This window comes from Xenopus tropicalis, chromosome 1 (genome assembly GCF_000004195.4).
Source record: "Xenopus tropicalis strain Nigerian chromosome 1, UCB_Xtro_10.0, whole genome shotgun sequence".
NCBI classification, from domain to species: Eukaryota; Metazoa; Chordata; class Amphibia; order Anura; family Pipidae; genus Xenopus; species Xenopus tropicalis.
Window position 1 is genome coordinate 166,703,406 of NC_030677.2, and position 144,179 is coordinate 166,847,584.

Here is a 144,179-nt window from a genome sequence, read left to right on the forward strand (position 1 = left end):
GCACATTGTGCCTCTGATGCTGCTATTCCAACTATGTTCCATCTTGTCAATTTTCTCTTTTTCAGATGTTTGGAGATATATATCAAATTCATAAGTTCCAAAATGAAACCAACTTCCTCCCTTCACATGTCTATTAAAAGGGTTGTCCACCTTTCATTTAGCTTTTAGTATGATGTCGAGAGTAATATTTTGTTCAGCGTGTCTCCAGTTTGGAGGTTTGCCAGCTTTCTGGTTGCTAGGAACTAAATTACCTTAGCAACCAGGGAGAGGCTTGAATGAGATATATGAACAAAAAGTTAAAGGCCATGAGCTATGTTGAAAAATAAGATATAAAATGTAAAATTGTAGCCTTGCAGAGCAATAGTTTATGGGCTGCTGGGGTCAGGGACCCCCATTTGAAAGCTAGAGTCAGAAGAAGGCGGCAAATAATGAAAAAGCTATAAATAATAAAGACTAAAGGTGAAACACTCCTATAAATGATTTTTACTCACTATAAAACTTTTTAGCACAGCGGTAGGGCATTGGGGGTATGAATGCACTCTTTCTGTGTGATAGATTTTGACACGCTGAAATAAAATACATCAGAAAGATGGATATTTGCTTCTGTAATTAATTATGTTTAAAGAGATGTCAAGTCTGCATTTTACTCGAGTCTATGAAATATATATTTTGAACTAAGGGCAGAGCAGGCAGGAGTGTGTTGGGGTATAACTGGTAATAAAGTTTCTGGGGCATGAAAGGCTGTGGCCAAAACTCTCCCAACAATTACCTTTAGAAAGTTTGCATCATGTTTATTCTTTTGTTTGACACATAGGGGCTGATTTACTAATCCAGGAATCCGAATGGGGAAAAATCGGATTGGAAACGAACATTTTGCGACTTTTTCGTATTTTTTGCCATTTTTCCGTCACCGCTGCGACTTTTTTCTAGCCGTTACGACTTGCGCGAATTGTCGCGACTTTTTCATAGCCATTACAACTTTCGTGAATTGTCGCGACTTTTGCATAGCCATTACAAATTTTGTGAATTGTCGCAACTTTTTCTTAGCCATTATGCCTTTCGTGAATTGTCGCGACTTTTTCATAGCCATTATGACTTTCGTGAATTGTTGCGACTTTTGCATAGCCATTACGACTTTCGCGAATTGTCACGACTTTTTCGTATTGAGCGCTCGAGAAATTCGCGATAATTCGCGAAAAAGTCTCAAAATACCGATCATTATGAAAAAAACGCATTCGGACACTTTTCGGACGTTCGTGGATTAGTAAATGTGCCCCATAGAGTAGTAGATGAAAAGATGTAATAAATTTAGTTGGTTGCAGACTCTCAATAGCACATGGAGTGCAAAGCAGAGCCATATTATGCACAAGGTTCCATAGGGCCCTGGCTTTGGCCTCAACAGTTTCAGAAGACCCTGTCAGAGCATAAAAACAGGGCCATTTTAGATGTAGTATGTCCCTGTGTAAAACCAGTTATAACTGTTGCTGTACTACACAACTCTCACAAAACTCCAACTTTATGGGAGTTGTTCTTCAACAAAAAGCAAAGTGCCAGAATCTGCATAATACTAATAGGCAGTATCACCAGTACCATCTTTTCCTGCTGTTACTATCAGTTGCATTTGCTATGCCCCATTCTTTCAATCTTCAGCTGCTGTTCTGCTGGGCACCGTGTGTGAGATCAAGGGCACAGATCCCCACAGAAGTAGATATTTATAGGCAGTACAGTTGTGCTGCTGTAATCCTATATGTGCACAAAATCCAGCATATTTATGCGACCACTCAACAGGCCTTTAAGTAACAAGCTGCACTTCCACTTCACCCTTCTGCCTTCTTCTTCAAACATGCTTCTCCATTGCATACCATACTCACCACTGCAGGAGACCTCATTTTCACTGCTCCCCTTGACCCAGAGAAAGATGTGACACTTTCCCCCCCAGCCAGATATCAATCTTCTCACAACTCCCACATCTGTCACTACTACACCTAATAGAAAGTGGAAGGTGGGTTTCTCATTGCCCCCCTGCAGGTGAATTCTTTTTATCACTCGCGCGTCTGCCATCCCACCGGTGACTTACATGTTCGCCGGTGGGATGGCAGGGGAAGGCAACTCGGGAAGATTAGTCGCCCGCGAACAGGGAGTTTTGCCGCGGGCGACTAATCTCCCCGTGTGCCAGAGCCCTAAGACTACAAAATGTACTTCCCTCATAAGAGAACAGTTTGTAGAGGCACGTGCCATTTAAAAGCAGACTCACTATCATTTTGCAAACAATGCACAAACATTTAATTCTTTTTGTAAGCTTCCATGAGGTCAGGGAGTTGTTGTTAAAGAACCTGCATAAACAGGTTGATTTTTGTCCCGTTGTTTTTATCAGTGAAGATGTCAGCATTTCTTAGAAATTTCCATTGCACAATGTTTCAAACTCGTCATAAATCTTTCTAAGCTGTTGCGGGGCAGTAATTTACCTGCTCTCATCCAAATCCTTTATGTAATCAGATTAATGTTCAACTGGATGAGCTAGAAACAAAAGTATGTACTTTGGACATTTGAAATACTAAGGCAAACTTCACCAAATGGTAATTGAGCAATCTGTCCACCTAATCATAATATCACCACCAGCTGTATACTGGTATTCAGGATATGCCAGTAGAAAATCCTAACATGGGGGTGTGTAATACATGTCAATATGCATATAATTCAGAGGTTGTCAGATTTTTTGAGCCAAGCCATGTCCAGGGTAGGCAAGGACACCAAAGGAGCAGATCTATCCCTGATGTGGATCACATTGACAGGATACAGGCCATGGGGACGAGCACTGCATCAATATGCTGACGTGCTCCTCATCCCAACGGGATTTTAAAACCTGCCCAATCGACATCTGGCTAATTTTCGACCAGATATCGGTTCCAAAGGCCCAATTGAGGGCCCCATACACAGCCTGATAAACTGCCGACTCAGACTGACAGGGTTTATCAGCCCGTATATAACCTCATTGGTCATGGCTTAGCCCTGCACGTAATGTTTTTTTAGAGCACTTTTCGCTGAAAGTTTAATTTCTTGCCCAAATGATGGTGTATATTGTAAAAAAATGTATATTGCATTATACTATCCATTATTACGCATAGTGTATTGTAAAATGAACAAATTTGTACAATTGTATTACAAATACAATAAAAGAATGATGGCCTTTTCCCTATACTATAGGGATATGGCATTTTATTTGCTGTTTTGCCCACATACCATTAGGTAACCTTGTTTGACCATATGGACAAAGGCAACCCAAAGCAACATACAGGTACACTATCAGTGCAGAACACCTTGCAGCAAAGATCTGTTTGGACACTGACATTTTTGTCATTTATCTTACTGAAAGAAACAGCTGCCTGGCAAAATGTTTATGCAAAAAACTGCTGAGTTATTTTATTTTCAAGAAAATAGGAATGCAATATCAGTTCATGTATATGAGCTATACTGGACTTGCATGGAAGTTGCTTGGAAGGACAGTATCTAGTTAATGGTGATTTTTGGGAACAACAATTTTGATGTAGTGTGTTTTGTCTTGCAAAGTAAAACCCATCAAACAAATACTATATTCCAAATTAATCATAAAATACTGACCACAAAATCTGCTTTGGAAGGGTGATTCATAACTTAAAACCCAGTTTTGATTAAATATTTCTGGTTGGGATGAGCAGATTCACAGTTTGGCAGTGGTGATTTGTTTTTCAGATCCAGGCTACAATTTCACCACGAGGTCTGTTCCAGCAGGAGAAAAATACATACATCATTATTATCAACCTCTTGCCTTCTACATCAATGAAAGAAAATTAATAATTATAATACAGTCAGTTGCCATACCCGTCAGTGCATACTTAACTGCGTGTATAAGAAAGCATACTGGCATATTCTCTGTTGGTGTGTGACATAGGCATTACTACTCTCATAACATCCCAAGTTTACAGCTTTTACCAATAACTGTCCAGATTTTATTGTTGGGCACAAAGTACTGTGTACCATTATCTGCTGTTGACTACAGACAACAAATTTCCACTTGTCACACTGAACTTTCTTGTTTGTGCAGACGCATATTTCACACGTGCATGGATTTTTGTGGCCAAAGAGGACACAGATGTATGTTTGTACTATGCCAGCATTGTTTTCCCCTGTACAACGCACAATTCTACAGCAACATTTATAGTGATAGAGACCCTTTAACCAAAGAAAACAGTATATACTGCTCTGTTTTCTGCTATTTTCTCATTGACTCATCGGTTATACACATCTGTAAGCTTTTTCCCTTTCAGCTGCATAAGGCAACACATATTGCACATAGTGCAGATTATTCCTTAGTGCTGGAAATGACCGCTAATGAAGGTCACCGGGGCTTCTCAAAACAGGAATTCTTATCCAGGCTAGACAATACAAGTCTACAGCTAGTGATAACCATAGATGATTAGCAAACTGCACAAAGACAAAAATAAAACTTGAATTTGAGTTGAGAATCAACTCTAAACCATCATTCGCGTTAAAAAGTTAAGTAAATAAAGTGGCTGTGTAGGATGATAGATTCCATGCAGAGGTATAAACCACATATATCTAAAGCAATGCTTTGAATTATCTTAATCCTGTCTAAAAATAAGTATATATAGAATTTCAAATATTTGTATTTTCTATTGCACATTGACTGCTTATAATGTTATGTTTTGCAAATGCATATTTTTAGTATTTAGTATGTATATAGTATAGTATTATAAATCTTGGAGAACATTATTGATACAACTGCTATGCAGGTTACAAATCAGATAAGCTTTTGCTTAGGTTCCAAAATTAACCTTCTAATGTATTGAATGTATTGTCAAGCTGATTTCAGATCCATAACATATGTAATATATGTATTAAGCATCACTGCTTCAAGAATTCAGTTTTGCTTCTGGGGTGGCTGCTTTACTGTAACATAGCTACAGAGAATATTGGAAAGTTTACTGGAACATCCTAACTGAACATAAAAGGGAAAATGGTTAAAAAATATATTTTTGAGACACCTCTGCTAAAATATTTGTAAATTGTTCAAAAATGTTATTAGTTTTTTTGAGTGTATAACTAAACCACATTAGTCAACCCAGGAACAGTTGATTGCATTGAAGAATCATGATTGGTTGCCCCAAAAAAATCATTGATTGAACAAAGGTTTCGAACCTCATTTGACTCTTACCACTGCCTTATGGAAATATTGACCAGCACTGGGATCATTTGAAGCAACTCATGTATAGTCATCATGTATAGTCTGATTGTGCATTTTGCATCTGATTAGCTTATTTGCTTTTCCTCTCTAATACTGTTAGTACTTTGTAAGGGCTCTGGCACACGGGGGAGATTAGTCGCCCGCGACAAAACTCCCTGTTCGCGGGCGACTAATCTCCCCGAGTTGCCATGACCCGCCATCCCGCCGGCGAACATGTAAGTCGCCGGCGGGATGGCAGACGCGGCGGCACGATTTTACGCAAATCGCCGAAAAAGACTCGCAAGTCTTTTTCGGCGATTTCCTGAAATCGCCCCGCGGGTCATGGCACCTCGGGGAGATTAGTCGCCCGCGAACAGGGAGTTTTGTCGCGGGCGACTAATCTCCCCCGTGTGCCAGAGCCCTAACTGATTGTAACTTAAAGGAATACTGTCATGATTTTTATTCTGCACTTTTTATTTCTAAATTATACTGTTCTTGAACCAACAAATGTATTTTTTTTTAGCAGTAATATTGGTGTGTAGACGCCACCTCAGTGCCTTGTGCCTGAATCTGAGCTTTCAGAAGGAGCCAGCGCTACACATTAGAACTGCTTTCAATAACCTACTGCCGGACTTGGATTTCTTACTATTGAGTGCTATTCTGATATCTACTGGGAGCTGCTATCTTGCTCCTTTCCCATTGTTCCGCTGACTGGCTGCTGGGAGTGGGGGGATTTCATTCCAATTTGCAGCTCAGCAGTAAAGTGTGACTGAAGTTTATCAGAGCACAGGTCACATGACTGTGGCACCCTGGGAAATGAAGAATCTGTTTACGTTTTTGAAAAATGGATTTCAATGCAGGATTCTGCTGGAGAAGCTCTATTAACTGATGTGTTTTGAAAAAAAACATGTTTTTCGATGACAGTATTCCTTTACCCAGCGTAAGTCTGTACTGATGCAAGTATACTTTAGAATTTAGGTGCCATATTTAAGAACCCTTTGGTCACAGTTATTCCAGGTAACAAAATTACACCCTATCACCAGTATTATATTGTGTAACGCAACTTAAATCATATTCCTTTTTTATATTTATTTCACAGGGTTATACCAAAAGCATACATGTTACACTTTCCTTAATTAGAGGGCATAATTATAAAGTTGTGTAAAAAATATTGTATGTCACAAAAACTATGTAAAAGTCAGAGTAAAACAAATTACATATTTATAAAGCCCCAATGTTGTCCTGCATCACTGTGCATCACACTGTGCATCACTGTCATTGAAATAATTATTTAGAAATAGGTAATGGGTGAATTAATTAATGTTTTTTCTAAAATAATCGCTTATTATGCCATTGATTCTCACAACTCATTCCTGCCATAAAAAGTAGTATAAAATACTGTGTTAAAGGGTTTTATACCCAGCATTTTTGTCAAACTAACAACTCTAGTTACACAAGAATTCTACTCTTGGCTACATTTTATACTGTTGTCTGCTAACACATTATAACTATAAGGCTCCTTTCACACAGGAGAGATTCTCGGCCCATAAGCACAGGCTGAAAATTTGCCTCTATGCTTCTAAAAGCTTATTGTTGTGCCTGCACCTGGAGCCATTGCCTGGGTGCAGACACTTTGAGCAGAGTATCCAGTTAAATAGTTACATAGGGTTGAAAAAAGACCAGAGTCCATCAAGTTCAACCCATCCAAGTGAATCCAGCACACACAAGGGTTACACAGTTACATGTTGAAATCTGCTTAGTGTGCCTGCACTTGGGCCCACACAATAGCTCCTAGTGCAGGCACATCAATAAGCTTTTTAAAGCGCAGGGGCGGATTCTCGGCCAGGCTGAGACTTCACCTCGTGTTGCAGGAGCCCAAGGCTAATGTCCCATGGAGCGAGTTAGTTGGCCACAATAGATTTCTGCGAAGTTTCCTCCTGCAGGCAACTTTAGGTGACTTTGGAAAGCCGAATAGATCCGTATGCCTTTCCACTTGCAACTCATATTGTTGCCGGTGGAAAGGCATTTTAGGGCTCTGGCACACGGGGAGATTAGTTTCCCGCGACAAATCTCCCTTGTCTCCGGCGACTAATCTCCCCGAAATGCCATCCCACCGGCGAAAATGTAAATCGCCGGTGGGATGGCATATGTGGCGGTGCGATTTCCGTGAAATCGCGGAAGTTTCCTCTCAAGGCAAGAGTGGTTAGTCGCCTGCGATAGCATTGATCTATCACAGGTAAATAACACATTCTGTAGGGCATTAGCCTAATAATGAGAACACACTTTGAAATAAATTGGAAATACTCTATTGTTTAGAGGTGTAGAATATGTAAATACATATCCTTGCAACAGTGTTCCTTAAATAATGGCTGAATGATAGAAGACATACTAAAGATGTCAACAAAGGAAGGTCTGCAAAAAAGAACATACAATGGGTGAAAGGCTGTATAACCTTATCTGCTGGAAACTATGGGATGTACACGTTCTTACAGAGAACTTTGCAAACAACGCTTTCCATTGTCAGAAACTATATGTAAACTATAATTATTGTCCTTTATTTACATCAGTCTCATTTTCTATCATATCCAAACACACTATTGTCTGTTTTATCAGGGGCCAGTTAACCTGCCTATATACTATTAAAGTGTAGGAAGAAAGCAGAATACTCAGAGAAACTAAGGTCACAATTGGCAGTTTTCTTTGCATTTTTACACTGCATTGCGTGAATTTCTATGGGCCCCTTCAGTCTCTTTCAGAGTACAGAGACCTTTGGATGCCCCCTTGCTCCCTGCACCATGCACTAGATTTTTGTCACTAAAATAGCTATTGGAAAGTCACTATTTATGTTGTACAATTTTAAAAAAAAGTTTTATGATGGTGATCTGTTACTTTAAGTTAAAAATGTTTCCCTAAGCATAATAAAATATAATTCAAAAGCCAGTAGACTGATAGTTACAGGTTGTCTCCTTTCATTCAAATTCTCTCTCTGCAGGGATACAATTGGCAACAAAGATGGCTCATTTTTTATTCTTCATGTGGAGAGAGATTGACTTTTTGCACCGACTACTTCCGTGTCCAGTCGTGAACTTTCTTTTAAGTCTTTGGGGCTGATTTACTAACCCACGAATCCGACCCGAATTGGAAAAGTTCCGACTTGAAAACGAACATTTTGCGACTTTTTCGTATGTTTTGCGATTTTTTCGGATTCTGTATGAATTTTTCGTTACCAATACGATTTTTGCGTAAAAACGCGAGTTTTTCGTATCCATTACGAAAGTTGCGTAAAAAGTTGCGCATTTTTCGTAGCGTTAAAACTTACACGAAAAGTTGCGCATTTTTCGTAGCGTTAAAACTTAACGCTACGAAAAATGTGCAACTTTTCGCGTAAGTTTTAACGCTACGAAAAATGCGCAACTTTTTACGCAACTTTCGTAATGGATAGGAAAACTCGCGTTTTTACGCAAAAATCGTATTGGTAACGAAAAATTCGTAAAGAATCCGAAAAAATCGCAAAACATACGAAAAAATCGCAAAATACCGATCATTACGAAAAAAACGCAATCGGACTCCATTCGACCCGTTCGTGGGTAAGTAAATCAGCCCCTTTGTGTCTTTTCAAAGAAAGCTGAGCTTTTTATTTTTAAAAGCAGTGATTTAATGGATTGGTTGCTGCTGATTATATTTCTTTGGTTTACTAGAGTTTATGAATAGAAATATTTAAATAAAAAAATTAAAAACAAATGTTTGAAAGGGTTATTGTTGAAATGAAAGTTATTTTGAAAGCAGGAGAAGAATATCATTGCAAAATGTGAATTTAGTATTTCAGCTGTAGAGAGGGACATTGCTGCTGGGTAGGGTCCTCAGGTGGGAGGGATTAGGGTAGCACTACCAGGTGTCTAGGATCAGCCCAGTGGGAAGAGTGGAGTTTATTTAACCCATGCTAAACAGTTAACCCTTGTATTTAAAAAAGGCTGTCTTTGGTCTCTGATGTTTTGGTGAAATAGTCTCCAGACCTAGAAAGGGAAAACCAAGAGTCAGGTAAGTATAGCAAACTGAGGTTGCATCAAATGAATAATTTAGCACAACTATTTATTTCAAACAGGCTTTTAGTTCAGTTAAGGGAGAAGGGAAATACGCTAAGATCAGCATAGGTCAACCTAGTCCCTATTTACTCAAAACCTGTGTGAAAAATAAACTAAAGTGCTCTGTTGCTGGACTCTGCAAACTATTTAAACATTGTTTGCCACTTTTAGGCAATAACCAGTTTTTCGTCTATATGACGAAAAGAGATCTTCTATGATTGTCATTTATCCGACACAGGTGCAGATGGGGATGGTTGTTTTGACTGCTAAGGTTCTCCCCAAGAGCTCTGCAGAGGTCAGTGTCCCAGTGTACCATAGGCCTAACTGAGTTGATGCTGTATAACTCACAAGCAGTGACTTGTAACTGGAATTATTATTCTTGATTTTGTTCATACAATGGGTGCTCTTGAAAAAAAATGTACACTGCTTTACCTTACTAAGCCATTTTATATTACAGCATAATCATCATCATTGCAGACTGGAGTAGTCAAAACAAAAGCTTTTATTGTAACCTATAGGAAAGTATTTGTACATCTTATCTAATTTCAATATTGATGCTCAAACCCATTGATGTATGAAACCCATTGATGTATGAAACCCATTAACATCTTACAAGTTATTTAAAAGTCATTCATGCAGTTTAGGCTATAAGGTTATATTTTAATTTCTACAGTGTTACCTAGAACTTTTCCTAGTTCAAGTGGATGATAGCAAAGTGAATATAGTAAAAGTAATGTAGTATAGATAAAGCCCACTGAGAGCAGACAGTAACAAATGCTTCATTGTATGTTTGTTGATGTCGACCTTAGAGGGCTCAGAGCACAGTATGGAGGCAAGTCAGTCTAAAGGCTGATTAGGGGAAGCTTTTGGCAAGATTTCTGTTTTCTGTCCTAGGTTCTCCTGTAAGGCGCTGTCTGCAGGTCAATTGGGGGAGACAACTATTACAACCATTTATTTGCTTTCTTACATATTATGTAAAGTATTGATAGAGCATGTTTGCAACATTTTCCAGTAATTGCAAACTAATTAAGTGGCAAGTGACACTAGTAAGTGGGTACTGTTTAAATGGTGAGCTTTAAACTATGTAAATGCAAATAGGCCCACATTGGCTTGGAAAGGGCCACCCTTTGATGTTGAATGCCATGCTAGGGACCCTGGCTTGATTCCTTGGGACCCTGGAAAAATTACTTCTGGTGTCTCTGCACACTAAGAATGCCTATAATGCCTGCATTGGTTGCTATGAAGTGCTATATAAATAAGTCCCTTTAACTTCCTATATGTTTTCCTTTGTTCCTGGTTGCATTCTAAGAAGGACCAGCTGATTCTTGCTCATTTACAAAGCAATACATTATCTCCACAAATCCAATATAAAGCAGAAAGAGCATTTTGTGTCTATAAACCCTTAATCCCATTCCTTGGGTTCTTAAGATTATTATATAAATGTTTGGTTGTTAATTTTCATGGCATTAAAATCCTATAAATCTGGGGCCTGGATATAATATACAATGAACAAAAGCAACAGTACATGATCATTTAGGTCAAATGATAATAATCCTGTATTAGTGCATATTTTAAAATTAAGACTAGATGAAAGGGTTATTGGTTGGAAAAGTTTATACATGTATTTTTTCAGTTTTTTTATGTTTAGCCTTTACATGTACACTTTTTTATATCTAAATTGAGGACACAGCCACTTTCAGCCACAAATATATCTAGCATAATAAGTCACTTTTGAATTATCTTGTTAGTGACTACTTGTAAGGGCTGTGGCACACGGGGAGATACCTCCCGTGTCGCGGGCAACTAATCTCCCCAAAATGCCATTCCACCGGTGAGAATGTAAATCGCTGGTGGGATGGCATACGCAGCGCATCGCGGAAGTCTCCTCTCAAGGCAACTTACGCGATTTTGGGGAAATCGCAGCCCTGTGTATGCCACCCCACCAATGATTTACATTTTCGCTGGTGGGATGGCATTTCGGGGGGAGATTAGTCGCCCGCGACACGGGAGATTTGTCGCGGGCAACTAATTTCCCTGTGTGCCACAGCCCTAAAGGCTGCTAGGAGCAGATTATTGGGTCTACTGGGGAAGCCCCCCCCGCCCCCCCCCCCGCTCCCCAGCGCTTACCTTCTGAGCGCAGGAGCGGGTCCGGGGGCGGTGAGATCGCACTTTGAAAACCGGAAATTCGGCTCTTACAGTTACCAGGAGCGGCTTTTTGCCGCCCCTGGTAACTGGGGCGCTTCTGCCGCCTGAGGCGAGTTTCTCAACTCGCCTAATGGCAGAAGCGCCCCTGTTTAGGAGGTTAATGAAACCACAAATATATACATTTCCACTAAAACCATAAAAACAAAATATGGAATGAAAACAACATTTTTTTGTGGTTTTTATGAATCTTTGTGATTTCAAAGGAAAAAAAAACTTCTAAAACCAGGAATTAAATAAACATAGTTACAATTTGCCTAGGACATCTTCCATTGACATATTTGAATGCCAAAAAACACGAATTGTGAAAAAAAACCCACAAATGATCTGACTGGTTGCTGTGGGCAGCATCACTTGTGGTGTTGGCTTACACACTATAATAAATATGCCCCTTTGTGTCAAACAGGATTAATAAGTAAATAAGAATAGGGCATATGCTGTGCCCTTGCTGTAAGAGCATCATGATTAATCTTGAAAGATGGCATTCTATGGTGGTGGCATTTGTTAGTGGTGGCTGAACTTTGGAGGTATGGTATATATATTTGAGATAAATTATGTTAAACAATATAAGTATAATACTATGCTCTGTACAGTGCATTCAATTCAAACTAGCACTACTAAGCAACATGGCTGATTGTTGGGCCATTGGCACACTGTTTGTTTACCACTCTCTTTATATGAAAGATTGTTGTGATTCCCTTAATATGCTTGCAGGCACTTGTCGTTATGATTTATGGGAATTACCCGCTGCCTTCAGAAACCACATATGCAGGGATATGCTGATATATATGCAGCCTTGCATTAAGCAATTTTACTCTTTTATTGATTTGGATTAACCTTACTGAAATAAACAGTACACTTTCTAATGCAATTATTTTTTGAACTGGCCTCAGGTTGGATTGGTTGGGCCAGAGGTGAAAGTTTTAAAAGGTGTCAGCAGGAAAACAGAAACTATGTCTTTCATCAAGAATATTATTGCTCTCACAGCCCTGCCTTCAGCCAGGAGCTGCTAGATGAAGCCGGACTACATTCCTTAGAATTTCCTTTCCTGAAGCACTTACTTCCTCTGGCTGCAGACTGAAATCAGGCAGAAAACAGTCAGTTTAGCTGAAGCCAGAAGCTAAAAACAAAAATAGCATTATTGTTTTGGTCTCCCCAACAAAAATATCATTCTATACATTCAAACAGGCCTATGTGAAGCCAGATCTTAAAAAAAGGCTATATACCAGCATGTGACTACCATTATCCAGAAAGTTCTGAAAGGCCATTACTCATAGGGGCTGATTTACTAAGGGGCTGATTTACTAAGACACGAATTCGAATCCGAATTGGAAAAATTCCGATTGGAAAACGAACATTTTGCGACTTTTTCGTATTTTTTGCGATTTTTTCGGCGCCTTTACGACTTTTCGGAAATTGACGCGACTTTTTCGTTACGATTTGCGCGAAAAAACGCGAGTTTTTCGTAGCCATTACGATTCGCTCGTATCTTGTCGCGACACCCTGCAGCTCCAACCTGGCCCAAGAAAAGTCATCATACTGAAGCTTGAATGAATCCGAACGCTACGAGAAAATCGCAACATTTTGTGCAACTTTCGGAATGGCTACGAAAAAGGCGCGACTTTTCGCGCAAGTTTTAACGCTATGAAAAAATCGCCAGATTTTGTGCAACATTCGGAATGGCAACGAAAAAGTTGCGATAATTTTCCGAAAAATCGCCAAATACCGATCATTATGAAAAAAACGCAATTGGACGCATTCGGCCCGTTCGTGGGTAAGTAAATGTGCCCCATAGACTCCATTTTAATCAAATAATTCACATTTTTAAAAATGATTTCCTTTTTCTCTGTAATAATAAAACAGTACCTTGTACTTGATCCCAACTAAGATATAAGTAATTTTTTTAGCAAACTTAAGGTACGAGATCCAAATTACAGAAAGACTCCTTATCTGGAAAACCCCAGGCCCAAAGCATTCTGGATAATGGGTCCCATACCTGTATTACTAACTTTCTTACCCCCCATAATCTGCTATACCCTATGCAATCTAATTTTCTACTTGCACATTCTGCCATACAGCTTTATGTTAAGTTGCAAATGATCTCCAGATCATTTGGACAGAGGCCAAAGGACACCTCTTTTTTCTTCCTCCTAGACGTGTCCCCTGTGTATGAGACATTTCATTGTAATGCAAAGCCACCAGTAAAACTGGATCTTGGTTCTATCCTTACCTTTTTAAAGTTCTTTGTTTAGCTTAGCATAGGGGTTCCTCAAGGGTCTAATCCTGTTCCTTTGGAAGACCTCTTCTCTTCTTTTGTCTGTAGGTATTATTGTGATTCATGATGATGTCAAGATATATTTAGACACCCTTCCACTAAACCATGACCCAGATCCCCAACTGCCACCCAGCTAGGTCCGCATGAATGAATAAATGCCATCTCAAATTAAGCCTAACAAAAACCAAACTGATCTTCTTTCCACCCAAAGATTAATTCTGCTCTCCAATATTAAAAACTTTTACAAAAATCTTTATTATAACATGATTTAAAACATAGAAACTCCACGGTCCTTTGTAATAGGCAGTAATCCCTTCCTTATTTACTTACTCACACTAAGCCAACATATTCCAGTGCTGCGGAATATGTTGGCGCTTTATAAATAAATGTTAATAATAATAAAATAATAAAATATTTGTGAACTGATTTTTTTAATGATCAATCATTCGCTTCCTAAAACCATACGTGAGTTCCTAAACTCATGCATAGTTTCTGCATCCGAATATCTCACCATGCTACTGGTGATTGGGGCTTGATTATTTGTTCCTAAAACCACAGGTGAGTTCCTAAAGTCACAAGTGGTTTCTGCATCTGAATACCTTGGATGCAGAAACCCATCAGTAGCAAGGCCATGTACTTGAATGCAGTTTAGGAACTCACACATGGTTTTAGGAATTGAATACTTGAACCCTGAGGCTCAAACATTAATAAATCAGCCCCCAAAAATCACAAACCCTCCTAACAAAAATTTAACCAGTCAATACTTGTTACATAATTGATAACACACAATTAATTGTTTTGAATGCATAAGGGAAAAGTTTAACTGCTCATACGTATTGCAGGGTTACAAAAAAAATCCAAAATACTTTTCTGAACAATAAGCTAAAAAAATTCCCTCCTTTTATGCCTAATTTTAGGGTAGGGGATCTTCCTAGCTTATTGTTCAGGAAGAAATATTCTGGATTTCTTATGTTTGTATACATGGATACCAATTGGTACAAATAATTTTGCTATACTAAATAAAAACATACTTCTATGACTTTTTTTTTTTAAAAAAAAAGACAAGTTGTGCTTACCACTACATTTTAAACCATTAGGCAGGGGTGCAATAAGGCTGTGACCACAAAATCAATATAGACAACAACAAGAGCCCCTCTGCTATGAGCAACATCACTGGTAATATTTTACTCCACTTTTTACACAGCATGATAAATATACCCTTTAATGACAGTTTTATTAATAGGAAACAAAGATATTAGAGATTGGAAAGCTGGCATTTATTTTTCCAGAAATAGATCCTTACTTATTCTTTACTTATTTAATTTGCAAAATCTGTGTTTGGGTGCAGTTTAGGATCATGATTAAATAACCAGCTTTACAAACCTATTACACGTATAGGTGATTTTGAAACTGGTGATTTCAACTTTGAGGGTGTGGAGCATTATAATCATCCCTTGGTATGTCCAGATCCCACTAAATAGATCCATAATGAAAATGGATCAACTAATAGATGCAGATTTAGCAAAAAAGGAAAAAAAATCCATCCATCCATCCATCTATGGAGAAACTGAGGTGTCAAAAAATGTTCTGTGTTTAGAAATTGCCCCAGTGTTAAAAAGAAATAAATAAAAAGTTGTGAAAAAGTTTAATTTCCCATAGTCTTTAATGATACATTTCCCACAGTGTGAAAAACCTTCCTGAATCTGGAAAGTTGTTTAATGGCTTTATGCCAGTTTCATGCCAAGTTTCCCATTGCTAAAGAAATCTTTCATAAAGCAGGAGAAAACATTCACGCTAAATGAATATTTCCTGACAAATTGATTTTTTTCACTGGTATTAGCATGCAAAGAGGAATGATTTTTGCCCCATACCTTGATAAATCTGCCCCTTTGTGTGAATAAATGCCACATTCCTTCAAATTTGCTCAACTATACTAAGAACTCTCAGAACTGTACTCCAGAGAATACAGAAAAGCTGCAATGTAACCAACAGAAGGCAGACCCTCTCACTGCAGCTGTTCAATGAGACTATTTAAAGCACTCTAAAATCCCCTGCTTCATAATTTACACACACTGAAGAGCTTGGTGGTGTAAGGGTGTTTGCTTAAATGGATTAAAATGTAAGTAGTCATTGTACCCAGCCCAAAATACGACTTTCAAACTCTCGCATTTTATGCATATTTCCGCTACATGTGCCTGCACCTGAGAGTATTCTATTCATTCGGGTGCAGGCACAAGTAGGAGGCGTAGGGCAGAATTTTCCGTTTTTCCGCTTGCCGAAAATATCCGCCCTACGCCTCGTCTGGTATTAGCCTAAGGTGGCCATCATCAAGGTTTAGTCATCATATTTCAGTGGCTTTATATCAGACACTTTATTAATTTAGGCTAAAAGTATCTGATTGGCTGCTATGAGCGCTTTTCCGCTTGCCAAAAATATCCGCCCTACGCCTCGTCTGGCATTAGCCTTATGTCACAAAATTTTGTAGCTGGCCGAGAGTTTACTAAAACAACAGACAACATAAAAAAGAAATCTTTATCAGGTTATAAATCTATTACATGCAGAAAGGTTGTAGTTGTTAGATGGAGCACACAGGGCTGCTTATTCAGTAAAAATATCCTTTATTTGATCAATCCATTAAAAACATGTAGAAAAACAACCCCCCAGCTTAACGCGTTTCATGGCTCATGCCACTTCATCAGAAGCTACTGATGAAGCTTCTGATGAAGTGGCATGAGCCATGAAACGCGTTAAGCTGGGGGGTTGTTTTTCTACATGTTTTTAATGGATTGATCAAATAAAGGATATTTTTACTGAATAAGCAGCCCTGTGTGCTCCATCTAACAACTACAACCTTTCTGCAATTAATCACGCCTGGATCGGAGGCGTCTTTTGATGTGTATGCACGGGTTACTGCTAATATGGAACTAAGCCGGTGAGTGCTCCCTTAACTTGTACATCAATGGTATAAATCTATTACATACCTTGCTTCAAAATCGTTGACAATGCAAATTCTCCTCATTTGTAGCACTTATGTTCATACAGTAGGCAGAGTATGCTTGCAATCATATTTCTAATGTTTATCATAGTCAAAGGTCATTTTCCCACTGAAACAAGTGTACTTCTGAAATATTGACCTATCCTTGCCTATAATATAATTATATAGCTTTGAAACAATCATTCAGCCAATCTGAATCCAATCTTACTATTCATAGTCTGCACTTTAACCTATGCTGAGTTTAGTGTTTAAGGACTACAAGAGTTAGAGAGTAAATTACAAACAACCCAATTATCTGTCGACGATTTGCTGATTTTTCCTGTCCTGTAGGCTGTCCTGCCTACAGTTTGACAAACCCTGTTATAACAGATTCAATACAAAAACAACTTTGGCTGCAATTGGCTGCAATTGCATTAGTCAGGATAGTGTAGGACAGTGATCCCCAAACAGTGGTTCGTGAGCAACATGTTGTCCACTAATCCCTTGAATGTTGCTCCCAGTGGCCTCAAAGTAGGTACAGGTATGGGATCCCTTATCCTGAAACCATTATCCAGAAAGTTCTGAATAACAGAAAGGCCATCCCCCATAGATGCTCAACTTACAAAATAAGCCTATAGAGTTTATTCAATATTTAAATGATTTTTAGTAGACTTAAGTTATGGAGAGAAATTACGGAAAGATCCCTTATCCAGAAAACTTCAGGTCCCAAGCATTCTGGATAACAGGTCCCATATCTGTACCAGTTTCTGAATTTCTGGCTTGGAGGCAAGTGTTAATTGCATAAAACCCAGTGTGAAGCCAAACAGAACTTCTATAGGCTGCCAGTCTACATAGGGGCTACCAAATAGCCAATTATAGCTCTTATTTGCACCCCCAGGAACTTTTTTCAAGCTTATGTCACTCCCCAACACTTTTTCCATTTGAATGTGGCTCTCAGTATAAAAGGTTGGGGATTCTTAATGTAGGACAATATATTGTAGTAATTAACAGCTACCTAGAAGAATGGAATAACATACATACAGTACATACTGTACATACACCTGCTTATGTAGATTAACCAAAAACAGCACAATTTGTAATTAGGATACCTTTATTATAAACCATATATATCCTTTTGTTTTCTACTTGTTTTGCAGCAGAGCGACGTAGATAAATGTCTGTTTTATCCTTAACGTTGCAGCCAGGAGACTGTGATGAATAGACTTGATAAACTTTGCAGGAAATCCTTCTTCAGCAAGAGCATGTTAGATTTCTAAATAAAGGAAACTAAGGAGACAATAATGTTATTTATCAAAGTTCCATTTGCAAAAGCAGAGGCATGCAGGCATTAAGGAGAGGGCTGTGTTTTTTAAAGAGACATTATACCAACCAATTATGGATTTGGAACCTAGAGTTCCATGGTGCAAGGCAGCAGTAATAATCACTGCACAGCCATGTTGTTCTGCATGGCTTGCATGATAACACAGGTGCTTCAATGCATCATAGATTGTATTTGCTAAAATCATTGCTTGGTAGATCCAGGAAAGCTTTGCACCATTTATCACGATAACATAAGGGCTCTGTTTCAATAGGTTATTTTGCTGTGTCTTTTTCGTCCGATCAGCAAAGGCTACTGTCACTCACATAAGTAAACATACTGATGCAGAAAATAAAACAACATGTTAGAATATCCAGTGGCAGATTTGTAGGATTTGTATCTGTGCCTACCATTGCATGCAGTTGAAATGACATTGCTGCAGAATGCATGGAATCAGGTCCCAGCAGAGAATATAGTTCCAGGGCACACAATAGCTGTACGCGACTGCAGCTTTCACATAATTAAGATCTCAGAATGCAGCATTGTATTCCTAATAAAACTGTACTAATCTAGCTCTCTGACTGATATGAAGCTAGAGGTAGAAATGTGATCATTCATATTTTGGCTGTTAAAAAGGTTCCATCCCACCAGAGTGACAGTGCGGTCACCCAAGAGATTTCTTATGTTGAAAGTCTAACTGGCCCTGGGTATTGAATATAAGGTTCAGGCATGGGAGGGGACAGAGGGTTTGACAATTCTTGCTGTGCTTGCATCCTCACTTACTTCATCAATACTGCATGCAGCTGTAGGGAGCTGGCTGTGTTCTGCACTGCAAACCGAGGACAAGCAGTTTTTCTGATACCGGCTCCACTTAGCCTTTTCTAAATACTCCTAACCCCTCCTTCCTGCAGTTTCATATACTCCAAGTGGAATACAATGTTAAGAATTTTCAGATCTTTCACCATTAGTCTCAGTGAGCAGTCTGCAGGATCCCAGCACTTCTCCCTGTAACATACTTGCTCTATTCCAAGGTAAGCTGCTTTTTTTTTTTTTTTTTAATTATCATGTCATTTCATAACTGCTGTCGACTTGCCAAGTAAGAGAGAGTATCATGCAAGGAAATATGCAAACAAGGTAGTCTGTTTATTGAGCTGCACTTGTCTTAATGCAGGGCTTGGAGTCTACCAGAATGCAGGTGCCTGTAGTATCCCAAATGGTACAGCGCTGGCTATAAATGTTATATAGTTTCATGTGATATATAGCCTAGACTACATAAGGAACAGATGTTTGACCTGGCATTTCTTCATTTCTGTCTTGATACATGTGCTTCAGTTATCAGAGTGAATCAGTGAATGATTTATAACATAATAATCCTAAAGCCATCCTTCTTTCCAAATCCAATTCAGATTGTTAGCCTGTAATGAAGATAGAAAAATCTCAAATTTGGCACAGTTTAATACCCTTTTACACTAGCCAATTTCGGAGGAAAAAAATCAAGTTTGGTTGTGATCGAAAATTCTGGCTTTGCATGAATACTAATGGGGCCATGCATGTATTAATGAATGTTCCTAATACTAACTTGTATATCAATTTCAATAGTACCTATTCCTAGCACAGAAATACATACACGTGCAATAATTATGCATTCCATTATAACCTGCAAAAGTTTTGGGGTTCTTCTTTTTTATCCTAGGAGTGATCCTACATGCTGTATTTTAGAGCTGTGTATATTCAGTAAAAGGCAATTTGCTGCACATTCTAGAAGGCAAGAGTTAAGGCAAGGAGGTGCCCAAAAGGTAGATTAATAGATCACAACAACCCACCACTATCTAGAAAAAGTCCTAACAGGTCACCCTTCTGGGTCCTTTCTGGTTTTAATTGAAATGGCCTGAGAAATACAAAAATAGGATCTCTTTTTCCTAATGCAATGAACATTTTTCATGGTGCTCTAACACAAAGTAGTCCCTAATGCTATAGCTTAGCTTGATAAAGGGCCAATGTAGACCTCAAATGTTCCTATCTGGAATCTGTGCCAAATATGTGTGATAAAGGCATTTTCATTTCATGAAAAAGTTTTGGATTGTTGTCCAGAATATGAAAGGACCCTGATGCTATAAGGCAAAGCAGCTTGGATTGGCACTAAACTTACCTGTGAAATTTATACTAGTCTTTTGCATCTCTGCAATTAAAGGTTATGGGGATGTTTTCCACTTGTGCCTAAACTCCTCGAATGTGGGGGTCAACAAAATGTCTGAAGATACCTCTTCATTGATGAATCCCCAGCAGTGAGCATTTGAACCTGGTAACTGGCAGAAACTGCTTTCTGCATATTCCAGCGGTTACGTAATTCATATGTTTTATCACTAGCAATTCACACTGGAACCAATGAAAAGGTATCTACAGATGATTTATCACATGCACTGGAGTAGACAAAGAGTGGGCGCTAGAATGCCCCATGTGCCATCACCACGTTGCACATCTATAACCTAGTCCTGCAACAACTCTGGACTCCCACTATTTTCAGTGGCTCTTTAAAATGCAACTGCACCAATATAGGTAAATATTAAATGTTTCCTAAAAGTTTTCGAGACAGTGCAAGTTTAAATTCCTCCTCACATGACAGGGGTGGCCCTAACCATTTCTGCTAAGGGCGATAATCAGGACTAACCAGTTGGAAACGGGCTGAACAAGACTTCATGACCAAAATCCTGTCCTTTTAAATCTTGTTGTTGATCTTTGACCCAGCTGATCCACACATTCTTCTGACATTTTGCTGAAGAGGGGAATTTCCTCAGGTAACTGTTTGGCCTGAAAGGTAGCATGGAAGGTATTTCTCTATTAAAGCAAATCATTCCTGCACAATGGATAATGATCAGTTTATGACAGTGTCAGACTACTTGCAGCAGGTGCAAGAGAGTACAGCAACAATTAGTAATGTATACCAGAAATAAATGTGTTTTAATATATACAGTAAATATTTTCACACAATATAATAGTAATTCCTCCACTGAACAAAAATACGACACTATCTACTACACTTCCGCTGTAACGATCTCTCTGAATTGTGTAAAAATGTAGTAATTGTCTCTTATTTTTAGATTGCCCTCTCTGTATAATGTTCAAGGCCATTTTTTAACACCAATATTGCTAAATGGCATTAATGCTATCTTATGCAAAAAAAAAATATCTGAAATAAAGGCAATATTTTAAATTGGCAACAAGCCAAAGCCAAACTCTAATGAGTTTGGAAACCAGAACCTGCACCCTAGAAGCTTTTGAAATCTGCCCCATAGTGTACTATTGTGGTCAGGCACCTAGTAAAGGGGGATACATATTCTTGGCATACTATGTTGTGTCCTATGCTCTGATGCCTGTTTCAGACTTGCTTGCTCGCTGTTTTTATTCAAAGCCATTCCGTTATATTATAGTCATATTAAATAATGCCAGGGTTGCCGCCTGGCCAGTATTTTATCAACCTGACCAGTGAAAATGTTGCGTGATGCCAATTTTGTTAATAGAAAAGAAGGATAAAAATATAAGAATGCTGGTACAGATATGGGACCTGTTATCCTGAATGCTTGGGACCAGAGGTTTTCTCTATGAAGGTCTTTATGTAATTTGGATCTCCATACCTTAAGTTGACTAAAACGTCATTTAAACATTAAATAAACCCAATAGGATTGTTTAGCCTCCGCTAAATTCATCTTGTTTGGGATCATGTACAAGGTACTGTTCTATTATTACAGAGAAAAAGGAAATCATTTTGAAAAACCTAAATTATTTTATTAAAATGGAGTCTATGGAAGATGGGCTTTCCCTTATTTGGAGCCTTCTGGATAATTGGTTTCCCAGGATTAACCGTGAGTCTACCAAAAAATCCATCCCTCCTGGTGTCCCTATAGCCTTTATTTTGTCCCGAATGCTCTGTGTGCACGTACAGTAAGCATTCTGCAACGTCACGTGCATTGTGTGCACTATCTGCCTGTGTATTGGGTCCTGCAATGAGTCTAACTGACTGATATCTGGCAGAAAATCATCGACTGAGCAGGTCGATTTTTAATTGTTGATTTTTCAGTGGGCTCATTGGGACCTTGTTCCAATGGCTTGTATTCTCATCATTGTAATCCAATGATTTGGTCATTGCTAATATCACCCACTTTAGGTTGCATAATGGGCAAAAGATCCGCTTGTTTGTGACCTTGTGTATGGCCAGCTGTAATTCATAATACTCACATTGTTTTTAAAAAAAAAAAGGACTACTCAGCAACAGCACGAAAATCTCACACATAGGACATTTTGTTGCCTTTGATATATCTTGCCTACCGCAGGTGACAGACTGTCCCTTGTTTCCTTCCCACCGGCTAAAGTGCAAATTGCCACTGAGGAAAAAAATTTGGCATGGCTAGTTTCCTCAAGGAGCAAATCTGGACTACTTTGCAAAGACGAATCGACACATAAGTTTTCCTTCTGGCGATTAACATAGTAGCTGTGGGAAAGCATTTGAAGGAGATTAATAGCCCATGGTAGAGGAGGTTAATCGCGGGCAACTAATCTCCTCATGTGTCATTGCCCTTTCTAATATATTATTGGATAAAACAGAAAGTCCCATCTGTAGATAATATTATGATATATTTGAAAAACCTTTGTCTCCCAGAGGCGATAAGATCCAGATAAGATGCAGATCTGGGATACAAAAAAAAAACCCAAACCATTGGACATTGTATCTCGAAACACTTGATAATAAGGAAAGTCAGTTAATACATCATTTTTTTGGATAATACAAGTGACACAGTTAATAATTCAGTTTCTTGAGAGAATGATCATTAGTGATATGTTCAATTTTTCATTGACTCTTTGTTCCTGCCTTATGCAAAGAGAAATAGTTTTTTGCTGTTCTAGATAATTAGATCTTTAAGACTTGTATTCTTATCTTAGATATTTTATGATTCCAGTATCTTATTTGCTTTTATTACCTGTTGGGTATAGATAAGCCATAGGGGCACATTCATTAATGTACGACAGGTCCGATTACAAAAAAATCATATTTTTTCTAAAGTCTACAACTTTTGCATATTTCCTGCGATGTTTTCGTTAATTTGCGCAACTTTTTTATACTTTGTAACAATTTGCGCAACAATTTGTGCGACAAAATCGTATTTTTCGCAACGAGTACAAAAGTTTAGGATTCATTCAAGCTTCGGAAGGCTTCCAAAATCGGGTTTTCCAGCCGTTTACGATCGTTCGGATACGAAATTTCACAAACGATCGTTTCAATACGAAAATTTCGGAATTTTTGGATCGTAAGTACGAAATCTTCTTATTGAAACGAACGGAATTTTCGTGACTTTTGCTATCTTCAGAAATTTCGGATTTCATGATTCGGATTCGTACTTTAATGAATGTGCCCCTTAGTGTACTTTAATGCAACCTCACTGGAGGAAAAGACCAAAGGGTTGGTGGCAACTTCCCTAGACCAATCACTACTTTTTTGCTTTAATATTAATGACTACATATGCCTCTTCTTGAATTTGCTTCAATCCACCTTTTAAGAAGACTTGCACATCACTCATTAACATTTCTTTTGCTGTGCCATTAAACATTTTAATTATACAATACGTTCAAATGAGTTTGTACATACAGCTGAACCTGTTGATTGTCAAGTTTTCTTATATGAATCACAAATTATTATCCTTGGGGCGATTAGTCAGCACCATTTTTAAAAAAAAACTAGTCCCATCAACTAATTGCTGCATTGCTACCTCTATTCTCAAAAATGCAAGTCACCACATGCAAAGGTACCACACATGTACAAGTTGTGGCTACTTAAGCATTGGCGATTAGTCTTCGCAACTAGATTTTTAAAATCGTGGCGACTAATCACTCTGTCTGTCTTCACCCTAAGAGTTCTTCTATGCCTTCAATCTTATGCGAACACAGCAGCAAATGAAACACCAGATCAATCCATCCAGTCTCCAGAACAACATCACATATACAGCGTGATAAATGTAAATTTTATATTACTGTTCTATGAATTTAACAGAAGAGTAAGTGGAAGATTGGTGTAGGGATATAGTGATAGCCTATATTTACATAGTGTTATTCAAGTGTCAAACTTGCTTTCACATTGTGAATAAAAAAGAACCACCTGCAAAGGAACCATGTGTGTAGTTAGTGTCCGATTATTGGTCCATGTTTCTAAGTAGAACGAATATTAAATTACGGAATTAAATGAGTATTTCATTTATATTTTTGTTTGAACTTATTGAATAGAGCAGGGTTTTAGGAGCCATTATTAAGTGCTTTAATGCTGTAGTTGTCAGTATAGCTAGTATTAGGCAATGCATATGTAGCTGTATAGTCTTGCTTGGGAACTGACTCTTTATTTTCATAGTCTTTTGACCTTAGACCATTTAGTTGTATACTATAATATTTTTAAAATATTTGTGAAGTTGGTACAGATGGGATTTCTTTTTTCTCCTTTACTGGATGTTACTAAAGGTGTCCATACACCTTAAAATTACAAACTTTCCTGCGACCAATGGTACCCTCCACTGACATTCAGGGCTGAATCCTCAGATATGGAGGTAGATGACTGACATCTGACATCCAAAGCTTTTGCTTTTGTCATCTCATTAATCCGCCATATGCGCACCGAATATCATAAGAAACCTTAAGAACATGATATATATCTGATGTGCTACTGCCAAAAATGTATTATTGAGAATATAACATATTTAGCGTAAAACCCATATAACACATTCAATGTATGGTCTCCACCTGAAGGTGCAAGTATGTGGGTTCACCAAATTAAAGGAGAAGGAAAGTCAAAATCTATTAAGCACACTATTAAATAGTACTACTATTGCTGTGTAAAAACGCTATATTCCTGGCTTGCCTAATGAAAGATTTACAGAGATACACATACTAGAACTTACATGCTTGTTTCAGTGAATGGCGCTGCCATCTTGCCCAGCGTGTCTGTTATGGCCTTTTAAGGTCATCCATCTGTTCTTCTGCTTTTCCTGTTGTTGTCAACGCAACGCTGGGGGTGGGCAGGTGCGATCTTCGTCTTGTCTCGTTTCATTTCCTTGTATCTTGCTGCATAGCTCGTGTCCTTAACCACAAGTGGAAGCTGCAACTTAAGCAAAAATAGATCAAAGGCAGGGGCATGAAGGGGATTTTGGTGTTTGCACACACAATATTGAACTTTATCACTAGTGACATTTATGAGACATTAGATAGATATGAAATATGTTTAACAGGGCTGAAAAGCACAAGCCAGCTCCCCGCTCCTGTCACAAAGATTCTGCAGCTCCACAAACCCCCCTGCTCCTCCCCCAAACCCCCCCAAGCTCCACAAACCCCCCCACTCCTGCCACAAACCCCCCCACTCCTGCCACAAACCCCCCCACTCCTGCCACAAACCCCCCCAAGCTCCACAACCCCCCCCCCGGTCCTGCCACAAACCCCCCCCCCCGCCGCTTCCCCCACCTGCATGTCACAGAGTTCGGCGACGCTGCGTCGCCATGGCAACCGGACGCTCTGCTGTGTGCGCATGCGCCGCCTGCATTTACAAGTCGCCAAGTCTTGAAGGAGCAATGCATTATAGGAATCTTCTCTACCCAGCTCAGCCGTTTTTTTTTCTGTTTGGCTTCTGATCTTCTGAACAGGTGAAATATGGGGAGACTTAAGGGCACTATTGAGACAACTGAAGGTATGCCTGCAGCTTGAGATTAACTCTTTATTAGCCTTTCCTTCTCCTTTAAGTTGTCCCTTTGCATTTAATTGACTTTATTTATCCCTTTTATTATACATCATCACTATGATACTAAATATGGGGGCTGGGGAAAAGAATTAAATATACCTGTACTTAAATGGTTTCAGAATGGTTTTACTGGCACTGGGACTACAAGTTATATTCATGGCTGCACTTGCTCATGGGCTGGACTCATATTGCGGCATAGGGTGTAAGTATAGCTGATCTTTGCCTTTATATAAATGTAGGGACCCACAGGGTTAAATTCCCTACTGGTTTGGGAAAACCTCTATTAGGGCTTCCCCTCTGTTTTCTGTAAGGAAGTTCTGGTACCTGTAACTTGAATACTTGGGGGACGTGTTGCCTTTTGGTCTAGGTGGATGGTGTGATAGCTTCATATATTATGTAGGAACAGGGTGGATGATGCTGGGGTTCCTGGTTAGGCATTGGAAGAAGTTAGTTAACTGAATTGAGCCATGGGAGAAAAAAATTCCAGTGTGGCAGTCAATTTGTTTGTGTGTGTGTACCTCCCAACAGTTGTACATAAAAATTTGGAAAACTAAAGCCATGCTTTTTGCCATTTATTTGATACCACTTTTGCATCATAGACAATAAACATTTTACATAGCTTTGTAAATACGAACCTACTTTGCTAAGACCAATGGTGAGGGGCTGTTTTTAAGCTTTTGACGCAATCTGTGGCATCAATATCCTAAAAGAAAATAATGAATAGTTTTCTTACATTTTTAGTTGCATCTTCTAATTTGGACAAAAGTCACCAATAGGAAACATTAACAGGAGTATTAATCAGGGCTGATTGTGTGTATGTTCGTGATATGTGTTGGGGGATATGCTGGTTCTTCATATACGCTCAGCATAAACATTGAAATTGCATAGTATTTCTGACAATGTCTATTTATAGCAATTGCATGAATTATTGAGCGGAATTCTCACATGAACTTCTTCCATTCATTAGTATTTTTACACATGATCATGAATACAAATCTACTGAATGCTGCAATCCGCAATATGGATTTACCTACCCACTACTCCCTGGTGCTCATGTATCAGGTCATCCCAGCTTTGATAATAGCTTTACTTGATCTTCAGTGCAATGGCAGAATACTTTGCCTGCATGCAGATTGTTAACCCCTGGCATTCTGTGTCACCATCTGTAGCAGCAAAATGTACAAGACTAACTGTGCTCTGTAGTGTACCATTTGGTATATGGCCACTGTGCTGAAATAGAGGTCATTTTGGGCCCACAACATACCAAATCACAGGGAAGCTGAGTGCCTCATACAATGTAGTTGGTTGGCTTTATCACAGCCCCCTCTAACACTAGGGATATCACGGTAGTGCCGGATCTCGATCTGCTTCATGCTTTTTGGTATTCTATTCTCATATGAAAGTCTGCCCATTTCCACCAGTCTGCAACTGACCTGCATAGAAAACAGCATATTTATATATTTTTTTAATTATTATTCCTATGTTTGATCCTCAATCATTGGGTCAGTACTAATCTCACCTTAGTGGAAATATTTCAGCTGTTTATAAGAACGAAGCAAACCTTTGGTTCATAACCATTTCCACCAAGAATGTTGAGAACTATTAGCGGCGGCGTTGCTATGGAAAATCTAAGAGGATTAACATGCAAAAACAATGTACTTATTAAAATGGATATTTACAAACATGGCCAGTTATATAAAATACTCCTGAACTTGCAGGAATAAGGAAAGGATTATATTTTAATTGTTCTGAACTGCAGGCCAACTGCACTGGAGGCTTATGTACTATCCACATAGTACATAAGCCCTGGGAAAGGGGGTGACGTGTAACCTACTTTAACAATGCATGTTGATTTCCTAGTTTCTTGCCATTGTATTTCTGCAGACAGAGAATGTTCTCTCTTGCCCATCATTTCTAACATTAACATTTCCTTCATTTGTTGCTACACAATTTTTGGCTATTGTTTAACAATGCTCAGTACTTGCTTATCTATGTTGGAGTTTTGTAATAAAATATGTTGGAGTTTTGCATAAAAGCTGCAGACCCTTTTGGTTTCTCTAATATTGGTACAAACTAGTAATGGCAAGGATAGAGATTAATATCAGCAACCATGGGCATTTTATTGTCTTACTAGTCCCATTTGTGAGTGCTCTACAAACTTTTCAACTGTCTACAGTCCTTAAGTGTAAAGGTGGCTATAGACCTTAAGATGTCGAGGTTGCCAAACAAGCATATGTTCTCCCTAGGGCCAAGGATCGAATTACAACAACGGGCATAGGAGTCGCTGAACCGAGGAACACATTGGCTCATTGATGCGGCCCTTGGTCCGATGGCTCCTATGCCCATAGTAATTCCATCTGATGGGAAAATGAAACCTGCCTTATTGACACCTGGACGATTTTTGGGCAGATATCTATCAAGGAGGCATATCGGGGACCCCATGGCCACCTTGAGGGATGGTGCAAACTTTAACAACAACATATCTCTCCAGTATCTTTTAAATGTTTCTTTAAAATGTTATATTTGCACATTTGTTTAAAAGAGCATTGCAGAGACTGCTGTGTTAGAGCTACATATGAAGACCCATTACATAATGCACCACAGTGGTTTATCGCAGTGGTTTATTGCTGTTTTTTTACAAAAGAAAATGTAGTACAGTGTATAAAGAATGAAGTATGGCCTTTAATATCACATATATGAGCTCTTTGCTTAGAACTGGTGGACTTCTTGGAACCTGGGAATAAGGACATGCCAATGTGCAAATGAAAACATGACTTAAAATCTTTAAAATCCACACAGAATACTAATAGCAAAAATCAATGATCTTTTACGCTCCCTATGCTTTGACATAATTATTGAAAGGATCCTAAGTGCTCAGTACGCATTCTGATAGTTCCAGTTAAACATGTTTTTCCATTTAATTATGATATGTACGTTGTGGCCTATATCATCAGTCAGTGGCACATTTACTCACATACTGACAGACTCCCATTAATCTCCAAACAACCAAACATCAATAACACTATCTTGAAAATTAATCACAAATATAGATCAGGTTTTTTTTTAATATCTGGACTCCTCTACCTGGTGGTGAGTCTATCTAGATTACAAAAGTGAAAACATTACTGCTAACAATCTGTGAGCTTCTATAAAGTTAAAAGAACAAACCAAATCTTGTACACAGTGCTAACAGTCACAATCACAGATTGTACATAAGGTTACCACACTAAGGGGCCTATTTATCAAAGAGTGAAATTAGAGCTTGCCACAGTGAAGTTTCTCCACTCTGTTTGTTTCTATGGGATTTTTAAAGACCAATTTATCATTGGGTGAAAGTGAAAATTCACCCTTTAGTAGACACACCTCTGAAAACCCCCATAGAAATGACTAGAGAGTGGCAAAATTTCACTGTGGCAAGCTCAATGCTCTAAGCTCAATGCTCAAATGCCCCTTAGGTATTACATACCTTCCGCTTTGTGCCTGTATGTTACCCAACCACTTAGATTGTAAGCTCTACGGGGCAGGGACCTCCTTCCTACTGTGTCTCATACCACATGGCACTTATATATATATATATATGTATTTATTGTATTTATTTATTATATCACTTGTCCTCCCTGTGTGTAATTTTGTATTCTGTAAGACTGTACAGCGCTGCGTACCCTTGTGGCGCTTTATAAATAAAGTTATACATACATACATACATACATACATATTAGGTAAGGCAGCAACATACAAGCAATACAGTAGATTGTTTAAGTTAAGTACTAGGTAGTAATTGAGGGGTTTATTTCATTTTGATAAATCTTATAAATATGATAGAAATTAAATATTGAGCTGTGGTCTCTTGTATATAGGTGCCCATTTTAAAATTTCTGGCTTGAAGGCAAGTTTTGGAAGCACAGAGACATGGTTCTACTCCAAGCAGAGCCTCCTACAGGGTAGCAGTCTATATTGGACATCAAATAGCCAATCACAGCCCTTATTTGGCATCCCCAATGAACTTTTTCCTGCATATGAGGCTCACCATCTCTTTTTGTATCTGTTTGTGGCTTACGAGTGAAAAACTTTGGGGATTCCTGGTATAAAGAATGAAGTATGGCCTTTAATATTACGTTCATGAGCTCTTTGCTTAGAACTGGATGCCTTCATGGCACCTGAGAATAAGGACATGCCAATGTCAAAGATCAAAACATGAATTAAAATATTTAAAATACACACAGAATACTAATAGCAAAAATCAATAATCTTTTAAGCTTCCTGTGCTTTGACATAATTGACATAATTGAAATGATTTGTTGTGTAATTGTTATCTCTTTGATAGGTACAGAGGATGGCTTTAAAAATCATGCTTTGGCCATTTCAACACAACAGCCACCTGAATCATTATAATGTTGTATTGATTTATGCTTTTATGCACTGCTGGGTAATCTAATTCTAATCATGTATTAATTGGTCGCTTGCCAGCACTTATTGTGAGTTCTGTCTATATAGGGTATAAAGACTGCTTGCGCAATGACAACAGTGGCTGTCTCTCTCATGTGGATGTCTCAGATTTCCTGCAATCAATATGATCTCTTATAGTCTCTGCTCAATTAAAATATGGCTTAGCATCCCCCGCGAGATCCATGTGTGGGGGAACTTTGGTTGTTCTGGATTTCCTAGTTTCATGCGTTTAACTCACCATGGGAGGATGCTTCTCCAAGCCCAAACCAGGTGAGTTACTGAAATTGCTAGAGCCACAAATGCTGCATCTCACTGCTATACATAATGAACAAGGTCAAACTTGCAAACTCTGCAGTGACTGCTGGAAGGAATTTTAATTCCAGGCTCTTGCAGAGAGGATTAAAAAGTGTTCTGAGTTACAATTAATCCTGGAAAAATTATGCTTTGCCTTCTTTCATGTACAGTACATTCTGCTGCAAAGGACGCAGAAGCCCCTATAATGAGCTTTGACAGATATATTCTGTACTGGGCAAGGCCATGTAATAAAAATAATTGAAAATCCTATCACTCTTGGTTGCACATGACTAGTAGGTATTTCTAGATCCGCTTTGTTTTGTCAGCTGAGTCAAAGCAATGAGTGTACTAAAAATCATTATAATTGGATAATTCCTAAGAACTTTTTATGCTACGTGGCAGTTTCATGTCAAAAGGACTTGTAAAATGTAATTTTTGTAAAGACATTCAATAATTGATTTTTCACGGGTTAATCTTTTAAGGCTCTTTTTTTACAACCCTTAAGCCATAATGTTTCAGTTCTGCTACTATATTAAAGTGTTTAACCATTTTAATTGGGTTTATGACTCAAGTATGTGTTTCACTCTAGCCCAGTCAGATTAAAATTGTATTACTCTAATGGTATTTCTAAGGGTAAGAAAAGAAAAACTTATATACACATATAAAAAGGTATATAAATATTAATAAAACACACACACACACACACACACATATACTGTATATAAGTTGAACACTGGTTATTTTTCTGAACCAACAAAATAGTGGCTGGCTTCACATGAGATGACTATTGTTTAAAAGAGAACTAAAGCCTAGAAATGAATATGGCTAGAAAAAAAAATATTATACATACTGAACTGATTGCACCATCCTAAAGGTTCAGCATTTCTATAGCAGCAATGATCCAGGCCTTCAAAGCTGCCACAGGAGCTCCCCATCTTGGATTTTGTTAGAAGTGTCAGTGACACTGCAGATGCTCAGTAAACTCTGGGCAGCTGTTGGAAGGCTAAGCTTAGGGGCCGTCGCAAATTATGACGCAGAAAATAAAGTTCATATAAGCTGATGTTACAGCTAATTGCACTGGTTTCAGGGATGCCAAGTACAGGTATGGGATCCCTTATCCGGAAACCCGATATCCAGAAAGCTCCGAATTACAGAAAGCCTGTCTCCCATAGACTCCATTTTAATCAAATAATTCAGATTTTTAAAAATGATTTCCTTTTTCTCTGTAAAAATAAAACAGTACCTTGTACTTGATCCCAACTAAGATATAATTAATCCTTACTGGATGTAAAATAGTCCTATTGGGTGAAATTAATGTTTTATTGATTTCTTAGTAGACTTAAGATATGAAGATCCAAATTACGGAAAGACCCCTTATCCGGAATACCCTTGGTCCCGAGCATTCTGGATAATGGGTCCTATACCTGTACTAATAATCTGTATTATTTGCTAATCAGCCATATATTGTGACATTTATATTCTATAAGATCAGTAAGTGACAGCAGCACAGAGTATGTGCAGTGAATCAGCAGAAAAGAAGATGGGGGGCTACTAGGGCATCTTTGGAGGCACAGATCCTCCCTGCTAAAGTGCCTTGGTTGCCTTGGGCTGGTACAGAAGCATAATGTACATATTTGTAACCTATTCTTTAGTTAGGCTTTAGTTCTCCTTTAGTGAATTCTGTATAAAAAATCTCCTCTATGATTCTAGATCTTATTGTTTTATTTCTCGGTCAATTATTAACTGTGTTCTGGGCTCCAGTAGCCTTTGTTTCACCTGTACCACAAAGAAGCCAGGACTGGCAATCTGTGCATTCTAGAAAATGCCAGAGGGGCTGCTGTAAGATGCCATAGACAGTCACTATTTATTGGCTGGTGGAGGCTGTTTGGGCTTCTGTGTACTTTAAATGCCAGGGCCTATTTTGAATGCCAGTCCAGGCCTGACTATAAACCTAGTGAGGTGTTTTTTAGGGTAGGTTGTCATTTTCTAATGACTAGACCCAGATCATATTTAGCACTGGTCTCCTCCTATACTGATACTTAGAGACAGGCCTGAACTGGGATTCAAAAAATGCCCTGGCATTTCCAGTACACAGAGGCCCAAATTGCCCCCACCAGCCCAATAAATAGTGACTGTCTATGGCATCTTACAGCAGCCCCTCTGGCATTTGCCAGAACCCACAGATTGCCAGTCCTGCCCTGCTAAGAGACAGTCATTTGGCAATGTATATCAGTGTAACCGCCTCTGGACATGTTTCATTAATGGTGCAGTCACTTTACCCCTGTGTCTAGGGCAAATGCCATATTGACATTGACTTCCAGTTCCCATTTTTTACAAATGGTTAATCCTGGAGACATCTCTTGGCACGGCCACTATCCACTATTCTAATAAAACCCTTACAAAACAAATAGCTTTAATATATTTATATTTGCCAAAGTTTGACGCTAATGGGTAAAACTTTGTCTAAGAGTAAGCACATCCTTGTATTTAGAAATAAGTTACATTATTATTTACATTATTAGTCATTAATATAAACGTGTTCTTTTGATATCAGAGCTGCAGACTTGAGAATGCCATTGCCCATTACCAGTCTGGAGGGGATATTTATAAGTAAAACATTTGACACAAAAAAGCAAAGATTTTGTATATATAATATTCATGTGTAATTAACACCATACATCATGATCACAGTATCCTTTAAGCTCATTGAGGTTTGTATTTTCTTAAACATGAAAGTCACATGGAACAGGTGCTGTAACTGTTATTTCAGACCCTCAGCCCTGGTGTAGCCAAGCCAATAAGACAAATTAAGGGGACATTTGTAATGTGATCATCAGTACAAAAAGGGACATTTTAAAGCACAATTTTCAAGGTTCTTTTAGAACCAGAACTCTTCAACCCACAATTCATATGCCAAAAATAATTGTACCATGGTGCTACAATGCTGGTGTTGTGAATTTTTTCCACACCTCTTTATACTGTATATGCCCCTGCTTTCTTTATGGCTGCTAGTCTGTTCTACCTTGTGTGTAGGTTTTCACTTTTCAAAGATGTTCAGGCCAAGTTTGAATGAACCATGTCTTTTTTTCAGTTGAGGTAAAAGTTGAGGTTGTTCTGCCTGAGAAAGAAAGAGAAAAAGAAGAGATGTCTCCAAATGGAAAAGCCAGTCCTCTTGCCTACAAAGCAAATGGAACTACTCGGCTATATCATCACGAGGAGAGACCAATAGTCCTTAATCCCTACACAAATCCTAAGGATGTGGTAGAAGCCTCAGTGTGTCACGTGAAGGACCTAGAAAATGGACAGTATGTACTTACATAAATAACATATAGAATTAGACAAATAACATTTTAATAAATAATTTAGGGTGTGATTTTTTGAAGCTCTGGAGGCATTTCCCAAGGGTTACCAAGTTTGCTTTTTATCATGCTCCTCCTACTATTACTCAGATGATTAAATGCTTATTTTTGCAATGGTCACTTGTGCACTTGTTTTCTCGTCAAGAGTCTTTCTGTAATTTTGATCTCCATTCTTTTTTGGGGTCATATACTTGGTTTAGCTTGGTTTATTTTTCACAGTTTGTCTTTATTTCAGCGTCTGTTTTTTTGTTCGTGCTTTTTCAATTTGGACCTTTTGATAAATGACTGAGATTCATGGAAATGAGTTTAGTCGTGGTTTCAAAAAAATCTAAAACTGTGAAAATCCGAATGATAATAAATACTCCCTAAGGGCTCTGGCACACGGGGATATTAGTTGCCCGCGACAAAACTCCCTGTTCGCGGGCGACTAATCTCCCCAAGTTGCCATGACCCGCCATCCCACCGGCGAACATGTAAGTCGCCGGCGGGATGGCACATGCGACGGCGCAATTTCCCGAAATCGCAGAAAAAGCCTTGCGAGTCTTACATGTTACACTTACATGTTCGCCGGTGGGATGGCGGGTCATGGCAACTCGGGGAGATTAGTCGCCCGCGAACAGGGAGTTTTGTCGCGGGCGACTAATCTCCCCGTGTGCCAGAGCCCTAAATGTACAACAAAATAATTTCAACAATAAATTAACCAGTTAGTATTGTTTGGCCACCAGCAAGGATTCATTATATTTAAATTGTGATCAAATACCAGATACTGTTTTATTATCAGAAAGAAAAAGGACATAATTTTTAAAAATTATAATTATTTGATTAAAATTGTGTCTGTGGGAGATGGCCTCCCAGTAATTCAGAGCATACTTAGTCCTCAGTAATAAGAAAACCACCGTTCTGCGTTATCAGTAACTTGCCCAATTCAGTTGAATCTGAATCTTCCGCCTAATAAAATTTTTGATCAAATTTAAAAAGATTTAAAATAAGTTCCAAGAGTATCATTTTGTCACGATCTCCCTGTGGAGACGCTGTGGAGTACCAGGAAGGTGGGAGCCTGAAGACTGGGTAACCCGGAGTGTAACCATAAGTCACAAAACTGGTGTCGGAGGCCATGTTGAAAGTGAAGAACTTTAATGAACTTAGTGATGTAACCGAACACACAACGAATATACAAACTGAATGTAGAACGGCAGGCAGAGGCAGAATCCAAAAACAGGCAAAAGGTCAGGGCAAGCGGCAGTCAAGCGAAGTCAATGACAGGCCAAGGTCAAAACCGGGAAATCAATGCAGAACTAGAAAGGGCTCAGGAACAAGGCAGAAGGCAGGATCAGGACACGGAACTGGAGCTTGGAACCAGCGGGAACAAGAACAGACACAGGAACAGGGAACACAAAGGCAGGGTCACGAGAGACAATTAATGACCAAGCACCGGGCAATGGTCAGGGAAAGGCTTATAAAGGGTGAAGATTAGGAGATGGGAAACACATGAGGTTAATGAGGTGGGCGGAGGAAAGAGAGCAGACAGAAAGTAGGAGACAAGAAAAGAAACAGACAGACCGAAATGCCTCCAGTGGCTACAGAGGCAAATGCATGCCGCCAGGAACACCACAAGTGGTGTTCGAAACCTGGCTGATCCTGACGCATTTAGTGAGAAATGGATTAGGGAATGTGGTTCATAAACGATGGGTTTTTCACACCTCTTTATTGACTGTTTGGATTCTATCCAATACCAAGTGCTGTGTTATAATGTGGTTTATTATATTGTACATTTGAAGAACAATGGGAATATTTGTTGACTCCTTTTTTGTGTTTTCCCCAATAGGATGCGGGAGGTTGATCTAGGATGTGGCAAAGCTTTGCTGGTTAAACAGAATGGAGAATACTATGCAATGGGACACAAGTGTCCTCACTATGGTGCACCACTAGTGAAAGGTTTGGACTTTTGTAGGACCTTCCTGATAATCACAAATCCACTGAGCAAATGGAAATGCATGTTTAAATTCTTACCATAGCCTGTCTCTAATGGTAATTGATAAAGCACATTAAATGAATAACAAGAGAAACAATCTCATTCACTAAAAGCCTTAACCCTTTACCGCTGATTGCTTTCTTGAATAGTTTACATTCTTTGCATGAACATTCTTTCATTCAGCTCTGAAATGCACAGTTAGTTCATACATTATTTATTTTAAACCTATGTCTCTGACTGCTGTAGGAAGGTAAAGCATAACAAAGAAATATGCTTTTTGAATTGTAAGAATCAAGGTTCTTACCACTTGTCTTTGCCTCAGTCTATCACATTCTTATCGTACCAATGACTGGGCTGATTATAGGATTGGGGGTACTGTAAGTAACAAAAAGGCGGGGAAAAATCAATATTAGAAAGATGATATTAAAGAATTAGTCAACAATATCAAGTGGATTTACCGGGGAAAAAGCTAGAATTTAAAACAAGGGAAAACCATGGCAATAAAAGGAAAATATATTTATAGAATAGGCTTTCTCCTGATGTGGTGGGTACTAACTAATTTAGTAGAGGAATTCAAACATTCACGGGGTTGATAGTCAGCAATTATAAAGCCTTATAAACATAATTAAATGGACCAACTGTTTCAACCCAACCATACCAGTTTCTACTTTGCTTGGAATGTCTTGAGCCTTGAGTTTTCCTAGCTAGTTATCAGCATTGGGATATATGATTTTTCATGTAATGCACAAGTCAGCAATGCTCAGACAATGGTAGGACCCCTACCACGGTGAATACTAAGGGTGTTACAAATGTTTTTATTACAAAATAGGGGTTTTAATATCCACTTTGTCAAACTAGTAGCTTTGGGAATGCTGGACAACACTGCTTTAATGTATGCAAGTGCTATCTTGTCTGCCTACTTTATCCCCAATACAGAGAGGTTAGTGTAGGGTAATCTACTGACTCTAATATTCTACTGAATTTAAACATCTATTCTCCAAATATACTTGAAATTATTTCAGTATACCAACCATCTAATTAGCATTTGTGCGCACAGGTGTGCTCTCTAAAGGTCGAGTGCGTTGCCCATGGCATGGTGCGTGCTTTAACATTGCAACTGGTGACATAGAGGATTTCCCGGGATTGGATGCTCTGCCAAAATTTCAGGTACTCTTTAGATGTACTGTACAAATGAACAACAGATGACTGACATAAAATGAATGATCAGCAAACTACAGGTTAATTTCTGGAAATGCAGCTTTCTTATAATCACAATCTGTAATGAAAAACAATAGGCTTGTGCCAGGCCTGATTCATAGGATTACTGGAAGCAAAGAAAGTGATACAGTATGCTAACTAATGGACTTATTAGAAGGCCACCAAACTCATTAGTATTTCCCTTTGGTGCTTATCTAATGGAAACATAGATATGGATAGGATAGATACAGTATATTTCTGTTTCTATAGTCTCACATTTATTGCTTATTATTGCTTCCAACAACCAATTTGCTCCTCCCAAACCTTTCTTACAGTAAGCATGCAAGGGCCTATTTACAAGTGCAAAGCACAAGAATACTAAAGTATGTATGCTCATACAAGCTCATAGCAACACATTCAGACACAATTATACAAGAAAGACATTGTGCTTAACTGCCAAGTCTACTCAATTCCAGTTGGCTCCTGCTGCACTGAGAAGTCAAATTGAATTTCTTGGACATTTTAAGTAAGGCTGTCTGAGGCTATCTGATGTAGTCAAGTGAACCAAACCATTTATCTTTATAATAAGAAAAACATTATATATATTGGAAAATTTATAGGAAATATATTATATATACAGTATATATATATATATATATATAGGGATTTTAATTCTCTTAACTGTATGGCACAACTTAACATCACCTTTAAGATACCCTGTTGATTAGTGAACTTCATCAATTATTCCTTTCCAACAGTAGACTATGAATGTATAGTACTATGCAGAGAACATTTACCAATGCTTATTATATTTTGGGAGGGGCCTTTAATTTTGAAAACCTTTATAATATCATCCATATTAACAGTTCCCTTAGTGGTCATTAGTAGATAGTGTTGCTTTTGTTGAATTAAATGGTATATTGAAGTTTTCAGCAGAAAGTATACACTTTAATTAAATTTGCAGTTTTCAGGCTTTTTTAAAAATGCAGATAAAAAAGAGGTCAAGAACTCAAACATGGGAAAAAATGGTTTTGTATGAGCAAATATGTGTAAAAGAAAGTATAAGTTGTTTCCTCAGATCAGTCATTGTGATACATGAAGTGATAATATTAAAAAATTAACCATTATACCAGCCAAGGCCTCCAGTAGCTTTGTGTATACGTTTATTTAAGCATATTGCATCTTATTTACATCACTTTACTTGTATACTATGGCATTTGACTGCTAAAATCCACATATTTGTATATATGCATTTTATAAATATAAACGATTTTATTTTATCCGGCCTCCTGTTATATGTCAGATCATGACAAACATGGGAATATGGCATTAATGGCATTATAACGCAATTCTGCAAGTAAGGAGCACCTACAGATGCAACCTTCTATTCCAGGAGTCCCCAGCCTTTTTACAATTTACACAATTAATTCTAAACTGAGTTTGGGAGCAACACAAGCTATTGGAACCCTATAATTGCCATTATGTACATGTAGGTAGTAATTCCTGGGTTCACTAGTGTTATTGCATGCAACTGCACACTATTTATCAGAGCAGGCTGGATAGGTGCTTTGACGCTCCCTGAGAACTCACAAGTACACAAAAAGGTTTTATGGATGCAAGTGCCTTTAATGAATAGAGTCAATGCGTGATTTGCACCTTTCCTTGCTTCTAACCAAGACTTGTAGTTCCTAATCTCTAACAAACCTCTTCTATTTCTGATGTAGGTCAAAATTGAGAAAGAGAGAGTGTATATTCGGGCAAGTAAACAGGTAAGTGGACAATCTGTTAACAACATTTTTTTTCTGTCATTGCACACAATGCATTGGGATAAGCATCTGTGTTACAAAATGACACTCAGGATGAACAAAAAAAAGATAACCCTAATTGTTATCCTTAATGCATATATTCTGCAAACTTTTGGTGTAATATCTAGTACTGAAATAAAAGTATATCAACCCATATGCAAAAATTATTGACCTGTTTTTCTACTTGAATACATTTAGTTGTTGCACCACTTCTGGACACACTTGGAAAAATGTAGGTGCAGTATGTAAATGATGGTGCAAGTGGTGAATATTTAGAATACTTGTATTTTTATGCATAAATGTAAAATACCTTGTGTCTATGAAGATTCTCATTCATCCAGGTCATGATATACAGTATCTAATAGAATTAAGTCTAGAATAATAGAATAGAATTAAGTTTTTTCCTTGAAAATGTTTCACCACTCATCCAAGTGGCTTCTTCAGTTCAAATGACTGGTAGGGAATTCCCCGGTATTTAAACTCTTGATGGTAGTAGAGTCACAGACATCCAATCACAATGGTTCCATTGAACTTGTTCAGTTAGGTGTTAGCTTACACCTGTCAGTTTCAGCTAACACCTAACTGAACAAGTTCAATGGAACCATTGTGATTGGATGTCTGTGACTCTACTACCATCAAGAGTTTAAATACCGGGGAATTCCCTACCAGTCATTTGAACTGAAGAAGCCACTCGGATGAGTGGTGAAACGTTTTCAAGGAAAAAACTCAGAAAAGTCCAGTTGTTTTAGACTTAATTCTACTAGATACTGTAAAATACCTTGTGTATTCTACAATCCATATTGTATCCTGTATATTGCATGCCCTTTAATCGAGTAGTTCACCTTTGACTTAACTTTTAGTATATCATAGAATGTCCTTTTCTTGGCAACTTTACAATAGGGCTTTATTTTTTCATAGTCTTTAAATTATTTTCCTCTGACTCTTTTCAGCTTGTAAATGGGTGTCACTGAAAAAAGCTATTTCTGTGTGAGGCTCCATTGATATTCATTGATATTGTTACATTTTATTACTGATCATTCTATTTAGGTGCTCTAATATTTATACTCCAGTCTTTCATTTAAACCACTACCCAGTTGCTAGGGTAAAGTTGGCCCTAGCAACTAGGTAGCTGCTGAAATTCCAAACTGTAGAGCTCCTGAACCAAAAGGTAAAAATGAAAAAAAAAAATTTAAATTTTCTCAGATTATCACGGTCTACATCCTACTAAAATTTAATTTGAAGGTGAACCACCTTTTTAAATACATAATTCTGGTCTTAAATGGCGTTAAACTATGTAATTATAATGTATATATTTCCAGGCTCTTCAGTCACAGAGAAGGACAAAGGTTATGGCTAAATGTATAGCACTCAGTAACTACAGTGCAGCAATTACCAACATTCTAATCATTGGAGCAGGTAATGGTTTGGTATATCTGTGGGTCTCTTCCATCTGAGTGTGGCTGATGTAAAAGAAGAGAATTATGTATGATAGAAACATATTAGTGTGAGTGAAGGGAAGAGCGAGGGAAGGTGCGCTACATTATGCTGTAGAATGATTTAGTCTTAGGAGGCAATTTGCCCTTTGCAGGCCCTGCTGGGTTAGTGTGCGCTGAGACACTGAGGCAGGAGGGATTCTCGGACAGAATCGTTATGTGCACTTCAGAGAAAAACTTACCGTATGACCGTTCCAAATTAAGCAAGGTATGTGCCGTTCTTTATACCCTTTATAAATCTTGCATGAGTGTACTCTGCCTGAAAGACTATTGTTAGATAATTGCAGGACTTCTCTGAAAGCAAAAGAAAATATGAATCCTTATAATAGAACAGAGCTTACCGCATGTTCTAGTAAGTTCCCATTGTTGATCCTGGAAGTGTGGGCCTTTTTGGTGGGGGCAGGTGCCTTGTTTAGCCATAATATAATAAATATGATTATAGAAAAAAAGAAGTTGCTTCCTTTCTGGCACTTTGGCCCTTTGTACCTGGACCCAGTCAGTGCTCGATGTAGGGTAGCAGTCAGGCTTGGACTGGCAATCTGTGGATGCCAGAGGGGCTGCTTTAAGATGCCATAGACAGTCACTATTTATTGGGCTGGAAGGGGGGCTGTTTGGGCCTTGTACTTGAAATGCCATAGCCTATTTTATATCCAAGTCCAGGCCTGGTAGTAGTTTACTCTCTTATTTAACATCCTATGAATTGCACTAGGTGCTGGTTAAAACAATTCTGCATATGAATATCACCATCAGGCATTTAAGAATGTGGGGCACTAATACAGTGGAGCAGCAAGGAGCTGAACACAACTTTGACTGACACATGGGAGCCCTGTATTTAATGCCCTGTTTTTAATTACAAGCTTCCAGAGCACATTATATCCTCTGTCACTCCTTCCTGGAATTATGTACAAGGGAGGGACATGTGAGAGGGCAGCCATGTCTTGTCATGTGCTGCATTTGTATATCATGTTGGTGGGCTGAATCAGTGCAGCTCTGAGAGACACATTTACTGCATTCTGCACTGCATTTTGTAAGTACAACAAAATGGCGCTTTATGCCTGTTTTTGGACTTTTCAGCTTTCTTCCATTTGACAAATAATGTCTAATGCTTTGTTCTTTATTGGCCTTGATCTATTAAAGGGGTAACTTACACTTTTGGTAATGAATCACTATTGGTATAAAAGTGTCCTTGTTTTGATGTGCACATTTTTGCTTTGCTTTGACATTTTTGCTTTAGATGTGAAGTATGATAATTCAAAGCAAGCAAGGCTGAAATATAATTTACCAACTGAAATGATGCTAAAGTTTACAGAACAGGTCCGAAGGTATCCAGGGGTCAATGTTCCCTCTAAGTGTGGGTTTGTGCACGTGCACACAAATTTTGAGGGCAGCACACACAACAAACTGGTGCACACAGAGGATTTTGTGTGGAAACAAAAGATTTTTTTTGCGTACATATCCAAGAAGGAATTAGAGGCAATATTGCCAGGGGATAGGCTTGCTATTCTAGCTTTTATTGTATTTCATTGTAATAAATCATATGCTGATGTTTTCATGGCTTTATGTATGTAATACTTTATGTATTTTAGTCAATGGATTCTCAGGCAGAGCAGATTTTCCTCCGGTCCAAAGAATTTTTTCACACGTATGACATTGAAGTGCTGACAGAATCCCAGGTAACCCACAGTTCTATTGAATCATTTGCCATTAATTAAGTTGTTAATTTATTGGTTATACTATTGCTTAATTTGTTTGCAAATACATTAGATAACACTATCACTATAATACATGAAGCATATATACTGAAAAGGTTGGAGGCATGTATCTGAAGTCAATAGGAGCAGTGGGCAACAGCAGAGACACTGGCAGAGAATCCACCAGGTGTGATACACTGTGCAGACTCCATACCAGCTTGCTAGTTTGCAGTCCAGTGCTCCTACGTGCAGCCTGAATCCCTGGCCTAGTCAGTGTCAGCCCTAGCTTGGAAAAACTTTTGTCTGTTCTTAAGGGGGACAATCACTTGGTGAAGTGTTTTTTTTGAAGAGAATAAAACATTTGCTGGTCTGGTTTGTGACTTGAAAATGAAATGGCAACTGGCACAGTTGCAAGATTGGTGATTTTTTTCAAAAACAGCATTGTGAAGTCTATGTGCATGCCTTTAGCAGCCATTATGAAGGTCTGAAACCTAGCAAACGTTCATCTACAGATATGGACAGTAAGCTGTAAATTCAACCCCAGACTGAATATCTTGGGCTTTAATTTATTAGACTTCCATACTCTATATTCACAATGTGCATTCACTTGTGGAATTGAATGTCTTACTAGATACGGTATCAACATGTCAAGCTAGTTTGTGATCCTTGTAAATTGTGTTAGAATACTCAAGAGCTTCTCAGTTTAGTTCCTGGCAGGTTTGCTAAGACCGCTCAGTGTGAAATGAATATTTATAGCCCAGAATAATAGTCCTTTTACTAGCAGAGTAGGAGAGATAGTACTAATATGTCAGAATCAAACGTACTGTATTGCCAGTTATAAATGTAGATACAGTATAAGCAGTGGAGATAAATTACACTTACATGACAAGGATACTTCAAATATCAAATATGCTCATATATAAACTTTATCTAAATTCATTAAATCTTATATACTTGTATTCTACAGCTATAGACAGAAATCTGTACTATAGAGTTACATTGAAATTAATGCAAAGTCCATTGAAGTACTGGGAAGAAACTGGTGGACGATCAGTAAAATTGTACAGAGTGAACACAGTCACACTGTTTTCTATCTAGATTTGCTCAGCTTGCATTAGTATTTATGTAGTTTCTTACATGGGTCTGTGTAAAAAGTGGCACAAAAAAGATATACGCGCCAGTTGGCACAGTTTTTACACAGAAATATGCCCTGCAGTGTTTGCTGCCCCCCCACCAATATTGCATATTATTCCTGTACATACAAATTAACTTTATTAATAGGGGCTGTGCTATGTCATTATCATCACTGCAATGTCTTTTTGGAATTGTCTTAATTGCCATAACTGCTAGTTATAACATGTTTGCCAGGTCCTGTGCAGGGCAATATTATTTGCTTTCCTATAGGAATTCTTGATAGAATCAGAAGTCACCTTCTTCAGAACTGTTTTTTTTAGGTTGTCGGTGTGGATACGAAGAACAAAATGGTGTTGTTTAAGGATGGGTTCCGAATGGAATACAACAAGCTTCTGATTGCCACTGGGAACACGTAAGTTCACACTCCCACTATAAAAGATATAAAATTATCTTGAAAGCTCTTTGCACATGTATTTATATATGTATATTTATTTGCACATTCTCACAAAAGAAAACAATGGAAAAGAGATATAATAAGAGTTAAATAATGTGCCAGTTTTACTAATTAGCTGTCTTTGTAGACTCTCTAGAATCACAAGGAACTAACCCTGGGGAATGAAACCTGGGTCTCTGCACTAAACTTATGTGTGTTTGGTATAAAACAACAAGAGCCCCTCTGCACTCACCCATTATCAATATATATAGGACGTTAAGACATTCTGTGCATTAAGCTACCAAGATATGCCCTCCCCTTCAAGCAAAACAGGGATTGTTTGTCCATATATTGCAAAATACTTTAAGCTGGCCAACTATGTCATAAAGTCATCCCCGATCTGGCCAGTCCTACACTTATCTGATTCATCAAGAATTCTACTGCTTCGATATACATTTAACAAAGGGACTGAGTTTTACCTGCACAAAGGGTTGCCCTTTAATTGGCTCCACAGGGATCACCTGACTGTAGCTGGGAAGAGTGGGAGCTACAACATGGAGCTGGCCACTGCACCTGTATAAACTATAGCAAAAAAGGGGACGTTGTGCTCACCATTACATTTTAAACCATTAGGCTGGGGTGCAATAATGTAATTAACATAAAATACAGGTAATCCAATTGTAATATACACCGTGTAGTGATTCTAGGTAAGTGGTTAGACTGTGGCACATTGTTGAAGACACATAAACAAACCAGTTTTTTAAAGGGGTTTTGTGAAAAAAAACTAACTAATATCCAGGTGTTTGTCCCTCACTAACGTGTCTATAACAAAAGTAACTCTGTCACATGTACAAGGCTGTAAGATACATAATATACAGAAAAGTTGCAAAGTTGCTTGAAATTATGTTTACTTTTTAAAAAGCTTAAGTTGTGTTTGGGTGGAGTTCATATATATAAAGTCCATATATCGACTTAATTTGGGTCACCTGAAAAAAAAGTTTAAGAACACTGGATTAACAATTGAATAACATTGGACCCTTGAACATGGCAACATATGTATTTTGTTAGAACATTTATCGTAGGACAATATAGGGTTTTATTAGTATAAGAATTGCTCCCTATCAATATTTTGTGCTACTGTGCAAAGGTGAATTTAATGTTTCCTCTGAAAATATCTACCTTTCTTGTCTTTCCCAATAGGTAGGTAAGAGTCAGGGAATGGCCACATGTGCTGCCCCATAGTATGCAGGGCTGCTAACAACAGGCTGTGCCATCAGCTCACAATTTGCCTTATTGGAAAATTTAAAAGAAAAACATTTTTTGCACTTTTCCATATTTTTGTGTATGAGTTCTGTACAAACAGTACTATATGTCAGCAATAATGGCATTAAATATTCATTTTATTTGGCAGGCCAAAAACACTGAAATGTAAAGGCAAAGAACTGGATAATGTATTTACTATCCGAACACCAGAAGATGCCAATAAGGTGGTGAGGTTGGCTAGCAGCAAGAATGCAGTGATTGTGGGAGCATCGTTTCTGGGTAAGATTAATTTCACACACCTAATCTACATTCACATCTGAGCCATCAGTTAGTTGCCCACTGCCATTCTCATTATATATCTATATAAATATGTCGTTTAGGTACTTGTTTTTTATACAGTATAGCTTATATCTACTTTATAGCTTCAAACAATATTCTAAATAAACTGCACTAATAAGACAAAAGAAAAGAGTGGGCTGACTGATTAAACGGCAATAAGGCAGTGCTTTGGGTTCTCACTATGCTGATCGTGAAGTATTTTTGCCAAATATCTTAATGGCATCTACCCACTACCACAGATAGAGAGCCACATCAGGAATAACAGACAAGATCCACCTGCTAGTAGATTCCATTTAGAATGTCAGTCTTCTCTGCTGGGAAGCTAGTCTGCAATAAAAAGCAATTTCTTTTTCAGATTTTCATATATTATAATGCTCTCCTTGGCTAATAATCTAAATAATATGGTTATTCAAAAACGTGTTCAATAATCAAATAATACGGTTATTCAAAAACTATGACTAAAAATTAACTTCAAGGCGAAGTACCTCTTAAAACAAGTTGAATCAGTAAAGTCTACTGGACTTTCATTAGTGCAACCAAGCAAGGAATCCAACCTAATCAGAACTGGGCTCCAAAGTTTGACACCAATATGCCAAAAGGTACTTTGTGATCTACCAGTAGATCATGAGTTGGAGAAGAGTTGGTCACAACAGCATCTGACAATAGATTTAGGGTTAATAGATCAATTTACTAATTCACATTGTTGAAGACTGGGATCCCCTGTCCTATACTGTTTATTTCTGTCAATAATACCTACTGTATTGTATTATACACTGTTCCTTGTTTTTCTGCAGTGTACTTGTTACATGGACAATGCAAGATTTTTCCTTTCACCTTGAATGTTTTCTAAGGATTTGTGTTGTATCCATTTTAATAAATCATATTCACCCTTAGGTATGGAAGTTGCAGCCTATCTGTGTGAAAAAGCCCATTCTGTCTCAGTAGTTGAACTGGAAAATATACCCTTCAAGAAATTCCTAGGTGAAAAAGTTGGTCTTGCAATCATGAAGGTAATTCATTGTTTTAACAAGACGACCATATCGTTTTATGTAAATTTAATCTTAAACTAACTATCATAATATCATTTAATTAAGACACAAATGGAACATAATTTATAATAAAAGTAAGGTAATTCTGATTTGACAGAGCGTTAACTGTAAAAAAACACAAGTGGAAAAAAAAATAATTCATAAAGATATATAGTGAATAATGTACCCCCTAGTGTAAAATGTAGGATATTATGGGGGGCAATTACTGATGCTCAATTTTTTCAATTTGGATTTTTTGATGCCAAAACTCAATTTTGTCATGGTTTGTTGCGACTTACTATGCAACAAAACCGCAACAAATCCGAATGGAAAAATAAGCCATCTAAAATCTGTTGAGATCACGTAGAAGTCAGTGGCAGATATCCCTATTAGAACTGGAAGATCTTTGCTTTTTAGTTTTAGAGGTTTTCGAGTTTTTTTGTTTCTGACTTTTGTAGAATACGAAAAAGACACGTTTTTTGTGCAACGAAGAGAAAAAGTCACAGTTTCTGCAACTTTTTTCAAATTTGTGCTTTTTCAATATGGATTTTTTAATAAATTACTAGACTTTTGTGGTTTTCATGAAAATGTGTTTAGTCGTAGCTTAAAAAACTCTAAAAGCATGAAAATCCGAATGTTGATAAAAAGGTCTCTCCAAGTCTCCAAGGAGTTCCATGACGATATAAAAGCACAAGGCCACAAGGTGACATCTAATACCCCTCAGAGGGTGCATTATTTATTATAATACACAAGTTTCAGAGTCATGTGATGGAAATTACATCACTAAGCACCATTTATAAGGATATATTTTACAGAATATTCCTGTGTATTATAAATCTATACATTTGGGAATTTTAAACAGTATGATTTTTTCAGTCTCTTTCTGCTTTCTATGCCTTCATTACTTTTCATTATATTACTTTTTTTCATTACTTTGCATTCAAAACAATAATAATAATAGTTTTTCTCACTATTGTACCAAGTTTTTCCTATAAACTTTACCGTTTCAGGCTTTGCATGCTACAAACCGCAGCCTCTATACTTAATTAAACATAGACAAGTTTAAGGTTCCATTTAAGACAAGTTCTGGTTCCATTGGTGAGCTCATAAAAGGCAATATTTGATGTAGCTAGATGATTCTGTTTTCAAAGCATGATCAATGTGCAATAATTACCTTGTGCACGGGGAAGAAGTATTCAAGCTAATTGTGCTATTGGGGATGATATAATGTACAATGTCCTCACTGATAATGCCTGGTGGTTAGCCCTTTATTTGTCTAATGAAATATAAAGACCTTGACTATTTTCTTAATTATGCAGCCTTTGTTTTATGAAGTTGTTTCTTGCATCCTCAGTTTACTGGCTGTCTGGCCACAAACCTCATTATTATCTTCTTATAATATCATAATCCAAACACAAGACGCTAGTTGGTATGTAGCCGGTGTGCATAGGGTCAGCTCTGGGGTGCTGCCTTCCAATAATAGCCTATATGGTTTTACATAGATATTGCAATAGCAAGATCAACCCATACTTCTACAGAAAAAATTAAACATAATGCAATAGATTTCAAGTCATATTAAGAAATTCTACTATTTCATTTTAGAAAGAACAAGGAGGGAGTGGTGTTTGAGGGTTATTGCTAACCCGGGGTCTCACAAGTTATCATTACCTGCTTGCATTTTTTAGCAGCTGCACATAGCAAATAAAAATAAGTTTTAATTGAATTTTAATTAGTTAATACATGAAAGAAACTGATTGGTTGCTATAGGTAACTTCACTGGTCTAGTTTATTACCCATGTTAATAACACAGCTTTAGTGTTTTTTGTTACAGAGTATATAATTTAATATTCATAACAGGAGAAAGTTGTTTTCTTAAACCAACTGGTTGTTTTTCTAAAACCAAAATATTGTTAATCTAAATAACACTTTATTTGGTATTACTAATATCTATAAATTATAGTAACAGTTTTGAGACAAAGTAGCTAATAAGTCAATTCCCTGATACTGCAGATTGCTATTATCTGTGTCTACCTGATAGCACACTTTTAATGAACCTATCATTCATTCAACGTTTAAGGGGTTTAATGTAATATTTGTGTAACATAGTCCTGATATATTCCCAATAGGTGCAAAAAGAATTCATTTCCTTAACCAATGAGAAAAGAAATATTAATTATGGGCAACTGTGTGTGATAATGATGACTTTCTAGAGTTATATTAGCATATATTGATGCTAAATAAAGTTAATCGTTAATCTTCCTTCAGCTTTAGCACGCACTGTGCATAATAATCAGTATTTCCACCAAAACACTTTACAATTGCCCCATTCCTTTATTTGCTGATAACTGTTTATGAGAACGGTTAGTGATTGGGTCAAAGAGCATAATAATGTAGCATTTTATTGAAAGACGGGCTCACAAAGCATTTTTTTTGTTTTTTTGGGGGGATTTGTTTTGGAACCGTGGTTATGGAAATAGTTTAAGCACAGATATAGTACACTGCGAATCTTGACTTGAGAGAACCTTGACTTTGAAACCTTCTGTGTCCTTTATGCTGTTTGGTTTATAACCTTACATTCTATCACATCCCAAAGTATTGAAAGTTACTCTTAAAAGAAGTATAAATCTGGGTTCATGGGATTAAAATAACTAGAACCTATTCGAAGTATAGAGTTTATATAGACAAATAGACATACAGTAGCTCTGATGCAGCTCTATCTGGGTTCAGCATGTTGTGTTTCCTTCTGGTTTCAATTAATTCCTTCCACAATCCAAAAGCTTGTAGTGAGTTAATTGGCTCCTGATTATTATTATGAATAATCATCATCATCATCATAATCACATATATATAAAGCACCTACACATTCTGCAATGCTGTACAATAGATAAGTGTATATAGAATCTGTCTTTAGGTACAAAATGATTAGAATGCCTGATCAAAATCTATTTAAGGTTCAACATACATTTACCGAACAAGTTTCAAGAGGCCAGCAAGGATTATTTTTTATAGGTTGAGACATTGTTAATTAAAATAAAGGGTGGAAAGTTGACCCCATTAAAATGTATAATGCCTGTGCTGACCTGCACATCACTATAGGACTGCTTTGCCAGTCACACCTTGGTTGACTCATGATACTAGTGCATTGTGGGTAAATAAAATTGCAATTTTTTTTTCCTTTATTTGCTTTTTGCTCTTTTTTATTTGCTCTTGACTTCCTTATTAAACAAGCCCTGTTATCATACTTTGCATTTATCCATTCCTATGTTATATCATGTAACTATTAGCATTCAGTTATTGTGGCACTGCAGTTCATTTAAAAGACAGAAGAAGTGTTATAAGTATTTTTATTTTATTCCAGATGTTTGAAAACAACAGGGTGAAATTTTATATGCAAACAGAAGTTTCAGAACTACGCGAACAAGAAGGAAAGGTGAGTAATATGTTTTGGTGTGGCTTTTATGTTGTGTTCAACTACATTGCAAATACAATAAGTTAACCTGAGCATTAAATGAAGAAATCCTACTTTACCCTGCATGATAATCTATGTGTTCTTTCATTGTCTTTGGTCAGCTCAAGGAAGTGGTGCTAAAAAGTGGAAAGGTCCTTAGAGCCGATGTTTGTGTAATTGGTATAGGTAAGGTTATGTTGTTCTTTTGATAAATATAGCATTTCCTTTTTAAATGTAATAAAAATTCCACTCCAGTTTTGATCATAGCACTATGCTGTGTAATTATCAATATTCTGTGGGCTGCATGGTGCCATCGTTCCAACTTAATGTCAAAAATGTTTTACCACGAGTAGAACAGTCTGGTACTGTCACAAAAACCATAGACTTGGAGCCCTGAATTTCACAGTCATCCAACTGGCTTTCTCAATTCAGAATTACTTGTACAAAGATCTTTCTGGAATAAATACCCTGAAATATTGCTCCATTCAAAATTGAGAAAGCCAGTCGGATGACTGGTGGAAAGTCTCAAGAAAAACACAGACAAGTCCAGTTGATTTGACTTATTGCTACAAATAAAAGGGGCATGGCTTTGCAACATTATATCATTGGGTTTGTGGCCAGCCAATAAAGATTATGAAAGGCAGGTTACATAGCGGGGCAAATCCTAGGTTTCTTCATAGGCTACCATAAATACCATAATTCTTTGCCAGTAAAGTTAATTTATATACTACCCACAATTCTGCTAAGAAATTGAATGGTAACATACTAAATACATAAATAGTACATGAGTGTCATTGTTCTTTGAATATGGGGTTATAAAACAATGGTAGAAAATGTGCCCCAGGATTTACACACTTTGGTGGAATATTCTCTCATAATGCATTTAGTAAATCTCTTCACTTCCAGTTTGTGAAGCCTTTCAATATGGAAAAATAAATTGCAATAACAAACTGTAAAAGAAGGGTGCCCATTTTGGTAGTACTCTACACCACATTGCCACACTACAAGCTGTCCTTACACCAAGCGAGCAGATATATTTTGCTATATTTGGCCACCCAGATGACAGTCTAAATTAGCTTGAAGTGACTGATTGATCTCTGGGTCGGCAATACATTAGCAGCCTACTTTATATCAGGTTATGCCCAACCAGATATTTTTCAAGGAGGCTGTCAATAAATGACCAACCTTGTCAGAGGGGGCCATGTTGGGTAAAGATGCCTACCTGTCAGCCGAGGGACAGAGAAAAAAAATTATAAGTGTTTTTGGCCATTAGAGGGTAGCAAAGAAAATGAACAGTTTAAAATAAATATAAATATAAAGAGTGAGAAAAACCATAAAATACTGTGGGGGTTATGTAATAAAAGGTGCAAAATTTGCTAAAACATATATTGCAATCAACCAGCAGGTAGCATTTATCAGTCACCTGTTTAAAAGCAAACATCCTATTGGTTGCTATGGGTTACTGTACTTGGAGAAACAAAGTGCCTTTTATTACATTTGGTGTTTATCTGTTTTCTAATGCTATCTGTTACCACAGTGAAAGTTAAAGAGACAGATATGGATCGATACCTACTCCACAATTTTTTAGGAAACATACAATTTTTATTATCTGTTTTAGGAGCAAGTCCAACAACTGGATTTCTGAAACAGAGTGGAGTTGCCCTAGATTCCAGAGGATATATTCTAGTTAACAAGGTAATGTTATTGTTTATACTTACTACTATACTAAATAGAAGAAATACAGAACTACTGATGATTAAATAAGAATTAAAGGTATAATTAATGGGGGTGGCAAAAAGTTAGGCAAGGCAAGGTTAGCTTGAAAAAAGGCTTCTTGTACTATCCAGAATATAGCCATGATGAAATAAAGGCTTTTTTTGAAAAAAAAAAAATAATTTATATGGTGCTATTTATTATATATATTGTTGACACTGTGATACGTAGTGACTAAGAAAACGTGCACCAGCTGTGAAAAAGTGTGGTGGAGCTTGGTGCTGTTCCATTTTTTTCTTTTTATTAAAAAGTTAGGCACCCCCCAAAGATTATAATTGCTTGCCTGATACCCCGGGCTGGGGCTCTTTACTCTGGGACGGGGCAGGCGTATGCACAGTAATGTGAAAAATTTGGCTTTGGCTTTTATTCTCCTTTAGGGCAAAGACACACAGAGATACTTATTAGCAGCTACTTGTCACGGCTACTAAACGCCAGAAAATACCCTGCCATAGACAATACTGAGAATTGCCTCTGATAAAACACCTAGAGACAATTATCAGTAGCTGATCAGCATTGTCTATTTTTGTAGCCGCAAAAAGTAGCTGCTACTAGTAGCTCCATATGTCTTCACACTTAAAATTAAAATTGATTTTTGAAAATAGAGTTGAAAAATACTGATTCTGTCATTTGTATCACTTTAGAGAGGAAAAGTTTCCTTTGGGTAATTAGGCATGAACAGAATAAACTAAACTAATTTACTAACCTTTATACCTTTTGTTCTCATTTAAAATGCTTGATAGGTTTCTGAGAATAGAGTTGAAAAATACTGACTTTCCTTTGAGTAATTAGGGGAAAAAACATAATAAACTGAACTCATTTACTCATAGACCTTTATGAGTACTTATCTGATTGATTTGGCAACCAAAGTATTGACAGTGGCCTGGGATATTATGGTGGAATATAATAAGTGGAGAGTTTTTTTTCTATTTTATGCTACCTTTTCTCCTTTCAAAGGGGTGCATAGTGAACAGTTCAACTGTGAGTTTCATATTATTTCATATTATTAAACAGGAGGTCCACCCAAAATATTACTTTTAGCAATGTGTCTAAATATTTCAAAGTCATGTAAGCATTCTTCCAGTCATGGGATGATTTTCTGTTGCTGTTAAAGAGCAGTACTGTTGTGCTGATAACACAAATGTGGCCTCTTTTTTTCATTTCAGATGATGCAAACAAATATTCCTGGAGTCTTTGCTGCAGGAGATGTTGTTACCTTCCCATTGGCATTTCGGAATAACAAGAAGGTGAATGTGCCTCACTGGCAGATGGCACACATGCAAGGTAGTATGATGAGTACACCAACACTCTTGCTTTTAAGCAACAATAGAATATATTGCTAGGATGGTAGATTTAGATCATACCATGATTTAGATCTGAATGAAGCTTTGCACCAATTACTATTAGCTATCTACTCTATGGGGCAGATTTACTAATCCACGAATTCGAATCCTGAATGGGAAAAATTCAGATTGGAAACGAAAATTTCTGAAAATCGCAAATTTCCCGAAAATGCTTACAAAAAAATCATAGTAGTCACGATAATATCGTATTGACGACCTGAAAGTCACGAAATTTTCGTACTGAACCATTGTAAACAGCAGTAAAACCTTTCCGATTTTTTCCAGCAAGCGTTCGTGCTTTTGTAAATGTGCCCATATATGTGTGTAGTATTATATCTTACATCTGTTTCCTCTAACTGACGGAGGGTACACTAAACCGGCCTATATATCAAACTGTGTATAATAAACAGTGATCAAATACACCACATGTAACCATCTAATCTCCAGGCATTGGCATATAATAAATGGTGTTTTTATTAAGCTGTGTATTTATTTTTGGCATAAAAGATTTCATCTGAAAATTCCATAATAAAATTCAACACCCATATGAAAATTCTGTGGAAAAAATGGTGATCACCCATCATGTTTTGTGCTTTTTGTTAATTGACTACTGGTATGGCATACAATAATGGTGTTAAATAATGTGCCCAAACAGCATAAAATACTTACATTTATAAATTAATCTATTTTACACAGCTTTTAACAGTAAATAACTTTACACAGCATGATAAATAGACAAATAGGCCAACTAGTGACCCATGGGCAAAATGACCAGAGAGTGTATGAGGGGCCATACATTCTATTGCTGTGATTTGTTTGTGAGGATTCTCATTTATCCAGGTCATAGTATATCTGTAGGAATAAGTCAAATCAACTGGACTTGTGCTTTTTTTGAAGACGTTTCTGAATTGAGAAAGCAAGTTCAATGAACTTGGCGAAACTTCTTCAAGAACAACACAGCAAATCCAGCTGATTTATTACTACAGATATTGCTGTGATTATTCTTGCTCATCTTCACTTTCCTACACATCATGCACTGGTTGGAGTACATTGGTAGATTATTCTTTCACACCTGCCCAATCCCTGAACCAACTGATATCCATAGAACATACTTGTCTCCCTGTGTGCTCTCTTTAAAAACATGTATCTACCCATTAAAAGACATCTCTGAACTTTGAGATTGTATGTGAGTACATGGCTTTAGTGCTTTTTTATTATCATGTCTGATTAGTCTATCCTATGAAGATAATGAGCAGGGATAGTACAGCAGAATTATTCAGTACTGTGCCACAGTCTGGTATCAAGAGTTCAATAGGGAAAGGGGTGCTTATCTCTGCTTGTATTAGAGAAATCTGCATTTGCCTGCCATTTAAACAGGCTTGAAACAGATTGTAAAACTGATAACAGTTAAATAAATTGCTGAATAAGCAATTTGATAAATATAGTGTCATACTAACCTGTACTTAAGTGATAAAGAGTTACCTTGCTTTGTGCAATTCACATCCTTTTTTTAATTGCTAATTTCTGAAGCTGAAAAAAAAAATGATTTGTATAAACATAGCCCAAATCTATCATAAATCTACAGAGCTCTATCTATGTGAATGTAGATAATGTATTAGTACATTGTAAAAATGCAGCTCTGCCTGGTGAATCTCTATGGACTTCAGCCGATCTACTCCCAGCACTCGAGGCCCAGATTTATATTTCCTTCCCCCATGTTACATAGTTACATAGGGTTGAAAAAGACCATTGTCCATCAAGTTCAACCCATCCGAGTAAACCCAGCACACAACCTATACTAATGTATAAGAGCATTCTACTGCTGCATTTTTCTCTAGGCAGACCATGTCCATGTTTTACATCTGTATTCAAATATGAACTAAGAAGGCTCATTAGGTGTAGTATGTATGGACAAAAATCAGATTTTATTCAACAACACTTGAGATTATGGTGAAGTTATTTTAGTTACACTACACACACACTTGCATAAATACACACAGACATACCAAACAGGAGATATGCAGTTCGCTACAAATTAATGTATTGTACAGTATCCGGAATGCTTGGAACCTGGGGTTTTCTGGATAAGGGATCTTTCTGTAATTCAACATAAATTTAGTCTACTAAAAAAATCTTTTAAACATTAAATAAGCCCAAAAGGATTGTTTTGTCTCCAATAAGGATTATTATTATTATTATTATTATTATTATTATTATTAATAATAATCCTTATTATAATAATAATAAATAATCTTAGTTAGAACCAAGTGCAAGGTACTGTTTACTATTACATAGAAAAAGTTAAATAGAAAAAGAAAATAATTTGTAAAAAGTTTAATCATTTCTTCACAATTGAGTCTATGGGATTTGGCCATAATGGATCCTAATATAGTAACACAATTCAAAGTATTCTATTTTTTAAATTACAAAATGTAAATGTCTTGCATTCTATACAGAATTCTCTATATAACATATACACTGTGGGACAGATTTGGTAAAATTCAGCCTTAGGGGTGATAGAGCTCAGGGACTGTATTGAGCATTAATATCCCACTGACTCAGATTAACCCCGAATTAACAAGCATTGCGTTAATGCAATGACACCAGAAACTTAAGCAATGTTGTTTCAAAACCAGGGGTTTAAATAACTCAGTCATTTTTCCATTTTATTCTCTTCTCTTTTTTCTTTTAACCGTTTTTTCTTATTTTCCTTCTCTGTCACAGGCCGAATAGCAGCACTAAACATGTTGGCCCAAGGCACTGAAATCAATACAGTTCCATATCTGTGGACAGCAATGTTTGGAAAAAGTATACGATATGCAGGTGAATAATTGAAATACAGGGGATTTGTTTCAACATACTTGGGTAGATTTACTGAAAGCTGGTGCCAGTTTGTGATTTAGCCGCTGCTGCCTCATTCATCATAGATAAAGAGACACAGAAGGAGAAGAAGTTAAGTAGTTATGGTCAAATCCTGGACACACTATCTGGGATCATGGAAAGTACAGCATATTCTTAGAATCTATTACTATCACCTAGATAGTATATGAATTTAAAAAGGGTTCTCTAGCCACCCACATCTACGATTTGTTATCCCTATTCATTGTGCAGTTAAGGAACCAAATACTTGAAAAGATAAAGGATATCTGTATGTCTGCCCTGTAGGTTCTCCCATGCACTAGGGTAAAATCATCTCCTAAACTCTAGTTGTCTCATTTATTATTCCTGGGCAAGATGCAAAGTGCAAGAAACTGGACATAGGGGCCCACTTTTTCACTTTGCCCCTGCAATCTGCAATTTTGTCATGCTCAGTATTGAGTTTCTCTATTATGGTTATACATTAACCACCTTCCAACCCCCCAAAAACTAGAGTTTTGCTAAATAATCAGGCACGGTCCTGCCTGTAAACCTTTCATAAAACGAAAATTCTCTGGCAGGCCTTTGTGTTTAAATAAAGTGCTTATTTGTTTTTTAAAGGCCTCCTTACTCAAACACATATATACTGTACAATTATATATTCTGCCCAAACAGAAACCATCATACTTCACATTGTACCAATAAAAGCTGTTTTTCTATGTTACCAGCACTTCCTACTGCATCCATACATATGCTATGCAATCCCTCAGCCCATTAGAAATACATGTAGTCCATTCCATACATGAACATTGTTATTAATGTGGCAAGAACAACAAATTCTTCAATATAGTTAAATGGTAGGCAGATGTATACATATATAGCAGCCCTTGCCTTAGGCACAGAGATTTACTGCTCCTCTTTGTTCTATCTTAAATCAGGGCACGGAGACGGTTTTGATGATGTCATCATTCAAGGAGACATTGATGAATTAAAGTTTGTGGCATTTTATACAAGGTAAGGAATTCAATACTTAACACGCAATGCTTGCAAAACGACTCTGTTACTTTTAAAGTGACATTGACACATATCTTAAAGTTAGAGGAATGTGTTAGGGACTAAAATCAATGCTGTATCTTATTATTAGATGTGCAGCATCACGTTACAGGGGTCATTTACTAGCAAATGCCAGAGCACTAAGGGGCGCAAGAGTGTGCCCTTAGTGCTCATTAACAAGTGCTTCCATCCCAGTATTTCCATGAGACTTTCCTGGGAACACTGTTGTGGTTTCTAAATTGTACAAAAAGTAATTACATTTTGTTCAAATCCTTTTAAAAAATTTTGTGCACCTGGAGCATGGGCACACATGGAATTTACTTTAAAAACATACATTTACATAAACAGTATTATATTGCTTAAGTCTGACTTCATTGTAAAGATTGCTAGACACTTGACAATAAAAGAGCTGTGCATTATTTTGCTATTCAGGAAACCCAAACGAAGGTTCTTATCCTATAGTAGGATGACACCCTGCGTAGAGCACTGGAGGTAATATTTAAGAGCACGTATTGATAGCTCAAGGACAATGGGTATTCTCTTTGGATTCCTTCTGCACTGAACAATAGCATTGCCTACAATGCCCAGCTTAGAATTCCACTCTCATAAACTGAGATCCATTATTTTGGATTTATGTTCATTTGCTTTCTGCAGTTAATCAACAGCAGAAAATATTTAGTTATAAAATAAATAAAACGTTTTAGATTAAATTCAGAAGTATGTGATTTATCACTGAGGTGGCAATACTACTGTTCAGTCCTCTAATTACAATGGAAGTGGGCTTTAAAATACATATCTCTTTAATCGCCTGTATTCTCCTGGTGTTTATTAAAAACTCTTAAAAGAAATAAAGGGGCTTAATACGTTGTGGGTCATGAATGTACCCAATATACAATTTACGTTTCCAGTTTTGTATAGCACATTATACAGATGGCTAGTGCATTGAATTACCTTGTTTGATTACTGTCCATCACTGAGTATTGTACTTGATGCAAATAAAGAGAAGAGAATAAGAAACTGATGCAAAACAGACCCAGCTGACACAGAAGCATAGTCCAACTAACAAAACTTTGCAAACTATGGCCAATAAAGCTTAAGGCAAAGAAACAAGTGATGCTTATAAGGTGCCATTGAATTAGATTTTGTAATCGCTGAACATAGTGAAACACTGACATTAAGGGGGCATTTACTAACATATAATTTTTCTTTTTTCACTATTCATATCTTTTTGTGCATAAATATGATTTTGTTGCAGAAAAATACCAATAATTATTTGACTAAACTACAACAAATAAGAAAGATAAAATACAACATCTAAAAGCTGTCGAGATCATGTAAAAGTAGCATTTTTTGGATCTCGAAATAAATGACTAGACATTCATGGTTTTTGTGGAAATACAAACAAAAATTCAAATGCTGATAAATCTGCCCCTTAATGTCCTTCATACCTAAGAGTGACTGATGGTCATGCATGTACATACAAGTTTGTGTCAAGTGCAGCTATTCCTGAGGCAGGTATTTACATGGTAAATAAAAACATAATTTACAAGATCTTGTCTTGTGTTAATTTAACTACTGGGTTTTTCCTGATACACTTGAGGGAATCCCTAGATATTGTATGTTTTTATGTTGCCAAACTTTAACTTATATCGCAGATAAGTGGTCAGTCTGTTGATGGACATAGCATTTTTATCATGTTGATTTTGTAAAACAGCAAATTCAGAGAGGGTTTTAGTTAGGGCATGGTGGTATTAGGCTAATGGTAAAGGGGATAGAGGGCAACCATTGCAAGTTCCTTTTGTTATTTTAAAGTGCAAGGAAGAATTCCTTGGCTGCTTATTGTAGTATAGGAGTCTAATAGGGAACCATAGGGATTTAGTTGATAGCACTTTTTCAGCAGAAAACTGCATGGAAATACATTTTTCAAAAGAGCAAACCATTTTTTTATATTTAATTTTGAAATTTGATATGGGGCTACACATATTTTTAGTTTTCCAGGTGCCCTTAGCCACATGGCTTGTGCTCTGATAAATGTCAGTGTCTCTTTACTGCTGCCCCACAAGTTGGAGGCATATCACCCCCTCTCTCCCCCTCCCCCAGAAGCTGATAAGCAGAACAATGGGAAGATAACAAAGCAACAGCTTTCTGACACCTGCTATGATCCCATGCCCCACCTAGTGGTAGACAACAGCACTCAATAGTAAAACACCCAAGTCCTGCCATGGCTCCTCCAGTTACACTGAGTAGGAAGAAACAATAAGTTGCCTGATAGCAGTTCCATTGTGAAATGCTGGCTCCTTCTGAAAGCTCAGACACAATGCACTGAGATGGCTGCCTACACACCAATATTACAGCTAAAAAAATATTGGTTTAAGGATAAAGTTTGGAAAGGTAGAACAAATTATTTGCAATGTACATAGTATTATTTAGTAAAAAAAAAACTACACCATAAAAATCATTACAGAATCCCTAGAATTATATCTCTGAATGGCCAGGGCCACCTAGTCAAAAGCTTTCTCCATGTCCAAAAGATAGGAGCGGAGCAAAATAACTAGCATATTACTTATTAATTGCATTAATTAACATAAACAAACTAATAATTCATCACACAAAAGCAATATGTCTATGCAAAACTGGAAAGTAACAGCTGCTCATACTTTCAAAAACAGTTTATACATCTCACCATGTTATTTATTTCCCTAAATTCTTTATTGGTCATCAACCAGCCTAGAGCTTGGTATATCTGCTTACTTGCATGTTGCTCAAAATACAAGTTGAGAATAAACCTATTTTTCTTTTAATTTGCCATTAATTACCTCTCATCTTTATTCAATATTTTTTTCTAGGGAAAATAAAAACATTTTGTTTTATTTTTGAGTCAGTGTTTATTTTAAATTATTTTAAAAAATAAGATGAAATATTATAATTAGACTACTGCTATTAGTCTAGGACATATCTTCGCTAATGGTGATGGTGGTGTTAAATCTCAACTCATTCTGTTAGATAAATGTAAGCTTTTGTAATAACTCCTAATGCACCTATAACTTATTTAATTCTATATACGAACTGTTGATGATGTCTGAGTAATATTCTTAACAGCTGCTGTGTTTCAAATGGCAACTATGTAGTCCTTTCTGCTGTGTTTTCTTTTTACGTGGTTTCTATTGTCGGTAACGGGGTTGAGGGCAGTAATGGAGAAGGGAACATGTTGTGGTGGGCAAAACACCTAGAAAATCCCTATGTGCAACATAGACTAGCAGAAGAACCCAATAGGAGAAGCTCATTAAAGCAACTTTGTCAGAATTTGCGAATAAATGTAATTTATGCTGCCACTAGATGCTCCCCCAGCTCAGCCAGTGGGTTAATGCTGGTTTGTGTTTGACATAAAAATGGCATCATCTGATGCTGAAGCTCCCAGACATTCTGTCAAATAAGTTGATCTCTTCTGTATATATATTAAAAATACTTTTGTGTAGATAGGCTCACTTGTTGTATAGAATGACTAACGCAAGAATATTTTTGTATTTAAACAAAAAGGAGATCCCATAAAGGTGATTGGGAGCCAGTCTGAAAGGCACCCCCCAGTAGTGATGCACAGGTCCACATTTGGTAGACCAGCACCCGACCCTAACCGCTGCCTCCAAACCTGAAACCGGCCCACCCGGCCATCTCTGACATCAGGAAGGGAACTGGGCAGGAGCGAGGCTATAAATAGAGGAAGATGGTCAGTGTAAGGTTGTAGGCTGGAACGGTGGAAACAACCTAACAATATTGTGCAAGTGACAGCTCGAACCCACCCAACCTGTGGCTTTTGGGCCAGCATGTACTTCACTACCCCCCAGAAACCACAATTACTAACCTGTAAATGCTTTCCAAAGCCCCTCATCTTACTGGCCCTAGTAATCTTTCTTTAGAGCTGTAGTAGCATCTTTTTGCCTTGTAGCCCATTGTACTGTTCCAATCTGTCAGAAGTATTATAATGTGCACACACAGAGATAGCTGTAATGATGCACTAAAATAAATGTATGAATATTAAAAGCACCATCAAATAAAAATGTGGCTAAATCATCAAATATATCTATATATATATTATTAGTCACAAGTTAAACAGGATAGAAGTATCTTCCAGCGTACATACATAACTCCGCAACAGACCTACACAAAGTCCATATGGTGTTACCTGCATGTTACCTGAAATGGGCTAGCCATTTCCTTACTTCCCATGTTGCAAATGCTTGTTCAGTTTGGCTCTTGGAGTACAAGGATCAAAAGTAATGTCATTTATTGTTTGTACTGGGTACAATAGATTTTTATGGCACATTATTCCCTCAAATTGGAGTGCTGTAGTGTGTTTTTAGTATTTTTTCTGTTGTTCTAATAAAGATGTGTAATACCAACTAGGTCCCATTGGGATTATCCACCCTGGTGTATTTTAAAGGCAAAAAAACACTGAATGAAAGTAAATAGATGTCCCCACTGTTTTACTTTACTTAGGATACCACATTGGTATTTGATTTTTAAAAGTTTTAAAAAGTTCAAAAGTTTAAAAATGATAAGGTCCCTTAAAAAAAACCTTTACTAATTGTGTCGCAGAGGCTGCATACTATAATAAGCAGAGTATTTCAGACTGGATGCTACTTTTAATCAATGCAGAAAAGGTATTAGCCCAAAGAAAATTGTGTTATAACAAATCATCAAAACTCGTGCTTTTATTCATTGTAGGAATGATGAGGTTATTGCCGTCGCAAGTATGAACTATGATCCTATAGTGTCCAAGGTGGCTGAAATAATGTCATCTGGAAAAACTATAAGAAAACGGGATGTCGAGTAAGTACTAAATTGATTACTGAACTTTTTGTATACAGAGTAACAGAAGTCTGGCTGTGGCTTGGGTACTTGAGCTTTAAGCCTTCAAAAATATTTAACACATAATTCATTAGAAGTGAAACATTTTAAATGTAAAGTCACAAAATGACACAATAAAACAATAAATAAAGCCAATGCCTATGATTAAGTACATTTTAATGTACAAAAGCCTTTAGGGCTTCGCATGAAACTGTTTTTTTTGCAGCTACTGACTTCTTGGTTGAATTTGATCATTTTATATTTTGATACTTCAACAGAGCGAATTGTGATAACACAGTGCTGCATGTCTATTATAGGAATACCCCCAGAATGAACACTAACAGACTGTTTATATCATATTAACTGGTCTGTTAAAGAATCTCGCCAAACTAAAATACATATATATCAGTAAATATTGCCCTTTTACATCCTTTCCCTTAAGCCACCATTTAGTGATGTGCTGTGTGCTTCCTCAGAGATCACCTGACAGGAAATGATGCAGCTCTAACTGTAACAAGAAGTAGTGTGGAAGCAAAAAGCAGAACTCTGTCCATTAATTGGCTGATGTGACCTAACATGTATGTGTGCCCTTGGTTTGTTTGTGTGCACTGTGAATCGTATGATCCCAGGGGGCGGCCCTTGGTACTTAAAATGGCAATTTTCTATTTAGGATTACCCAATGCCACATACTATTAAAAAGTATATTTTGTTTATGAAAATGGTTTATTTAGATGAAGCAGGGTTTTACATAGGAACAATATATTTTTAAAAAGACCTACATTGTTTGGGGTAAAGTGTTCCTTTAACAGAAAATTAGGGGATACCATGTCCATCCTGTTCCCCTAATGATATCTGTGAGGCTATTGCATTTCTTAATGAATTGTAGGCATATTACAGAAGGCTATTCCTCAGAATACTATTGTGTACATAGTTGTGGTGGCAAAGAAATCCCTTGTGTTTGTTGCCCTGAAAGTTCTGTGATAATTATTTTTTAATCAAATTAGTTACTTGCTAGGCTCAGAAATTACCAGCATAGCTGGGTCTATATATGTGCCTTCTGGAGAGTATATCACTCTAAGGCAAAATAAACTTCTCCTTGGACCATCTCTGCTAACCCTTCAGATAATCTTTTGTCCAAGAATGGTGCCCCACGATCTAAAGTGAGGCAGATTCTATAGACTATTCTAAAGGGTACATAATGTTAAAAGTAAGAACGTTATCTTTATCTTTCACCAGATTTCTACTTTATTATTGATTCTATAAAAGCTGTATGATTCAATATTATAATAATGCTGACGTGTTTTTTTCTGTGCTTCCAAGGATTTTTGTCTGCCATGGCAAGTATGTTCATTTAAATCACTGCATTTATTTTGTGCTTTGTAAATAAAAATACAGGTCATTTCCAATAGACTCCATTTTAAGCAAATACCGGTAATTCTGATTTATAAAAATGATTCCCTTTTTCTCTGTAATAATAAAACAGTACCACTTGGCACTTTAATGGGGGCATATTCATTTCTATCTCTATTCACTTCTATCAGATTTTTAAAATGTATTTAACAAAAGGGTGAACTCTTGATTTTCACCCATTGATAAATATCCCATAGAAATGAATTAAGAAGGCAGCAGAATTTCACCCTGGTGAGTCCCAGTTTCTCCATTGGGGCTGCAGTCATTTTCCTATTGGGATGCTAGCTCAGAGATACTTGGCAATGATATATTTATTTACTTACATACCAAAAAACGTTATATGCACTCACACGAAAAAATAATGTTTTATCTGCACTAGGAGCACAGTTAAGCAGAGAATAATGGACACAACATAATCTTTTTTCAATTGTTTTAAACATGGATCTGTATGATAAAATATTAAAAATATAGAAAAATCTTCGCTGTCATTTGCACAATGCTAGAAAAAAGTGTTCATTTAATATGATACTGATACCTGTAGAACTACACTATGCATTTATGCTATGTGGTGTCAGCATGTTTGGTGCATTTAACTGAAAAAACTTCATTCCACTTGGTCTGACTCCTATAAAACAGATTGGCATTTGCCACCTCAGTACTCTAAGCACATTTAATGTAGCACAATTGTAACTTAAAATATGCATACCACCCAACACACTAAAAAGTACAATTAATACAGCACTTTTTCTGTTTCTTTAAGGACTGGAGATATATCTTGGCTGACGGGGAAGGGATCTTAGCACAGACCGTTGTTCCCAGTGGAACCAAATTGCAATTGCATCGAGCAACAAGTGCATGTACAACTGCCAATACAATGCATTTTACTTACAAAAATATGTGCCAACGCACTGTTGATTGTGTGCTGTGAAATAGATGCTTTTGCATTTCTCATCTAGCTATCTAAGGAATATACAGTAAGCCATGGCCTTCTGCTGAGACTTCCGTGATCACAAAGGAAGTACCAAGCCGATCATGAAACCAAGAAAGAATATAAAAAGACTTTAAAGAGTTTATTGCCTAAGCTTTAAGTGTTACTGGGGAATGCACTGAAACAAATCATGTGAAGAACAGAAAGAGGAATCAGAGTTTATTTTTTTGTAAAGAACTCAACATTTTATACAGAGCCTGTAGCAACCGCACATTCTGCTGACCTATCAGGGGCATTATAACTGCTGAAATGTCTATGGTGAAATCATTTAACATCCTGGTTATCCAAAGTTGCAAGGAATATGGTGTGACTACTTCCTACATATGCTGCTCCTACTCATTTTGGTAGTTTTCTGAAATGTACATACAAATTTCATCCAAAATACATAAGATATTTCAGAAGAAATAAAAGAGACAAAGTATTCATTTTCTTGTCAGATTTATTTATCACAAATAGTAAAGCAAGTGGGAGACTGTGACTGAGATGATACAAGTTTAGCTCCACTGCTATTTTAAAAAATCCAGAAAAATATTCTTATGTCCTCCTCAGCAGTATGCACCAGCAGAAATGTTTAGTCAGGTCACTGGAATGTTAAATTTAAATGCGAAGAGTATTTTCATTGTCGAGATTATTCTGGTATATTTGCATCTGCAATTTCCATTATATTTCCAATAAGTCCCTGGCATATTCAGCCAACCAATCATCTGTGTAATTAAGCAACAACTATAGAGCCACTCACATGTTATTCCCAGAGCACTGGCTTCTGTATCAAATCATTTTTACATGTTAAAATATAACCGAAAGCCAAAATGTCTGGTTCCTGCAAACAGTATGGACTTTTATGTATGACAAGCACAGTAAGCAAGAAGTGCAGTAGTCTTCTACTTAAGTAATGTTCAACAGCATAAATGTAGATATCTATAAAAAAAGTTTACACATTTTGAGGAAAGAAAGATTAATGTGGGGAAAAGTGATAAGGAGCCACCTGTCCGCCCTCTCTTTAGTGTAGATTTGCTCACGAAACAAAGTGGTGTATATTCATATACAGAGATCAGTACACTCCCATAGGAAAGGCGGGTTATTGCCAAAATGTTTAAGCTGATGTGGCACTAGTAACGCTTTAGTTGAAACAGACTTTGCTGTAATGGCTTTACGGGTGTCCTTGTGCTTCTTGGCCTTCTGCTTTTATGCCACAGCGACAGAAGACAAAAATAACATAACACTTATAGAAGATACTGAAATTGCTAGAGGAACAGTAATTGTAAGTATATACCCAGGAAAACTACAGCAGAACCATTGTGACAAGTTGATTGAAATTATGATTGGTCTTCATGGACACTCAGATTGGGAAATATAGCAACAGTCACGTTAATGGAAAAAGTGTTTTATCCCCACTGATAAAAATTGTGTGTGACAATAGTTTTCTTGTTTGTTTAACAAAGATAGTTGCCTGCTTTGAGATGGGGAACCCAATATTATGGAATGCCAAAAAAGGTATCTAGCATTTTGTCAGATTCTGAATTTGCCAAAAAAAGTTGCTGTAAATGTTTTCATACTGGGAAGTGTTCTTATAATGTCTGTCCAGAGGGACAACATCTAGCCTAGAAAAGGTATTTTGTGTTGATATCTTTAAATTAGGGTGTTGTGTAATAACATGATCCAGCATTCTAACTGCACTTTTTTGGATCCTAAGAATTTGTTCCCCCCTTGCTAACCCAGTATCAAATATTACATTTACATTGGCATGATGGCTGAATTTGTTCAAGTTACAGTGTGATTTAGACCGTGGGTGCCTAATGAAGAGCCTGTTTTCTAAAATGCAGAAACCCTGTACATTAACAAGAGCACATGCAAGAAATTCATGCAATAGTCTGACCTTGTGTGCTTGTAATAATGTATAGCATAGTTACTTTAGTTACTCTTTAATAAGAAATATGGCAACATGATAACAATCTTGCTGATATTTTATAAATAGAGTAAACAAAAACCTCTCTGGTATTCCCAAACCTTATTGAACCCTGGACATTACAGACCTACTGTATGTATGTGCCTCCTGAACCCTATGAAGCGGGAGACTATGATCGTTGGTGCAGGAAGAATGTAATATGTATAACACAGATGTTTCTGGGTCTCCCTTATTAAGCTAATTGCTTGCTTTTTTCAGCTTCTTACAGTTAAATAGAATAGTTTGGGGAAGACTTGGACCACTTCAAGAAACAACATGTTTGTAGTAGGACCCTGTTAGTCTATTGGTAGATAGGTGTTTGACTGTGTAATGATTATATAGATGCCTATCTGACTTTGCAGGTGTAATTCAAGAGACCCCTCTATCATCATGAAAAGTAATTAATTTGATTCTTTGGCTCATATAGGCAGTTTCCAACCAGAAAAATTGCATCCACCTGGTTACCTATTAAAATATGTTTTTGTAACTTGGTTGCTATTTTGCCTATTTGCTAATTATAAGGAATTAGTGCTTAGTTATTCTCCATGTATATTTTATATAAGAATTTAACAAATGTTTTTCATTTTCAGGCACCAAGTGTTGTAGGATGTTCCATTAAAAAGAAGCCTGAACTTTACAAGTTCATGATGGAGATCTGGGCACTTTAGTATCCTTTGTTCCTGAAAATATGAGGGACCCCATTAGAAGTTTAGTTGGACCTCCAGGTTCCTTTACAATTAGGACATTAGGGACTGTTTCAACTGTAATAAGTACTGCTTTTTCAGGGTCCCGGGGATAGTGTGGCCCTGCTGATGGCTGCCCAGGCATAATTATCAAATGGCGAACTCTCACCCATTAACAAATATACACCTAAAAATCCCATAAGAAATGAAAAGAGAATGGTGGAACATCACTCTGGCAGATTGTAGCTATTTTTTGATAAATATGCCACTAATTTGGGAAAAGGAGTAATAATAATTAGAAAACAAAACCATTCATATATGCATTTCTCTTAACCCCACATTTATAGCCATAACCTTAAATATGAATCCACTGAAGCAAAGGAACCTCAAATAATATTCTACAATTTTAAAAATGAAATTCTGAAGGTTGGTATTATACATAACATTTTATGAAAAATATAATAATAAACAGTTTGAACAATGAATTTAAAACATGAATTGCCATGCCAGTTATTATTGTTGTTTACATGTAAAATGTTCTCTCTGAACCTCACGTAGAAGTTACTGCATTGTGTTTTCTATCTATACTACTGTGTTTAGCCACATTTGAATCAGTTTTCTGAACATGGCCAAACCCACTCAAAGGAGCTTTTAATGATATTTATTCATGACCTGCCACTTAATCCCCCATAAAAAGAAACTGCAAGTGTTCTTGGCTAATGGCCCATTTGATGTTTTTTCCACCAGTGGAAGAACGTCTAGAACCGCCTCTGCCCCCTGTCACTGATTGGCACTGCTGGTACAGGCAGATTTTGGCCCAAAACTGTGTATTTAAGGCCATTTGGATGTATAGGTGAATCAGCAGATCTGTTGGCATCTGCACACATGTGTGTCTGCATCCAGAAGCACTGTGTTAGCCTGGGTGCAGACACATAGAACAGATTCTGGTGTGGAAAAGTGTAAGTATGCATTTTTGTGCCAGGGCAACGCAGTGCCTCTGGGTGCAGACATACAAGTGAGCCGATGCCAGCAGTGGGGCAGTGAGAAACATCCCCGTGTGGCATTACTCTAAGGGGCCGATTTACTAATCCACGATTGGATTGAAAGCGTCTGCATGCGTTTTTTTCGTAATGATCGGTATTTTGCGATTTTTTCGTTGCCGTCGCGACTTTTTCGTAAATTGTCGGGACTTTTTCGTAGCCGTTACGACTTGCGCGAATTGTCGCGACTTTTTCGTAGCCGTCGCGAAAAAATCGGAAAGGTTTGCCCGCTGTTTACTAGCACTCAATACGAAAAAGTCGCGACAATTCGCGCAAGTTGTAACGGCTACGAAAAAGTTGCGACAATTTGCGCAAGTCGTAACGTCTACGAAAAAGTTGCGTCAATTCACGAAAAAGTTGCGACGTTGACGAAAAAATCGCAAAAATACGAAAAAGTCGCAAAATGTTCGTTTCCAATACGATTTTTTCCCATTCGGGATTCGGATACGTGAATCAGCCCCTAAGAATTCAGGCATTTGTCTGGTGTAAAAAATGTGGCATGGGCATAAGGCAAAATATAATGCATTTTCTAAGTCTGTGACTATGAAGATTTTCATTCATCCAGGTCATGGTATATCTAGTATAAATACATCTAAAGCAACTGGACTTGTTAAGTAATTATGTAACAAGTCATATTGCTTTAGATTGATTGATACTAAAGTCTATGCAAGTGTAGGAAAAACACAAGCAACTTTTTGTGGTATTTTCCTTGTATGATAGTTTATTTATGAAAAACTTGAACTTAATAATCATTTATGCATTTTGTCACCAAAAAAAATCACATTGTTCCATTTATTTATAATGAGGCTGAAAATCCTGAATGTTTTAATAAACAAAAAATAAAACATAAAATTGTTATAGAAAATTCTCATTGACTTCTATTAAAAGTTGACTTCTTCTTTGCTGTTTTTTTTTTTTTTTATAAAATACATGATTATTTGTACTTTTTATCCTGTGTTTTTTCTCAAATGAAGGAAAAAATGCATACTCAGTTTTCGATAAATAAACCCCTATGGGTTGCTGATATCTATATCTCCTTTAAATCATTAATCCCCAGAGCACTTTAATGTTGAGATTAACAATTTGTAAAAGATATTGGTATATCTGGAAGAAATTCTTTGTAATGAATTGGTAACCTTAGCTATTGCTCAGTGCACAATATAGATACTTATGGGGAGATTTACTAATCCATGAACGGACCGAAAGCGTCCGAATGCGACTTTTTCGTCTTCGTCGCCAATTTGTCGTATATTTTCCGTGACTTTTTCGTCGCCGTCGAAAAAAAAATCGTATTATCGCAACGAGTACGAAAGTTTCGGATTCATTCAAGCTTTGGTATTGTGACTTTCCTTGGGTCAGGTTGGAGCTCCACAGTGCCATTGAGTCCTATGGAAGGCTTCATGCAAAGTCGCAAAGGTTTTTCCGCCATTCATGATCGTTCTATACGAAAACGTCGCGATGGTGACGAAATAGTTGCGCAAAATACGAAAAAATCGCGACGGCGATGAAAAAGTCGCAAAATTTTCGTTTCCAAATTGATTTTTTCCCTTTTGGGATTCGGATTTGTGGATTAGTAAATCTCCCCCTTAGTAAATCAGTTTTCTTGCAGTAGTAGATTTTTCAGAAAAGAAACCCCTAAAATCCTAACGAAAAAAATGTGGAAACTAAAACCTTGCGAACTTCTATAGAAGTTAATGGGAGGTGCATTTTCAATAATCAAGCAACTTTGTGTTTTGACTTTTTTTAAACATTATGAAACAATGTGATCATTTGTGCAATCAAGTTTTTTTTTTTTTTGGAACAATGTAAAAGAATTTTTGCATTCAAGGTTTTCGGTAAATGTGCTAGTGATCAAGAAAATAACCTTATTAAGGTTAATTGCATTTTTTCTTGCGATTAAGTTTTGAAACAAGGTTTTCAAAAATGGATAAATTGGCCTTACCTTCTCCATTACGTCTATATAGAGAGTGTGAGAGGTGCGCCATCATGCTTTATGCTCTGTGTAACAATAATACTTGAAAGATATAAAATATCTAAAACAAATGATAAAGTGCTTTGTTATTTTCTAGGTGGTAAAAATAGGAGGGAGAACAGCTGATGAAATTAGCGCTATCTTGGATGATGCTGGATTTTACAAGAAATCAAAGAAAGGGGAGGAGGTGCCTAAGGAATTCCAGCACCTGCCACTGAGAGCACCTCGGGATGAGCTGTGAATATGAGCACCCAATGCAAAGCCTGCCCCGCCCCAAACTGAGGAGAAACAATAAAAAAATTTAAATTAATCAGAAAAAGATTTTTTATAATAAAATATTTGTAGATCGCAATAATTTCAGTTTCATCTCATCTTGCAGGTAAATCTCATGCGGGAAATAAAAAACCACAACACATAAAAAATATAGCATTTCTCGTGTCAAGCAAACACTGTATAATACTGATTTTATATTGTTTGCTTTTTATATCTTCCCTTTCAGGGGTGTCAGAAAAGTCTTACAAGTTAGAGAAGGGAAGGACATTGAGTGGAAGGAGGAATGGAGGAGAATCTCAGGTGGGGAGGGAGGGTCACTAATATCACAACTATTTTTGGATTCAGTACCACTAGGGTTGCCACCTGGCCAGTAAAATTCAAGCTTGTTATTAATAAGAACCGTTATGAATAAGAAAAAATGCTAACAATATAGGAAGGTCAGTTTTGTTTCAGAAAAGGTAGTAACCCTATGTACCTCCACATTCTGTGCTGTAGTAAAAAGTTAGCCAAATGCACATGTCAAATGTGTGTGTAAATATGTTCTGCAACATTCTGGCCTCTTTTCAACCTTTTATAAGAAATGCCAGAACAGGATATAATGCTTTCATTCACCGACACCATAATCAGTTTTTATCAGGAGTCCATTCATGGAGGAAACAGACACAAATATGTTTGCATCTTGTACCTATCTATGCTTGTGTCTTTCAATATAAAGGGAAGGTATGAATTAAAAAAGAGAAAAAAGTGATCAATATACTACATCTATTTAAAAATGCAATGATTTTAGTTAGGACTGCACATAGGTGAAGCCCTCCACCAAAAGAAAGTAAACAAATGTGTCAAATCTGTTGTGTCATCTCATGATGTCGTATTTGTAAGCAATGGAGCCCACTGAAAGGCTCATGTTTCCTCCATTACTTTATGTAACCACAAGTCAGTATAAAAGTACACTAACTACAAAGTCAATGTATAGTAATGTTGTACCACATACACCTTTGTTGCACAACAAGTCCCCATGGTGTATCTATTTAGGTTTTTACAAATATTATCCCAATTGCATAACCCTAAGGTTTGTGCAGTAAAAACATTATAATTTTATTTGGACAACACTGGTCTGTTTTAATATTGCTGCAATATCTTCTTTTTTGGATTTGATGTTATTATTATAAAACAATGTTGTACATTGTAGCGTATACAAATGTTGTGAATATACAGCATGCTTGCACAGCATTTAAGCTGCTTTTGGCTTGCAAGTTACAATAGGCCATCCTCTGATTCTAGAAGATGAGTGCCTGACTGCTCAGAAAATCCAGTCCAACCATGCTTCCCATAGGCCAGTTGGTCATTGCAGTCGCAACTCTCTCCTAATTTTCTTGAGGCCAGCTTATTTGTTTGAGGAATAGCTTACAAGGGGCAACCTTGTGGATGACCAGTAAACTCAAAACAAATGTACAGTATAAGAGGGTTGAGGGTTACATTTGTAGTTAGTTCAACGGGTGCTTCTTATTATTTCCTTGCAGGCATGGAATCAGAAAATCCTTTGTCCCCAAATGCCTAATCAGTAGTTGCTTCCATAGGCAGGAGCTGTTCTTTTCCAAACACACTCCATATTGAGTAAGAATTATGATCTTTTAAAGATCTTTACCAAAGAAGGAACATGGAATTTTATTTGTGGACTGACAACCCAATTACACAACCCATCATTCTTCTGAACACAGCAACATCCAGAACCCAGGTTGCATATTCACTGACACTATTTTTTGATATATAATCTTCTAAACTGTAGGTCTAGGTAATACTCGGGCATTTTCTCCAGCAAAAAAACAATATTCTAAAATATTCAATTGAGATGTGATTCCACTGGCAATAATGGGGTTAGTGGTGGCCAATTTTGATGCCACAATTTGGAAAAATTGGTTAAACATTCAACAATGAACATAATAATATTACAGTAGGAGAAAGCTTGAGTTTATATTGTAAATTGTGACTATTTTCTCTAGACAAGCAATATGGTGCAAAAAGTTAGATTACAAACCAGTGGAGGATAGGAAAGTTTAATATACATTGGAAAAAATACTGCACAGCAGGATTGTACCAAATTAGCTCTCTTCAGGTTCTGATTAAAATAATCCTTTAGTAAAGCAGCCTGTTGCAAATCCCATTGAAACATTTTAATCAACATGCAAGGATGACAGTAATCCTGTCTGATCTCTATAGAAAGACAGAGTTAGCATCTGCTAAGCAGTGGTGATGGCTCTTCTTACTCCACTGCCTGGCAGCGTACGGCATGGACTTGCCAGAATTAGTGGATCTCTCTTCATTCAAAATAAGACCAGAGACTGTGGAGAACAACATGCATATCAGTCAGGTATTGTGCCTTGTAACTCAGGAATAAGTGATATGTTTTGTGCTGCCAGATTTTGCAATCTGAAGTAAGGCTCAAAGCATAGCCCAGAAGTAGCCATCTTTTTACAGTTACAGTTGTAAGTTTAAATCCATGCAATGACTCCAAGCAGAGTCATTATTATGATTTGTTTGTATCTGTATGTAACATGTAGGTTTGATGTACACACCCATATATTGCAGTGCTGAAGTATAGGTTGGTGCTTTATAAATACTTGTTAATTTGTTCTTCCTAATGAATAGATTGTACTTGACAAAGGACAATTCTTTATACAAAATTTAATACAATACAGGTAATTGTCCTATTTTTTAATGTTTATATTATTAATAGGCACATCAAAGTTTGTTTCTTTTACACCCAGCTTCTGAAGCTATTATCATCTCTGGCATTCTATGGAGACAGGCACATTTAGGTCTCCATCTGTGAAAAGCCAATCTGCTTTATCCCAATAAGCTGGGAAGGAGAGGGCAGTTTTCCGAAGCTATTCACAACTGCAGTCTGCAAGATTAAAGGGGACTTCACCCTAAGCTTTTTGAAATGTAAACATAATTTTAAGCAATGTTGCAATATATAGCAATTAAAAACATATGGAACAGTTACCTAAGCCTTTGGAACAGTTACCTAAGCCTGTTCCCTGTTGTCCTGCTGATCTGGCTGTCTACTTTGACAACTCAAATAAAATGTAACAGTAGTCGACTGTCCTCAGCCTGCCTTCAACCTGCATCCTCCAAGTCCCAGAATCCACTGCACATAATGTCAATAAAGAAAGGAACATCACAGTCAGGGGCGATTCTGGACATATCGCCGCCTGAGGTGGCTCCTGGATGCCGCCCCCCCCCCGCTCCCCAGCGCTTACCTTCTGAGCGCAGGAGCGGGTCCGGGGGCAGTGAGATCGCTAGTGCAGAGAGCGCAATTGCGCTCTCTGCACTAGAAGAGCCGAATTTCCGGTTTAAAAACCGGAAATTCGGCTCTTAAAGTTACCAGGAGCTGATTTTTGCGCTTCTGCTGCCCCTGTTTACAGTACAATGCATTGTGGGTTATATAGTTCCTGCATGCTGCCTATAAGTTGTAGAGGAGTTGTTACAATTTGTAACATCAATGTTTTAGTACTTCCTTCCCTGACAGTATTTCAAATGATGCAGCACCTGAAGAACTATTTTGCAGCTGGATTTCAGCATATACAAATGGTATTTATACAAATAAATGTACTAAAATGTATTCTTATGAAATACTGCACAATAACAGAAAAAAGGACATTTAAAGCACAAATGTTGTTACTTGATATTGATTTGATGCTGCAAAGTTCTGCTCTCAAAGCTTCAGTCTTAACAAGGCAAAAATGTTTGCAAATGGTCAATGGGCTGAAAATAAAATATCTGTATATTTTCCTTTGTTTTAGGCCATGACCTACTGTCAAGCCTTCCACTACAGATGATGTTATATTTCAATGCTTTCTTTTTTCCTTTCTGGATTATATCAGAGATCATTACCATGGAACTCAAGGTAAAGTGTTTTATTATGTTCTTCTAATATGAAGATATCTAGTAGCCCTGTAGCCATACACACAAGCTATGGGGGCAAATTGATTCAGATTCAAATTTGACTTCTTGCTGCATTTTCCAAACAGTTAGCAGAGGGGGATCACTAAGCGGATTGCTTGTATTATTACAGGCATAAGTGTTTTGTAGTGTCAATTAAAACAAAAGAGCTTTACCCATTTATATTCAGGATCATCAGAGGTGCTCTGTGCTATTTGTTAAATAGGAAAAGAGAACAGAGAAGGTAAAGTCACATTATAAAATATAAAGAGTCCATAACGTCCAGAACAGATTAAAAATGTTATAGGTTTTCCCTGGTTAAAAAAATGTATCTTCACTGGTTCTTTGATATATAATTAGAAATAAAAGAATCAAAAGAAAATAATGGACATACAGTATTATGATAATAGAACAGACATTTTTTATCAATTATATTTCTCCATCTCATTCATTTCTTTTTGGAGATCAAATTTTCTTTATACTGTTTCAGTTTGGTCGGCTGTCTGGTTACTATCAAATTCTTCTGACCACATCCTTGGTTATTCTTACATTAGTAGAAAGCTTGAGATTGTATATTGGATATGTTGGAAATTTACATGAAAAGGTATGTTTAAAGAATTTTGATTTCTTTCAGTACAAAAAAAAAAGTAATGTTGGACTGATTTACTACAGTTAGTATTTATTGTGCTAGTGGGGGCTGTTTGGGCCTCTGTGTACTTGAACTACTAGGGCCTATTTTGAAACCCAGTCCAGTGTAGTGCCACTCTCCCACTAAAATAGCACTGCCGACCACAGTCTTCTCTGCATTCAAAGGGGAAGCAATTAGCCACACGCAATAAATCTTCCACACTGCCCATACTATTGTGAAAGACCCCTATATTTTCCTACTGAATATTAACTCCTTAACTAATGGGTAGTACACCTTTGTTAAGCATGAGCAGAATAAATAGGCTATGTAATAAAAATACATTCAGCATATTGTCAGCACTGTATTTAGGTCCATTGCCACCCTACCTAGGCCCTAGACAATGACCTCCCCCCCAGCTGGCGGAAGTGACATCACGTGCACGGCTGAGCGTGACCTCACATCCATCCATCATCGACTTTCAACCCCTCATCACCCCCAGCTCCACCACCAGATTTACTAGGTTTGCTAGGTAATGTAAACATTTTTAGGTGATAGTTACTCACACATAACATAAGCCCTGTGATTCTGATTTATCCATGACAAGGCATTTAAAAGATCCTGTAGAACAGTGATTCCCAACCAGTGGCTCAGGAGCACCATGTTGCTCACCAATCCCTTGGATGTTGCTCCCAGTGGTCTCAAAGCAGGTAGTTATTTTTTAATTTCTGGCTTAGAGCCTCCTGAAGGCTGCCAGTCCAAATATGGGCTTCTAAATAACTAATCACAGTTTGGGGACCCTTGCTATAGAACACAGATACTAAATACAGTAGAAGAAACAAATTTCAATGTGAAAACCATGTCACAAACTAATCACAGTGCACTTTATGTCTTTTGACAGGTTCCAGAACTGGCTGGCTTTTTGATCCTGACCCTTTTAATACAGTTGCCTCTGCTCTTATTCCTTTTGACTGATAACAGAAATTTACTTTTGCCCTTGGATCTTGCAGTTCACATGATTTATCTGATGTTTATTAATGCAGAGATAGTAATTTCCTTCCTGGTTCTTAAAACCATGACAAGACAGTTTGCTCTTGAATATTACTTACAACAGTCTGAGATTCTGGTCAGCAAACATGTCCCAGTTAATAGAACTCTTCTAAGGTTCCAGAACACCACCACCAGCATAGCAGAACAATATGGGAGTGATGCATTAATGTACTAAGGTATAAGCAAATTCTGTTTCTGGTTTTCAAACCAGCAGGAATTAAGGCTGAATATCTGTATTTCCTAATTACAGAGTTCTTTGCACTTGAAAAGGCTAAACACAGAGGAGGGATTTGGTACACAGAAAAATATGGAGATATGAAGACAAAAATGACAAAAAAGAGAGGGAACCAGAAAAAGTGCAACAGATAAACAAAGAAAAGGAAGTGTAAGACAAAACATAACAGAGGGAGAGAATGGCTGAAATTAGAGATTTGTTGAGGGAGAGAGAGAAAAAAAACCTGATTAGCCACAAGTTCTGATTAGCCACAAGTTCTGATTAGCCACAAGCACACCACTTGGAGGGAACCCCAATCACTTAAGGCTAAGTTATGCAAGTAAACAAACCAAGGGTGGGACAGCTATTGCAGAAGGAGGTGAGGATACACTAGGGTTTAATAAGCACGAAAGAAAAAAAAACCATCAACCACAGGTTCAGTTTAGCCACAATACAGCATAGAAAGGCAAACCATATTCCTACAGCGAGGCAACAGTAATTTTGGCCTCTGGAGATAAAATATGCTTACAGGTTTTCCAAATGAAAAGCCAATACAATTGGCAATAAAGATAAAACAAGGTTTAACAAAAAAAACCCCACAAATTTATTTTCATATTAACACAAAAACTCTCTGTGACATGGTAATAAGGTCAAAATGATGGAATGAGAAGCCATATTTAGCTGCACAAGTATGCAGGCACATTTCTTTTATTTGAAAATGTCCTTCCACTTTTGGTGAGTACAATATTGTTGCAATAAAAAAAAAATATAATCATGTTTGCTTCTCCGGTGCATCACAAAATGGTATATTATCTAAAAGAAGGTCTTTCCTTGCTTGCAGCACTGAAATAAAAAGATAAAGATAGGTGAAGACACAGAGCATTATGCAACCATAGACAATTGAATACAATTCATCAGCCCTGAGCAACAAAACTGCCAGAACTAGCTATTGTCCCACTGTATATTCTGCCAAATACCTCCTCCCTCCTTGAGAAACCTTTAAACCTTTTACCTATATCTGCCTTAACAGTAAGGTTTATAAAGTTTGGATTTAATGGCCAGTTTTGCAGCCTTTTTTACACTGCCATATGTTTATTTGAATACACTGTAGTACATAATTTCATTTATATCTTTCAGCTTATTTGTGCCATATGAGACTGGCTTGTGCAGGTAGATGGTTATGTTTCTCATAGATATTCATGACATTTGTATAATTCAGTAAATATAATGTAGCTGGAAGTGCTTGTAGACCTTGTAACTTATATAAAAAGGCAACCAACAGACTGGTGAATTTCACAAATATAAAAGGACATGTGAACAGCTTTGCACTTTGTAAATAAGCCCTATATTCTCTCTCTTGACAGTCAGATCTCCTCTTGTCCAGGTATACCTATAAAAGTACTCCTTTTTTAGTCTGGAACCCCAAATATGGATTGACACGTGTCAGCTTCAGAAATGTGCACTTGCACACAACGCAAAGGCACCCATTCAAACAAATATTTTTTAGAGTAATTTTTAGAACTATTTTGTCAGGATAGGTGAACATGATGGGTGTAAAATTCAATAAAATTACAAATCAATCTCTCTCCCTTTTCTGTCCCACATGTCGCACCCTGAAGTGCAAAGCTTTTTGCTCACATTGTATTAAAATGAGCCATTATATCCTAGAATTAGCCTTTAATTTGTTGAGATTACACTCTCTCCCAGATAACAATCTCCTGTAGTGTTAAGCACAGTGCAGCCTCTGCAATCCCTGTTCTATTCACATTTCTGGCACTGTAGTATACAATGAAGTTATGAGTAGGAAAATGTAATATATACTACATACCTAATTTATTTGAATCTGTATGAATGCCCTGAACAACAGATGTTCTGAGAACAATTTCAACATCAGTTCCAAATTTCAGCAGCTGTCAAGAAAAATACAAATAATTGCTCACAACAGATTGTAAAATGTACTTTAAAGGGAAACTGAAGCCTGAAAAAATGAACATGGCTAAAAATGTTGATTTATATATACAATCTTGCTGCACCACAGGTTCAGAAACCCTATAACAGTAATAATCCGTGCCTTTGAACTGTTCTTGGCATCTTGCTAACTTCTAATCAAATCTGATCATCTCTTGAATATCACTGCACATCAGGTTAAAAGGAAGCTGATGCAGACTGCACTGCTCTCTATGCTGTCTTGAAAAGTCCATCTGAATGAATTACTACATCAGCCTGGTACTGTGAATATTATATTGTGTATGTGTGTGTGTGTGTGTGTATATATATATATATATATATATATATACATATACATATATATATATATATATATAAAGGAACAAACGGAGCACACCCTATTAAAGTTCAAATGCCCAGGGTGCTCTTCCTCAGGAAAAGCACAGTTACTGCTCGAAACGTTGGATTTCTTTGCTAAAATAAACTTATCATTTTTTGCCAAGTCCTGGTGTGTGCAGCTCACTGTCTTGCTTATATATATATATATATATATATATATATATATATATATACACACACACACACATATACATACATGGAATATTGAGAATTGGTCTCTAAACTCAGGTAACTGAAAGTAGCAAAGATAATGTGAATTTAGCAGAAAATATGAGGATCTTCTGGGGGTGTTTTCGGAGGCACAGATCTTCACTGCTGCATGGTTTCTTTGGGTTGGCACAAAAAAGCCAAAACATAATTTTTGTCCTAATCTTTGTTGAGCTACAGTTCCCCTTTAAATGTATGCATAATATATACAGCATATAAGGAGTATGTTACAAAAGGTTAAACTTTTGCAATTCTTTCCCTATCATACTATGCAATTGATATATATATTCTCTGCGGGCATCTCTCTTCATGTATGGCCTAGAAGCACAGGTTATACATATCGTTATTGCATGATGGTTTAAAACAGTTTGGAGGAAAGCATGCATGATTTAAAATACCATATTATTGCTCCCAGATGTTCACTGTACCTTGAGGTAGAATAAATGCAAGTTATAATCAACTATGTCAATTCCAGCTTGAACTGACCTTATGGTATACTGACAATGAGCCCCTTCTTTCAGGAAATTGGGAGCAATATATTAAAGTATTTTATTAAATTCTTGATTAAAAAGTAACTTTATTGGAGTATAGGCGGTACTCTGCCTAAAGAAAAACACCTGAGCCTCTTTCTCCCTGTGGTGAGTTTTTGGACATATTTTATAGTCTTGCATATTATAGTATTTTCCCTCTTTTTCCAAAGGTTAGTGATTCAAGTTAGCCAAAATAATTGCTAGTAACAATTCCTGCACATAGAAAATCAGAAAAGGGAAACTCTTTCCCTATATATATTAATTTCATTTAAATCAAACTTTTTCTCTGCAGACATTACAAAGCAGATGGACATTACCTCTGAAATTTTGGCAGGAGAACATTCACTTTTGTTTTTCTTAAACTCTTCATTGATTCTTCGTCTGGCAGCTAGGAATCCAAAATTACAGAATCCAAAAATTTATTTCAGAGTAGAAAAGTGAATTCCTTTGCTAAGCAGAGCTGGCTACAACAAATATCCTCATAGAGTTAATTAAAAATATCACACTAAAACAATAAAAGGTTCAATAATACTGAATACAAATAGTACAAATATGTATTAAAACCTTTACCATTATTATTATTATTAATAATAATAATAATAATAATATATGCCAAATATAAGCCTAACTTTTCCAATATGCTGCCAGGTATTATGTACTAAGAGCCAAACATAAACATAAATCTACATAGGTAAATAATATAAACTAATCATTTGGCACCCCCTAGTGATTAACTATTTCCATCTTCTTTAAGGTCCTATTTTTGGATCAATAATACCCTGCTAGCATTTTCAAAAGCCATGAGTGACTTTTTTTAAGTGGTTAAAGTGAAATAACTGCCCAGTCTGTGCAACTGTTATAAGCAAAAGACACACACTAATAAACCAAACACTCTGCATCTTCCTTTTGCTACTTTGTGAGTTATACAACAATAAACATAATTGTTGGTTCATCAGAAATACCCATACTGGTAGCTGCCATTCCAACTTTCTATGGCTAAAGGTCCCCATACACGGGCTGACTATAGCTGCCTATATCGGTCCCTTGGACCGATTCGGCAGCTAATTGGCCCGTGTTTGGGCAGAACAGAGCTGCCTGGCCAACCGATATCTGGCCTGAAATTGGCCAGATCTCGATTGGCCAGGTTAGAAAATCCGGTCGGATCGGGGACCGCATCGGCTCGATGATGCGGTCCCCGAACCGACTGCCCCATAAGCTCAAATGGGCCAAACGATCGGATTATTTTTTTTTAGTCCCTTGCTACCCGATATCGCCCACCCGTAGGTGGGGATATCGGGTGAAGATCCGCTCGCTTGGCGACATCGCCAAGCGAGCGGATCTTATAGTGTATGGGCACCTTTAGTTATAACACTTGACTACATTTGTAGGTATATTTCCTCCATTACAACATATATTTATTATTGTAAATGCTTACACCAGCAGCATATATAGAGTTTGCTGAAATAAAGAAACAGACCTTAGCAACATTAAAGTGGATGTCAAAAATTGACTTTTGCTGATTACCATTTTCCTGTTAGAGCCTTTCCTCCATAAGTAATAAAAGGCACACGGTTTGCTCAGAAACAGTACCCAAAACCCCACCCACTGTACAGTTTTCTCATAATTTTCATCAATTTGGACCACATAACTTTATAAATAAAACTGACAAGATTGTTTTGCCATCAATACACACTTATTCTAGCTTAGTAGGAGCTTTCTTGAATATCAGGTTTCCACAAGACAACCCATACCTGTATCTGTTATTTAAAATACGAACCTTCCAGGGCGCGACAATCATTCTGAAATACACACTGCCTTGTACGATGCAACGTTTTGAATAGTTTTAACACCTTAAAATAAAGACTGCTTGTTAGACAGGACTACACAAATAATACTGACTTATCCAATGTTAACAATGGAAAAAAAGCTAATAAAACAGTAATTTTGGTAGTCTTTCCTGAAAAGATGGTAACTAAAGCAATAGCCCTTACCTACTTGCAACTGTTCGAGAGGATGCCTCTCAGTGGCCTATGATTTAACTTACTGCATACTCCTAATGCTTTCTATACATGCCTAGATTTGGCTGGGCAATTTTGACAATATCAAGCACACTGCCCAACCATTTGGACATATATGCAGTGTCGGACTGGCCCACCAGGATACCAGGAAAACTCCCGGTGGGCCCAGGTGTCAGTGGCCCTCTTGCTTCTAACTATTTGCCCCATTTCATGCTCATTCCCTATTTCTGTATGGGAACACAGAAACCTGATAGATGGAAAAATAGAGTATAGTATATAGAGAAAAGAGGCTAGGATAATAAAGAGTTTAAGGGAGGAGAGGAAGAATTAAAGTTTTGGGAGTGGGTCCATGGTCCAGGGTTTTCTGGGGGGCCCTGCCATCTCTGACACTGCATGTATGCCAGATAGGGGGGACTGCTTTGTTCGATCATCCTGCAAGTCAATGTCTGGGCATCATATGTCAATGCACCATGTCAGTGAGTGCAGTTCTGATTGTTTGGATTATTGGCCCAAATGAACAATATGAAGATGGCCATACACATGTACAGCCACTGGAACAGTATTGGTCAGTTTGCTTGCAGGACATACTGGCCAGCCTATGGCAACCTTAACCTATGTGCCTGGGTCAAATTCTATAGTTCTCCAGAAATGGCAATGGGAAACTCCAAAACAAACTGTTCAGCCTTTCTATAAGTTGTTGGTTAGTGGTGTCACAGTTGATTGCATGCGATTTTGCACTCCCATGCAACACTGAAGAGATGAAGCAGGATTTGCACTGGTGCATATACTCATAAGTAGCTGTCTACATTATATAATTTCACCTAAGAAGCACAAAGGCTGCCCAAACTAGCTATAATAACCTACCAGCTACTTCGTTTCCTCACTACTCAGTACCATAACAAGAAACACACACGGGTTACTATCTTACTACCCTCTCCACTCACCTTCATCCTACTGTCCATACCGCATATACTTCCAACAGGGTCAGCACACCCCTCCCCCTGCTAGCTATTGGCCAGGCAATGCACTGACACGCCCCCTACGCGACGCACAAAGGTATGGCGTAGCTTTCAGCCATTACTAGTAATGGCAAAAGGTCGCAATTACCGATGGTTAGATGTATGGATTTCAAAGAGAACACATGAACGTGTATACATTTACGCAATATGTCTGTTTAAAATGTGTCATCGCTCTGCAATGGTAATAAAACATGTCAAACTGTAGGTTCTGTAAGGATACCAAAAATGCGTTTCTCCATACTATTATTTCCTATTCAAACATGTCACCGCCAAGTAGGTACGTCACATGACGAGCAACAACGCAGAACCAGTCAGGGACGCAGTGCGCATGTGCACATCCCTGTCAGGCTTTGCTGCTGCAGGAGGCAGACATGGCTGATGAGATCAGCAAAGCCCAGACAGCCTGCCCAGGGGGAGATACTATCTTTGGGAAAATTATCCGCAAAGAAATCCCGGCCAAGATCATCTATGAGGATGAGCAAGTATGCAGCGGCAGAATCTTTATAGAGTGTGCGGCGCGCTGAGTTGTAAGACACGTGTATCACTGCGCGCAGAGCTGCATATAAATAGCCCGGGGGGTAAGGTGGGAATGTGGGGCCAATATAAACCCGCCCAATGTATTATTCTCATTTCTAAAGTACTTTACAGATTGGAAGGCTCTTATGAGAGTTACACAGGAGAGTGACACAAGCTTTACACATTGCAGAAAGATATAGCCTTAATGTCTGTACCAGGAGTGGCTGCAATCATTTATTCTATAAGAGTCTCTGTAGTTGCACTGTTATTCTGCTACTGCCGGGGAAGGGGGTTCTGTTACATATGAAGTGCAACATTTGCCCACAAATTGCCAGGCTTTTTACTCATAAGCTGCTGATCATCATGTTTTATACTGGGAAGAAAACTCCAATTCAGATCTCTGCTCCATAAGAATGTGCTTTGGCAGGACTGTATTCTGCCTGTGACATTTCTGCCACAAAACATTGTGTGTGTATGTGACAGTAGCCTTAGTTACATGAACAACTTCCATATAATATGGATGCAATTTGTACGTATATTTTTATTTATATAGCACTATGTACGTACACAGCACTGTGCAACTGAACAATAAATTAATAAACAAGTAGGGGGCTATTACTATAATAGATAAATATAATAATGAATACAAATAAATAAAAACAGTTGCATTAATGATTCTACAGAGCTAAGTGATAAGACACTAGAGGATGGAGATCCCTGCCCCTAAGAGCTTACAATCGAAATATTTGATCTATTTAATGTTTTAATTCAAGCTAGGGTTATGTCCTAAATATTCTTTTCAGCTGACTTGAAAGGCAGGGAACATCATTTTAACATGTTTTTTAATGTATACTAAGGAGCAGTTGTTAAAGGGGCGATTGAGACTCAAGATTCACAAAAAAAGTGTTAAGGGTGGCCAGAGTTAGCTAAAAGATCGAATTACCACAATGGAGACAGAAGTGTTCAGAGTGAGTTGATGCAGTCACTTTTCTGACTAGAAAATCAAACCTGCCCGATCATCACCTGGCTGATATTAGACCTGTCGGGTGTCCCCATACACAGGCAGATAAACTGCTGAATCGATCTAAAGCACTTGAATCGGCAGCTTAAATGTGCCCTTGTATGGCACCTTCAGTATTTACACTCAAATTGACGAAAGGAATTGAGTATATGAGAAATAAGTTCTCTGGTGAAGAGTGCAGAAAGATAAATGAAAAAGAAACAAGTGTTGTTGTGATTTTGATAAATTTGCCCTGATAAATTTTGCACTCTTGTATCTGCCCCTTTTTTGCTTTGAAACGTAAGGGCTAAAGTACATGGGGGGTTTTGGTTGTATGCAACAGCACAAGATTTAGTAGGATCCCACCAAATCTGATCCCTGCAACTGTAGTGCAAGTCGGATGAGAAAAAGGGCCCGATTCAGTTTAGAGAGGAAAAGGTTTATTGCTTGAAAACTTATGGATGAAATAACCCTGTGTGCTTGCTTGGGACTGCAAATAGGCGTCCCTCTGTTTCTAGTTTCTCAGCTGATTTATTGCAGTTTGGTTGCTGATTAAAACAAAGGGTTTGGCAGGAGTGTTAACATCTTGCCATTTTAAATCTAACCTTACTATGTTTCACATTTGCCTTCTAAAACGCTGTGAGCAAGATCATTTCCTTTCGAGTTATTCTTCAACTCGGGTTAGCTTAATGAGATTTTATAGGGGCAGAAATTTAATATCTAGAATACAGTGAAAAAATATCCTGCATAGACATTAGTTGTTGATAGCAGCTGTGCATTTAAAATGCATTTTTTGCAGCTGCTCTGTAATCGAGACCTACAAAGTATCTGAGGCGTAGTTAAGTAAGTAAGCCATTTCTGCCACAATGTTACATTGGGTGATGGTTCGTGGGATAAATGTTTAAAATGCCCCCCAATTCATTTTAAATGCAAACAACGTGCCTGAAAATGCTGGCCAACTTATTTGACATTTGCTTACTGGTGCGTTTCTGAGTAACATTTGTGTTTGTAATTCTCTCCAGCACTCTCAGATCATTGGCATTCATCTGACATGTCTCTTTTCTAAGCAGAGCAGCATCACTTTTTGTCTCCTGAAATGTTCTCCTGACTGTCAGGCTGGTTCAGCAGGATTAAACCAGTAGTATAGAAACTACTAATATCTTGAAAACGTTTTGCATTTTATTTGAATGAAAAAATCCTGAACCCTCCAACAGTGGTGCTTTTTAGCCAAAAAAAAAGGAAAAAGATAACCCCTGTACCACAGGTTTCAGTTGTTACATATTCAAGTGAAAGAGAGCCACAGGAAGTGCTGTGTGCACCATAGCCCTTAATCTTTATAGCATCCATAGTTTTTTAGGCCTTAGGTGACATATAAAATGTTTTAACTGATACTCCACTTGTGATGCATCTATTTACTTGTTTCTTATTTTTATTTTCCATTTAGTGTATTGCTTTTCACGATATAGCTCCGCAAGCCCCAGTCCATTTCCTAGTGGTACCGAAAAAGTTCATCACCCACTTGTCCAAAGCAGATCCCGCTGATGAAAAGGTAAGTAATATTTGTTTACTGTGTGACATTGTAAAGAGTCAAAAACAACATTAAAGGAGAAGGAAAGGCTATTAAAATGCAGGCATACCTTCAGTTGTCTCAATAGTGGCCTTAAGTCTCCCCATATTTCTCCCATTCAGAAGATCTGAAGCCAAACACTTGGAAAAAACGCTGAGCAGGGTAGAGAAAATTCCCATAATGCCTCACTCTTTCCCAGACTTGAGGACTCGGACTGTAGGCGGCGCATGCGCACAAACAGGAGGCTCCCCCTAGGCTTGGGACGCAGGTGCTGGTGGGGCAAGAGGCAAACGGCGAGTGGGGACTGGAGCAGAGCGGGTGGTGGACGCAGAGGACGCAGCCGGCAGGCAAGTGCTTGGGGAGGAGAGGCACCTTTCACTTTCACAAACCGGTGGTGGCGATCGTGCTGACAGGCGAGTTTGACACACACCAGGACAGGAGCGGGAGAGTGGGGAGATGCCAGAGAGGATGCGAGGGGGGGGCAGTCTGTGCTGACAGGCAAGTTTGACACACAACACCAGCGGGGAGAGCGGGGATATGCGAGGGGGGGGCAGTGTCTGCTGACAGGCAAGTTTGACACACACCAGGACGATAGCGGGAGATGCCAGAGGAGAGGATGCGAGCAGGGGGAGGTGAGTTGCATACACTACAGGAACACACGAGCGGGTTGCTGACAAGAGGCGAGTGGACACAGCTGCTGGGGGGGAGACACAGAAGGACTGGGGGCCGCAGGGAGGCTGTTGGGGGCGCATGCGCAGTACAGACAGTGAGGTAAGGTGAGTGGGCATCCCTTGTTAAAGATGGCGGCGCCGTTCACTGAAACAAGTATATAGGTTCTAGTATGTGTATCTCTGTAAATCTTTCATTAGGCAAGCCAGGAATAGAGTGTTTTTACACAGCAATAGTAGTACTATTTAATAGTGTGCTTTATAGATTTTGCCTTTCCTTCTCCTTTAACTGAACAATGAAAGAACAAAATAGCATAGCAAGAATCAGGCTATGAGGCAAAAAAACTGCTCAAAAAAGTGTTTATTGTCAACACAACTGGATTGGATCCTACTCGCTCTTTGTCAAGTGTCATTAACATTAACTGAACATATTTTATTTACATTTTAAGTTGCATCCTGTGGTTCTACAAATAAAATATTTCTTGGCAGAAGCAGTCTCTTGGTCATGGCACATCAATAAGCAGGCAGATATCATGATGAGTGTTTGGGTTGTGTTGCAGAAAAAGGGGTGTTCTTAAAGGAGTAGTTTACCTTTAAATGAACTTTTAGGATCGTGTAGACATAGATGTTTTGCAATTGGCCTTAAGTCTTTTTGGCCTAAAGTTCGGTATTTCTGCAGGTATCTGATTGCTATTGTCTCATTTACCCATGCAACCAAGTAGTGGTTTAAACAAGAGGTTGGTAGATGAATAAGAGAGGGCCTGCATAGAAAGGTAAATAATAAAAAAGTTATAATAGCAATAAAATTAGAGCCTTACAGGGCAATAGTTTTTGGCTGCTGGGGTCAGTGACCCCCATTTGAAAGCTGAAGAGAGGTAAAAGAGGAAAGCAAATGTTTCAAAAACTATAAAAAAAAAATAATTAACAAAAAACAATTGCAACATTGTCAGATATAGGGCATTCTATAACTAAAGTTAACCTAAATTGAGCCACCCATTTAAGGTTCCCTAGGTATGTTGTCTGAGAAGAAACTTTATTGGCTAGTTTAAAAGCATGCTCTTTGAGAGCTAAAACAAGGTATCATTCTGTCCTTATATGTACAAGCATGGCAAAATAAGAGTTTATAGGCTCAACTTACAAAGCAAACATATGCCTTCAGATTTGTCAGTTCCTTTTCCTCACTTGAGCCATTTGTTCCATTTGCTTTGAGGATTAATGATTCCAATGTGTATCTAAAGCACATCAGACTCCATAATCATTGTGATTATCCATTTCTCTCTCTTATACACAATTACATGTAAACACAGTGCCACAGTCTTCAGAGGTTAAGTTGACATCCTATTCTTTTTTTAAACATGTTGCTCGAGCCAAATTCAGCATGTTTTTTTTAGAAAACAATAGAATTTCTCATTTGCAACATTTGATATGTTTTGTAGTTACTGTTATTTAGGCTCATACTATTAACAAGTTAAATGGCAGGTGCAGGTTTTTGTTTTGTGTAGACAGGCTTTCCATTATTCGGAGCTTTCTGGATATCGGGTTTCCGGATAAGGGATCCCATACCTGTATGTATGTATGTATATATATATATATATATATATATATATTTATATAATAGCAAATGTAGTGCCCGTTGGCAATGATGGAGATGGTGATGGCAATTTTAGCTTCACTATATGCAAGTTAACATTGCTGCTTAACAGGGGACTATGGGTGGGGACAGTAGAGGAAGCCCCATTATTTGGTGAAGAGTTGTCAGTCTATTCGCACTGGTGCTTTTAATTTGGAACCCATTAGCCAGATAAACCATGACAAACTTTGTCATGATCCCCAGCCAAACAAATGGCCATATAGACAGCTCCTTGTACAAAGCATGGCTGGGCAGGATGGCAGGAAATAACAGGATCCGCACATTGTTTGTTCTCCCAGTATTAGTGACAGGCACAGTATGGCCCCCAACATTTCATGACAGGTACAGCATAACCTCTAACATTATTTAACAGGCACAGTTTGGCCCCCAGCATTTCATGATAAGCACAGCGTGGCCACTAACAAGTCATGATTATATGCAATAAGAGGTTTCATTGTTTCATGTTTCATTATGTACCATCCTTTTCTACTGACTATGTGCCTTTTTCTGTTTCTTTTTATTTTACCCCAAATCTACCCTGGTGTTGTGTCTTATAGGCACCTGGAAAGCAGAGAATTCTAGTTATTGCTAATAGCAAAAGTGTAAGCTGTGCTCACTTTAAACATGTTTATAGTATTAATGCCCAGTGAAGGTGTGCGCACAGTATTCATATAAATGGAAAAAGATTCTCTCCATTTGTTGACAGGGTAAGAGAATCAGCAAGGCAAGGGAATCAATTCCACAGTCTTTAAATATACGAAACTGTATACTCAGGAGCACCTCTTCACTAAGCAGATGGTGGTTGAATTCATTTTTTATTACAATGTATTTCTGCAGAATGGAAAGAAAATAGGGCTTTACATTCATAAGTTTTTACTGAAATGCATATATTACTTTCTGTGGTCAAGGATACTCAATCCTAAACCTTATAGCATTCATTCTGCGTATAATTGCACTTATGCATACTGTACAAGGGGGAGTGCTCATACTTTGTGGATGTGCCACAGACTTCTCTACTCATTACCAGAGAACTGCACCAGCAATTTAAGACCAGCAGAAGTCCTGTTGCTTTTGTGGACTGAGGAGAATATTTAGGCTGATCTCTGTAAATAACACAAAAAACTAAAAGGTGTGTGAGAGATAAGCTCTCTTTGGAATCTGTGAGTCTGAAGATAAAATGCAGCCAAACATTTAACATTAAAGGAGACATATCCTATAAAAACTTATAATGTACCAGGGAATTATACTCCTCTAGATATAGAAGGATTGTGCTAAAAAAGTTGTGTTTCGGGCTGATTTATTGAGAAATTCGCCCAAAACCCCACTAGCCCCGCCCATCTGTTCCACTTCCTGCTGGCTGAATTCTCTGGACGAGCTGGGGAGCCGGCGGCCCTCCGTACACTGCACTGTAGGATAGGAACCAATCAGCAGCTAGACTGACCTGATAGGGAACTGAAGCCTGTCTGTGCTTGTGTGACTGCAGGGTTGTGATTGGCTCTCCCCCTCCTACTGTGCTTCTGGCAGGGACCGTTGGGACACGCCCACCCCTCATTTCAAACTCAGACAGAGAAGTGATAGGATCTATAGGGAGCTCCAATAAAGGGGCCATTGTTACAGATAGGATTAATGTTTAGCCCAAAGGGAAACCAGCACCTTATATTATTCATAATTGCCTACAGGGTTAGGGGTTTTCCTTTATCCAATATGTCTCCTTTAACAAGGTACAGGTATGGGATCAGAATTTTAAAACTGACCTTTTTCTCTGTAGTAATAAAACAGTACCTTGTACTTGATCCCAACTAAGATATAATTACCCCTTATTGGGGGCAGAACAGCCCTATTGGGTTTATTTCATGGTTAAATGATTCCCTTTTCTCTGTAATAATAAAACAGTACCTGTAATTGATCCCAACTAAGTTATAATTAATCGTTATTGGAGGCAAAACAATCCCATAGGGTTTAATTAATGTTTTATTGATTCTTTTGTAGACTTAAGGTCTTAAGACCCCTTATAAAGGATACCCTTGGTCCCGAGCATTCTGGATAACGGGTTCTATATCTGTATATCATAATGGAGAGGTTGTTCTTGACCACAAGTGCAGTTGTACGTTTGCAATCTTCCTCACAGTCAGTTGTGGGTTAAAGATACTCGCATCAAAATGCGCTCTTTGCAATTCCATATAGTTGCACTCAACACTCGGTCCTTCCTGCCTCTTATTCCAAATGGAGCTCTGCTTATTGATGCAGGGGAACCCTGGAGCAACCATTCCCTCCAGACCAAGTGGTAACTCAAGGGTTCACATTGAGCCCTGCATCAATAGGCGCAGCGCACTTGTGTCTAAAGAATCAGATGCAGATATCACTTACACTTACAAAGTGCATGGGCAGTTGCATTTATTCTGATAAATCAGGCACAACTGTGTCAGGCAAAACGCCATTGCATCAAATGAAATTTGCCCAAAACAAACTTACTTTTTAAAAAATTTTAGATGGCCACAGTGCCGAATTTCTTGAATTACAAAAACAAACACAATTTAAAATTTTCATATACATTATGGCATTATTTAAGTTAAAATTGTAATCACATTTCTGTGAGACAAATCACCAAACTATACAGACTGAATTAGAAAAATTAAGTTAGACATAATTTCATGTATTCTGGTAACAAAAAACTGACTATAACTAATAATAAAGGAACATTGTCATAAAAAAGTTTTTATTATTACTTCAACTATAGTTCAACATTTTATTTTAAGCAGAAATTCCCTCCATCATTCATGCAAATGCAGCAGCTTCTATTGTGTGATCACCATGGCAACACTATTATGACATCATCACTATATAACCACTTGCTCATTAGTATGCGGTAACATGTTGTCATGTCATAATGTGAGCATTGTGATCAGCAGCTTCTATTGTGTGATCGCCATGGCAACACCATTATGACATCATCACTATATAACCACCTGCTCATTAGTATGCGGTAACAGTGTTGTGATGTCATAATGTGAGCATTGTGACATCACAAGTGAAAAGCAACTTAACCCCTGAGACTGGCAGCACAGCTCAGTTCGAAGTGTTGACTCGCTTCGGACAACACCTGCTGACCTACAGCTCAGCAACATGAATTTCCAAATTCTTTTTTCTTTTATAATCCTATTACAACAATTTTTTCTTTCCTATGATCCTTCAACATTTTTGTATAACGAAATTGAAAGACATGAAGAATTAGGACTAGGAGATGTTGGACACATGAGAGATACTGATGAGATACTGACTTCAGTAATCCTCATGATCCTTGTGATACTTTCATTGGCAGTTACCTTTGACTGGACTGTTAGCCATTACTGGAAACATCCCAACAGCAGGAGGATGGGTTTGGCTCTTCTATTTGCAATGATTGTATTCAAACCAGATTTTTATCCTCAGCATTACCTATTTTCCATCTGTCTCCTGCTTGTATTTACATCGGTGGTAGCCATTTACTGGTATTTAAGTTATACCCCACAGGCACCTACCACTTTTAAGAACCCTGCATGTTGTTCTAGCCAGACCAGCCATAGAGTTCATCTAGATGAGAGACCTCTGGTTGGAGTAAGCGAGCCCAGCCATAGAGTTCATCTAGAAGAGAGACCTCTGGTTGGAGTAAGCGAGCCCAGCCATAGAGTTCATCTAGAAGAGAGACCTCTGGTTGAAGTAAGTGAGCCCAGCCATAGAGTTCCTCTAGAAGAGAAACCTGTGGTTGAAGAAGGCTTATTGAGAGAAGACGAATTAAAACAACGTCTTGCACAGAGAAGTCTGAGAATATTTATCGCCACGTGGAATATGAATGGACAAAAGGATCTTCCTGACAGACTGGATGATTTCCTATTTCCATCCGGCGCTGAAGCTGCTCAAGACCTTTATGTCATTGGAACACAAGAAGGCTGCCCAAACAGGCGGCAGTTTGAGAACCGACTGCAGCGGACACTTGGACATGGTTATGTCCTGCTCCACTCAGCAGCTCACGGAGTCCTGTACATGTCACTGTTTATGAGACGAGATCTCGTGCGGTTCTGCTCAGAGGCTGAATCTGCAAAAGTGACCACGAGGTTCTTCCCAATGATTAAGACCAAAGGGGCTTTGGCTGTTTCATTTACATTTTTCGGAACATCATTCCTTTTCATCAGCTCCCACTTTGCGGCAGGAGATTCCAAAGTGAAGAAAAGGATCCAGAATTATGAGAAAATTATCAAAGACCTGCAGCTCCCTAAAAAAGTTCCTCTCACAAACCCGAATTGCTCTCATCCCGATGATGTGACAAGTCGGTTTGATGAGGTGTTCTGGTTCGGGGACTTCAATTTCCGCTTGAGCAAGAGTCGAACGGAAATGAATTCTATACTAGAGAACATTCCTCAGAATGATGTGAGTTCCCTCCTACAGTATGACCAGCTGTCAGAAGAGGTGAATAAAGGGACTCTATTCAGAGGATTTAAGGAAGCGGACATCCATTTCTTTCCCACATATAAATTTGACATCGGCTCGGATGTTTATGACACCAGTGGGAAACAGAGGACACCTTCCTATACAGACCGAGTGATGTACAAGAGCCGCCATGAGGACGACATCCTTGTTCTGAAATATGGTTCTTGTGCTCGTATGAAGCAATCAGACCACAAACCTGTTTTCGGTGTTTATAAAGTATGGATACGGAAGCACCATTCCCCTGGCTGAAGGACTGTGTGCCAGAGACTAAAAATCAGAAAGGAGTAAAAACGACAGTGAAGTTAAGAAAACCAACGCTGTCTATTGGCATGGGTAGGGATGGAGGGGCCAATTCAAAGTGTGTTAAAGACTTTTTGTGTGCAGCAGAAAAAAACACACTTGTCGATATCCTCCTTAAGGAACAGAGTGAAAATCGCCAGTGCTGGTGTTTTAACCCGTCATAATGCCAGCAATGAGAGGGATGGAAGGAGGTGATTTCACAAGTCACTGCACAAGCAAAAGGATAAACTTGCTACTTGCACCACCACACCCGTGCCGTTAATGAGAATCAGACTGTGAGACCAGTGCTTTGGTCAAGAGAACTTTTCTCAAGAAACGCAGCCATGCATAAAAAATGGGACCAAGGTAAATCGTCAGGACCAACATATATGGGTTTACCTTGATGTGGTATGGTGGCTTGTCAGTTTTATGATCAGAACACTGTAACTAAAAACATGTGAGATATATTTGCAAAATAAAGGTATTAAGCATAGTCATTTACATGAGTGTCTCAATCACTTGTTGGAATGTTCTAATACACGGAGGGGGGTGCCTTAGTCTGAACCAAAGGCACTAAATTTGCCCAGGAGCAGTAACCCATTACAGCCAATCAGCAGGTAGTGTTAACTGGTCACCTGTTTAAAAATAAACTCTTATTGGTTGCTGTTAGCTACTGCTTCTGGGCAAACTTAGTGCCTTTTATTACATATGGGTTTAAGTCCACCCCTTCCACTCTCATGGACATATTTATTATAGTGTGTAAGCCATTAAACAAATCTTTGCTTGTTTTTTCTGACTTGTCGGTAACCGTTTAAATCTTCGGTTGAGGCTGTGGTTGCCTTGAGCTTCTACAGAAGCCCAAAACATAATGTATAACATTTCTGCCCTAATTCTTTAGTTAGGCTTTAGTTCTCCTTTAAAAAAAAGAAAGAAAGTGGCCTCCCTTCCCACTTCTGAACCACAATACAGTAGACCCCTAATACTGCCCCTTTTGCCTCCCCTGCTTAACAGTGCCCTGGAGCTTTTGTGAGTTTGGATGTATGAGATTGACTATCCTTTTCCAGTGAGCACCAGGTGATTTTGATTGCATGACCTGAGTGCCATGTTAGTACAAGCGGCCAATTAATAGTATCTGTTAATTGGTTGCTATGGGCGATTGCATCTGGACAACTGTAGTGCCATTTATTGCATAACAGCATTAGCCTGTTACACATTTTTAAAGAGTTAATGGTGTTTGATAAATTACCCCCATACAGTTCTAACATGAGCCACTTTGAATCTAACTTGGTAACTGTATAAATAAGCATGGTATTTTTATATTTGAGTTCTAATATACCTGTACTGGAAAAACAAACAGAAAATTAGGAAGAGGATGATATGTAAAACATGTTGGAGGTGGAAGTACTAAGCATACAAGGGCTGATTTACAAATGCTGGTGCCTGTGTCTAGTGTGGTGGCGTTAACCCTTTCACTGCCAGCTGCTTTGGTCAAAGCGGAACTTGTATTGCCAGACAGTTTTTGAACATTTTGCACTGTTTCACTTTAGGGGCCTTTCCTCGGGGGGACTTTTAGTTTACCCAGGAAAACAATATATTGGTTTTTTTTTCAGAACAACCTAAGCTTTCAAAATATGGTAGAATATTTGTGTAATTCCAATTCTGTAACAAGATATAGGCTTCTAAATGTCTAAAACTGCAAAAAAAATCTAACTGATTTGGAAAGTCCCATGTCTCCTGAACGTGCCAATACCAAATATATATAGTTTTATGGAGATTTCTCACTTGTATAGGTCAAAAACTCCCAGCAGTACATTACCAAATTTCCAAAGCACTGCTCCAGAAAGCTGCATACTTTAGATTTCAATGACAAAATTTCCACTAACAGAAGGTTTATCCCAGAAAATTGTACATTTTTGGAAAGAACAGATTCTGGGGAATACAGAATAGGCACAACTGTCTGTTTACTCCAAACTATCAAGTCGCAATGCTTTCCTAAAGTTATTGGTTTTTATCAAAATTTGTGATTTTTTTAAAAATTGCTTCAAAGCTTCCAGTCTATAGTATCTTATCTCCTACAGGTCATAAAGTAACCAAATAAAACACCCTAGAAAGCCATATATTTTAGGAAAGTACACATCCCCCCGAATCTATAATGGGTAAACATTTCTTCTTGCTTCAAAGTACCAAGCGGTAAAGCTTTCCTAAATTTGCAGATTTATATGACATTTAGAAAATCGCATAAAAATGTTGCAATTTGCCGCATTTATCTCTCACAATTTCTTGATAAAGATCAGATAAAGGCAAATCACCCCAAATAGGAACACCTATGGTCTACTGAACAGTTTGATGCCCAATATGCATAGATATACCAAAGTCTGTGGTATGTACTGAACCCAAAATGAAAATAGTGCATAAGGATTTCTCGCCTGCCAGCGAGACACATTCTGACAAATCCAACAAGAGTAAAGAGTCCTTTCTACACCAAAGTACCAATCTGCAAAGCTTTCCTAAAGTTATTGGTTTTTATGACATTTCAGAAAATCGCCTAAAAATGTTGCAGTTTTCTGCATTTATCTCACACAATTTCTTGCGTATAAAGGCAAGTCACCCCAAATAGGAACACCAGAGGCCTACTGAACAGTTTGATGCCCAATATGCATAGATATACCAAAGTCTGCGGTATGTACTGAACCCAAAATGAAAATAGCGCATAAGAATTTCTCGCCTGCCAACTCAGCTTTTGCACACAGAGCCCCCTGACAGTGTAGTGCAGTAACCCCCCCCCCTAACTATACAGAGACCCCCAGGAAACCATATATTTTTGGAAAGTACACATTCTGATGAATTCAAAATAGGCAAAGTTATTTTTGTACACCAAAGTTACACCTGGCAAAGCTACGCTGAAAACAGATTAGGAACACTTATACAGGGATAAAATGCGATAAAACCACAAAAAATGTGCAAATCAGTGAAACAACAAAATAACTCACATGACAATGTAATTATTGGTCAGAATATCTGATCCAATAGTCACGCTGTCAAAATAAACAGTTTTTAGGGAAAAGAAACTAAAAACAAAGTGGTAAAATGAAAAAAAACAAAAAAACAAAACAAAAAAAACAACCAAAGTGTTTGTGTAAACATGTGTGTACATGTGTAAAAGTTGTGTTGTAGTGTGTAAGTGTGTTATATGAGTGTAAATAAGTGTATAAAAGTGTGAAAATGAAAAAAAAACCAAAAACTGCTAAAATGTGTGCTGTAAGTGTGTATAAATGTATGTAAGTGTGTATAAATGTATGCAAGTGTTTGTGTAAGTGTGTAAATGCAAAAAAAAAAAAGTCCTTACCTGTCCTGAAGACCCGATCGCATCCTCCTTAGTGGGCCGGCCGGCAGGGGGGAAGAAGGAAGCAGCACACGTGATGTGATCGTGTCTGCTGCTTCCTGGAGGGTCCTGCGACGCGATTGATTGCAGGACCCTCATGACAGCCCCCCTGGCACATTGCCCAGGGGGGCTGTCATTGTTAGAAGCTTAAATGCCAACGACGTATGGGACATGTTGTTGGCATTTAAGCCCTTTTTGCTGCCACGACGTATGCCATACGTCGTTGGCAGTAAAAGAGTTAAGGGAGTGCCCGAGGGCACCTATATTTACACACCTGAATGGAGGTGAGGTGGAGCGGAAAGATGAAAAGAAAATTGCGCATTATGGTGGGAATAATAGTAGGTGGAAGCGTCATAGGCAAATGGCCCTCTACACTTTTAATACATATTTCTAATATTTACAGCTTTTGTTTCAAGGGGTAACTTTTGGAGAGAAAGTGGTTAAAATTGTCCTCTGCACTGTGCATTTGTACATGCAAACACCCGTCATGACACCAGCATACACAACAAATTGTGACACACAGAAAATATTATTGCACGCAAACAATTTGCTCCTTGCACTGATACAGGCATACAAACTATTTAAAAACGGCATTAAAAAATCTTGTCCCCCCCCCCCCCCAAAAACCTACAATAAATTAAACAAAACACTGATATTAGGGATCAGCTTCAACTGAATTTTATGCTTTGCTGTATATTTTCTCCTCCTCCTGAGCCAGACTGGGTAAAGTGCCCCAAAGTGGTTTATAAGGTAGCCAAGGTTTAAAATCCCATAATTATACTTTTTGATTTATTCTATATTGGCTAGGGATAAAATCCTTTGATGTACAGCTATGGGACCTGTTATCCAGAATGCTCGGGACCTGGGGTTTTCCAGATAAGCGAACTTTCTGTAATTTGGATCACAAAAAAAATCATTTAAACATTAATTAAACCCAATAGGATCTTTTGCCTCTAATAGGGATTAATTATATCTTAGTTGGGATCAAGTACAGGTACTGTTTTATTATTACAGAGAAAAGGGAATCATTTAACCATGAAGTAAACCCAATAGGGCTGTTCTGCCCCCAATAAGGGGTAATTATATCTTTGTTGGGATCAAGTACAAGGTACTGTTTTATTATTTATTTTTAAAAAATTGGAATTATTTGCTTAAAATGGAGTCTATGGGAGATGGACATCCCATAATTTGGAGCTTTCTGGATAAATGGTTTCCAGATAAGGGATCCTACACCTGCATTAAAGACAACAAGAAGTTCAAATGCTCAGCATATTCTCTCCACAATGCTTTTGTACTGTGTGCTGGGGAGGGGAGTTAGAGATAATATCCAATATTGCGCTATACAGCTGCAGCATAGATATATGGTTTGTCCCTGAAGAAAAACACATTAGGGGAGAGATTTTTTAAGACATGAATGCTCCGAGCGTATTTTTGCTGATTTGTTTGCGCTTTTTTTGTTCACCCGCGCAACTTTTTCGTACGCTTGTGCGAAAAATTTGGAAAGGTTCTGCCGCTGTTTACGTAAGCATTTTCGTGATATTTGCGATCTTCAGAAATTATCGTATCCAATACAATTTTTTTTTTCGAACTTGCGTTTTAATGAATCGGCCCCTTAGTGTTCGAAGCGTTGGATTAATAAAGATTGTTTTGTTCTTTTTTAAAGTCCCTGTGTGTGCGGCACTCAGCCACTACTGCGGCATTCAGCCACTACTGACTATTTCAGTTTGTTTGGTTTGGGGAACAGAGGTCCCTCTGTGTAGGACCGAAACACCATAAAATTTTTGCACGTAATTTAAGTCCCATAAGTGCTCTGTGTTCGACATGTTTATGTATATTTATATATATATATATATATATATATATATATATATTTTATTTATTTTTTTCACTCCAGATGAAGGTTTCTGTGTGAGACCGAAACGTTGAGTAATAAACCTTTCTATTTGTACATTTACATTTGCTCACAATTCTTCAAATCATATATATATACAGATATGGGACCTGTTATACAGAATGCTTGGGACCAACGGTATTCCGGATAAGGGGTCTTTCCGTAATTTGGATCTCCATACCTTAAGTCTACTAAGAAATAAAAAAAACATTAAACCCAATAGGATTATTTTACATCCAGTAAAGATTAATTATATCTTAGTTGGGATCAAATACAAAGCACTGTTTTATTTTTACAGAGAAAAAGGAAATCAATTTTAAAAATCTGAATTATTTAATTAAAATGGAGTCTATGGTAGTGTGTTTGATGTGCAGTGGATTTTTGTGCATTTTAGTGCGTGGCAAAACAAGTGTTAATTGATTTCAGGCTAGGAAGCACACTGGAATGGTGGATGCAGATAATTAGGCTGTCCATAAAGTTCTAAACACTGAACACAGATAAAACAGGAAAACAGGACAGCCAAATTAATCTGTGTTCAGTATTCAAGTTCACTCCCATGGGAACAGACCTATAGGCCCCTTATTTCAGAACATTCGTTAACTTGCTCATCTTCTGATGAAGACCATGATTGGCTGCTCTATGTGTCTGTTAAAAGGCAAAAATTAACTCCTATTATACACACACATAAATATTCTGTCTTCTGCATTACCTGATTTTTCTGACCTAAAACAATTTCCCTTCATTAAAGGAGAAGGAAAGGGAAAGTCACTTGGGGGTGCCAAAATGTTAGGCACCCCCAAGTGACTTCAATTACCTACTTTTTACCCCGGGCTGGTGCCCCTGTAAGTAGAGAACAGCACCAGCCCGGGGTAGCTGCCGGCGCTTCCTCCTTCCGTTCTCGCTGCGCGCGTATGCGCAGTAGAGTGAAAAGCCGAGCTTTAACAGAGAAGTTGGCTTTTCACTCTACTGCGCATGCGCCGGCCCCGGGAAATTCACAGCAGCGCGAGTAGGAAGGAGGAAGCGGTGTCTACAGGTACCCCGGGCTGGTGCAGTTTTCTCCTAACAGGGGCACCAGCCCGGGGTACAAGGTAAGTGATTTAAGTCACTTGGGGGTGCCTAACATTTGGCACCCCCAAGTGACTTAGCCTTTCCTTCTCCTTTAATATAGAAATGAGGGAACTAAAGTTTGAGGCAAAATCTAGTAGAAAGCTTAAATGCATTTGTTTTACATTTGCAGGTTTTCAACTTTCAAAAACATTTGTAGAATTCTAATGCTACCTGGTAATGTTTTTATTAATATACCTCTGTGTAAATCCATACACTATATGGCGCACTTTGTATGTGGCTAGCCTTGAAGTGTTGTTTCAGGCTGCAAGTCCCAGCAATTGCAATTAGCTGTTTTCGATTTCTTCGCTGGTTACTTACAGTAAACATAGAGGGAAGTCACCAGTCACATAATGGTTTAGGATCTAACTGGACTCTCAAATCTGCCCCTTTGTGTTAAAGTAGAAGCAATAGAAGATTTATAAAGGTCTGTAAAGCTAGATAAGAAGCTTCAGTTGTATGAAAAAGCAGTCTTAATAACAAAAACATATTTTGCAGTAGTTCAGCAATTTCTGAAATCAATCTTCCCTAAGGTGCTAAAAGATGAATTAAGTAAAATGTAGTTGTTGAGCTGAAAGGGGTTCAGAGAATTGCTTTCCCGGCTGCTAAAGAGCAGAAGAAAAACCTTGCCAAACTTTGAAACATAGAGAATAATGTACTCTCTGCTGTAATTTAGATGGCACATAGGAGTTCCATAAACATTTAAAATCACTGTACTGAAGGCTAAGAACTTTTATAAAGGTCCCACTTGTCTTAAATATTGTGAGCAGCGGTGCTGTTGGGAATGTGGGTGCAGTGGTGCTGTTGGGAATGTGGGTGCAGCAGTGCTGTTGGGAATGTGGGTGCAGCGGTGCTGTTGGGAATGTGGGTGCAGCGGTGCTGTTGGGAATGTGGGTGCAGCGGTGCTGTTGGGAATGTGGGTGCAGCGGTGCTGTTGGGAATGTGGGTGCAGGGTGCTGTTGGCAATGTGGATACAGCGGTGCTGTTGGTAATGTGGGTGTAGCAGAGGTGACAGGCAGCAACAGAAGTGCGCTACACTGACCATTCTCCAAAAGCAAAAAAGAGCAGTCCCTGGATCAACATTTTCTGCAGCCAAACATGAATTTCTTTCTTTTCCTAGCATTATTAGGAAATCATGATATTTATTTCTTTGTTTCTGTGTGTTGTAATGTCAATATGATAAACTTCATGTAATTTCCCATTTACACTCCACAGCTACTTGGACATCTGATGATCGTTGGCAGCAAGTGTGCAGCTGATTTGGGTTTGACAAATGGGTACCGGCTGGCGGTGAATGAGGGGCCAGATGGTGGCCAGTCTGTGTACCACCTTCACCTTCATGTTTTTGGTGGACGCCAGATGGGCTGGCCTCCAGGCTAGTAGCTTGCCAGACACTGCAGGCCAACACAGTAGCTTTAATTTGTCCCGTCCTATGAAATGGATTCTTTGAACGTAAAGCTCCACATTAATTCCTTGGTTTCTGCCAAGACTGGATGAGCCACAAAATAAAGAGTAATAAAGCATTTTCCTTGAAATGAAATTTGATTGTTGAGTGTTTTGTGATTTATCTTCATTTTCATGTTGCTATTCACCCCTTCAAAGGCCATTTTTTCTAAAGCATTTTGCATTTTCTGCTTTGTACTGAACTGGAGTACCTGTTAAAATGTGTATGAAACAATCAGATCCTATTTATCTGCCTCCTGCAATGCCACATAATCTAAAATCTACTAATTCTGCCAGCACCTGCCGCTAGTGAGTTCATTAGCTTAATAGTTTTACAAATGAATCCGTTTCTATTGCCTGCCTTTAGCAGCAGTGCCTGAGTACAAAGCTGCTTCTAGAATTCTTCCCTCTCTGGTAACCATATATAACAACTGTCTACTTGTTGGTTTTGAAATGGGGCCTAGCCGGCAGTGCACACATGCCCTAGGGACCCTACCCCTCCTTAGTTCTTTTCTCTTTGAGATTTATAACAAGAAAATATTAGCAGTTGAGTTTATTTTGCCTTTTTTGTAGGGATGCGCCTAATTTTTTATTTTGGGATTCAGCCTAATCCGGGATTTTTAATGAAGGATTCCTGTGAAAAAAAGATTTAAAAAATTCACATAGCGTGCAGAAAAAAATGGTGATTTCCTTGTTTAAGTGACTAAAATCATGTGATTAAATTATATGAGAAATTGGAGGACATCTCCCCCTTTAATCCCATTGGTTCCAAGCAGTCCAAAGGAGGGGTTACTACAGCAGTGCTGTACTTCTTGCCTAAAATTTTATAAGTCTTATTGTGGTTAGGTCTAATCGCACACTTTGATAAATCTGCCCTTTAGGCTTTAGGAGTTTAGAGCTTAATACATAAAAACTAATTGGCATTCTATTCATTCCTATGGGATTTTTAGAAGTGCAATTATCAGTGGGCGAAGAGTTCACCCATTGAAAAATATGCTTCTTAAAGTGATACTGACACCAAAAAACTACTCAAAATATGAATGTACATAAAAAGTTGCCTATAGGTCATGTTAATTGATTTTCGTTGAGAGATTTGCTTTTGTAAATAATTGTTACTTGAAGTTCCTAAACCTGACTGTTTTGCCAACCTGACTGTCCCTTCTCAGCCTGTCAGTTATAGCTTCTAATGCTAATGGCCTCCTGCTGGACAAATATGGCAGCCCCCATATAGGGGAACATGGGGGATCAGATAGGTAATATAAAATCATTGGGCAAATACTTTTATGGCAAAAATGAAGGTCATGCAAAGACAATGTTATGATAGATGTAAAAAAAGGTTTAATTTCTGGTGTCAGTATCTCTTTAAGGGATGAATAGAACATGGGTGAGTTTTCAAATTTTAAGCTTATATTTTGATAAATCTGTTCCTAAGTGTCTGTTAGGACCCCATTCTAATTCACCCTTTGCTGATTGAGACTTAAATCATAACAGTGGTGCAGAAAGCAAAGGTATACTAAATATTAGATATTATCTAAACACATTTTCCAGGGGCAGTTTTGTTTAATTTTTTTTTTAAATGTGCTCTGAGCATGCAAGAATAGCACAGATTCAGGGTTGTTTTCCTGTTGTGTTATAGGAAATAAACTTCTGCAAATGCAAACAGTATGAAAGATTCCTACATGTAAATATAACTAGCAGGCCATCAAATACCAAACGGGTGCAGAAAACAAAAGCAATGATTTGCTGTTAAATAGCAGTTGGATACATTACTTCAGATCATTAGATCAGATTATTATCCAATGACATTAGTAATGTCATCTGATTTCTCCATATCATCTACAATGCCAAAATGATGCTTTATTTGTGTGCCAATTTGAATGACATTAAGTAGCCATGTAAGAATTTGAAAAAGTTCAAGGGAAGATGTTTTTTTTTAATAATACAGATAAAGGAGCAATCACTAGCAATACTAGAGAAAAAGGAAATAAAAAAAAAATGGACTCTATGGGAGATGGCCTTCCTGGATGTTGGAGCTTTCTGTATATTGGTTTTCCGGATAAGAAATTTGTACATGTTTGTAAAACAAACCCCAAGCAGACTCATTGCTTCTAGCACTGTCAGTGGTAAAAGCAATTCTATACTCAGGCAGGGCTGCACCATATTGCATGCCAGTGTGTGTTGTATTTTGTGAAATCACTTTTTGGGAAGGTGTGTAAATGGCAGACTATTAAAGTCCCTTAATTGTAGTGTGCGTATTTAGCATTAAACTAGGGATGCACTGGTTAGACTTTTTTAGGATTCATGAGTATCCTATATTTCACTAAGTATTCCATGTGAACCAAACCTTAATTTGCATATGAAAATTAGTAAAAGGAAGGGGAAAAAACCTGTAAACACTGCGTGAAAAAAGATTTGTATTTTCCTTATTTGTGTGAGCCAATGACTTGATATTAAGGGTTTGAATTTGTTTAGATGGTGCTTGAATGTGGCCAAATCCTGCTAAAAAAAGGAAAATTATTAGAATGTTATATTAGATCTGTGGCTGAAAAGCACTCTGCTCTGAGAGGAATACAATGTAGTCACTTACTGGCTTCTTGTTTGCCCTGGCACAGGGTTCTTTATAGTGGGCACCATGGAGCAATCCTGTTCTTCTGCCTCTTATTTCTCCAAAATCCTGGGGGGGTTTGTTTCACTTTACTACACGTGCATCCGGTGAGAAGAAAGAAGAAGCAGGAAGAGGATCACTCCATGGTGCTTGCAGGAAGATTCGGAGATGGTGCAGTTTTCTACTAACAGAAGCACCGACCGAGGGTAAGTGAATACAATCACTGGGGGTGACTAACTTTAAAGAATTAGACTAGAGAGTTTTGAAGAGTAAGTCATGCGGAACAGTATTGTTCTAAAGTAGTGTTAAAAATCATAGACACATGTCAATGTTAAATATAAAGATTACATTTTAGAGTATAGCGCTTTAAATGACTGTCTGTTGTGAGAAGGCTTCATATAGCTTTGCTAATATGATACAAGATAGGCTTTGGTGGCCAGTTTCTGTTGCATTATAGTCTGGATGATTTATCTATTTTGTTGCTGCAAGAAAGATGGTTTCCTGATGCATACATTTTGTGTTTGTAAGAGCAGCAGTGATTCATTGGGCTGTCAACAGAATGCCATTTGTGTAATGCTTTTACCCTCCTTATTATATGAAGAGTTAATTAAAAAAAAAAAGGATACTTTTGTCTAAAGTCTTATTGATGCCTAGTTTTTTTTATTACATAAAGGAATTGTAATAAAGGGAAATGTTGTTTAATATTGTTTTTGCTTAGAACATTTCAGCAATACAAAATATTGTACCAGTTGTGATGTGAGTAGTGGTCATGGCTGAAAAGGTTAAAGAAATGTGCTGATGGGATGAAAGGAATAAGTTAAGAAATGCAGGAAAACACAGCCAAACTAGGAGTGACCAGCAAGGGATCACATGCTATTCTATACTGAATGCCCACCCTCGTCCCTGCTGTGTAGTAGTATGTGGGTGTATGCCTTGGTGTGTGTGACATACTGCCAAGGAACAGTGACAATGGAGACATGTTTGAGTGCCACATGGAATGCAACTTTATAGAAAGGTTCATTTGTTCATGTGTTCTACTTGTTTTTAATCTTGTTTGTATCTGGTTCCTTTTAAAAAATAATGGTTTCCTTCAGTCTGACGGCTTGTAACTCACTCTTTCCAGCTCAATATGTATAGATACTGAGCATTTTATGGACCCAGCAGCTCCTAACTGTAAGGAGAAACAGCCCGTATCCATCTGTGGGTGTCATATTTTATGTATCTTGTCACAACTGTATTTTTAGACCTTGTACTTCATCGTTCAGTGATCACACAGTCAGTATAAAGTACACAACAAGGATGTATTCAGCCACAATATCTGTCTGGCTTACTTTCTAGCAACAGATCATTAACTAGCATACTGCACAGTAGCACACTCAATCTAAGCCCTTAAATCTGTACTTATGCCTGCCTGTCTATAGCAGGGAGCATGGTACTCTATAAATTTAATGCCATCTATAGTCAGGATTAATTAAGTCATCCATATGTTTTGGGTCAAATCACATCCGAACACCAAGGTAAAAACCTTTCCTTCCCAATGTGTGGGGAGATTTTACAACCACAGAATTCTCAAGCTGCTGCTGCTGAATGACAACCTTCAGCAATATGCTGAAAATAATGATCTGCATCATATATGGAAATAAATCCAGCAAAAGAGAAAGCGAATATTCAACCTCCACATCATTTAGTGCCTTTTAGGGAAAGGTGCAAATATAAGTGCTTACTGCAACATAGGAATTGGAAGCAAAGATGTGATTGGTTGGCATTTATGCAGCTTGGCACCTATGTTCTTAAAGGGAAACTATTTCAAAAATGGCAATATCAAATAGGCTTCATCATACTGAAATGAGAAACTTTCTAAATATAAACAATTCTGGACAGTTTCGGAAATAACCAAGTTTCTCTTCCCTCTCCCCCTCCCAGCATCTGTTTCTTTTCATTCTGTCTTCATGCAGGAGTTAGGTGTCAGATTTTGATTGACAGATTGAATATATTTTTGGGGGGGCTCCCTTTCCTAGCAGATGTATTACAGCTAACTCAAATAACTGCACTCAGCACAGACAAAATCTAGCAAAATAACTGACAGATCCTTCATGTAGAGAGACAGGATTTCTGGTGATATTAAAAGAGTGAGCTCTGAAACATCTTCTAGGCAAAAGGAGCCCCCCAAAGGCTGTGCTAGACTTTCAATTAGAGATTGAAAGGGGGAGGTTAAAGAGAAACTTTATTATTTTAAGAAACAAGATGACATTTTTAATTGATTATATTTTAAAACTTCATTATTTAGTATTATGTAGCATATATTACATTTTTATTTTTGTGATAGTTCCCCTTTAAATATAGCCCTCTGTTTAGTTTTTCTGATCCTTATTAAGCTAGCAGGTTCCAGTTCATAGGAAACTAAACCAAGAACAGATCATGCAGTGGGACCATGAGAATTGTGCCAAGAATCCCACACCTGAAGATAGTATACAGTGTTGCTTTTTATAAACTAATTCTAGGCAGAGTTACATTTTATTACCACATATATTAACATCTATAAATATTGTGCAGCTAGAATGTTTATTGCAATATTTCAAGCCGTGGCATAATAGAAATAAATGTACCCTGGAATAAACATTTTCACCATTAAAAGAATTTTGTATTTTTATCTCTTTTTGGCCAATTGGACTGTTTTGCTATAGAACACATTAAACTCAAAGAGCAATTCTACATACAGGGCAGCTCTGCAACTTTTCTATGTCTTTGGTTCATTATAGTCATTTATGCGACAGCCAATAGTAACAAATATCCCACTAAGTTTTGTTTTTTTGAGCATTGTTAGGTATATTCATAAAACACATGGAATTGCATTATATCTTCTTATCACTGTACACAGTGTATTGTGTAGCACTGTATTATCATTATACACAGTGTATTGTGTAGCACTGCATCTTCATTATACACAGTGTATTGTGTAGCACTGCATCTTCATTATACACAGTGTATTGTGTAGCACTGCATTATCATTATACACAGTGTATTGTGTAGCACTGCATTATCATTATACACAGTGTATTGTGTAGCACTGCATTATCACTGTAGTGAAATGTCACTGAGGGGCTGATTCATCAAAGTACGAGTTCAAATCCCAAAATGGGTAAAATTCGGATTAGATACGATAATTTCTGATGATCGCAAATCTCACGAAAATGCTTACGAAAAAATCATATTAGTCACAATAATATCGAATTGGCGATCCGAAAGTCACAAAATTTTCGTATCTGAACCATCGTAAATGGCGGGAAAACCTTTCTGACTTTGATCCTTCTGTGCATGATTTTGGAAGCCTCCCATAGGACTCAATGGCACTCTGCAGCTCCAACCTGGGCCAAGGAAAGTCTCCCATAGGGCTCAATGGCACTCTGCAGCTCCAACCTGGCCCAAGGAAAGTCTCCCATAGGGCTCAATGGCACTCTGCAGCTCCAACCTGGCCCAAGGAAAGTCTCCCATAGGGCTCAATGGCACTCTGCAGCTCCAACCTGGGCCAAGGAAAGTCACGATACCGAAGCTTGAATGAATCCGAAACTTTCATACTCAGCGCGACAAATGCGATTTTGACGAAAAAGTCGCAAAAGTATAAAAACTTAGGAAAAATACAATTTTTTGTATTCGGAAGCGATTGTACTTTGATAAATGGGCCTCTGAGTGTTAGCAAAGGCCAGTAGCATTGCATTGATTGTTTGAGAGTGATACTTATAGTCCATACAGTCAGAGCTGTCAATCCCCCTTATTTTTAGGGAGTCACCTGATTTTGAAGGCTCTCCTCCGTTCTCCTGTCCCCCAGCAGCCTCCTCCCAATTTTTCCAAAGCCTCACGAAGTCCTGTGGTGAATTTTGCGTGTGCGTGTGCAGTAAGTGCCTAGTGACGCCATTTGATGCATTTGCTCATGAGCGAGTAGAATTTTTCGGCTTTAGCGGCTATTTTGCACATGCATGTGACATGCTCTGCAGTTCCCCTAGGTGGTATAACTGTCAGCTTAATAATAAATTGTATATTTGGTCTTTCTCTTGTTTTTTTTTTACAAATCCAACGCACTTTTTCAAACAAGTGATTATGGACACAGGGTACAGGGCTACAGTACACATTCTCCTATACATTGTGTGTATAATGTATCTATACTAGTGTTGCATTTGACCTAGGAATGAAACCTGCCACTTTCTATATAAATCCCCATGAGAAAAAGCCATAGGTATATATATATATATATATATATATATATATATATATATATATACAGTATGTTGCAAGAAGACAGGCACTCACGTATAAGTAGGTCCAAGGGAGTGCAGTCCCAAAATAATAGATGGAGTAGCTGTAGAGAGAGTCCGCACTCACACATCTTAGATGTTGATTTGAATAAACACCTCTACATTTTCTGTAAGACCTGTGAGTGCGGACTCTCTCTACAGCTACTCTATATATATATATATATATATAAATATATATATATATATATATATATACACATACATATATATATATATATATATATATATATATATATATATACATACATACATACATACATACATATATATATAAACGGCAGAGTTGTTATTCTAATCATGCAGTACCTGGCTGCGCTGTACTTTTTCGACCTGGCTTTTGTAAAGATTGAAGATTTTCTTACCGACCTGCCGATATTATTAGTGGGCATTTGTCCTCTCCCCACTCTGTAAAGTACAAGAGACTCTCTAGGCAGCGCTCAATAAAATGAATCAGGTGAGTATGGTATAGCATCTGGGTAGAAAGGTCAGAGAATGAGTTATTGAGCATTCTAACAATGCCCTGATATTCACCACTCTTAACCTTATGGCAGCTGGTTTAAGCACTGCTGCATCACAAATCAAATTCAGTAACCATTAATCTGCTTTTCATTCATTTTTATGGAAGGCAGGAAAGTCACAGTGATTACAGGGTTTTAACATTTTTCCTAAAAGTATATAAAATGATAAACAATTGTGATCATTTTAAGTGTTTATGGGCTCTTCAAAAGTTATTTTACATGCTATAGCTCATGCAGATATTTTCTACAGACATAGCCAAGAACTAAACAGCAATGTATAGCAGGGGGCTGCTGTGTCACTATCCTTTAGTTACTTTTATATTCTTTTTAACCAGATTACAGGCTCTGGAGTCATGTAAGAGTATGAATACTTGAGATAATATTCAATAAGCAAGCAATATACACAAGAGGCTAGTTTTCAGCTTCTTTTATACCCAGAAAACCGATCTTAATAACAATAGAGGATATTTTCTGCAGCATGAGAGTGCTAAGCAAAGCTGCAAATGTTCAGAAAGTGTTGTCATTGAATAAAATACATCATTGTATATCCAACAATCACCAATATCTAAACGCTATTCATTTATCACACATTTTGTATTATTTGGAAGTGTGCAGATAATTGGCAAAAGCAAGTAGAGACCATTTTATTATGGATGGGGAAACAAAGGCAGAACATGGGGGGCGCTCAGTAAGAGAAGGGGCTCTTCTTTTGGCTGTTTACAGCATGGGTCAAGAGATGGTGGCACCGTGGTTGTACAATATCATTCATATCAATTGTATGTCTTCATGCATGTCTCTGTGGTCTTTGCTGAAGTCAGGGATGCCAGATACCAAATTTGTGGCCCTGTAGAAAGACATGAATGTTCATTAGGGAAAAGGAACCCCTTTTTTGCACTTTGCACCTTGCTTGAATTGCATCTGACAACCTGTGTTAGGTAGGTTTCATACAGGAGGGGCAGGAGGTGGGTGACATATAGATGTTCTGTCTATGGCGGGCATTAAGTACATGGCCCACTTGCACCCATGTGAGCTGCACCTGCCAATACTGTGCCAAAAGTGTTCCGTGTATGAACCCTAAGGGCGCAACACTTACTCCCATACTGTTGGTAAGAGTGTCCTTCACTTTTTTATCTGTACACATACACATGCTTTCTTTTTCTCTCTCCTGTCAGTTTACCCTTAAGTTGTCCATACCCATACATGCACCGATAGTATTGTACAAAACCTCGTTTCGTAAGATATTCAGTGCATGTATGCTGGATTAACGAGACAACCGATAGCACAAAGGCTGCAGATATCGATCGTCTCGACATTCAGCTGGTTGGGTGCCATTGAAGGCACTCGAGCAAAAACTATATGAAGGGCTGAATCGGCAGATGTCGGTAGAATGTCTATTGTTTCTACCTCCATATCTGACGATTCAGCCCTGAACGTCAGTGGGGGAAATGAACGATCTTTCCTGCGACCAATGGTGGCAGGAAAGATTGTAATTCCTATGTGTATGGCCACCTTTGGGGCTGAGGAGTGTACAGTCCCAGTATAAACTGATGGGCAAGTAGTGGCAACGTTGCTCTCTATATCTTACATGGGACAACTCTCTCTGGACAGAGAAGCACAGCAAGGATACTTGTAATGATACAGCAGGTAAGTTGAAAAATGATTGTTTTACCCAAAACATGCTGTGACACATTAATTAATGATGATGAATTAGAACTCTACTATTTTAAGTGCTTCTTCCAACTGAATGTATTCTTGGTAAGCTGAAACTTGTTGAAATGCAACTGGTAGATAAGTGAGTAACATTTTTTTTTCTTTAAACTGAGAAACATCACATAGGAGAAATAAAGCTGCAATATCAGGTGATAGTTACAATGTAAATTGGCAGGTAAGCAGTAATTAATTAGTCTCTGTCAGCAGCAGACTTTGAGGCTCATTTATTAACACTGGGCAAGAAAGAAAAAAAAAATATATATATATTGAGGTGGGAATGAAAAAAAATGGAAATAACATAAAAAGCCCAAACAACTATCTTTTCTCTGAACAAAAGAGTTAAGGTACAAATAAAATATAAACATTGTTTCCGTGATCATTTCTTTTAAGCTTTCCAGTCTGTAGTGGACTCTTGCAGAGATGCTATTTGCTTTCTGGATCAAACTGTCTCCCCAAGATATTTCAGTGCCAGCATGGTGTTCATTTAATAGCACTTTTATGTGTTTTTGCAGGGAAAAAATGCTTTAGTCTTTCAAGAATATATGATCAATAGAACAATTATGAAAACAGGTTATATCCTCTGTATGATCTATTTTTCTCTTTGTCTGCTATTGTGTGCTGCTCTTTCTTGCAATTGTCCCAGAGGAAGCATTTTTTCTTTCTCTTTCATATCCTGAATTGTTAAAAAAATAAAAGGAGGGGAATGTTCTATTCAGAAGGAGACAGATGCTGTCCCTATAGAAGTTATGCTGCAAAATATATTACCTTGTGGCATAATCTTCCTTTGGAACAAACTGACTGTAATTCTTCTTGGTGTTATCAGGTTTTCTCAGGTGCTTTGTTGCTGGCTCTGAGCTTCTTTCTACAACCCTCAAGCTGTTGTAGAACTACAACTCTTTCAACTGGATGCTGAGACTCGGCAATAGCTGCTGGGCATCTTTGAGACAGAGCCAATATTGTGAGGAGAGAAAGGAATGAAAGCACACCATTGCTTGCAATGTAAATGATAATGCAAGGCAGATTCACAGCAGTATGCCCACACTAAGACCGTGGATAAGCAGGCACAATGTAAACGGTGAGAGCGTTTGTAGATTAGGCTGCTGTGTCTTTTTCCCTTATTCTTGAGAACAAATGAAAAAGCAGCAAAGTCATCATCTATAATTCAGCAAAGTAATGTATACTGAATGCAGAAATTGTTCCATTTGAAACATTCATTCAAGGTATAGAATTTATGGATGCAAAAAAACTACACTAGGTTATTAAAGAGATTCTGTCATGATTTTTATGGTGCACTTTTTATTTCTAAATAACACTGTTTACATAGCAATTAATTCACTCTACCGTTTAGAACTTTATTCTTGAACCAACAAATGTATTTTTGTAGCTGGAATATTGGAGTATACGCGCATCTCAGTGCATTGTGTCTGAGTCTGAGCTTTCAGAAGGAGCCAGCGCTACACATTAGAACTGCTTTCAGGTAACCTATTGTTTCTTCTACTCCCATGTAACTGGAGGAGTCCCAAGCCAGACTTGGATTTCTTACTATTGAGTGCTATTCGGTATCTACTGGGAGCTGCTATCTTGCTGCCTTGCCATTGTTGGCAAGCCCCTGTGAAATTTCAAAATAAAATAAAATCTGTTTGCACTTATGAAAAATAGATTTCAATGCAGGATTCTGCTGGAGAAGCTCTATTAACTGATGCGTTTTGAAATAAACATGTTTTCCCATGACAGTATTCCTTTGTCTGTAATATTTACATATGCAGTTACAAAGTATTAAAGTTAAGAGTGAAAAAGACACGTATGCAAGTTGGACTTTGTGCCCCAAGAAAGTTCTACCCTACTTTTAATTGATCTAAATAAAAAACTCAACATTTAGCTTTCTCAAATTTGGCTCAGAAATTGTTCCATTTAAAACATCCATGCAAGGTCTAGAATCTGGGTGCAAAAAACTACATTAGGTTCTCAATATTTACATGTGCAGCTACAAATTATAGCAGCTAAGAGTGAAAAAGGCACATATCCAAATTGGGCTAATTGTCCCAAGAAAGTTCTACTGCACCAGCTGGGGTAGCTGTGAGACAGTGATCCTCTTCCGTATGTCTTTGTACTTCCGAATCCCGGGGCCGACGCATGCGCAGTAGGGTGAAAATGACAACTTTTTTGTTCTTTTGTTAAAGTTTAGCTCTTCACAGAAGAAGGAAGAGGATCGCTCTCTCGCAGCTACCCCGGGCCGGTGCAGTTTTCTCCTAACTGGAGCACCAGCCCAGGGTATAAGGTAAGCAATTACAACATTACATTTGGCATCTCCCAGTGATTGTACCTTTCCTTCTCCTTTAGGGACAGCATTCCACAATGTCACAGCTCTCTCTGCAAAACACCCTTTCTATTCTGTGTATCCATAATATCCACTGGTGCTGGGATCACTGATCTCTACAAACCGATTACAAACCATGAAACCTTCACTTGTATGATTAACGTGCCATTACATTTACTTACTTTGTTCTGGTTATAATTTATTATGTAGAGGGAATGAAGGTACATTAACTTTTGCAAACATCTATATAACCCTAACTGTACTTTTGGTAGTAAAGCTTCTAGATGTCCCAGATATTCTTGGCTAAATATTTTTCATAATGTCATCATATCATATCTGCAACCTGTTTATGAGCTCCGAATAAATTGTAAACCTAAAAATTGGGGCTTGAACAAGTCCAAACACTGCTCTAAGGTAAAATTGCCCAAGTACATACAGTTCTTTAAATTTCCACATGAGGGCAGCAGAGGTCTCTGCAGTGATACCTGGCGCGGTTCTTTCATTTGTCATAACTAAGCCCCATTTGTTTTGACAGCCCTTGGTGCTAACAGAGGCACAACTATTGCTAATACATTTTAGTTAGCTCTGTTGTGCCCTTGAATTTTGGTGACACAAAATAGATTTCTGATACATCTGCTAGATAAAAATGAATTTAATGAAAAGAGAAATTCAGCAGCAAGAAATGGGAACATCATTTTCGATCCAAAGCAATATTGCTAAATCATGTAACACAGTGTGCACAATCCATTGTTCATGTACATTTGCCCAATAATAGCTGAAAATTGAGTGTCTTACCAAACCTTATCTGAACCCTTAATGTCATGGGATTTTATAAGACTGGATAACTGAAGCTAAAGTTTTTTTTCTTTTTTTAAAGTTCATTTTTTTTTTTGCTCATATTTGAATTTGCAAATTAGATTTTGTAGTTTGCTGATTTTTTTTTGTGGAGGATTCAGTGAACCCTATAATTATACTGTAAAATGATTTTATAAGACAATGATTTATCATTTCCCCATAGAGAAGGAAATTTGAGATATTGTCATAGTTCAAAAGTGAAATCAGATTTCTTAAAATGTATACAAATAATGTTCCTAAAATTAATAAAACATAATTTTAAATGTTTTATATAAACAAGGCAGAAATGTAATGGGCTCTTGGAGGAAAGAGCAAATTCTATTCACAGGTAATGCCTACTCTGTATGCCGCAGTGTTGATTTGAGTTGCTCTCCATATATTTGAACAGAAGCATCTTATGACCCCAGGCTACACATTCAGCATTCCACACTGACATGCCGCCTGCAAGCTGATTTTTAGTTCTTAACCAGTGCAATGAAGGACCAGCAGAATGGGAATCTGAATGGGTAGAGATCCCAGCCAGGCAGTGTGGGTGCAACCTGAGCATGACAATGTTTAGCCACAAACCACAACAATAAATGCTGGGGAAGGGGTACAGTGAATATTTAGAGTATATGCAAAGGTAGAACAAATGTAAGTAAAAGGGGAAGAGAAAAGTTAGGAGATAAGAAAACAGTTGCACTAAACAAAGTTTTGGAAGTATCATAATTGATCACTAATCTCCATAACAGGAGAGCAAATTTGTGATTAAGAAATGGTGATTTCTGGCAGAAGAACAAACTATAAAGGAACTGATTAGAAAGGATCTGATAACTCTTTAATAAACAATAGCGTTTACCAAATAAAAGTAACAAAATTGAAGCGAGGGAAGGTATAAATTTGTGGATTTCAAAGTAGAAGAGGAGAAGGGCTAACCATGAGGGGGTGTAGGCAAGCCCTTAGGGTAGGTGGTAAGGGCAGGGCCCTCTTGCAGCCTCCACTCTCTAACTTGTGCTTCTGAATGATGGGCAAGTCAGGCGGTTGGAGGGGAAACATACAAATGCCCTCCCCTCTTGGATTGATCACTGCTTAAAGCAGGCAGAGCTTGATTTTAGGGGCAAACTGCTGATCTCTGTGCTCTGAAGAGCAACAGCAGAATGTTCTTGAGCTATGCATGCTGTTTTCTGTAAGCCCCATATGGTAAGAGAAACTTTACAAAGGAGGTCGGTGCCCTGTAGAGCTTACAGTGGGTGGATAATATACAGGCACAAATAGGAGGGCAAAATTGCACAAAGTTTTGGGCATTGGACTAAAAGGGTTAAAGAAACCCGTTTTCCCTTTGTCGTAGGCACAACAATCCAATACCCACCATTCACTGTTCCTTCACACATCATGGGCTCTTACTAGAATGCATAGCATTTAATGAATATGGCTTAATAAGTCAAGAGCATGTCCTTTAACTCATATTAAAAGATTGCAAACAGACAACTGTAATATCTGCTGAGTAGAGGCTTTATAGAAAACAGCAAGTGAGTATCTTGGGATTTATAACCGGCAGTCCTTATGGCTGCTCCATCTGTACAGAAAAATATTGACTTGTTTTTATTTAAAGATACAGTAAACATATATATATATAGATAGACAGATATATTCTGGTGACCCTAAAGTCCTAAAAATGTCTAAAGTTTGATAAATTTGAATACAGCTTTATACTTATGTAGGTTAATGATCAGGTTCATGAAAGGGATTCTTTGTGAGAACTGCACATTTCAGCAACTTTCCATAAAAATGATTAAGAGGTTATAAATAATAATATAAATAACAGGACTCAAATTTTGTACCAGGTCTAGTAACTCATAACCAATCAGCTGGCAGTATTTTCTGGTCATCTGTTTGAAGCAAAACATCTGATTGTTTGCTGTTATTAGAGCTGGAGAAACCCTTATCTATTATAGATGGTAATATGTAAAAGATAACAGTTATCTAGCATTCACATATTAAGTGAGTGGCAAATACTATATCATTTTTGCCCACCCTGCTCCGTCGATGCTCTGGCGCTGGGCAGCTCACACCTATTCAACCAGTTTCCTTCTCTTGATGCAATGCTCTATGTACAGTGGGCAACAATATTTATAATGTTCCTCATAAAGGTCTAAGTGAATACAGCACTTATATTCATGCAGTGTCCTTGATGCAGACTTAGAGGACAATTTCAAATTGTATAGAGCAAGGGTCACATGCTGCGCCTAGGAAAGTGATATTACAAGGCTTTTAAAGTAATGGGAGGATCTATAATTTCAAGAGAGCTACAAATATAAATCAATGTAAAAACAAAAACCATAAATTGGATAATGTTTTCAAAGAAGAAATATGCCATTATAAGATGACACACACTTTTCTATAAATATATTTATATACCGTATATAGCATAAATGCCTATCACCGTGGAAAAGCACATCTCTGTTCTATTTATATTCTGAGCTGCACGGCCAAAATGGCTTTACATCTTAGTAAGTACTATGAGTGCCATTGACTCTTCTTTTGTGACTGAAAGGGTCCACACTCCAGTCAATTACATTCAGAAATGGTGCAAGAGATCTTTAAATATCTCACCTAAGATCCTGTCTATACGCATAAAAGCCAAAGTACTATAGAGGATCCATTTTCTCTGCTTGGCTATTTGCCTCAAGCAATATTCTCCTCTGCTCTCTATTCCATATGCTTAAAATAGAATGGCTGTTTCAGGCCCTTCTTCTGAAGCATAAATATTCCATTAATGAGAGAGTCTGTCTAGACAAGCATGTTTGAGAACTGTAATGGGTATAAAAAAGGATTAATCTTACACAGAAAGGAAACTGACCTTCATTTCTAAAGTAATGTTTTCTACTACTCAGCAGGACATTTAGAAAGGAAAAAGTCATTCTCTGAATATCTAGCTCTGAGGAAAAATTATGTTAAAATAGTTTTTTTGGGCAAAATAAATATAGTGGTTTTTAAAATACATAACTATTTAGGTTTTTACTAATGTTCTTTCCAATGTGCTGAACTGAAAGTGAATAACAGCTATGCAAGGAAAAGAAAAAGTAATGTAAGTCTAAATTCCAAATACCTTTATATTAATTTACAGATCATATGTGTGCCTATATATATTGGTGTGTGTGATATATATAATAGATAGGTATACAAGATCGACAAGGAATTACTATACTGTACATTATTATTAAGAGTTTCCAGCTCACTCTGACTAATCTTCAGTAAGATTTCTGTACTATAATCAGCCCCAAATGCATCGCAGTAAAGGGATAGGATCTATTATCCTAAATGCTTGGGACCTGTAGTTTATCCAGATATAATGTAATTTGGATCACCATACCTTAAGGGGCTGATTTATCAACGTTCTACTTCAAATTTTTGCTCTGATTTGAACATTTTGGTACTAAAACTTGAATGTTTGATATTTATAAAGCAAGAAAAAAAAAACTCAAATGTAAAACTTCAGCATTTACAAGTTCATGTAGAAGTCAACAGGAGTTGTTGTAGCAAAATGTAAGCAATTTTTTTTCAATTTGAGTTTCATTTTTTTGAAGACCTATTGAAAATCATTTCAGTAGTAGAATGCAAGTTTGTTGCATTTGAGGTTTTTTTTCAATGGTTTATGAACAAATGATCAAGTTTTTTCAATGTGGATGTTTTAATAAATAAGCACACATTTGAGTTAGGTGAGTTTTGGAATTTATTCAAATTATAAAATAAATTAAATTCACAAATTTGATTTTTGATAAATAGGCGTTATTTAATGTTTAAGTGGCAAAAATTTGCCGCAACAAAAATTTCAGGGAGAAAAAACACCCATTGACTAATGTATTTAAAATGAGAAAAAAAGTTTTGCGCATCAAAAACACATTGTGGTCACAAAGTCACGATCATGTCAAAAAAAAGTTGCAGTCAAGTCACGCATGGTAGCTGAATTTTACTGCTGTTTCGCAAATTTTTCAGCAGTTTTGCAAATTTTTCGGTGAAGCAAAACGGGACAGATTTGCTCATCACTTTAAACCAAATCCCATGAAACAAAATATTTAACACCACTTATGGGCTTATTTATCAATTTTCGTGTTTGTGAATTCGAGTTTGTTTTTCTAAATCAAATAAACTCACATATCGAATGGTCGCTTATTTATTAATAAGGAACACTCATTAGAATAAAAAACTTGAATATCTAAAATTTTTTAAATTTCCAAGCTCTAAAAACTCCCACTGACATCTATAGAAACTCACAAGCTTTTACATGGAATATTTTTACATTCGAGTTTTAAGGTTTTTTACACAATAAATAACAGACATTCGAGTTTTTGAATCATAACTCAAATTTGAGTTTTTTAAGTGCAAGAACTATGCAGGACGGTCACTCGTCTCACTAGGGTTAAATCAGGGCACATTTACAAACATTCTGCTTATTTTCCCAATTTCATTTATGTTAAAAAATAATTGAGGTTTTAGTTCATAATAATGATGGTAATCCTAAAACACTACCCAGATGATTGCCTGTATTGTAAAAGTTCTATAAACACCTGCCTGAGCTGCCGTCACCTTACTAAAATTCATAGCCAGGGATTGGCTAACCTTTAAGCAATAAAAATGCAACCTAGAAGTACAGTATATATTTATGTTTAAAGTAACCTTTAGGTAAACCATGACATATATTTGTTTTAGCCTTGTGTAAAAATGCATGAATGGGTTCATGAGGCTGACAAAGTATATGAAGCGTTTGAAAGAACAAACCTGTAGGGATGTTTGAATAGATAATCCCAGGTTTTAGGATGAATAAACTTTATGAAGAGGTAAACTTACAGTAAAAACATAAGCCATAAAACCCAGGCTGTAATATATCTGATGTGGAGATAAAAACACCAGAGTTTAAAATAGAAGGACTTTGATACAAGGAGAAAATGTAAAAAGTTTATAACTTATTCTGTTTTGTAAAGAGTAACTGGGAGAATGAGTGGCACCAAGACTGAAGGTCTGACACATGTATGCAGATCTGCATCCAAAGTGCTTAGCTTTATGGGGAATGTGAGCCAATTGCCATGTTATAGGCACGCATTAGTGCCAATTGCAACACTGTGCTCGACTGATAATTTTGAGAGGAGTCTCTTGCTTACTGAGAGAACCTAGCGGGGTTGGATATTTGGGAGGGAAGGAAACAGCGGCAGGATGAGGAGGCAGTAAGCTGGGTGTAAGGTAGAAAATCTAGTGGGTTGATAAAGATAAGGGAGGCTGCTCCGGGGGTTTTGTATCCCAACAGATTTGCCAGATTGCGTGAAGAAGATGGGAGTATGAACTCTTGAATGGCAACTCTAGCTGGGGCTGATCTCTCAGCCAGGTGGGAGACCAGTTTCTCCAGTAGTGGTGGGAAGGAGAACAGGGCAAGGCCTAGACAAGTTGTGGTTTTAGGGGATTCTATTTGGACAAGCACAAGATCTACAGTTAGGGGCCCATGTATTAAAGCACGGATTTTGCATTGTTAAAAGCACGATTGGAAAAAATTAGTAGTAACCATGATAATTTCTGATATGCGTAAATTGCTCAAAAATTTGTGTCATGTTGTACGAAAATATTGTGGTTGCGATCCAAAAGTTACAAAATGTTTGTATTCGAACGATCGTAAACGGTGCGAGAACCATTCTGAGTTTGAAACTTCAATGCATAATTTTGGAAGCCTCCCATAGGACTCAATGGCACTCTGCAGCTCCAACCAGGCCCAAGGAAAGTCTCCCATAGGGCTCAATGGCACTCTGCAGCTCCAACCTGGCCCAAGGAAAGTCTCCCATAGGGCTCAATGGCACTCTGCAGCTCCAACCTGGCCCAAGGAAAGTCTCCCATAGGGCTCAATGGCACTCTGCAGCTCCAACCTGGCCCAAGGAAAGTCTCCCATAGGGCTCAATGGCACTCTGCAGCTCCAACCTGGCCCAAGGAAAGTCTCCCATAGGGCTCAATGGCACTCTGCAGCTCCAACCTGGCCCAAGGAAAGTCTCCCATAGGGCTCAATGGCACTCTGCAGCTCCAACCTGGCCCAAGGGAAGTCTCCCATAGGGCTCAATGGCACTCTGCAGCTCCAACCCGGCCCAAGGAAAGTCTCCCATAGGGCTCAATGGCACTCTGCAGCTCCAACCTGGCCCAAGGAAAGTCTCCCATAGGGCTCAAGGGCACTCTGCAGCTCCAACCCGGCCCAAGGAAAGTCTCCCATAGGGCTCAATGGCACTCTGCAGCTCCAACCTGGCCCAAGGAAAGTCTCCCATAGGGCTCAATGGCACTCTGCAGCTCCAACCCGGCCCAAGGAAAGTCTCCCATAGGGCTCAATGGCACTCTGCAGCTCCAACCTGGCCCAAGGAAAGTCTCCCATAGGGCTCAATGGCACTCTGCAGCTCCAACCTGGCCCAAGGAAAGTCTCCCATAGGACTCAATGGCACTCTGCAGCTCCAACCCGGCCGAAGGAAAGTCTCCCATAGGGATCAATGGCACTCTGCAGCTCCAACCCGGCCCAAGGAAAGTCTCCCATAGGGCTCAATGGCACTCTGCAGCTCCAACCCGGCCCAAGGAAAGTCTCCCATAGGGCTCAATGGCACTCTGCAGCTCCAACCTGGGCAAAAGATAGTCACGATACCAAATTTTTTCCAATCGTGGTCATCATGCTTTAATGAATGGGCCCTTTAGTTTAATACAGAATGTAATTAAAGTCATAAAAGGAAAATAAATTGCATAGATAAGTATAAAAATGTGCATTTCCCAATGTAATCATCTTCATTGTACAGTTATTGCATTGTGAATTCAAATTGCACTTAGTGTACTTTTAAGGCATGCTGGATGGCCTTAAAGGAACAGTAACACCAAAAAATGAAAGTGTATAAAAGTAATTACAGTATAATGTACTGCACTGGTACAACTGGTGAGTTTGCTTTAGAAACACTACTATAGTTTAGTAACAAACTGCAGTGTAGCCATTCAAAGTAGAAAAGGCACATATAACCTGTGCCTTTTCTTCCTTTTTTTTTTTAGCTTGAATGGCTGCCCCCATGGCTACACAGAAGCTTATTTATATAAACTATAGTAGTGAAGCAAATATGATGCAAATTTTACCAGTGCAGGGCAACAGTGCGTTGTATTATAATTTAAAACACTTCCATTGTTTTGTGTTACTGTTCCTTTAAAGATGTGGTTGCTAAACTGTTTCCAGGCTTGTAAAAATTGTTTGCTCAAATAAATACATGTTCTCATTGTTATAACATTGTTATAACATTCCTCCTATAGAATTTTATATATGTGAGTGTATACATAAATCTTTATTAGTATACGTATTAGTATGCAATGGGGATTATTTTGAGGGGCTGAACTTAATGGACTTTTGTTTTTTTTAAACCAAATTTACTATGTTATTATGTATAAGTTGATTATGGCTGACCATTCTGTCCTTTTTGTTGCTGCATGCTGTATTTACAAACTTTCCCATGTTTCATTTTTTCGATGAGTGTGCAGCTGCATTGCTTTCCAAATGGTGGAAAGGATATTTAACAGCAGTGTTACAGGTTCTGTGAATATGGTGAGGCTTCTCCACACAGGCCGGCATGCTTGCTCTAACCAGACATTAGCTACCATGTAGTTCTCAGCTGGAAGTATGACTCCTACTATATATATATATACAGGTCCTTTTCAAAAAATTAGCATATTGTGATAAAGTTCATTATTTTCTGTAATCTACTAATAAACATTAGACTTTCATATATTTTAGATTCATTACACACAACTGAAGTAGTTCAAGCCTTTTCTTGTTTTAATATTGATGATTGTGGCATACAGCTCATGAAAACCCAAAATTCCTATCTCAAAAAATTAGCATATCATGAAAAGGTTCTCTAAACGAGCTATTAACCTAATCATCTGAATCAACAAATTAACTCTAAAAACCTGCAAAAGATTCCTGAGGCTTTTAAAAACTCCCAGCCTGGTTCATTACTCAAAACCGCAATCATGGGTAAGACTGCCAACCTGACTGCTGTCCAGAAGGCCATCATTGACACCCTCAAGCAAGAGGGTAAGACACAAAAAGAAATTTCTGAACAAATAGGCTGTTCCCAGAGTGCTGTATCAAGGCACCTCAGTGGGAAGTCTGTGGGAAGGAAAAAGTGTGGCAGAAAACGCTGCACAACGAGAAGAGGTGACTGGGCCCTGAGGAAGATTGTGGAGAAGGACCGATTCCAGACCTTGGGGGACCTGCGGAAGCAGTGGACTGAGTCTGGAGTAGAAACATCCAGAGCCACCGTGTACAGGCGCGTGCAGGAAATGGGCTACAGGTGCTGCATTCCCCAGGTCAAGCCACTTTTGAACCAGAAACAGCGGCAGAAGCGCCTGACCTGGGCTACAGAGAAGTAGCACTGGACTGTTGCTCAGTGGTCCAAAGTATGTCATTCGGAAATCAAGGTGCCAGAGTCTGGAGGAAGACTGGGGAGAGGGAAATGCCAAAATGCCTGTAGTCCAGTGTCAAGTACCCACAGTCAGTGATGGTCTGGGGTGCCATGTCAGCTGCTGGTGTTGGTCCACTGTGTTTTATCAAGGGCAGGGTCAATGCAGCTAGCTATCAGGAGATTTTGGAGCACTTCATGCTTCCATCTGCTGAAAAGCTTTATGGAGATGAAGATTTCATTTTTCAGCATGACCTGGCACCTGCTCACAGTGCCAAAACCACTGGTAAATGGTTTACTGACCATGGTATTACTGTGCTCAGTTGGCCTGCCAACTCTCCTGACCTGAACCCCATAGAGAATCTGTGGGATATTGTGAAGAGGAAGTTGAGAGACACAAGACCCAACACTCTGGATGAGCTTAAGGCCGCTATTGAAGCATCCTGGGCCTCCATAACACCTCAGCAGTGCCACAGGCTGATTGCCTCCATGCCACGCCACATTGAAGCAGTCATTTCTGCAAAAGGATTCCCGACCAAGTATTGAGTGCATAACTGAACATAATTATTTGAAGGTTGACTTTTTTTGTATTAAAAACACTTTTCTTTTATTGGGCGGATGAAATATGCTAATTTTTTGAGATAGGAATTTTGGGTTTTCATGAGCTGTATGCCACAATCATCAATATTAAAACAAGAAAAGGCTTGAACTACTTCAGTTGTGTGTAATGAATCTAAAATATATGAAAGTCTAATGTTTATCAGTACATTACAGAAAATAATGAACTTTATCACAATATGCTAATTTTTTGAAAAGGACCTGTATGTAACTGGTTGTGTAATTTCAGTAACACAATATTTTTGAATAGGTTGGTTTTGGATTTGTTACAAATAAGGTGAAGTGCAAATAAAATGTTTAATGTTAAAGTTGTGTCTAAGCTCTATCAGAACAGTATTATTTCTGTTTTAGTGTTTTATAAATACTGGTTAAATTTGATCAGTTTTGTTCTGTGTAAATAGGGACTTAACCTCCAAATCTTGATATAAAAATAAAACCTGGCTTTTAAGCAGTTGTGACAAACTGACTTGGAGCCTGTACAGAGACAGTGACTGGTTCAAAATGTGTCATTCAGATAAAATAATGTTCTATTCTGACTGGATATGGGCATTGCAATCTGATTGCTTGCACCGCTACCGGATATTTCATTAATTAGATGGATATAATGTAATATAAGGGCACATTGACTTACCCTCATGCAGTGAGCAACATGCATTTTGGATGCAATCACCATGTTTTTTCCCACAATGAGTTTTTTTTCCTAGAATTCACGTGTCATTGCAGATGTTGAATCAGACGCAATTGTGCTGCATCTGACTCAACCAAAACTGCGTCAATTCAATCAAAATCAATCATTTACTTTGCAGTGAATCAGATGCAGTTGCACCAAATATTCTCATAGACTGCCTGGCATCACTTCTTGTGTTCAGCCGCGTCAGTTCCAGTGTTTGGTGTGTGAATGATGCCTGCACCTGAATCTTAAAGCAGAACTGTGCTGCTCTGAATGACGCAGGGTGCTGAGGGAATCCTGGTGCTACCATCTGGTCAGGAGGTAATGGTAGCTCCAGGGTTTGCACAGCACCATAAAAGGAGGAATAATGCTCAATTCAGAACAAAGGCAGGAAGGATTGATCGGCACAGAGCACAACTATTTGGACGCAAGTATCTTTAATAAAAGTGGGTTTGGTCTCATCTCAACTGTGGGAAGAAGTGCAAGTTGCCCACTGCATCTGCAAATGCATATGAGCCCTATTACCACAATGTATAGATTGAGTAGTATATATTTTTCCATGTGCCAACTTTATCAGATGATACTTTTGCTCCACATTGTGCAATTGGATAGTGCCTTGCACAGGGATCAATTACCTGGTGGCCATACGTTTTACACTTTGAAGATCCCCATCAGCAGCCATGCTGGCTGCTTTGGCAAGAAAAAAAATGCAATTCATCTACATGCTTTGGCAACTAAAGCCTCCTTATGGCAACTCTCGAATTACAATATCAATCAATTTCAGCTTCTGCTTCCACTTTAAAGTTATCCTCTCTTGATTTTTATTCTGTACTTTTTTTTCTAAATGACACTGTTTACATAGCAAATAATTCACTCTACCATTTAAACAGGGTTTCTCTTGCTTTGGTGCAACTGGTGCATTTTTTTTAAAAAAGTGTTTTCTCGTGCAAAATCCCTTTAAGTGTAGCAGTTTCACTGAACACAAGTTACCTCTGAACTTGTCCGTAAATAGTTTCAGAAACAGGAGTACAGAACCTCTTTAGTTTGGGAAAAAAGAGCAATGAGGGAAGCACTTATCTAAATACAAACGTTTATCTAGTAAATGGAACAGATATTGTTAAATAAAACAAGCTATTGCTTTTTTGCTTCAGCTTTGCAAAAGCTTCATAATTTCTGAAATGTAGCGGTGCTTTTTGCAGCCTTCCATCTTCTGACAATAGCCTGTAGCTCTTTTTTGGCTTTTCTTATATTTCTATATACTCGACTGAAAGCAGCATTTAGACTCCCCTCTATTTCTCTGCTCTGCAAAATATTTTTTAATGGCTTCTGAAAATCTGAAAGAGGAGGAAAGTTTTCCCCCCAGAGAGGCATGCTTAATGATTATTCCTCTCGAAATCACAAAGTATTCCAACATTTCACCATTGAAAGTGACGTTAATTAAGGAAATTGCTTTCTGTTTATGTGCCAGGGCACTGTTGTGCTTCTAAGGGAGAAAATGCTTAAGGATTTCTGCCCACTCCTGGCTTTTTTGTATGGAGAAAATATTCACTCAGGTTAAAAATGTTTTAATCAAGATCATTTTATCTTTGCTGTTATTTAGTTTGACCTTTTTTTATGTTTGATTTACAGTGTGAACATATTTGATTTACAGGGGAAATATTTAGAACACTTGGCAGCACAGAAGCTTTCCTGTTAGTCAGGGAGTCCCAATTCAGGTTTGTTCAGAACAATTCACTTTTTTAAATGAAAAAAATCACAAAAAATAAATGTTGCAGAAAAAAAATAATCCAACTTTTGAAAAATGAGCCCCTTAGTTTTTAAACAAAAGTAAATTTCTTAAAGAAAATTATTTAGCAGTTGTCTGAAAGAAAGTATCACAATGCTACACAATCTAAATAGATTAACGCATTAAAGGAGAAGGAAAGGCTAATAAAGAGTTAATCTCAAGCTGCAGGCATACCTTCAGTTGTCTCAATAGTGGCCTTAAGTCTCCCCATATTTCACCTGTTAAGAAGATCTGAAGCCAAACAGGAAGAAAAACACTGAGCTGTGTAAAGAAAGTTCCCATAATGCCTCGCTCCTGCACAGACACCCAGACCAAGTGAACATGCTCAGTTAGTAAGACTATAGGGGGGATTTATCAAGACACGAATGCTTGGAGCGTTCATTCGAATGCTCCGAGCGTATTTCCAACAATTTCGCGCGCGCAACTTTTTCTTATACTTGTGCGACTTTTACGTACGCTAGCGCAAAAAATTCGGAAAGGTTCTGCTGCTGTTTACAATCGTTAGGTACAAAAATTTTGTGACTTTCGGATCACCAATACGATATTATCGTGACTAATACGATTTTTTCGTAAGCATTTTCGTGATATTTGCGATCTTCAGAAATTATCGTATCCAATCAGAATTTTTCGCATTCGGGATTTGAACTCGTGTTTTAATGAATCGACCCCTATGAGTCAGCTTCCTGCTGATTGGCTCAGATCCACATTCCTAAGGGGGGGAGCAGGAGAGGAGAGAGAACAGAAAGCTGTGTGTCTGTGGCAGAGGAATTACAGACACAACAAATCTTTTGACAGAGAAGTCAGTGCAGTGTTTCCGTAAGTGCTTATGGCTGTATTTACATAGACCTTTCTGATAAAGCTTACCGAGTTTTTACCTTTCTTTCTCCTTTAAAGCAAATGAGAGAAGATATTTAAGGCACTGACATTCCTTTCTCTGATGAATGGCAAATGTATCCAGTGTCTGTAAGATTTAAAACAAGCAGCACAAGTTTTCGATCAAGTGTTATTGAAGGACCTTGAAGCATAAAAAAATCCATATTTGCAGATGTTTCTTGGCAGAAGGCTCTTGTAATGCTGAGAGATTAGAGGAAAGTGACACAAGAGGTTCCATGTAGGCAAATAACAATGCAGGGAAATGTGTGAACTGCTGGAAATCCAGGCCGAGTTTGGTCAGTGGTTTCAGGGGACGTGCTGTATTTTGAGCTGCTTGTAGGCTATAAACTAAAGGGGAATAAATATAGATGATGGTTTGTGGGCGTCACCAAAGTACATGGTTTGCTGGAAATCTTTTGATGTTTTTATTTACTTTTATAGCTACTGATACTGATATGTTTTGTTATTGATTACTTTTAACTCTGGTCTTGTAGCTTTTTATATTTTATGTTTTTGCATTTGTTTTCAGGATGATAGAGCATTTGGGTTCCTACCCCCCCCCCCCCCCCATTCCTCTGTCTATATTTTCAATTAAATTTAAATGCTGCTATGTGTTTGCCCATCCTTGCTAACTGTTTTTCTTACTGATGCAGAAAGTAGTATTTTTCTTACTACTGCTTTTGTATGAAACTGTTACTTGAAGTTCTTAAACCTGACTGTCCCTTCTCTGCCTGTCAGATATAACTTCTAATGCTAATGGACCCCTGCTGCACAAATATGGCAGCCCCCTCATAGAGGAACATGGGGGATCAGATAGGTAATGTAAAAGCATTGGGCAAATACTTTAGGGCAAAATTAGAAATAGCATGCAGAGACAATTTTATGATCAATGTAAAAAAAAGTTTCTTTTCTGGTGACAGTTTCTCTTCAAAACAGGCAGTGGGGTGTCCACCCCGTGATACCATAATGTGAATTGCATTAATTTAACAGAAAAGTGTTATGGTAAGAAAGGGAATACCTGGGCTTTCAGATCTATAATCAGCTGTGGAAAATAATGGGCATAGTCTGTCTAAGCAACTGGATAGCTAAAGGTTTTCATCATTGCATCAACACTTGTTGCATTAGTTAATAAAAGTCATTAAAACCCTGCAAACCATGTAGCAGTGTACCCAGTATACCATAAGAACTCACAGTGGTCTTACTGTTCTAATTTGAATAGGACAATAACAAATTACATTAATTCTTTGCAGAGGTTTGCAAAATGTATACAGCGTTAATACTGTCTTCCTCTTGCAGGGTTTAATTAACATATAAAAGGGCTGCAGAGTTTGCTTTAGGTCTAGCAGTCAGTTAGATGTTGTTGGCTTTTAACCAGCAGGCCGGCAAATGCTGGTTGCTATGTGTTACTCATGACGGAGCAAACTTTGTATCTCTTTATTCATAAAACCCTTATGAGATCATTTAATAACAGGTACAAACTTTGCTCCAGATCTAGTAACCCATAACAACCATGTTTTTTTTCAAGTATTAAACCTGTAAATTCTTGCTGCTAATTGATTGCTCTGGGTTCCTAGAGACTAAATAAACATTATAGGGTTGATTCACTAAAGTGCGATAAAATGAGCTCTATTTATAGCATGCGTTAAAAATGTTATCGCGTCTTAGTTTTCACGTCTTAACGCACGATTCACTAAAAGTATATTTGCGTTAATTTAAACGCAATGCTGTTTGCGTTATTTAAGTCGCAAAGACTATTTTCGTGCAGTATTCGACGCAATGCGCACTAACCATACACACCATTACGTTCGTAAAACTACTTTTTTTGAAAATGACTATTTACCTGCAAACTGGAGGCTACATCACTCTAGGGCCAACACATACTCATGCTCATGAACTGTACTTTTCTATAATTACCGCCTGCCCCAAGTAGGTGTTAATTTTCGCATAGACTAATGCGATATTTAGCGCGTCTAAGTGTTTGTGAATCATGCGTTAGTATTATTTCTGTGCAAGAATTAACGCAATGCGGTAAAATTAACGCATACGGTTGTTCGCTATTTAACGCATGCGATATGCGACTTAACGCATGTGATAATACTTTAGCGAATCATGCTTTTTTTGTGTTCATTTTTCGCAAAAAAGCATGCGATAAGCATTATCGCAATTTAGTGAATCAACCCTTATGACTGTTATTGCATTCCCCTTATTAAAGACCCTAGTCTAGTATACAGTATTCTCCTGTAGACTGAAAACTGAAGTTCAATTTATATCAGTAACTATACAGCACATTAAATACATGCATTAGAAGCTCAGGAAATCAGAACATGTACATAAGATACTTGTATCTACAGCCATAGATTTCTGTCAAATCCTATGTTTTACAGTTTCTACAGACCATATGCTTTTGGGATCACAGAGATTACACACCTTATATAATATTGTTAATTTATTTCAAGTGCATCTTAAATTGTGCGAAAATACATTGTTTGTATCAGGTGGAAGCCCTCAACAACATATATGTTTTGGAGAGTGCTGAATAAAGTGGTTTATGAACTGTGAGGTCCAGTTGATTGAGGGGTGTCGAACTGGCCTACCAGGATACCAGGAAAGCTCCCGGTGGGCTCAGGTGTCAGTGGCCCTCTTGCTTCTTACTATTTCATGGCCATTCCCTATTTCTCTATGGGAACAAGGAAGCTTGATAGATAGAAGAATAGAGTTTAGTATTGAATTTCAACACGGTAACGGCATATCTAGGAAGGTGGTACTGACGTATGGGTCCCCTATGTAAGGATGCGGATCCCTTGGTCGTATGAGCTGACCACCTACCCGATGAAATCAATGGATATATAGCCCACACTCTAAGGACCTCTATTCATGAGGTAAATGCTACTCTTACCTATAATGTACAGGACGCCACATTATGGTGTAGACGGATGGTATATATATCAATGTCTACCGCTGACTGTAAGAAGGGACATGGTCTCTCTAATGTGGTTGGTAGCAAGCCTGATGCTTAATCCCTATGGGTACTGTTTTGGGAAGTTGCAGTTCAGTATATCATGATGTTTATTTCTTGAAATTTTCTCGAGAATTTTGGTGAAAGTTTTATGAAATTTTTGAGACTATATTGCCATTTCTCTAAAATATCGTGACATTTTTCCCAGACAGGAAGTTCTCCAGCAGCCATTTTAAGAGCACCTGCACTTATTTTCAACTTTGCGCATCTTGGAAAACAATAATGTGTTTAAGTTTCACTTGAGAATGTGTGAAATAGAAAACAATGATGTGATCAACTTCCCCTTGAAAACCTGTGAAATAAAAAACAATGATATGATTAACTTCCCATTGAAAGTGTGTGAAATAGAAAACAATGATGCGTTTAACTTCTTGAAAACGTGTCAAGGATAGGCTGCCCCTGACTATTCTATTTATTCAGGTTTGTTAAACTAAAACTCTAAAGATTTGAATGTTAAAAGCCTCTATAGGACTTAATGGTTCTTGGTATCTTAAACCTGTCAGTCTAAAAAGTCAAATAAAGTTTTATAAATCATAGCTTTCAAAAAATTAACCATTTTTTGAGAAAATAATTTGAAACAATCGTATACTGCCAAAAAAATCTCCAACAAAAACAAGAATAAGAAATCAAACTCTTTTTAGAAAACCTTAGTAAATGGCAGGCCCGGTGGGCCCCGGCCCTAGTGGGCCACGGCGGCCCAGTCCGACCTTTGCCAGCGCTCCCCCTACTGACTGTTCCTCCCCTGACGCGTTCAATTTATACGCGCTTGGGGAGGACGTCGGGTGGGGGCCCTGCGAGGGGGTTAGGGGGGCCCCTGGGGGGGTAGGGGACAAGGCTGGCTGGGGCCCTGCACCCCCAAGTCCGACCCTGGTAAATGGGCCCCAAAGTGTAAGTTTTAAATGTGTACCTTTTAGCTGACATTATATGTCAACTCTTTATACTATGGAAAAGACCTCGGACAACAACTATGAATGTAAGGTGCTCAATGTGTATACGGAATTAACTTAATTACAAAAGACACATATAAAAAGTTGGCACACCTACAAATAAAATCTAACCTTTGCTTTTCTATCCTTGTTTTAATTAATCTTTTAGAATCAATAATAAAGGTTAGATTTTATTTGTAGGTGTGCCAACTTTTTATATGTGTCTTTTGTAATTAAGTTAACTCTCTATCTTTGAGGTAACTTTTAGTATGATGTAGAGAGCGGTATTTTTATACAATTTGCAATTGTAATTGGTCTTCATTTTGTATTATTTGTAGCTTTTTTAGTTCTTTTCACAGTTTGTTCAGCAGCATTCCAGTTTGGAGTTTTAGCAGCTATCTGGTTGCTAGGATATAAATTACCTTAGGAACCAGGCAGTGGTTTGAATGAGAATGAAGTTGTTCCGATATATACTGTATATAATTGGGATGCACCAAATCATGGTTTGGTTTAGGATGCAGAGGAATCCCAGCACTTTTTGAAGGGGCACATTTACTAAGACACGAATCTGAACTGAATTGGAAAAATTCCGATTTGAAAACGAACATTTTGCAACTTTTTCGTATTTTTTGTGATTTTTCGGCGTCTTTACGACTTGCGCGAAAAGTTGTGCCTTTTTCGTAGCGTTAAAACTTAAAAGGTGCGACGTTTCGCGCAAGTTTTAACGCTACGAAAAAAGCGCAACTTTTTGCGCAAGTTTTAACGCTACGAAAAATCGCCAGATTTTGCGCAACTTTCAGAATGGCTACGAAAAACTCGCGTTTTTTCGCACAAATCGTATTAGTAACGAAAAAGTTGCGACATTTTTCCAAAAAAATCGCAAAATACAGATCATTGCGAAAAAAACGCAATCGGACGCATTCGGCCCGTTCGTGGCTTAGTAAATGTGCCCCTAGGGATTCAGTTGAACTAAATAAAGCAATTTTGAATTTTTTCTCATGTTTGACTATGCAAATCAGGGCTTGGATTAAGTTTGTTATTTCAAAAATTAATAAACCAGCTCCTAAGTGTTAACGGGTTTTCAACTCCTGCCTATTTTTCTGTCATTTGCCCCTGTTCAAGACCAGTGTTTGTTATGGTCTATTTTTGATCCATTTTTGAGAATTCTTCGTGGCTTTTGACATTATCATGTTTACAGTTGTAGAAATGGGTCAACTCAGTTAAACTGGTACTTTGCCTTTACTTTACGTGCAAGAGTATGCACTTTCTAACTTGTGCCTATGCAGATCAGATCTGTCTTTAAATCCAGTAATCATTTATTAAAAAACTGTCCACATTTACACACAAGCAGACAGTTCCACTATGGATGATAATACCGGGCAAGAGGGTCATTATATCTGAAAACCAAAGAGGAATTATGTGGCCTATATTGTATTACATTTACATATATTTATGCTTCTAGCATACATGATGTAGTAGAATTAATTTGATGCAGCCATTTTCATGTTAAGTCTTTGAAAAGTATTTAGTAATTTCTCATCTTAATTTATCCATTATGCAACTTCTTGTCCCTCATTAACTTTTGGGGTATTATTTGATCAATTAGATTTTCCAGTAATTGTACTAACTGCTGTAATCCCTATTGGGAAGGTCAACTTTCCTCCATTAGAAAGGATTAGGATGAAATTCTTTTTTGCTAAATAGAAAAAGGAAGCCGCTGATTGAACTTTCCAATGTCAAGTGTCCGTTGCTATTAGGATTATCATTAAATGCAGATATAAACTTGTTTGAAGTTATTAGTGTTGAACATTGTGCTATATGCTGACAACAGCTTTGTCTATAAGTTATAATAAAATCTGTATTTTTTTTGGATGAACGCTGCCACAGCTATGAGAGAAAGGAACAATAATAGAAATATTATACTTATTGGCAATGCAAAAACTGGCACAGTCCACCATTTTTGTACTTTGCACCTTGCTTTCAACGCTGTATCAATTGCCGCAGGTTTTTCTGGAGCTTAGAGACTTTTGGCCCCCCCATGAATACATTGCTACCTGCAGTCAGCAGCACTGTATTCATGAGGGGCAGGGGGTACCTTGATACCCTCCCCCCTGCCTTCTACCAGTCCTCTAACCTTCATGTCACTCAGACTGCCAGCATACTAAATCCAGATGGTTCCATACTCTAAGTGGGTTATGTATCAACTTTTGAATTGTTTTCTCCTGTGATTCCAGCCTTTTTTTTAAAAAAAAAAAAATGATGAATTTGAGAAATGGTTTAAAATACACAACTTTTCAATACATATAAAGTGAAGAACATGCGAAAAACTCAAATGTAAAACTTTGTAACATAAAAGTTTGCGAGGTCATGTAGAAGTCAATGGTAGATGTTCTAGGCTAAATTTAAACTATTATCTATTTGTTTAGTCTGATAAACCCTGTATTGGAAAGATTGCTGCACCTTACACTGTATATGCGTGCTGGTAAAATGATTTTTTTGCCTCCAATAAGGATTAATTATATCTTAGTTGGGATCAAGTACAAGTTACTGTTTTATTATTACAGAGAAAAAGGAAATCCATCCATGTCTGTTATTATAAATGTATTTTAAATTCTTAACTGACAATCATATTTTGCTTTCCCTGCTTGTATGCCTCAGGCACAGGAATCACTTTTACTTGCATTCCTGCACTTCCTAGATGTCACTTCTCTCCTCACATCCCTCCTCCTTCCTCACAGTCTATAGTTGTGTAGCCTGTGTGTGGGCACATGTATCAGGTTCTCCTTTCTGGCACATACACATATAAGTTTACCAATAGAGCTTCCACAAAATGGCTGCCGCCTGCTTGCTGTGATTATGGGTTACAAAAGAAGAAATAAAACAATATTTATATAATGTTTATTGTGTAAGTAAAGTTTATTTTACCCAATTAGAACAATAAAATAGGATTTGGAATTATTTCTTAGGGTTACAGATCCCTTTTAAGGCTTAAATTAAGAAAACATACCATAAAAAACATACCATAGAGCCCATATTACCTCTTTTGCTGGGAAGTCAACGAATCTGAGTTGGTTGTAGAAAAGTTATGACTGCAATAAAGCTTGACATGAAACTGCAAGAAAATATATGTATAACATGTCAGCAATGATCTGAAGTGTGAAGATATTATAATGGGTAAAGTGTCAGTTACACAATGTAATGGTACAGAGCTCAGATTAAAGCTTTGCTCTTCTCCCTAGAATGTTAGAAATGTTCAATGGATTGCTTCTATTTACTTGTCAGTGAGATTGAACATTTACCAAGCATCTACATGCTGTAGGCAAGACAGACTCCAAATGTAAATACTATCTATAAAATACCACACAGGTACCAAGGTTGTGGTTGGTTTAAATTCTCTCATCTAAAGGCCACCCCTTTAGATTAGAGGAATGGAACTTTCATTTAAAGCAGTTACAGTTACTGGATTACAGTTTTTAGATTCCACCTTCCTGGAAGGCAGTCCAGCCCTCCTCCATAGTGATTTGGAAATTTGTGATTAGGAAAAGAAAATAAGGCCAGAGAAAAAGAAAGTATTGGGCAGAAGAGGTACGGTGGGAAGTGAGATGTGAGAGAATATTATGGTGAATGGGAGAGTAGGAGAGATTAGGAGATACAGAAATGGGTAAAAAAGTATGAAAAGAACACTAATGAAGTGAGGAAAGGAGAGTGATCCACTAGCAGAGGTGAGACTGTGGTGCACCCTGATTTCTGATGGCTACCTTGCAGGAAGCTAGCTAGTTCTGTAATAGCTCATTCCTGGAGTGAGAGAAAGGGTCAGGTTAGCTAATGAGCAGCCTAACGCTCTACCAAGGATAATTAGAAGGATTAGCAGCCCCACCCATAGGGGGAGATTTACTAATCCACTAATCCGAATCCCGAAAGGGAAAAAATCGGATTCGAAACCAAAATTTTGCGACTTTTTCTTCGCCGTTGCAATTTTTCGTATTTGTCGCAACTTTTTCGTCGCCGCCGCGACTTTATAATCGCAGTGACGACGAAAAAGTCGCGGAACATACGAAAAAGTCGCGAGGGCAACAAAAAAGTCACAAAAATAACGATCATTATGGAAAAATGCATTCGGGCGCTTTCGGTCCGTTCGTGGATTAGTAAATCTGCCCCATAGAGTAGGGATTCAAGTGTACAGACTTATGCTCACCTAGCTTACACTTGGAGGGCATGATGCTTGGGTTTGGACATTTTGAAGTAGACTATCTGCAGACTGATTGCTGGCCCCTGTTTGGCAAACACTCCAAGAAGTTCAGTTTGTGAGTATATGCTAAACAACTGTACTGTACCATCTATGCATGTCCTCCAAAAGATCTGTTCTACCTTCCTGTAAATAAAGAGTTATGATTTGTTTTAAAAACCACTGCTGCCCAATTGATTTAATTAACTAGAGGGTTGAAGTTCAACCACACCCTTTCTCCAAAAATATGCAAGGGCCCATTCCCAAAGACTGAGTCAAATGTTTATTAAATTAAATGGTGAGCAGAGAGTTTTCAGGATCACACAGCTCCTTCATTAGAAATAAGCGCAACTGTAAAGTTCTGGGTTACAGAAATCCCTCCAAGTCCTCAGATTGCAATTATAATGGTATACTAAAGTAACAGGATATTAATCATGATAAAGCACTTGTGTTTGCAGATAAGCCTTGTTGAGTGCTTTAATGATAGTGGGTCATTGTGGTTGATATTGCAGTCTGCTATTATTAAAATGTGCAAATGAATAAAGACCCAAATAAATGAGTTTTGGAATACTAAGAGGAATTTAACCAACAGATTTGCATTAAGAATGTTTATTTATAAACTGGAATTGGAATCTGCTGCACCTTGTTGTGCGATCAAATGAAGAAAGTAGTAATTTGCTCTGGAGAAAATCAGTATAAGATGGTGGTTTAACTCAGAGACCCTTGATGCCCCAATGTAGGAAAATAACAAATGGGATACAAGAAGCGGAGCTGATATATGGAAAATAATTAGTTTTATAAGGAGACTGTGTACTCTGTGAAAAGATCAGATGAAAGTTCAGATAGAGACAAGTGGCGCCTATTGTGCTTTGTTGTCATTCATTCCATTTGAAAGCAAATGCAAAATATCTATGTATAAGCCAACAAAGTAGCGCTGACACATTAGGATGGTGCATAAATTAAATTTAAATGATCTTTTGTAAGGTTTTAGATCATTACATAAACCTACTGATTGATCATTTTCATTCTAACCTGCTGTATTCAGATGAAGCCATACCTGGTTTGTATGAGGCTATGTTGCAGCACAGGACAGGGAAATGGGCTTGTTCTTTAAAAGAAATACATTTGAATAACAGTAGAGATTGTGTTTGATTGCTTTGCAGTGTCATTGACAAGTTAATAATAGCAATTAAATGTACCAGTGCATAGGAATTATTGTCCCACACATCAGCTTAGAGAGGCACTATAAGTGTTTATTTTCATTTTAATCATGTTATGTGCCATTGATTAAGCAATACAGGGTCATTTTCTTGTTGAAAGCAGTTGTTTTTGCTATAAGAATATATTGATTGATTTGTTTTTGACATTTCTGGTTTCTTGGCTTCCAGCTAATCCCCTCTGACCCCAGCACACACGAACACAGTTTTAAGCCACACCACACAGTATTATTTAGAACTATGATACAAAAGGGCTCATTTACATGCCCCATACAGTGTGCACAGAGACCTGTAGAATATGCCTTGAATTGAGCACATTGGCGTAACTTAGTGCAGAACTCTTGCACTCGCCTAGTGCTGTTACACTTTGGCCCCCCTGTGTCATAAATGACCCCTATATTAGAGTAACCTATATGGAACCAATGAAAATTGAGGAGTGAACATTATAAGACTGCAATTAATGATGGTAGTGTAAAAGTCCATCACCTGAAGAGATACTGGGAGTCTCATTGGTTCGCTTTAGGTCACAGGACTGGAATATTACAACATTGTAGAATCCTCAGGGAGAAACCCTCTTCATCTGTGTTCCGTTGTCTCCCCAAAATGCCCTGGCTGCCAAAGAAAAGTTTACATTTTGCAGTGAATGCCAGAATGCATCAATTTCTATACAATGTAATATTTTCCCTATTGTGGACCAAACCATATACAGGTATAGGACCCGTTATCCAGAATGCTCGGGACCAAGGGTATTCCAGATAAGGGGTCTTTCTGTAATTTGGATCTTCATACCTTAAGTCTACTAAAAAATCAATAAAACATTAATTAAATCCAATAGGATTGTTTTGCATCCAATAAGGATTAATTATATCTTAGTTGGGATCAAATACAAGGTACAGTTTTATTATTACAGAGAAAAAGGAAATCAATTTTAAAAATCCTAATTATTTGATTATAATGGAGTCTATGGGAGACAGGCTTTCCGTAATTCGGAGCTTTCTGGATAATGGGTTTCCGGATAAGGGGTCCGATACCTGTACTATCTAATAGGTACACTATATACAAGGTGGAAAAAGCCAAAATATTCAAATAGACCCAGAGGCCTATTTATCAAAGTCGTATTTGTGACATTTTCATATTTTATTCTACTTCGAATAAACTCAAAATTTTAAAAACTACAAATGTTAGCTTACTTGTGTCTTTTTTTACCTAATAAATATGAAAATTTGAATATTTAAACAATAATCCAAGTTGATGATTTTTAGGACAAAAAAATTTGAATGGCAAAAAACAAAAATAACCAGTGATCCAGGCCTTTACAGTTGTCACAGGAGCTCCCCATCTTGGATTCTGTTAGAAGCGTCTGTGACACTCACATGCTCAGTGTGCTCTGGGCAGATGTTGGAAAGCTAAACTTAGGGGTCGTGGCAAATTATCAAGCAGAGAATGAAGTTGGCCTGTAAAATAAACTGATGCTACAGGGCTGATTATTAAATTCTAATTGCACTGGTTTCAGAGCTGCCATGGAATGTAAATCTGCAATAATTACTAATCAGCCTTATATTGTGATATTTATGTTCCATTTATAAAGTATATTGTGAGTCAGTCCCTAAGCTCAGTAAGTGACAGCAGCACAGAGCATGTACAGTAAATCAGCAGAAAAGAAGATGGGGAGCTACTGGGGCATATTTGGGGGCACAGATCTTCCCTGCTAGAGGGCTGTGATTGCCTTGGGCTGGTACAGAAGCCCAAAACATAATGTACATAATTTCTAGCCTAATTCTTTAATTTAGCTTTAGTTCTAATTACACATTAGGAACAAGGAGAATTGGAATCATTGTAGTCAAGTACTGCTTGAGTTAATAGCAGATGTATAGTATTCAGAGACACATACAGAGGCAGACATTGTGCAGTATTGCAGTACTTTTACTATTCCCTTTTCCTGTGTACAAATAATCTAGCAACTAGTGCCTGCAAAAAAAAACAGTATTTGATTTAGCAAACGTTAAAATATTAATTATGATTTTCTCAATATTATAGTGTAATCTGTATCACATTTTTATAGCACTAATCTGCATAAAAGAATTCATTTACTTTCTTATGTACCCTCTGGTATATTATTTATATGCAATTGAAATATTAGAATATGATTTCATCAGCTTTCCTTTAAAGGCTTTTATATATATATAAAATCACCATGACTGCATAAAACAAGATATCATTCTAGAGTTCAGGATTGATGTCAAACAATAAGATGGGTGTAAGAAACAGCAGAGACACAATACAATAATCACTTAGAAATAATGAATGTGTAAACTTTATAATTCCTGCTTCTATTGCAGCATATTGATTTTCTTTGCATTCCGCTAATACTGTATTCTTTTTTAATTGAAACTATATATATTCATCTGAATGCAAGCAATATACAGAATTTAAGGAGTGAAATAAAAACATGATTTATTAAAACGGCAAACTGTTGGAACCTCAGAAAAGTGAATAATTTTTTTTTATGTTCTATAATTACTTTCTTAAAATGCATTGGAAAAGAAAGTATTTCATATTAATAATTTGTATTATTGCACTATAATTACTTGGTTGAGATGAAAAGGATTTAAGTATCATTCTCTGATTTATGAAACTATTCTGAACAGTAATAGAAATAACAATTCTACTCAATATAAATTTTAATTATATAACTGTCCTACAAAGTTTTCTATATTATCTTCTATAACCTATAAAAATCATCGATTTCTCTCATCACCATTACATCACAACATGTAACACTGCACAGTTTAACCTTCTAAACTAAGGGGCAGATTTACTAAAACTCACATTACATTTCTAATTTATATTATTTTAAAATTCAAATAAATTTGTTTCCACAAATTTCTTACATTTACTAAAAAGTCTGAACTGAAAAAGTCTGCGCAGGAAAAGTTGCAGAAAAGTTGTGAAAATTCTGAATTTTTCGACTTGTCACATGAAAACTGTGACTTTTTGGAATTGTTGCACAAAAAAAACCTCGTTAAAAATCCAAAACCTCTAAAGTTTCAAAGCAAAAGAAGGATCCTCCAGGAAAGGGACATCTGCCATTGACTTTTACATGCGCTCGGCAAGTTTTAGCTGGCGAATTATTGGATTTCGATTTTTAGCCATTTTGATGCATAGTAAATCTCCAAGTAAAATCCCAAATTGAAGAAAAAAAATCTCACAGTTAGTAAATGGCCTCCCAAGTGTGTCTGATGCATTTGGTGCATTTCAATTTTATACCTTAAGTTGATGGAACCATGAGTACCCAAAGCCCCCTCAACAATGTCACTAAACCATTATTACTTCCAGGTACCAACCCAGAAGGAAAACTACTTTGGGTAGATTTATCAAAATGTAAGTTTAGAGCTTAATACATAAAACTTGCCCACATTCTATTCATTACTATGGGATTTTTCAAAGTGTATTTATCAATGGGTTAAAGTCAGAGTTCATCATTTGATAAATACTCTGCCCCTTAAAGTTGGCTCTGGAATCCAAATTCCTTACAAGTAGTAGAACCCCGGGTAATAGTGACCAAGCAGGCAGATTTATATTAAGCAAATTTATCTGGGGCAACAAAGACTTTTTTACTATTTTAATTCCTTTAGGGCAGGGATCCCAAACCTTTCTTACTCGTGAGCCACAGTCAAATGTAAAAAGACTTGTACAGCAACACAAGCATCATAAAAGTTCATGGAGGTGCCAAATAAGGGCTGTGATTGGCTATTAGGCAGCCTCTATGCACACTATCAGCTTACAGGGGTTTTATTTGGCAGTAAATCTTGTTTTTATTCAACCAAAACTTGCCCCCAAGTCAGGAATTCAAAAGTAACTACCTGGTTTGGGGGCACTGAGAGCAACATCCAAGGGGTTGGGGAGCAACATGTTGCTCACGAGCCACTGGTTGGGGATCACTGCTTTAGGGCATAGATTGTTACTTTAGAGTATAGATTGGGATTATGTTTTCCTGCTAAAAACACAGAAATGGTTGTCATTTAAAATGAATCATTACTGTTGTTAATCTTAAGCAGTAAATGTAAGAGTGTTTAATTCAGAAATAAAGAAGTAAATGGAAAAGAAGAGAGAATTGTTTAAAAACTACAAGTCAGAGGGTACAGAAGCTGCATGTAACTAATATAACTACTATAAGAAATGTAAAACAGCAGTCTGGGGAATGGATAGTGGTACAGGCTAAAACTGGATCAGTGTGGCATCATTGCAGCAGAATCTTTACAAACTACAGGCAATATAACAGCTAAGGGGCAGATGAGATTCAGTGTTGTTAGATGTAAGATCTCCAGCGTTTAAATGGGATATTATAGAGCTGCTTAAGGAGAGATATGATAACTACAGGCAAGAAATCCATTATTTGAAAACACATTATACGGAAAGTGTGGTCATCTCCCCTAGACTCCATTTAATTTTTTTTTTTTAAATTTAATGCAAAGTATAAAGCATTACTTTTATGCTTATTACATTCATTGAGCATTGCTTCAATACCTCTAATGAAGATTTTAGTTATGTAAGTTAATGCAATTATACTGTAAAGATTTCTGTGATTGAAAGCAAGATGATCAAAGTCTGTCAGCTCTGCTTATAATAATGCATAAGGGGTCTTGGGTACTGAACCCTCGATTATTGCTATAATTCTATTTTTTTTTTAAATGCATCTTAAGAACCCATTGTGGCAGTGTGACCAGGTAGAGAGTGAAGTTTTTGACAATTTACTTGCACCCATAAATATCAACATCTCGAACATATTTCTTTATTGAATCTAATGTAAATCTGCATGTAAATCATAGCAATGCAGCAATATTACCAAACACATGTAATCTCTATAAGCACCGGGAGCCTCTCAGTCTGAACTACCATGTTATTTTACCACCAGCTCTTTAGAATGGCTGTGTAATGCTTACAGTACACAATTTGGTTATCAATCTATGACTTACTTGAGGGATGGTTTTATTAAATACAATACTGCATTAGAACAGTCACATCTACAGTGGTCATTAGTATTGTCAATGACCTCCATTCTTCTTTTTATACATAAGACTTCAATGATGACTGGATAATTAACAGGTTCTTAGTATGGATAGGTAGGATTGTATTAAATTTTAACCAAATATACCCCCATATGTAATAAAAGGCACTAGGTTTGCCCAGCAGCAGTAACCAATAGAAACAAATAGGATAATTGCTTTCAAACAGGTGACCAGTAAATGCTTCCTGCTGATTGACTTCTATGGGTTACTGCTCCTGGGCAAACTTAGTGTCTTTTATTACATATACATTACATACCCCCATAGGTATCTACTTGAAAACAGATGATTGGGCAGATTTGATCTTCTTATCTGTTTGGGAACCGTATTGGCTCATACATGTGGTCCTAGCTCCGCTGAGTCCTATTCCCTTCATCTGTAATTTGAACGTTTGGGGATATCAGTAAAAAGATCTGCTTATTTGGCCACTTTGCCAAACTAGCAGATCTTATAGTGTATGGTCACCTTATAGGAATACTGTCATGGAAAAACATGTTTTTTTTTTTTAAAACATATCAGTTAATAGAGCTTCTCCAGCAGAAACCTGAATTGAAATCTGTTTTTTAAAAATGCAAACAGATTTTATTATATTTAATTTTGAAATTTCATATGGGGTTAGCCATATTCTTAATTTTTCAGGGTGCTACGGATGTGGTCTGATACACTTCAGTCACACTTTACTGCTATGCTGTAGAACAGCCGATCAGCAGAACAATGGGAAGGTAGCAAGATAGCAGCTCCCAGTAGGTATCAGAATAGCACTCAATAGTAAAAAATTCAAGTCCAGCTTGGGACTCCTCCAGTTACATGGGAGCAGGACAAACAATAGGTTACCTGAAAGCAGTTCTAATGTGTAGCGCTGGCTCCTTCTGAAAGCTCAGACTCAGGCACAATGTACTGATATGGCGCCTACACATCAATATTACGGCTAAAAAAATACATTTGTTGGTTTAAGAAACATATAATTTTAAATAAATAAAATGCTACATAGTAGCATGAATTATTTGCTATGTAAACAGTGTAATTTAGAAATAAAAAGTACACCATAAAAACATGACAGTATCCCTTTAAGATGGGATGTGCAATTCAATTAGCGATTTGTAGTTTTGGTAATATATTACACCTAATTATCTAAGTGATTTACAAAAACGTTGTTGTATGTGCAGAAAACACTAATGGTATTTTGTCGCTCTGGATTATAAATGAGGTCCAACATAGTTAAATATACTATAGCTCATTCTACATTTATGTTTATTTCATTATTGTCTTAATAATGGCACAGTGACAGGGTTGCAGTTATTTAAGTGATATAGCTGATTAAGCAATGCCGGCACTGAAGAAGCTATATTTTGTATACTATATGTGACTTGTTTATTTCTTTATTCGTTAACATGACATTATGGTTTCTGCGGTAAAAAAGGATTCATTATATGCATTTAGAAACTACCAATAAAGACTGCAATTTATTTTACTATGGATTGTTGGCATTTTCCTAGGTAAAGACAACGTTAAACTCATTGCATATTTAAAAACTGACAAATTAATATAGTGTACATGAAGAATAGAATATTATCTTGGACTAAAAACAAAGACATAGGGGCACATTTATCAAAGTACGATTGGTTCCAAATACAAAAAAATTTGTATTTTTTCCAAGTTTTCATACTATGTGTATTTTCTGCATTTTTTCGTTAGTTTGTGTGACTTTTTCGCACTTTGCGTCAAATTTTACGCGACAAAATCGTATTTCTCGCAACAGTACAAAAGTTTTGTTATTCATTCAAGCTTTGGTATCGTGACTTTCCTTGGGCCAGGTTGGAGCTGCAGAGTGCCATTGAGCCCTATGGGAGACTTTCCTTGGGCCGGGTTGGAGCTGCAGAGTGCCATTGAGCCCTATGGGAGACTTTCCTTGGGCCGGGTTGGAGCTGCAGAGTGCCATTGAGTCCTATGGGAGACTTTCCTTGGGCCAGGTTGGAGCTGCAGAGTGCCATTGAGCCCTATGGGAGACTTTCCTTGGGCCAGGTTGGAGCTGCAGAGTGCCATTGAGCCCTATGGGAGACTTTCCTTGGGCCGGGTTGGAGCTGCAGAGTGCCATTGAGTCCTATGGGAGACTTTCCTTGGGCCGGGTTGGAGCTGCAGAGTGCCATTGAGCCCTATGGGAGACTTTCCTTGGGCCAGGTTGGAGCTGCAGAGTGCCATTGAGCCCTATGGGAGACTTTCCTTGGGCCGGGTTGGAGCTGCAGAGTGCCATTGAGCCCTATGGGAGACTTTCCTTGGGCCGGGTTGGAGCTGCAGAGTGCCATTGAGCCCTATGGGAGACTTTCCTTGGGCCAGGTTGGAGCTGCAGAGTGCCATTGAGTCCTATGGGAGACTTTCCTTGGGCCGGGTTGGAGCTGCAGAGTGCCATTGAGCCCTATGGGAGACTTTCCTTGGGCCAGGTTGGAGCTGCAGAGTGCCATTGAGCCCTATGGGAGACTTTCCTTGGGCCAGGTTGGAGCTGCAGAGTGCCATTGAGTCCTATGGGAGACTTTCCTTGGGCCAGGTTGGAGCTGCAGAGTGCCATTGAGCCCTATGGGAGACTTTCCTTGGGCCGGGTTGGAGCTGCAGAGTGCCATTGAGCCCTATGGGAGACTTTCCTTGGGCCAGGTTGGAGCTGCAGAGTGCCATTGAGCCCTATGGGAGACTTTCCTTGGGCCGGGTTGGAGCTGCAGAGTGCCATTGAGCCCTATGGGAGACTTTCCTTGGGCCGGGTTGGAGCTGCAGAGTGCCATTGAGCCTTATGGGAGACTTTCCTTGGGCCAGGTTGAAGCTGCAGAGTGCCATTGAGTCCTATGGGAGGCTTCCAAAATCATGCACAGAAGGATCAAAGTCAGAAAGGTTTTCCCGCTGTTTGGATCATTCGGATATGAAAATTTTGTGACTTTCAGATAATTCGATATTATCGTGACTATTGTGATTTTTTCGTAAGCATTTTCGTGATATTGCAGATCATCAGAAATTATCGTATCTAACCCGAATTTTGCCCATTTCGGGATTCGAACTTTTACTTTGATGAATCTGCCTCATAATGTTAACTTCCTTGATTCTTAGAATAAAAATAAACCCCAGAACAGTGTCAAAGGCTGATGCCACACCGAATGTATGGAGCGTATTTTCAGAAGCCGAAAAACGATGAGAATGAGCACCATACGCTCATAAATGCCCCTACCTGTGCCTGCACCCAAATGAATTGAATACGCTCAGGTGAAGGCACGTGTAGCCGATATATAATGAAAATGCGAAGTCTCTTGTTTTTCGGGAGATGTCGGCTACATGTGCATGCACCCGAGCGTATTCCATTCATTCAGGTGCAGGCACAAAGTAGGCCGACTTTACAGTAGCGGGACGTATTCTTGGCAATCGTTTTTCGGCTTGCCGAAAATATGCTCCATATGCTCCTTGTGGCTTTAGCCTAAGGTCTAAAGGTCTGGAAAATCCAAGAGCAAGTGTAGGATTGCCAGGTGTTTTACACAAGAATACGGATTAACAGCGCCGGATTTCTAAATGACGCGCCCCGAGGCCGCCCCCATTCGGCGCCCCCTACCGCCCCCACCCGCCATGCGAGCGCGCATGCGCAAACCACCTCCTCCTCCCCTGCTGCCGCGCATGCGCATGCGCCAAAGTTAAAACTCCCATACAGAGCAGTGGGGAGAGGTCCCCATTGCTCCGTATGGGAGCAAAATTTTAAAAATTTGCGTGCGGTGGGGCGGCATGCCGCCCCTATGTTTATGCCGCCCTAGGCCCGGGCCTTTGTGGCCTCGCCACAAATCCGGGCCTGCGGATTAAAGGGATACGGATCAGGTCCGGTCCAAGTAGCATTGCTGCCCAATGCATTACCATTTGGCCCAGAACCACCAAGCCTGCCCCCAGGGATGTTACACTGACAGGAGGCACAGGATGATGTGTAAATACATTAAAAAGCAGTGGGAACTTTAGCCCCAAATACAATAAAAGACATAGGGGTAATTTATAAAAACTGGGAAAATTTGCACCTGGGCAGTAACCTATGGCAACCAATCAGATATTTGTTTTCATTGTTCAATTTGTAGTTGGCTGGAAAAAGCTAATCAGCCCAGTGTTTATAAATGAGCCCCAATGATTTCTGATACCCCAGACCCCATTACCCTTCCAAAAAGGTTTTCTTGAAGGCTGGAGAAGATTTCAGCATAGTAGAGTTCAGAAAGATTTCAGAAATCATTTGCATTGGTAAACGTGATCACCTAATGGTAGACATGAGAATAGCACCCAAGTAGGAGAAAGCCTGCTTAGCTAATATGCAACTTGGGTTGTATTGACAGTACATTGAGCAGAAGAAACAATAGCTTATCTGAAAGCTGTTCAATTGTGTAGTGCTTGCTCCTTCTGAAAGCTTAAAATCAGGCACACACCAATATTACAACTTAAAAAAATACATTAGGTTAAGAATAAAAATGTAAATGGTAGAGTGAATTATTTACAATGTAAACAGTGTAATTTGAAAATAACAAGTACACCAAACATGACAGAATCCCTTTAATGTTGTGTAACATGAGTTCAGTGAATGAACCGACACTTGGCCTAAAATTGGCCAGGAATCCATTGGATTGGGGACTGCATTGGCTCGTTGATCTGGTTCTTGGTCTGACAGTGCCTATGCCCACTGCTGTAAATCGCCTGATATTGGCCACCTTAGTTGGGCATATAGGGGAAGATCTGATCATTTGCCGATCTCACCAAACAAGTGGATCTTACTGTGTATGGCAACCTTAAGCCATTTCATTTTGTTCTTTTGCTGTATTTAATGTAATACGGTTGTTTAGTATTTGTTCAGTATCAATGTATGCACAGTAAATGTAGGAAATAACCAGTGTTTGGATAGTTTTTATTCCAATTTTCATTCTTGTTTATTTCTTTTCATGTTAGCATGCATCTCAACATCTAATTATTACTCAAACGCACATCTGATGTAGTTGCCATCGCTGCTACCCTCCCTGCATTTTATATTTTGCCAGTGGATCTTATAATTACTATGACTTGTCTGCAGATTCCATTTTCTAGACAAAGAAACACAGTTTCCTTTCTGCAGACTTTTGTCAGAACTGTTTGTGCCTGAAACTGAGATCTGAGCGTGTGAAGCCCAGGTATAATACTTCTCATGTTAGAGAATAATAACCTTTTCTGTTGATAGTTGTATTTCCCAACTCA

At 37.9% G+C, this 144,179-nt stretch overlaps 4 protein-coding genes across 9 annotated transcripts; 3 read left to right on the top strand and 1 right to left on the bottom strand.

Moving 5' to 3' along the window:
- The first annotated feature begins 9,161 nt into the window (after positions 1-9,161).
- On the top strand, positions 9,162-64,429 carry aifm3 (apoptosis inducing factor, mitochondria associated 3). Of its 6 annotated transcripts, XM_012968201.3 has the most exons (22): positions 9,168-9,259; positions 18,984-19,103; positions 30,332-30,553; positions 33,669-33,882; positions 35,762-35,871; positions 36,966-37,075; positions 38,830-38,874; positions 40,230-40,326; positions 40,499-40,611; positions 41,990-42,076; positions 43,549-43,640; positions 45,073-45,203; positions 46,158-46,273; positions 49,650-49,721; positions 49,862-49,925; positions 51,358-51,434; positions 52,676-52,793; positions 55,577-55,675; positions 56,647-56,722; positions 57,194-57,253; positions 61,484-61,588; positions 63,777-64,429. In XM_012968201.3, exons 3-22 carry the CDS (start codon positions 30,523-30,525, stop codon positions 63,814-63,816), a joined length of 1,857 nt encoding a protein of 618 aa, XP_012823655.1. In that variant the 5' UTR covers positions 9,168-9,259; positions 18,984-19,103; positions 30,332-30,522; the 3' UTR covers positions 63,817-64,429. The 6 variants fall into 6 exon arrangements, with proteins under 6 accessions (XP_017946142.1, XP_012823655.1, XP_031748797.1 ...); XM_018090653.2 differs by lacking the exon at positions 18,984-19,103 and having other exon boundaries at positions 9,162-9,259; XM_031892922.1 differs by lacking the exon at positions 9,168-9,259 and having other exon boundaries at positions 18,832-19,103.
- Positions 64,430-71,521: 7,092 nt separating this feature from the next.
- tmem17 (transmembrane protein 17) lies at positions 71,522-76,523 on the top strand. Its single transcript, XM_002931708.4, has 4 exons — positions 71,522-72,285; positions 73,721-73,824; positions 74,350-74,463; positions 75,386-76,523. The coding sequence occupies exons 1-4, from the start codon at positions 72,168-72,170 to the stop codon at positions 75,707-75,709; spliced, it is 660 nt and encodes a 219-aa protein (XP_002931754.1). The 5' UTR covers positions 71,522-72,167; the 3' UTR covers positions 75,710-76,523.
- lyrm7 (LYR motif containing 7) lies at positions 76,425-82,305 on the bottom strand. The gene is made up of 5 exons (NM_001102761.1): positions 81,794-82,305; positions 80,609-80,681; positions 79,149-79,219; positions 77,577-77,658; positions 76,425-76,591 (listed from the first exon to the last, which is right to left on the bottom strand). The coding sequence occupies exons 1-5, from the start codon at positions 81,809-81,811 to the stop codon at positions 76,521-76,523; spliced, it is 315 nt and encodes a 104-aa protein (NP_001096231.1). The 5' UTR covers positions 81,812-82,305; the 3' UTR covers positions 76,425-76,520.
- Positions 82,225-99,904, top strand: hint1 (histidine triad nucleotide binding protein 1). Its single transcript, NM_001016165.2, has 3 exons — positions 82,225-82,350; positions 84,829-84,933; positions 99,585-99,904. The coding sequence occupies exons 1-3, from the start codon at positions 82,240-82,242 to the stop codon at positions 99,747-99,749; spliced, it is 381 nt and encodes a 126-aa protein (NP_001016165.1). The 5' UTR covers positions 82,225-82,239; the 3' UTR covers positions 99,750-99,904.
- The last annotated feature ends 44,275 nt before the right edge of the window (positions 99,905-144,179 follow it).

Coding starts and splice junctions, on each gene's coding strand:
- tmem17 (XM_002931708.4), top strand. CDS start 72,168: ATGGCTCTTCTTACTCCACTGCCTGGCAGCGTACGGCATGGACTTGCC. Junction 72,286..73,720: donor ACAACATGCATATCAGTCAG/GTATTGTGCCTT, acceptor CCTTTGTTTTAG/GCCATGACCTACTGTCAAGC. Junction 73,825..74,349: donor TCATTACCATGGAACTCAAG/GTAAAGTGTTTT, acceptor ATACTGTTTCAG/TTTGGTCGGCTGTCTGGTTA.
- lyrm7 (NM_001102761.1), bottom strand. Junction 79,220..80,608: donor TGATTGTCGCGCCCTGGAAG/GTTCGTATTTTA, acceptor TTGGATTCCTAG/CTGCCAGACGAAGAATCAAT. Junction 77,659..79,148: donor CTCCTGCCAAAATTTCAGAG/GTAATGTCCATC, acceptor TTTTCTTGACAG/CTGCTGAAATTTGGAACTGA.
- aifm3 (XM_018090653.2), top strand. CDS start 30,523: ATGGGAGGATGCTTCTCCAAGCCCAAACCAG. Junction 30,554..33,668: donor CTTCTCCAAGCCCAAACCAG/GTGAGTTACTGA, acceptor TCTTTTTTTCAG/TTGAGGTAAAAGTTGAGGTT. Junction 49,926..51,357: donor TGTTTGTGTAATTGGTATAG/GTAAGGTTATGT, acceptor TATCTGTTTTAG/GAGCAAGTCCAACAACTGGA.
- hint1 (NM_001016165.2), top strand. CDS start 82,240: ATGGCTGATGAGATCAGCAAAGCCCAGACAGCCTGCCCAGGGGGAGAT. Junction 82,351..84,828: donor TCATCTATGAGGATGAGCAA/GTATGCAGCGGC, acceptor TTTTCCATTTAG/TGTATTGCTTTTCACGATAT. Junction 84,934..99,584: donor CAGATCCCGCTGATGAAAAG/GTAAGTAATATT, acceptor TACACTCCACAG/CTACTTGGACATCTGATGAT.